At 44.0% G+C, this 144179-nt stretch overlaps 2 protein-coding genes across 3 annotated transcripts; one reads left to right on the top strand and one right to left on the bottom strand.

The window, feature by feature from the left end:
• The first annotated feature begins 34913 nt into the window (after window positions 1-34913).
• Window positions 34914-119130, top strand: UXS1 (UDP-glucuronate decarboxylase 1). Of its 2 annotated transcripts, none has more exons than XM_045550353.1 (15): window positions 34914-35144; window positions 62117-62144; window positions 63444-63492; window positions 64597-64640; window positions 68736-68796; window positions 74654-74834; window positions 84663-84767; window positions 88989-89048; window positions 91559-91680; window positions 100960-101079; window positions 108311-108354; window positions 111815-111875; window positions 114238-114295; window positions 116073-116176; window positions 118283-119130. In XM_045550353.1, the coding sequence occupies exons 1-15, from the start codon at window positions 35051-35053 to the stop codon at window positions 118412-118414; spliced, it is 1263 nt and encodes a 420-aa protein (XP_045406309.1). In that variant the 5' UTR covers window positions 34914-35050; the 3' UTR covers window positions 118415-119130. The 2 variants fall into 2 exon arrangements, with proteins under 2 accessions (XP_045406309.1, XP_045406308.1); XM_045550352.1 differs by having other exon boundaries at window positions 34953-35144; window positions 63429-63492.
• A 14505-nt stretch (window positions 119131-133635) lies between these two features.
• ECRG4 (ECRG4 augurin precursor) lies at window positions 133636-142985 on the bottom strand. The gene is made up of 4 exons (XM_045548915.1): window positions 142784-142985; window positions 138409-138456; window positions 136308-136465; window positions 133636-134022 (listed from the first exon to the last, which is right to left on the bottom strand). The coding sequence occupies exons 1-4, from the start codon at window positions 142860-142862 to the stop codon at window positions 133861-133863; spliced, it is 447 nt and encodes a 148-aa protein (XP_045404871.1). The 5' UTR covers window positions 142863-142985; the 3' UTR covers window positions 133636-133860.
• Between the last annotated feature and the right edge of the window lie 1194 nt (window positions 142986-144179).

The following is a 144179-nucleotide window of genomic DNA, read 5'->3' as shown; positions in this document are numbered from 1 at the left end:
ACCATCAGGCTGGTAATCTGAGCTACGTGACAAGCTCTCTATATGGACCTATATTAGCTACTAACAGCTATTAGCTCAGGAAAGGATGAAGTCATCACAAACACTCTGCTCAGCATGTTCCTCTCTGTTTTATGACTGCACTGAGTCTAATGTGAATAATGATACAGCCTCCGTCTCCAAGGCCCTTCCTCCAAGGAGCCCAAAGTGCTATACAAATGTTTTCTAATCGGTTTTCATCTCCCTGGTGCAGTGTTTTGAAGCCACCAGAGAGAAGTGGCGCAATCCAGGCCATCCAAAGTCCGTGGGGAGACCCAGCTCACCCTCATTGCTCAACTCAAGCTTGGCCCCAGCCTGGGCACGATATTTCTCTTCTTCACTTTCTTCTCAGCAAAAAGAGGCTTAGCCAATGAGAAGCTCCAGTTCATTATACAGTGCAGGGGTGTTACATGCCTTCCATTTGTTCAGTTCTGAAAAATATTTTAAATTTCTTTTTTATCTGTATATATTCATGGGTGATCTCAAAAACTTTTTTAAATGTCTGCTGCTTCCATTTAACGTTGGATTTGTTTCACTGGCAATATCTTAGTACAGAAGTCATTTGAAGGGTTATCATGGTTAAGGGTCTCTCTAGTTGGAAAAGTTTCCCACCACTGTTCAGCTTGCTTTCTGTAACACAAAGGACAGTGGTGAACACTGAAGCTCCATGAGCAATGAAGAAAAGGGGGAGGGAAAAAAGGAAAATTTGTAGAAACACCAAAGGAAATGCTTCTTTGACTTTAGTTAGCTTAAAAATACATATATTTTGACTTTTCAGAACAAGTCAACAGAAAAAAAGCCTAAACAATTGGGTTTTGCTGAAACGGGGATACAGATCAGTAAGAATCTTCAAGCATGGCCTGATATGAAGAGAGAACCACGGAAGCCCAAGACCCAGTGTCTCCACACATCAGCTATTACCCATTTATAATCCAGCTTCTACTTTCCTCGGAAGACTGCAGCAGAGTTGATCCAAGAGGCCACGCAATCTTTGAGAGGAGACCACAGAGCCCTTTGTCATTCTCAATATCCTATATCAGGGTTTTGCAGCACCAGCACTAGTGACCTTTTGGACCAGATAATTCTTTGTTGCCAGGGGGTGTCCTGTGCATTGTAGGATGTTGAGTAACATCCCTGGGTCCCCCCACTAGATGCCAGTAGCTCCCTCCTGAGTCATGGTGATCAAAAACATCTCAAAACATTTCCAAATGCCCCTTGTGGGGCAAAATTGTCCCTGGTTGAGAACCATGGTCCTATGTCTACAACTATGAAGGGTTTTTAAAACTAAATTTCTTCCGAGAGTTGGCTATTGTCAAATGTTGCCAAGGATGCCATTGTTCCCTATGGAATGAACCAGAATATCAAAAGAAACTCAAGAGGCTCCTCCATCAAAACACTCATACATCCAACAGCAGAAAACTGCCTTGAGAAAAGCTCCTGCCTTGAATGCCTTTTCCAGGGAAAATTAAAGAAGGTTTTCCAAGCTAACACTCTTGGTTCATTACCTGAGGTCTTCAAGATTAAGAATGTTTCTCCTCCTGCCCACTTTCTGACCCTAATTATAGGTGTCGCTGACTAATAATCAATTTTAAGATGAATTGCTTTGCCCTTAAAAATGCATTAAGATTATAGGATGGCTTAGTGATTAACTGAACAAATTGACACGCATTATAATCAGGTTACCACTGCTAACAATTATCTGTTGATGACTAAATTATAGATTTCCAGTTAAAGAGTAAATTTAAATTTCTTCGCATTTTCATGTTTTTCATTGTTGGAAATTATTTTACAAAATAAGTAATCCATCATTGAGAGCTCTTTTAATGTGGCTTGATTTATTTGGTTTACAAGCAGTGCTGGTATAATTGACTGTTACAAGTATTTATTTATCATTTTCTTGTCTTTGAAATGATCAGCTGTAGCAAAAGTACAGTCCCAATTAACTGAATAAGGTAGGTGCAGACAGACCTATCATTTATAGCAAACAAAACAAAGGCAGCATTTTCCAAGAGAAGTCACCTGGCAGGACCCTGCTTGTGCAAATATTTTGGTGCTGTATTAGTAAGAATATACAACTGTGCACAGCAAATCAAACATAACCCTGCAAGAAATAATGGGACTGCAGGGGACATTTATTCTGTATGTTAAAGCAGGATAAAAGAAAAACTTCAGGAGGCTGGGAGTTGAAGCCAAGAGCCTTAATGGAAAGCCTGCAGTGAGGGAACTATCAGCGATGTGCCATTGCCAGGGAGAAGTTAGGAATCATATCCTTTATTTCTATTCCCAGACTTTCAGTACTCTAATTTTATACCGCCTAAAATAGTGTGATGTGATAAAAATAGCACTGGATTTGAAATAAAAAGGCAGCGAGGGCCTTACTAGGACAGAGCCCTGTCTGAGCTCTAGGTGATTCATGAGTTACATGGAGTCCCCTCACACAGCGGTCCCCAACCTTTTTGGCACCAGGGACTGGTTTCATGGAAAACAATTTTTCCACAGAGTGGGTGAGAAGCTCTGTGGCCTGGTCCGTAACAGGCCACGGATCTACGGATCAGGGGTTGGGGACCACAGCCCTCACAGCCTGTGAACTAAACAGTTCCTGCAATTCAGGACACAGGTAATAGCGCAATACCTTATCCAGGTGCTCTGCCCATGTTTCTTTGCAATCCTTACCTTACTTGACCTTAACAACTGCCTGGTCCAGTCGCATTAGGACACAGAGGTCATGTTTGTGTGACCTCCCCAGGCCTGAGAGGGGAAAGGACGGAGCTCAACCTATAGGCAAGGCCACCCATCATCGCGAGCTGGGGAAAGGAGCAGAACCAGGGCAAGGGGAGTAAACACTGGGACGTCCCCTCCACCCACCCTGGGCCCAGTGCCTCCCACTGGTTGCACCTGCTCAAAGTCAGAGGGACATTGAGCCCAGGGGATGCTATCAGCGGAGACCACCCCACCAGCACCACCTGGCCACTACTGCCACCCAGAAATTCACCAGGGTGCTTTTCAAACTCTTCTGCCTTCCCAGGTGGGTTTGCTACTTCTCCTACCCATGCCATTGTCTTCAGAACAACCCCCAGGTCCCAGGCTGACTGTGTGATCCCATGACGGCACAGCCTGCACTTGGCACATGGGGCAGGGAAACCTCACGTTCAGTCATGTGGAGAACCTCCATGCACACTTCTGTCATTGTCTGGGCATTTATTGAATCACGTTGTAATTGGAAGGATGGATCCTTTAACAACAACAACAACAAAAACCTTCATGGAAATCTTTGCAGGTGCCCCTCTGAAGCATCCCCAAGCCCAGACCACTCTATAATTATAGAAACTAGTTTGGTCTGTAACATTGTGTTTGCAGGAATATTCTGAAAAGCAGGTGTCAAAATGGGATTAAATGGGCAAGGATTTTATTAGGAAAAGTGCCTGTGTGAAAAAGAAACGGGGAGGGAGGCAGAAAGCCATTAGACCACAGTGCAAGTTTGACCTCATGTAAAGAGGGAGGGAAGATTGAGTGGAAGCGCCCTACACTGCTGCCCTGGAAGCTTGCAGGACTCGCTGAGGAATCCCTGAGGAGTCCTTGAGCTACAGTCAGCCAACCAAGGAGCCCCTGCCACTCAGGATCAGATCCGATTTAGCGTCCCCAAGCAGTCTGAGGCAGGTGTGGCCTCAAAGGAAACACTGATGGATTTGAAGTGCAGCAGCAGGGCCCTGGTCAGCTATGCCCCATGCAGTACTTGTCAATCAGAAGCATTCTCGTGGACGCCACACCTCTGCTTTAAACTCTGCAGTGTAAGCAATCGTCCATGTGTGTTGGGAGATGGGGTATGCAGATTAGTACTCCAACCGGGCGTATACACTTCAAGGAGGGGTGGTTAGTTAGCAGCTGAAAGATTCTCATCAAAGCCCTCACCTTGGAAGGTACCCCAAACATTCAATTATCTTCATCTTAAACCAGCAGAGATTGCAATGTATATGTTAGAGAGCCTACCAGGATAGATGCAAAAGTCAGATTAGTATGTTATTATGCCTTCTTGATAATTATTGGTCCTGCTGTAACATTTGTCCTGAGATTTGCTGGCATTATAGCATAAACAGGGCAATGAGGGTAAAAAGGAAAAAGCTATACCCCCCACCTATCTTCCAACCAATAGATGCTACAGAGGCTACCAATACTTTACAAAAAGGATATATTGTGCTCACAGATTGGAAGAATCAATATTATTAAAATGTCAATTCTTCCCAAATTGGTCTGTAGATTCAACACAATCCCAATCATTCTCCCAGCAAGCTGTCTTATAGATAAGCTGATTGTAAAATTTACGTAAGAAGGCAAAGGAATTAAAGTAGCCAAAAAAAAAGTTTTCTGAAAAGAAGAAAAAAAAAAGAAAATCAGAGGACCCACCCTGCATGATTCCAAGATCTACTCTAAAGTTTCAGTAAAAACAGTGTGGCATTGGTGAGAGGATGCACAAATAAATCAATGGGACAGAACTGAGATACACAAAAAAACAGTCAAACGATTTGTGACAAAGTTAAAAAAAATTGCAATTCCGTGGAAAAATGATAGTCTTTTCAACAAATGATACTGGAACAGTCAGACAACCTTGAAAATGAACTTCAATCCATATTTCTTATCTTATGCACAAATTAATCCAAAATGGACAAGAGACAAAAATGCTAAAAACTGTAAAACTTCCATAAGAAAATATAGTAGAAAATCTACATGATCTTGATTTAAGTGAAGAGTTTTTATATGCAACATCAGAAGTGTGGTTCATAAAAGAAAAAATTGATAAATTAGATTTTATTAAAATTTAAAACCATTACTGTGTAAAAGATACAATATAAGGAATGAAAAGACAAGCCAAAGATTGGAAGAAAATATTTTCAAATCACATTTATGACAAACGACTTTCACCCAGACTATATAAAGAGCTCCTAAATTTCAGCAATAAGAAATAAAATAATTCATTTTTTTAAATGGGCAAAGAATTTAAACAGACTTTACCAAAGAAGATATATGGATGGCAAATAAACATATTTAAAGATGCTCAACATCATTAAACATCAGGAAAATGCAAATTTAAACCACAATGAAACACCAAAATGTATTTATTAGATAGAAACATATCTATCTATCTGAAAAATACACCAGAAATTCCAAGATTTGGCAAAGATATAGAAGCTGAAACTGAAACTTTTATATTGCTGATAGAATGTGAAATAGTTAAAACATCTTAGAAAATAATTTGTCAGTTTTTTATGGGGTTAAACAATATAATTACTTATGTAGCCCAGTAATCCCATTTCTAGATATTTACCTAAGAGAAATGAAAATTTATGTTCATACAAAAACCTGCAATACATGAGTATTCATAGCCATTTATTCATAATTACCAGTAACTAAAAGCAATCTAGATGTCCTTCAACTTGGGAATGGATAAACAAATTACGATACATTAATACAAGGATAGATTGTGATACAGTTCCGAGAGGGAGAGAAATACATCATTCAGTCTCTCACTGTTTAGTGTGGTGTTAGCTTACGTTGGTGCTTTATAGATTATTAGGTTAAAAAAAGGTTGAAAAAATTAAAAATGTTAAAAAAATTCCCTTTTATTCTTAGTTTTCTGAGAGTTTTATTTTTATCATGAATGGATAAATTGAATTTTGAATTGAATTAAGTTTCACCAAATCCTTTTCCCACATATATTGAAATTATTAATGTTTTTTTCTTTAGTCTCTTTATGTGGCAAATTACATTAATCAATTTTGAATGGTGCGGTGGTTCATGCCTGTAATCTCAGAACTTTGAGTTGCCGAGGTAGGAGGATCACTTGAGCCAGGAATTCAAGGCTGCAGTGAGCTATGATGATACTACGGCACTCTTGCCTGGCTAACAGAGCGAGACCTTGTCTCAAAAATAAATAAATAAATAATTGAATACATTTGGAATGGTTGAAGCAGCCTTGCATTCTTGAGATAAACCCTGCTTTGACCATGTTGTAGTATTATTCTTTTTATATATTGTTGGATTCAAATTGCTAATATTTTGTTGAGGATTGTTGCATCTATGATAATGAAGGTTATATGTTTCTAGTTTTCTTGTAATGTTTTTGTCTGGTTTTGGAATCAGGGTAAATACTGTCCTCATAAAATTAATTGGGAAGTATACTTTTGTTTTCTAGAAGGGTTGTGTAGGATTGGTAGTAATTTTTCCTTAAATGGTTGGTAGAATTCACCAGTGAAAGCATCTGGGCCTGGAATTTTTTGTTGTTTTTAGAAGGTTACTAACTACAAATTCAATTTCTTTAATAGTTATGGGGCTGCTCATATTTCTTCTCGACCTGATTATATATTTATTCTTGAGTTTTGTTAGTTTGTATCTTTTAAGAAATTGGTCCATTTCATTTAAGTTGTTAAACTTATGGGCATAGTGTTAGTCGTGTAATATTAGTACCTTTTAATGTCTATAGTGATGTGCCCTCTTTCATTCCTGATGTTTATAATTTCCGTTTTCTCGGCACCTCTGAATCAGTCAACTTTTCAGAGAGCCAGCTTTTGGTTTCTATTATTTTCTCTATTGTTTTTCTGCTTTTGATTTTATTGATTTTAGTTTATAACTTTATATTTTCTTATTTCTGCTTGCTTTTGGGTTTAATTTGCTCTTCTTTCTATAATTTCTAGGTTTGGAGGTCTGATGACTGATCTGTGACCTTTCTTTTCTAATACAAGCATTTAATGCTATAAAATTCTCACTTAGCACTGCTTTAGCTACATTACACAGATGTGATAAATTGTCTTTTCATTAAGTTAAAAACAGTTTTAGTTTTAATTTCCTTTGAGATGTATTTTTCTTTTGTTTTCTTTTCTTTCTTTCTTTTTTTTTTTTTTTTTTTTTTTTTTTTTTTGAGACAGGGCCTTGCTCTGTTGCCCAGGCTGGAGTGCAGTGGTGTAATCAATAGCTCACTAGAGACTTGAACTCCTGACCTCAAGCAATCCTCCTGCCTCAGCCTCCTGTGTTGCTGGTATTAGAGGTGTGAGCCACCGCACCAGTGGGGGATGTCTTTTTTGACTCATGAGTTATTTAGAAGTATGCTTTTTAGTTTCTAAATACTTGGGAATTTTCCAGAATACTTTCTGTTATTGATTTCTACTTTAATTATATTACAATTTGAGATCACTCTGTATGATTTTTATTCCTTTAAATGTGTTAAGGTTTTTTTAAGACCCAGAATATGATCTACCTTGCTAAATGTCCCACATGCTCTTGGAAAAATATGTATTCTTCTGTTAGCTGAAACGTTCTATAAATGTCAGCTAGGTCAAGTTAGTTGAGAGTGTTGCATAGTCTTCACTATCCCTACTGACCTTCTGTCTACTTGTTCTCTCAGTTTCTGAGGGAGGAGTGTTGAAGTCTCCAACCGTAATTGTGGATTTGTCTATTTTTCTTTTCAGTTCTACTGGTATTTGTTCCACATATTTTGAAGCCCTCTCATCCAGTGCACACACCTTTAGAATTGCTGTGTCTTCTGGGAGAACTGACCATTTCATCACTGAGTAATGTCCCTCTTTATTCCTGATAATATTTCTTGTTCTGGAGTCTACCTTGTCTGATGTTAGTACAGTTACTCCAGTTTTCTTATGGTTAATGTTTACACCATACGTATTTCCAACCTTTTACTTTTAACCTATCATACCTTTATATTTGAAGTGGGTGTCTTGTAGACAGCATAAACTTCAGTCTTACTTTTTTATCCAATCTCATACTCACTGTCTTTCAACTGGTGTATTTAAACTGTGCACATTTATGTGATGTACTTAGATTAAAATTCATCATATTCCTGGTTGTTTTCTGTTTGCTCTTTGTCCTCTTTTCCTGCTGTCTCAGGTTAATTGAGCATTTTTATTATCCGTTTTATCTTCACTATTGAGTTACTATTCATACTTGGTTTTTTTTCTTTGAAAAGCATTTGTTAGCATTTAATGAACCTCTCTCCATGTGGCTTCAAGCCACCAAGATACAGGCACACCCCAGGGCACACATGTACCCTTAATCTGCTCGGCAATTCTGCTAAAGAATTTGGCCTTCATGATGACGGCTGTTTTGGGAGTCTTTCCTTCCCAAAACTTCACAGCAGCCGGGTTGCACCACATCAGTGACAAGAGCAGCCCCACTCTTGGTTTTGGCAGCATTTGCCTGTGTCTGATCATTAGCCAAGTCCTTGATTTATCAAAGTTTACGGTTCGGCAGAAGTTTAGGCAGAAGCTCTCGTTCCTCTTTAAGTGGTAACGCCCCCGTACCAACTTTCCCAGAGTAACCTGGGTGATATTTGTCCAAGTTGATCTTGTGGAGATGCACACCACTAGCACTGCTGGCTCCCAGGTAGTTTCCGGGCTTGCCAATGTGGTCAGGCTCATGTGGCTCCAAGGATTCCATGTCTTCTTCAGTCTGGATGGCATGTCAGTGGCCAAGGTAATAGGGCATAACTATTTTTTCAAACTTTTGGTGGTTGCCCTGGTGTTTACAAAGTACATCTTTAATTAATCAGAGCCTACCTTCAAATAATATTACACTACTTTGCATGTAACATAAAGACCCTCTTATAAGACAGCCCTGGATTCAACCATCCATGGATAGAAAATATTTTTTAAACAAAAAATAATAACAATAAAAATTATATAAAATATAGTGTAACAGATATTTACACAGCATTTACATTGTATTGGGTATTATAAATAATCTAGAGATGATTTAAAGTATGTGAAAGGACATGCATAGATTATATGCAAATATTAATACTACACCATTTATAAGGGACTTGAGTGTCAATGGACTTTGGTATCTGCAGGGTCCTGCAACCAATGCCCTGTGGATACTGAGGAATGACTATATATTCTCAATTTCTCCCTTGTGCTATTTTTGTCATATATTTTTCTTTTGTATATCCTATAAACATATACTGTATTGCTACTATGTTTGCTCTAGACAGTTCTTGTTCAACAAAATTTTTAAAAAAGAAAAAATTATTTTACCTTCATTTATTCTATTTCCATTTTTCCTCATTTTTTGTGCAGTTCCAAGTTTCTGCCTGGTATAATATTCCTTCTTGCCTGAAGACTTTCTTTTAATATTTCTTGTAGTGTAGATCTGCTTACATTGCATCCTCAATTTTTGTTTGCCTGAAAAAGACTTTATTCTTCATTTCGAAAGACATTTTCAGTCTATGTTCAATCCTGGGTTGACAGATTTGTTTTCTTTTTTTCTTTAAGCATGTTAAAGATGTCTTATGGCTCACATAGCTTCTGACAAGAAGTCTCCTGTAATTCTTACATTTGTACCCTGTATGGAATGTGTCTTTTTTCCTCTGCCTGCCTTCAGAATCTTCTGTTTGTCTTTTCTTGTCAGAAATGTAAACATCACATGCATGCCTAGATGTACAGGTTTATAATGGTGGTTATTATTGTTCTGATCGGTTCATTTTGTGTTTTATTTTTTGTGTGTGTCATATTTATCTTGCTTGTTATTCTCTGAGTTTCTTCATTGTGTGGCTTGATATCTGTCATTAATTTTGAAAAATTCTCAGCAATTGCTTCTTCACAGTTTTCTGCCCCTCTCTCTCCATTTTCTCCTTCTGGGATTCCACTGCATGTGCATTAAACCCATTGATATTGTCCCACAGCTATTGGATCCCTGTCTTGTTCTTTTACTCTTATTTTCATTTGTCTTTCGATTACTTAATGTCTATTTATCTACCTTTAAGTTCTCTGCTTCTTTCCTTGGCTGATTCTTTCCTCTACGGATAAGTTTGTCAAAGACATTCAACTAAGTAGGTCAAGGCAACCACAACATGACTGCTCTGTAACTGCTCACTTCCTCAGAGGAAAGGGACTGGCTTGTTTGCTGCTCACCCCCCAAGGTGCAGAATCTCTGGCCCTACTTTCCTCCAGTAGAGTGCAACCCACTGCACATGTAACATCATTCTGGGCTCACTGCCTCACCTCATGGGTCTTGGGGTAAGGGGGATTGATATGACTCTGTTGAAGCCCCTGCTGTTAGCTGTGCTGGCACTAAGAAGCTGCCACACTCTGACCCAACTATACTGTATCTAATTTTGGTACCTATGAGTACTGGCAGGTTAATTCCAGCCACCCTCTATTAGGCTTTCCCAACAGGTATATATTATTTCATTAAATTTTATATTTTCTTTCTACCAGAATATAAGCTGCAAAAGGACTTTTTTGTAAAAGTTATCTGTGTAACCTACTATGTGCAAAGGATCCTACTAGGTGAGACAAAAGAAGAGACAGATTGGATGTCTGCCAAAACCTGTTGTGATTCTGCGAGAAAAAGGGAGGAGCTCACATCTCAAACCACAAAGACACAAAGAATCACTCCTTCACTCTCATTATTGTGAATTCCTCAAGCTTAATATTTATCTTTATTTTATCCCCAATATTATCCTTGAATCCTACATAGTTCCTTGTACATAGTAGATTTACAATCACTCCATCAATAAATATTTGTTAAATTCATGTGTAACAGTGTTTCCTGTACTTTGGTATTGGGATGAACCATATGAAATTGTGGCTATTAGACCATCTTGTAACTTTCAAAAACAGTAATTTTATGTGTCTCACCCTAATATCAAACTGCTAATAATTATTTATAAATCCCTTCTTGAAAGAGTCCTAAGCTGAAGGTTAAGATTGCTGAATTAAAAGAATAAATTTAGTACTTAGGACTGGAAATTGGGAAACTGATTTTCATTCTTGATTTACTCCTTAGGAACTTTTCTGTTGCAATATCTTTGACCCTTGTATTTCACATCTATTCTGAAAGTTGAGGAGATAAAGTGACATAAAATATGAATTAGAAAAAGTTATGAGAAACAATAAAAGAAAGTTTTTGTTGGCTTTTTGCCCAGCAAATAATGATATGGTGTTGATGGGATAAAAATTGTCACAGCTTTTGCAGGGCAATTTGCAATATGTATCAAAATATTAAATGTGCATGCCCTCTGTAACAGCAATTGTACCGCTAAAGCGTGTCCTAAAAAAAGTTTGCCAAAAATACATAGGTAACCTTACAAAGATGTTCACTGCATCATTATTAATGGTAGAGAAATACTGGAAACAATGTATCTGCTCATCAATATAGGACTGGTTAAATAAATTGTATTAGAGCCATAGAACAGAATACTATGGAACTCTTAATGAAGACAATATCTATGTTATAAAAATAGATTTAAGATATATAGAGGGAAAAAAGAATATTGCTAAATAATATTTATAGTGTAATCTCATTTGTATTTTTTAAAATATTCTGTATGTAAGATACTTGTATGTTTATAAATGGAATGATACTGTTACCAACCTGTGAACAGTGGTTAACTCTGGAGGAAGATGTGTGTGTGCGTTGAGGGGTGGATTTGGAAAGAGAAATGCAAGAGGATCTGACCTGTCAGGGTTTGATGAGGAAAACAGTGACCACTCTCTGCATTTGGGGTATAAAGTGTTTAAGACAAAATTGAGGACTTAATAGCAAGGGCTGGGGGAGAGGCTAGGAAAGCTGCCGCCAAAGCTCAGAGTAATCGACAGCGGTGGGTGCTGGCATTGTGCCACTTCCAGAAAGCAGGAATTCCTGAAAAGGGCTGCAGAATTACTGCGTCCATGAAGTTGGAGCTGTGGAAAGATCTGAGAACCTGCCGTGTTTGACCCCAACAGCTTCCTAAGGGTGATAGCCTCTGATGCACTTTCGCTTCCAAATCTCATGAGTTTTTCTCATGGGCCAATTCTAAACCAGGCCAGAAAATGGTCCCCAACCTCAGATGGGATGGGAGCAATGATGCCAAGTTGCCCACAAGCAATCCAACCACAGACTAGTACTTTTTTACCATATTGGTAACAGTTTGAATGTGGGAACGTTGTACCTTCTGCTGAATCATGTCATCACATAAAAATTCCCAGAGTTCATACGATCCCCCACATTGAAAATCCACTTGGGGGAAATTGCTTCTGACACAATCTAAAAATATGACCGCAGATCCTGTTAATTAACATCTTTTTTATTTTCCTTTGAACAGAACTGGATTCCAGCAAATTGATGGGCATCTATTCAAATGAATCACTGAAAGCCTACTTTCAGCTTCCTGCAGACGATTGTAAATGCCTATCAGAGTGATTTATGAGGCAAGGAAAGGCAATACACTTCACTTGATATTTTCATTCACGGTAAGAAATGCACAAGGGACTTACCCTCAGCACTGTTTACCATGTATGTCACTTTGCAATATACCTCTTTGGAGCAGCCTAAATTTCATGGCATCAAGGCAGACACATTTGTTGTCTACAACGGCCACCTGCCCCTTCTGTGTTGGCAGAGCATCCAGTTTTGCTCTGAGACTTGAGTAAATTATGATTGATTCAAGCCAAACTTGGCAATCCCTTACCAGGGGCTGGTTCAGGAGCGGCCAAAGGAGCCTTGAGTCTGCTGCAGGGCTTTTGGAAAGGTTTTTTCTTGTTCACAGACAGGGCCACCAGGAAAACAGCTCCTCTTCCTAAGCAGACCTTGTCCTGTCTGGATGTGATGTTTGTTGTCAGCTGTTGTCATCTTGAAACCATCCTGGGAAGCAGCCTCAGGGTGAAGCCCAATCTCAGGGGTGCACAGGGAGAGGACACAGGAGTCTAGAACCTGGTAAGATTACTGAGGCACTGCTGAGATAATCCCTTTCTCTGGACTTCCAGGGACTTTGGACACTCCATGTACCTTGCTTTAAGTCAGTTGCTTGGGGTTGTTTGCATCCAAAATCAGCTTACCTGATAACAACCTTTCTTACTAGAATGTCTTAAATGTGACCCTTGGCCACCTTTTCAATGAAATTGAGTGATGGTAGGAGTATTGTGCTATACTAAACCCCAGATTTGCTGTTGCTCCAACCTCTTCACTTTCATATTCTATTCTTTATTCCTCTATTAGATAATAGTGATAGCCAATATCTCTATTCTGTCCTGTAGGAGTACTTGCTAACCTGAATCTGTTATCAATGGATTTAAATGAAAACTGGTAATAAAATCAGGTTCAGCTCCCAGGCGAGACACTGAAGAAGGCCTCAGCTGGGTCCGTAAGAAATGCACGTGTGGTGATGTACATATCTACACTGCATCAAGGTCACTAGGTTTTTAGCACATCACACTGAAAAAATTACTACTATCTGAATAGTTGGACATGTTTTACTAGGAAAATATTGATTTTTTTTCTTCTTTTTATGCTTTTATATTAATAGACTTGCTCAGTAATAAATATGTGAGATCCTTTGTTTGAAAAAAAAAGACCAGACCAATTTCTTAAGGTAGCATATTTGGCCAATTCATCTTCTTATTTCCCAGAATACTTTACATGATTATTTGCATATAGTAGGTACTTAATGAATGCATGAATGAATGAATGAATGAAGCCACAAACTGTCTGATATAGATCCTGGGCAGTCAATAAATAAGGCCATTACTTCTGTAGCTCTGTCACCCATTAGTTGGGGGTTCAGTCAGGACTTGCCACCTGGCTTTGACACTAGCTAACTGTGAGATCTTGGGGATGTTAATAAACATCTTCCACAGCTCCCAGATTTCTCATCTATGCAATGAGAATAATAGCAAATACTCTTGATGTGATGATTAAATGAGCTACTCTCTGCTCCATGCCCACACATACACACACACTATGGAACTAATCTCAGGTTCAAGAGTCCTGTATTACAAAAGTCAGGCACTTTCCATTGTTCTGGGGTGCTGTGTTCATTCAGAGGGAGCATGTGTTTTTATAAAATGCAGAGATGTTCCTCCAGTTCCTCCTGGCTCATGCTCCATCTCCCCTCTCTACCTGCCCCACCAGAGCAGTAGTTCCTTTCTGGTAGAGGAGCTGACATCAGTGATCAAGCCAGGGCCACGCCCCAGGAGTGGCTGCCAACATCCACAGCAGGAGGACATACGCTGTGGTTATGCTAACATGGCCAAGAAAGACAGCATCACAGCATCGAGCTAAGGAGGCATGTTAACCTGAGAATTCCCAAGTCAGCACCTATCTAATGTGACATTGAAATATTTCCACCTGAGATACCAACTTGAATAATTTAAAGATGTTTAGAAACTGGCAAATTAATAACCTACAAATTTATTAACATAATGATTTAGTCAAGTCTGGAGATCAAAGGATCATCTATTTCCTGCTAATCTTTCCTCTACATGAAATTACAAAAAATGTTTTCCAGAGTACCCTATCCTAAAACACTACCAAGAAGACCCTTGGGTTGGAGAGCTGAGTCCTGAGAGTGCAGTGGTTCTCAAAGTGGGGTCCCTGGGCTAGCAGATTCAGTGTCACTTGGGAGCCCGTTGGAAATGCAGATACTCAAATGCCACCCCTGACATCCTGAGTTAGATACTCTGGGGAGGGGCTCAGCCATCTGTGTTTGAACAAGTCCTCCAGGGATCCTGACGTTCATTCAAATTTAAGAACAGCTGCAACAGTGGATAGGCTCTGACTCAAGGAGGAAATCAGCAGGACAGAAATAGCTGGCATAGCTCCTGAAAAAATAAAACCATAAACATGACAACTCGAAATCAATCTGTAAGCACCCAAACCCTCTGCAAGGCAAAAGGAATAAAAATACCCTTCCCTTCTGCACAAAATCCCTTGGGGACAAATGCTTTGTGACTTAGTTTTCAATGATTCCCTAAGCATTTAGGCTAATGTATAATAAGAGCTAACACAGAGCATTGCTTATGTGTCAGGTGCAGTCCTACATATTCTGTTGTCTCATTTAATCCTCACAACAACTTAGGATGTCAATACTATTATTATTCCCATCTCACAGCTGCATAATCTTAAAATCAGACACTGAGTACAGAATTGAGCTGGTTTCCAAACCTCTGTAGTCTGATATCAGGGCCTAGTGCTCTGAACCACTGCACTCGACAGCCTCCCGGATTAAGCAACTGTGTAGGGAACACCTGCTGTTTAGGAAGCGATGTTCAGGTGAGGGCAGCATAGAAACAAGAGGTGCTGCTGCCCTTCCCAAGTAAGAACTAGCAACCTAATGAGGAAGGTGGCTGGGAAGGGTAGCTCTTGTATGAGGCAGAAAGAGGCACACGCCGTACCTATTATGCAAGCACGTTATTGGGGAAGGCCAGAGGAGGACGACTAAATCCCACAGAGAGGACAAGGATGACTTCCCAGAGTATTTCAATGGACAGAGAGAAGAGGAAAGCCAACCCAGGGAGAAAAGAGAGGACAGAGAAGGTACGAAGTGACAACAGGAGGCAGGGACCACGTGGAGCAGACAGCCCAGCATGGAGGGGCAGAGGGTGTGGGAAGCAGAAACTGTGTTTGGAAAGTAGAAAAACCCCATGCTGAAGGGATGAAGGGCCTTGAATTCCATGGTAAACCGTTTGGATTTCTGTCCTTAGGCCATAGTGAGTCATTTAAGAATTCTTGACCATGGGAACATGATTTGTTCCTTCCTCTCCCAGGAGAGGACCTGGGAGAAGAAGACAATAGAAAAAGGAAGGATTGGAAAGAGAAAAGAAAATAAAGCTTAAGAGAGCCTGTATTTAAGGATTCATCAAAGGAAAATGTATTGAGATAAAAAAAGGCCATTTGTCATTATGTAAATGAAATAAGCCAGGCACAGAAAGACAAACATCACACATTCTCACTCCTACGTGGGAGCAAAAAAGTTGCCCTTAGGAAGGTAGAGAGTAGAACTAATGGTGGTTGCCAGTGGCTGGGAAGTGGGTGGGGGTGAAGAGAGGTTGGTTAATGGGTACAAATACACACTTAGATAGAAGGAGTAAGTTCTACAGTTCGATAGCACAGTAAGGTGGCTATAGTTAACAACAATTTATTGAGTATTTCAAAATAAGTAGAGAAAATTTGAAATGTTCCCAACACAGAGAAATGATATGTGATTGAGATGAAGGATATCCTAAATACTCTGATTTGATTACACATTATATGCAGGTATCAAAATATCACATGTAGCCTCTAAATATGTGTAACTTTTTTTTTTTTTTTTTTGAGACAGAGTCTCGCTTTGTTGCTCAGGCTAGAGTGAGTGCCGTAGCATCAGCCTAGTTCACAGCAACCTCAAATTCCTGGGCTTAAGTGATTCTACTGCCTCAGCCTCCCGAGTAGCTAGGACTACAGGCATGCGCCACCATGCCCAGCTAATTTTTTCTATATATATATTTTTTCAGTTGGCCAGATAATTTCTTTCTATTTTTACTAGAGACAGGGTCTCACTCTTGCTCAGGCTGGTCTTGAACTCCTGACCTCGGGCGATCCACCTGCCTCGGCCTCCCAGAGTGCTAGGATTACAGGCGTGAGCCACCTCGCCCGGCCTAAATATGTGTAATTATTATGTATCAATAAAAAAAAAGAAAAAAGTCTAGAAATATTTTTTTGAAAAGACCATTTGTTTGAATGAAAAGAATTGCAAGGGAGGGTAGCCCATATGAATGAATGAGTGAACGAATGAAAACAATTAGTAGCCAGTGGCAAGGGTTATAGAAAGGTCAAAAGCACAAAAACTAAAAGCAGATTTGGGATTTGAAGGTGGAAAAGAAGAGTGTGACTTGTCCCAGGTTCCACCCATTTCCTGGAACAGGCTTGCTCTGCCGCATTTTATAAGTGCTAATTACTGGTGCTTATAAAATGCAGAAGTATGTTTTAAAAAACAAAATACATTCCTTTGACATTTCAAGTTCAGGCAAGAAATTTCTGGGAAAACATATTGTGACAGTTTTTTTAGTCCTTTAGGGCACCTTGGTAATAAAAAAGCGTTTGTCTCATAAAATTCTCTCACATTCCTGAGTCTGAAATGTTTTGTTCTTTTCAAGTTCAGAATAACTGGCTTGATTAGAAAATGCAGGACAGGTGTGCCTAACATTATAGGTTGCCTTCACTGCGGCTTTTTTGATTAAAAAAAATATTCATAAAAAATCACCCAAAATAGCTTAGGCAAAATATTGGTAACATATAGAATAATGGAATCTAGCAGCAGAAGGAGCAGCCGGGCCCCCTGAAGAGCAAGAACCAGAAAGAGACAGTTGGGGCAGAGAACATCATCTCCATCTTTGCTGGGTCGTGCGGGGTCTTCTCCTGGCTGGTCACACAAAGTCTGCTTCAGTCTCAGTCTCTCAAAGCTGCCATCTCTACTTCAGTATAGACTTGTCCAGAGATGGCTCAGGGTTCATATTTCTTTCCACTTCAAACACCTAACAGAGACTGTCTCAGTCCGTACAGGCTACTATCACAGAATACCTTAGACTGGGTGGCTCAGAAACCACAGAAATTTATTTCTCATGGTTCTGGAGACTGGAAGTTCAAGATCAAGGTGCTGGCTGATTAGCTATCTGGTGAGGGCTATAGACAAGCACAGCCACCTTCTCACTGTGTCCTCATGGCAGAAGGGACAAGGGAGCTGGCTGGGGGTCTCATTCATAAGGGCACTAATCCCATTCATAAGGGTTCTACCCTATGACCTAATCATCTCCCAAAGGTCCTGCCTCCTAATCCCATCATATTGGGGATTAGGTTGCAACATACGTATTTCGGAGGGACGCAAATGTTCATGCTACAGCAGAGAATAACTAACATCTCAGTAGCTCAATTCTAAATTTGAGGGAGAAAATCTGAGTAGCACAGCTTAAGTCAGAAGATCATGCAAGTGTTCCTGAAAAGCTGTGAACACACCACATTTGGGTATGTTGCGTCCTATTTAAAATGCACTACTAATAACTAACATTTATATAGCAGTCCTGAAGTTTAAAAACTCTTTTCACTTGTTATTCTTGTTAATGACCACAGAGATCCTCATGAGGTAGGTGTATAATCTCTGTTGTGCAGATAAAAAAACTGAAGTTCTCAGAGGATGGATGAGTGAATGACATATGGTGACAAGAGAAATTATTTTCATCAGTAGCAAGTATAGTAGCAAAGGAGCTGGGAGTGCACTAAGTGCTATTTGTTCAAAGGACACTGACGTAGGTGGCTCTCTCCTGCACGTGAAAAGGTGAGTGGCAAAACTGGATGCCACTACGTGTACTGAATGAACCAGAAAGGATGCAGAAGCTCAGAGAGGGGAGGACTAAGAACTAGGGCAGATGAGGGAGGCAGCCCCAAAGAAGCTGGGTTCCAGTGGCCCTTGAAAGACGTATGAGACATAGACCAGGGAGAATGTGGAATGAAGAATTGCATGGAGATTGGTTCAGAGGCAGAATTAGCCTCAGGTGCCTAGTTTGTATTTTTGAATATATGTGTGTGTGTGTGTGTGTGTGTGTGTGTGTGTATACACATGCATGTATGTGTATACATGTGCGTATGTGTATATATATATAAAACATATACAGTTGACCCTTAAGCAACAAGGGTTTGAACTGCATGGTTCCACTTGTACTCAGATGACAATGATGAGGATGAAGATTTTTATGATGATCCATTTCCACTTAATAAATAGTAAATACATTTTTTCTTCCTTATGATTTTCTTAATTATATCTTCTTTTCTCTAGCTTACCTTACTGTAAGAATACAGTATATAATACATATAATGTACAAAATACCTGTTACTTAACTGTTTATGTTATTGGTAAGCCTTCCAGTCAACAGTAGGCTATAAGTAGTTAAGTTTTTGAAGAGTCAAAATTTATACACAGATTTTCAACAGTGCAGTGGAAAGGAGCGGGCACCCCTAATCCCCAAGTTGTTCAAGTGTCAACTGTATATAAAAGAAAATATATAAATAGAACGTATTTATATCTTAAATACATATCTTGAACATATAGACAAAAGACTTTATATATATGTATACACATAAACACACACATGGAAAGAGAGGAGAGAAGAGAACATGGAAGTCATCATTTAATCAAATCTTCCTTAGTGAATGAGTTTTTCCATATAAGTAAATTTTCAGCCAACTGCAGCTTTAAGTACCAAAATATTTTTAGTTAAAACCGTTGTGGATGGAAATATTTCTAAAATGAGATAACCCCTATAAAGCATGTAGCACAGACCCTGACACGCAACACTCAACAAATGTTATTTATTCTTGTTGTTAACAAAATATATTATGTAAGTCCCTGCCTTAGGAATCAGAGTAAATAGAGTATAATTTATTAACAACTTCTGTTGATGGTCAGAGGTCATCATAAACACCAATTATTTAATGGAGCTGTGAGTACAGGAATGTCTTGGGAGTGACTGGGGACCTTGGAGTTGTTTGTCCGTACATAAAACTGCCCCCAAATGCGAGGCAGGGCTGATGCTGGGTCTGGTAGTCAGTGTGGCTGTTGCCTCCCTTGCTCTCATGCTGTCACTTCTCGTGGGGGTCACTGTGCCTGCCCTGGCCATTCCTACCTCTCTCTATAATTTCCTATAACTAGTTGTCTGTGAGCTGAGACATGGAGCCCTTCGCATCTATTGCATATTTTGACTTTGATCAATGCAGGCAATCTCCCTCAGCCACAGTTTCCTCTTTGTCCAGAAAATCTTGAAGTTGCCAGCTCTAAAAATCTATGATTCTATGAAATGGTTCAATATCACTCAAACTGAGAGTTATAGGTCACCAGTGATCTTGGGCTTGGGGTTTTATTTTGTGTATTTCTGTTAGTATTCTAAGGAACCCAACATTGACCACCTTTCTGACAATCAAAACTTAAAGTCTTATCAAAGCAAAGAAAAATGGCAGCAAAAATTAGATATTTATAGCGACATGCTATAGTGATGGCATTGCCTTTTAATAGATCCAGGACTGCTTAAAATCAAGTAAGACTTAGGTTGATTCTTCCTCTGCCAGTGGGCCCCCACCTTCCCCAGGAGAAGACAGACAGGGTAGGTGTGGAAGAGCAAGCCCCGAGAGAGGAGGCAGCTCAGATGCAGAAGGAGGAGTGCTGGATTTGGAGCCAGGTGGTCCAAGTTCTGGGCAACTGTGCAATCATACAACCTCTCTACACCTCAGTTTCTCTATTTGTAAATCTGGGATCACAATACTTGACTTATAGGATTTGTAAGAATTAAATAAAAGAATATTTGCATTAGTTTGCTAGGGCTGCTGTAAAAGGTACCACAGCCTGGGTGGCTTAAACAACAGACATTTATTTTCTCACAGTTCTGGAGGCTGAAAGTCAAAGATCACGTGTCAGCAGGCTTGGTTTCTTCTCGGGCCTCTCTCCTCGGCTTGTAGGTGGCCGTCTTGTCATTATGTTTTCACATGGTATTTTCTCTGTGCAAGTGCATCCCTGGTTTTCTCTTTGTGTGCCCAAATTTCCTCTTTTTATCAGGACAACAGTCAGATTGGATCAGGTCTCCCCACTAACAACGTCATTTTAAATTAACTACCTCTTTAAAGGCCCTACCTCCAAGTACAGTCACATTCTGAGGGACTGGGGGTTAGGACTTCAATGCATGAATTTGGTAGGAAGACAATTTATCCCATAACACAATCCACGAAAATGCCTTGCAAATTCCTCATAAACGGAAGGTGCAGCTGCTAATATAACTAGGAGCACAGGGAGACGCTTGAGACCCCATGATGGATGTGCCCTCCAAAACTGGCGGCACTGCTAGCTGGTTATTTTGCATCCCCCAGCTGGTTTTACAGCTGTGTCCCTTCGGCAATTATTTCTTGAGTGTCTGCCTTGCATGCCGGGCACTGAGCCAGGCAATCTGAGGGCTGCAGGGGTTGGAGTGTCTGCTTCACCGGAATTAAGAGAGTCAGGATGTGGATGGAAGACCTCCTGCTGCTTGTCTCTGTCCTGAGTGCTTCCTATGCACCATGCCCAGGACGTCAGTCACCTTCAGAGAATATGCCCCTTAACCTTCTCAACAATCCTTAGAGATCCAGATATTGAAGCTCAGAAACATGCAATAAATTACCCTAAGCTCAACCACTCAAAATGGCAATGCCAGGATTTGAACCAGGTCTTCTGTGTCGAAGTTCAGCACTTTTCTCCATGAAAGGAAGGTATCCTCCGAGGGAGGGACTCCAGGGACAGGAAGAACCAAGGTTATAGAACCAATGGCCATGTACACACATATCAACTGGAGATTTTCTCTTGGAAACTCTGATCCTGTTTAGGGGCATTTGGGGGTTTTATTATGTAGACTTTCACAGTTAATACAATGTAAGACTGACATAAGTTAAGGCAGTACCAACAAGTTGGGGACATACATTAAACAAACAAATCAAAATAATTAGAGACTTAGAAGGGGAATTGCTGGGTTTTGTCTTATTCCATATTCTGTGAGTCCTAGGGATTCAGATTAGGAGATTCACAAAAAATGGTATACCTCTATTCCTAAAGAAGACATAGCATCACTCTTTCCCACTGTTAACTATCCCCTCTTCATCTCAGACTACAATTATCTTTTTTATTTGTCTACACAAGGGAAAGATAAGATCACCCCAAATTTTGACTACCAGTAGGAATGCTGAAATCCTTTTATTTTCTCATACTTGAAAAGGATATCTTTGGTTTCAAGAAATGTTCACAGCATTCTGTCAAATTAGAAGTGTTCAAAAAGCTTTGTTAACATCTAATCAGCAGTTTCACCAGCGTGGCACCCAGACCGCTAGCAAAGCATTTCTACAGGTTCTATGCTTTCATGGCAAATGCTCAACACACCTAAGTAGGAGTTTTTACACATTGAGTATCACTTATCCAAAATGGTTGAGACCAGAAGTGTTTTGGATTTCAGATATTTTTGGATTTTGGATATTTGCACATATGTAATTAGATATCTTGGGGATGAGACCCAAGTCTAAACATAAAATTTATTTATGTTTTACGTACACCTTATACGCATAGCCTGAAGGTAAATGTATACAATATTTTTAATAATTTTGTGCATGAAATAAAGTTTATGTGCATTGAACCATCAGAAAGCAAAGGTGTCACTATCCCAACCACCCATGTGGGCGATCTGTGGTTGTCTGGCATTGCCATCATTCCTTACTCTGAATTTATATGCTACCAATAAGCAATCATTTTCTTATAATTATTCACACATAAGTACTTAACAGTAAAAAATATGACATACATATCTGGCATGTGCAGAAAAGATATATCGCAGCTGAAAAGAGCTGGGAAAGTCTTTCTTCCCTTGGGGACACTGAATAAACTGTGTGCTCTGCACCTTTATTTTGACTGGGACCCATCACATGAGGTCAGAGTGTGGAATTTTCCACTTGTGGTGTCTGTCATGTTGATGGTCAAAAAATTTCATATTTTGGAGCATTTTGGAGTTTGGATTTTTGGATTAGGGATGCTCAACTTTATAATTGTTTTTTGTTTTGTTTTGTTTTGAGACACAGTCTCCCTCTATCACCTGGGCTAGAGTGCCGTGGCGTCAGCGTAGCTTACAGCAACCTCAAATTCCTGGGCTCAAGCAATCCTCCTGTCTCAGCCTCCCAAGTAGCTGGGACAATGGGCATGCCACCACGCCCAGCTAATTTTTAGATGCCCAGCTAATTTTTTCTATTTTTAGTAGAGATGGGGTCTCGCTCTTGCTCAGGCTGGTCTCGAACTCCTGACCTCAAGTGATCCTTCCACCTTGGCCTCCCAGAGTGCTAGGATTACAGGTATGAGCCACCATGCCCAGCCTCAACCCATATAATTTTTAATGTAATCTTGTCACAATAATGCACACATACCTTAGATAGGGCAGGGACAAAATGAAGACAAGATAGATGCTGATATTCTGTCTAGATATAATTTGATTGTGTCTGATGCAGGAGCCAGGCACAAAGTGGAAGAAATGGAAACTTAAAAACAAACTTTTAACAGTCAGATTCTGATTCACTGTCAAAACAAATAAAGCCAAGTCACTGATGAAAGTCCTAGACTTCAGTAGACCTTAGTAAGTAATGACTCTGATCCAAATCTATAGAAACTGTACCAAGAAGTAACTGTTTTTCACCTCGTCTAAATCATCCTATAGGATTATTTAGAAAAAAATGTTATTTCTTTAATTCAAAATCCTGTAAATCAATACCCTTCTGTAAAGAGTCTGATGGCTTTTCTATATATTTCGGACAGTTATTCTGATGAAATTCCTAATATAAAATGTATCAAGTTGAAACAGATGTTGCCTCCTGTAATTATTTTCTTTCACTATTTGCAGGTTGAGTAGGTTGGTTGGTTGGTTGGTTAATTCTAAGCAAATCTTCAGGAGTGAATGAAAACTCTGTGAAACTTCATGTATTCTTTCAACAGACATTTATTCACAAAGATGACTCTAATATAATACCTTACCTTAAACAAGTTTCAATTGATTGTATAAGTGAAACAGAAAACAAAATATATGCATATAAGGATGAAAGTGGTGAGTACTCAGGGAGGGAGCAACAACTGCTTGGATGTGTGATGAAATTAAGAGATTAATGTATATACTTTAAGTGTGATAATAGTACTGTAGTGATTTTTAAAGGTCATTATCTTTTAGAGATATATTCTGAAATATCATGTCTGAAATTTCCTTTAAAGTAATTTCGAATGGATAAAATTGGTGGGATAAAAATGAAATGAGATTGGCCATAAGTAGATAATTGTTGAAGCTGATGATGAACTTTTGGATATGTTCAAAATTTTTCAATAATAAAAAGCATTTTTTAAAAACTTTCAGGAAAATCTAAAAATGAAATTAAGAAAACAATTCCATTTACAATAGCATCCAAAAAGAATAAAATTCTCAGGAATAAATTTTTAAAGAGAAATACAAAACTTATACTCTAAAAACTATAACATAAATTAAAGAAGATCTAAATAATTGGGAAAACATACTCTGCTCATGGATGAAAAGCTCTAACATTGTTTAGATGGCAACATTCCCCAAACTGATGCACACGTTAAAAGCAATCCCTAATCAGAAACCCAGATGACTTCTTTATAGAAATTGTCAAGCTGATTCTAAAATTCATATGGAATTGCAAGGCATACAATAGCCAAAACAATCTTGATAAAGAAGAACAAACTCAGAGAACTCACACTTCCTGATTTCAAAACCTACCACAAAACAACAGTAATCAAGACTATGGTTCTGGCACAAGGATAGACACATAAACCAATGTAATAAAAAATTGAGAGTCCAGAAATAAAACCATACATCTGTGGTCAACTGATTTCTATTATACAAGAGTTACCATTTGACCCAGCAATTCTATTCCTAGGTATATACTCAAAAGAAATAAGGCCGGGTGCAGTGGCTCACACGTGTAATCCCAGCACTCTGGGAGGCTAAAGTGGGAGAAGCTCTTGAGGCCAAGGGTTTGGCCACTATGGGTAACATAGCAAGACCCCCGTCTCTACAAACAAAAAAAATAAAAATAAAAACTTAAGCCAGGAATGGTGGTGCATGCCTGTAGTTTAAGCTACTCAGGAGGCTGAGGCAAGAGGATCACTCGAGCACAGGAGTTCAAGGTTGTGGTGAGCTATGATTAGGCCACTGCACTCTAGCCTGGGTGACAAAGCAAGATTCTGTCAGAAGAAGAAGATGAAGAAGAAGAAGGAGAAGGAGAAGGAGAGGAGGAGGAAGAGGAAGAGATGAAAACATATGCCCACAGAAAAATCTGTACACAAATGTTTATAGAGGTATTATTCGTAATAGCCAAAAGGTGGAAACCACCCAAATATCCATCAATTGATGAATGGATAAACAAAATATGGTATAGTCATATAATTAAATGTTATTTGACCATAACAAGGAATCAAGTGTTAATATATGCTATAATATAAATGAACCTTGAAAGCATGTGTAAAGTGAAAGAAGCCATCCACAAAAGATCATGTATTATATTATTCCATTTGTATAAAACGCCCAGAACAGGGAAATCTACAGACAGAAAATAGATTAGCTGTTGCCTAGGGAATGGGCAGGGACCTAAGCGGTATGGGGTTTCTTTATGGGGTGATGAAAATCTTTAAAAATTGACTGTGGTAACAGTTACATATGTCTCTGAATATACTAAAAGCCAGCGAATTGTATACTGCACTGTAAATGGGTGAATTTTATGGTTGTATGAACTATACATCAATAAAGTTGTTTTTTAAAAATATCATTGCAACACACACACACATTTGGGACATAACTGGTAAGATGGTAGTGGCAATAGCATCATGGTTTTAGATTTTCTCAAAACTCCACATAAAAACATAGCAGTTAGATATCAAAAGGAAAAAAACCAGGGAAAACATTTACAAAAATACTAGGGACAAAGTATCCTTTGCAGTCCCAAATACAAGTAGGTAGGAACAAACTGGCAACAGCCACAAAACACGCATATGACTGTCATCCTCAGTGTAGGAGAATGCAGACGGAAGTAGACTGAGCATGCAGACTGAATTTTGCCTGGGAGGCGATGACTACCTGTCTATAATTTTTTTAGGAAAGAGTTTTCTTATTAAAATGTCTAAAATTATTTACCTTTGTCCTTACCCTGTAGAATACAGGGTTGTTGTTGTTATTGTTTTTGTATAAAGGAAAATTAAAGCCAATGTACACTCCAGCACTGTGTAACTTTGTGTCACCTTCTAACAGTGCCTGCACCTTCTTCCTCTTATTCTTTCAGCCACATTTTGTCCTTTAATTTGTTTTTTAATTCCAACTCAAAACTCATCTCCTGAGGAATGCCTTGTAGAGGTGATCCTTCCAGGTTAGTTGCTTCTCCAGGATGACCCAGGTGACCTCCCCTCCAGTTCTCAAATGCCTCATTTCCACTGAATTAATTTTCCCTCACTGTGATTTTGTGCTTTTTCCAGTTGGACCTGTTCAATAAGAGGCAACATTCTTAGACAGAAGGTTGTTTTCTCTGGAACCACCCCGCTGTGTCTAGGACACATTAAGTAGGACACAAGGGGAAGGCAATTCTGATGTCAGTGCTGACATGACTTCTGACCGCCCGTCAAAGTGCTACATCGCTTTAAAATGATGAGACCGTCATTAAAAAAAAACCAAGGTGTTCTTCTAACTAAGCCTGAAGGAAGTTTTACACTATGCACAGTAAACTTCCCAATGCTTTTCTTTTTTTAAATAATGCTTTTACTATTTTTAATTTAAAAAGCAAAATGGTTTCCAGGTGAGCCAAAGTTAAGTTCCGGAGCACACTTCTAGCAGCTCAATATGAACATAATTGGTACTTTGGCTAAAGGAAAGAGGAGAACAGGATATTATGCAAACCTGCTTGACCACACATATTTTACAAGGTTGCCCCCCCATGCAAAGGGCAAAGGGAAATACATAATACCAATTTGCAATTTAGGCAGTCATTAAAGTGGGCAGGTAATGAACCATCTTCTCCAAACAGTCTACAGAGACTCCCTTTCCATCTTGAATGGGTTTCACCTCTCCTCCTATGAAAGGAAGAAGAGAGTACCAAAGATGGGTAGTTAATGATTTTTTGCAAGCATTGAGTTCTCACTCTTAAAATTGTCTGGTATAACTATGTAACCATATAATTAGAGTACTTAAAAATTAATTGAATTTCTAATAATGAACAGATTTATAGTAGATAAAGGTGACTATTTAAAAGACAAAGCGCATGCCTCTAAACTTGATGATAATAACCATTTTCAAAAGCAAACTTTGTCAATCCTGCTGTTGAACATCAGATGGCTGCTTTTTTGTTCGCTGATGGGAAGTTAATTACTCAACACACTCCAGAGAAATCATGCTCTTTAATGGCTAATGCAAACTTCACAAAATAACAAATTGAAACAGTAATTTGCCTGTATAATGCACTTCCCTGGAGTCAGATGGTCAATAAGTATTCACTGAGCATCCAGAAGTACAGTTGCGTGCACACTGAACACCAGAATTCGCCGTCCTAGGAACCTCGTCAGAAACCTCTCCTTAATGGAGAGGCAATGTTAGCAGTCACCTCGTCAGAAACCTCTCCTTAATGGAGAGGCAATGTTAGCAGTCAAATACACAAATCACCCTTCTCGCTTTTCATGATGAAAAAACACCAGAGGGAAAACCTTAAGGAAATAACCCCAGGACGTTCCTGCTTTGCTCCTCACTAACAAATAGTTCAGCACACAGGTCTTTGTACATTCCTCTCGTTCTGCAGAAGCTTGGAATTAAGCACTTAAAACAATTACTAGTCACACAAGAGTGATCTTCTAAACTTTGTTTTTGTCTACTGCCAGCAAAATCCTCTGTTCTGATACTCGGGAAAATGCCAGCAAGGTGGGAGGTGTTGATTAGAAAAGCGATCCTGTGAAGTCTGCAACAGTCTTAAAGGTCTTTGGCCTCACACTCTCTAGCAACCGGGCTTGCCCATAAAAACAACCACAAACATGAGCAGGAGACAGAGGCAAGCACCCCAGAACTCTGTCTTATACCCCATAACACACATTCACAGGCTTGGCCTCCTCTGGCCCAGGATCACTGGCTCTGTTGCCAGCTGCCCCATTTATCCCCTTCTATTGTGACCATCCCCTGGATTCCTTGTCTGGCTTGTGGGGGTCTCGACTATGCTATAGGCTCTGAGCCCCACTCAGTCCTTCAGCTACGTGGTGCTTCTGCATTATCTCCATTGTCTTCAAAGAAATAGTGTGCTTCTTGACCAATCCTAGCTCCGTGGAAGCCCATCCTCGATCCCTACTCCAGACATGAAGGATTTTATTGAAATCAACCAATAATGCTAATTGCTACTTATCATGGCTCTCAATCCAGCATTAATCTCAAAGTTTGAAAAAAACACACTTTTTGCCAGTGCAAATTTATTGTTGTAAGAGTCAGTTAATCTGAGCAAAAACACCAACAAAGACAACAATAACTACAGTAATAATGAGTAGTGTTCACTGAATATGCATTATGTGATAAGGACTGTTCTGTTTTGCATACATTATCTCTAATCCTCACAGCAACCCTGAAAGGTATGTATTATTCAACCCATTTAACAGATGAAGCTCAAGGAGGCTAAATAACATGCCCAGAGCTACATCAGTTGGGCCCAGTATTGAAATCTGGAGTCATTTGATTTCGAATACTAAGTATTGTGCCATTTTCTCCTCATCCAGCAGCGTGTCTGCTAGCCATCCTTCGGCAGGGTAATGCAGAGGTCTTTGTTATATGAAACATTAGTCTAAATTACTAAGGAAGGCTTAAATGTACTTTCTCATGCTTACATGAATATATACATCTCTCTTCTCAGCAGAAGAATACACAAGAGTACCGGGACGGGAAAATCCTTGAATGTTGCAAGCTGTCACCAATGCAGTCAGGCTTCATATGTATGACTCGTTTTATTCTGGACAACATGCATAAGTCACAATAATATGTCCTGCCTCTTTTTTCCAAAGAAAGATATTTAATAAGGATAAAGGAAGGGTGTGATGTTGAACTTCTCATAAAAGTGGCCACAACTTTTAATCGATTTAATCAGTTATGCATACCTTTGCATTCTATGACGCCTCATGAGAGTTATTAAGCCAAATAAATTGAACTTCTAAGTAACAGCTCACACAAACTGTGAATGGAATGCTATAGTGTTATAGTCTACTATACAAGGCTCTTATGTCTTTATAGTAATGACATTGCTTTCATTTCAGTGAATCACAAAGTAAATGACCACCTCCAGTAGATAAAATAATTCAGAGGAATTTCCTAGGTAAGATTTTGACAGACATTTTTGAAAAGACTTTGGTGGCTATTTTAGTCTTATTGTATTATTTTTAAATGGTACACATTTAGTGCAGCAGGAGAGAATACCAAACCAGAAGATTAACATTGCTGTAACGTGATTACAAATTCAATGAGTTCAGCCTCCCATTATTTTATAGTGAGTATAGAAAGCAGGAGTGGCCAGGCGTGGTGGTTCATGCCTGTAATCCTAGCACTCTGGGAGGCTGGGGTGGGAGGATCACTTGAGGTTAGGAGATAGAAACCAGCCTGAGCAAGAGTGAGACCCACCCACCCCAAACCCCCACCCCCATCTCTACTAAAAACAGAAAAAAATTAGTTGGGCATGGTGGCACACACCTATAGTCCCACCTACTTGGGAGGCTAAGGCAGGAAGACCGCTTGAGCCAGGAGTTTGAGGTGGTAGTGAGCTATGATGACGCCACGGCACTCTAGCCCTGGGGACAGAGTGAGACTCTCTCTCAAAAAAAAGCAGGAGTGATCTTCGTTTTTAAAATTGTGATAAACTATATATAACATGAAATTTACTATTTGAACCATTTTAAGTATACTGTTCAGTGGCACTAAATATGCTCATATTATTATGTGACCGTCACCACCCTCCATCTCCCAAACTTGTTCATCTTCCCAAATTGAAATTCTCCACCCATCAAACAACAGCTCTCCATTTCCCGCTTCTCTTTATCCCTGACAACCACCCTTCTACTCCCTGTTGCTGTGACTGTGACAACGCCAGGTGCTTCATAAAGGTAAAACCATATAATATTTGTGGTTTGGAGACTGGCTTATTTCCCTTAGAATAATGTCCTGAAGGTTCATCCATGTTGTAGCACATGTCAGAATATTAAGCTGGAACAGTGTGGACAGCAACATAAATGAAGAAGTATTGTATTATAACTCAAAGTATAAAATAAATGCCCATGAGTCTATCCTAATATAAATACACAATTGCATGAATTAATAAAGGGAGTGAAGAGATAGACTCCTGTGCAGTAGAATTCCAGTTTACGCAGATTCTCCACCCTCAAGGAGAGCACCGCTTCCCACTCCCCAAGTGTGGGCTGCACAGAGTGATTTCCTTCCAAAGAATACAGTGTGGAAAGGGGAGCAAGAGGAACTTTACAGTGGAGAAACTTGATACATACTACCTCAGTTGACCTCGACCTCATTAACATCAACTAAGTCATGTTGATAGTGTGGACCCTTGATATGAAATGATGAAAATCCCACACGAGTGCATGATGTTAAGAAGAGGGGAGAATGGGTGTGGGGTTATATGGGAACTCTGCACCATCCTCTCAATTTTTCCATAAATCTAAAACTGTCCAAAAAAAATAGTGTATTTTTAAAAAGACTCTTAGCAATGGGAATGTTAGATATGCAGTTTCAAGTTATTTATATTGCTGTGATATTAAACCCATCTGTCTCCCCAAACCTTTGGGAAGAGCTAGTGCATTCACTTATGCTGGGGTAACGATGTGGGAAATAAAGCAGCACGGCAGCGAGGCCTATCTCTGGTCTCTCCCTCTTCTGAGACCGATGGAAAGGGGGCCATATCCTCTAGGAAGGGATTCCAGTGCAGGCACTATGGTCACTGACCAGGAGGAAAACCCCTGTGGCCGTGGCAGAGCCGGCACAGAGGGAAGGAGCAGTTTCATGGCAGGCAGCGCAGGAGATCTGCCACCAAGCTTTCTTTCTCACGTTTCTTAGAGGAAGATGTATCAATCGAGACCTAGTCAGGAAAGCTACTGTATTTCAAACAGAAGGAATTTAATATGGGGGCTTGGTTCTAACGATGTTGGCAGGATTAAGAAGTGCCATAAGGGCTGGGCACAGTGGCTCACATGTAATCCTAGCACTTTGGGAGGCTGAGGCATGGGAGGATTGCTTGAGGCCAGGAGTTTGAGACCAGCCTGGGCTACATAGCAAGACCCTATTTCTTGAAAAAATAAAAAGAAGAAAAAGAAGAAGTGCCAAAGGGGGAATAAAGAGTATGGCAGAACAAAAAAGAAAGGGGCAATCCCCAGCCACTGGAAGCTGTGAATGCCTGTGCATGGTCAGCTGTGGATTAGCTCAGAAGACAGGCCTCAATTATAGGAGGTAAATGTCTAAAAATGATCCTGTCTCCCTCGGGGCTGCTGGAATCCAGAATCACCCCAGCTTTGCCACAGCTACAGCAAATGCCAGCAACTTCTAGCAGCCACTAGCAATGGCCACCCTGGAAGAGCCAGATGCAGAAGCATGTCTCTTCTACCCACTGATGTTTCACCAATGACTTCTCTTGGCAGAACCAAATAGGAAGCCTGGAAGATGCAGTGTGCATGCTTCAGACCCAGGAGAGCTCAGAATAGAGTTCAAAAGTGTAGATGGAGGCTAAGACTACTAGTGAGCCAAACAAAGACCCCCCCCACCATTCTCTATCAAAGCCTTTGCTCCCCAGCAACCTGGCCTTTGTTATTTCCTAAGGGATGCCCCTGCCCAACCCGTATGAGACAAAATCCTATACTATATCCTTTCAAATTCAGCTCATGTAGCTCCTGCTCTGCAAAGCTCTCTCTATCTCACTGTTCTTACCTGGAACAGTGCTGTTTTTTTAAAAAGGAAATCTCTGATTTGCAGCAACTGCTCATTTCCATGGTGTAAATACTCCCAGAGGAACAGTCAGCTCTTGTGAGCCTGTACTAGCTGGTTCCAGTGAGGCAAACCACACTGGCCTGAAAGCACGTCTCCCTCTTGTGAAAGTCTTAGCCACTCATCCGACCCTGTCCTGCTATGAGCCCTCATCACGTTCTCCCATGAATAATAGTCATTTCTGTGAAAATCTCCACTCTCCTACAGAAAAGTGTCCTTATATAGGGGAAGGCGTGGCTTAAAACCCCATGGCTATGTGACTGGTAGCCTTGTCACTTACCAAACCAGGTAACTAGTAATCCTATTACTTACCAAGTATTTGGACACTCACCAAACTCTCAGAGCTTCAGTTTTCTCATCTATCGATGACAGCAGCAATATAAGTTAGTATAGCCAGTAAGGAAAGCAGTGTGGAGGTTCTTCAAAAAATTAAACAGAGAACTACCATATGACCCAGCAATTTCATTTCTGGATATATACCCAAAAGAACCGAAAGCAGGGTATCGAAGAGATATTTGTATTCCCATGTTTATAGCAGCATTATTCACAATAGCCAAAAGGTGCAAGCAACCCAGATGTTTATCCACAGATGAATGGATAAAGAAAATGTGGTACATAAATGGAATATTATTCAGCCTTAAAAAAGAAGGAAACTCTGTCATTTGAGACAAGATGAATGAACCTGGAGGACATTGTTTTGTGAAATAAGCCAGGCACAGAAAGAGAAATGCCACATGATCTCACATGTAGAATCTAAAAGAGACCAACTCATAGAAGCAGAGAGTTGAATGGTGGTTAGCAGAGGCTGGGTGTGGAGGTGGAGGGATTGGGAAGATGTTGGTCAAAGGATACAAAATGGCAGTTAGAAGGAATTAATTCAAAAGATCCATTGTACAACTACAGTTAATAATAATGTATTACAAATTTGAAAATTATGAAGAAAGATTTTTAAATGTTTTTGCCACAAAAAATAAGTATGTGAGGTAATGCATATGTTAATTACTGGTTTTAGCCATTCCATAATGTACACATGTATTAAAACATCATAGTGTACATCACAAATATATGTAATTTCTATTTGCCAATGCAAAAATTATTTGTAATCTGACTAGGGGGTGGGTGGGGAGGCAAGGGCAATATATGTAAACTAAACTTTTGTACCCCAATATGCTGAAATAATAATAAAAAAACAAAAAAAAAAGAAAAAAACAAAAAAAATTATTTTTAAAAAGATTAAACAAAAAGACAGCAGCAACAGCAGCAACCCTGCCCCACAGGGCTATTACAAGAATTAAATGACAGTGAAAGCGCCTTGCGTAACAGTCCCTGGCACATTTTAGGGTTTTAATAAATGTTAGTTTTCTCCCTTCCTTAGGCTTTGAACACTCTAGGAGAGAAGCCATATTATGATTCATTTTTTAATTACTCTAAGTGTCAAGAACACTGCCTTGTGTAATAATTGCTTAAAAATAGTGTTAACATATCCATTGGAAGAATGAGGGAGTTGGTGGGGAGAGGGGGATGAGCCCAGAACCTGTTGGGGGAAGTGGGGACAGGCTGGGAAGAGACAAGGGCTGCAAGGAGCACAGGAAAGTGTGCTGCCTGTGCCACCGATGGTCCCCAGTGGAGCTGGGAGGGTCTCTGGGGCATCTCCTTTCCCTTAGGCCTTCTTACCTCCACTGGGCACATACTCACTATAGCTTACTGCCCAATTCTCGCTGCGTTTGAGCTGAAAATCAGGGTCTTGGGACACCAATTGCCTTCTGGGTGGCAGTAATGACAGCAGCAGCTACTTTAACTGCAGCTGCTAATAGTATTTCCGTATACTTAATCCAACGGGGTAGGAGAAGTTGGCAATAGTGTTTAGCAGCAGAAAAAACACTCAACTAGGAGTGCTGGGCTTAAGGAGCTTTGTGCAAAAATAGCAAATACTCCACAATTTTTGATCTCCTTAAATTGATAAGATACTTATCAATTAAACCCTACCTACAACCTAATATATTTGAAATCTGTCTAGAAGCTTCTGTCTGATTTTGCTGGTAGGTCAAATGTCAACATAATCTTTTCTTCCATCTCTGCTCCTGATCTTTAATCTAAAAACCATGGAGTCATAGCATGGGAAGAACTCGCTCTAGGTTGGTACTTTCTCTTTTCAAAAACCACGGCTATAACCTAAACCCAAAATGTCAATGATGAGGAAATAAAGACTCAGAGGCAAAAATCAATTTACTCCAAACCAGTCTGCTTTGGAGGTCTGGCCCCTCTGGAAGCTCCAGCCTCTGGCTCCCATGCCAGGTGTTTTGTCACCTGGCAGCCTCCTTGCATACTTCGGAGACAGGGAGCTGGGCTTCTGGAAGGAAGGCCACTCCAGTTGTGAGCGGCACGGAAAGCAGGGTGGCTCTGCCCTCAGTGAAACTGCTCAGCTCTTGCCTTCTATTCAGCTATTCTCACTACATTTATGGGGAGGGATGGGATGGGGTAAGGTGCTATCAGAAAATCACAGCATTTGTGCTGTGTACCTTTAAAGACATATTACTGCTTTGATTTATTCCTAGTTATGGTAATGAATATTCTCGGAGGTTTCTAAAGGGGGTATTCCATTGGGTTTAGCAACGCCACTCCCGGCTCCAATTTCTCCCTGTGGCTGAAGATCAGCACCTGTATCCTGAAGCTCCCAAACACTTTAAGGGGTCTCTCTTGACCTGGCATCACTCAGATCAGATCTGTGTGTACCTGTCTTTTCTCCTCTCTGGACCAGCTCTCTGTGGATCCAGTGATGAGTTTCTGCTATCTGTGGATCTTTGGACACACCTCCTTGCTTTTAGTAGGCATCCAATAAATGCTCATCAAAGAAATAAATTCAGATAACTCCTATGCAATCAGTACAGCACCCCAATTCACCTCTATGTTAAAATAGATACACACAGCTAAAAGATTGGAATGAAACACGATGAAACGTTCACGGTTTTTCTCTAGGCAAAGACGGTGCAATTTCATGTCTACTTTCCTTTTCCTAGTTTATGCTAAATTTATACGATTAGTATTATATTTTTTATAATAATAAAAGACCCTTTATTTTTAAAATAAAGACATCCCAGTCGATCACAGCAGAGAAAAAAATGCAGCCGGATTTGACTCTGGCAACGTTCAGGGGATTTATCATTTTGACTGCCGCTATTAGAACTAAGAAGCCAACAAGGCATTCAAAGAACTTCAAAGACACGGCCAAGCTCAGCAGAAGTATGTGTTTCGTTCCACAGCAACACTACAGCGCGCACCGCGCGCCCCGGTGGTTCGGAAGCTCGGCGACCGCAGCCGCTCTCGGTTACGGGGACGCACTTCAGCCGGACGCATCCAAGCGTCCGAGCAAAACACACCGGGACGCGCATGCGCCGCGTCCGCCCCGCCAGCCCACTAGGCCACATTCTTCGAAAACAGAGGCGCGCGCGGCTGCAACTGCGCCTGCGGGGAGAGGAGGCGCGAGCGGGGCGCGGAATGGGGGGCGGAGCCGGAGGTGGGGGCGGAGTCGCGCGTGCGCAGTGGTCCCACCGGCAGGAAGCCCGGCGCGCGGAGGCGGAGTCGCGCGGGCGGCAGGGGGCGGGGCTGTCCCGGGCGGCCGCCGCGGCGCATTGTGCAGCAGGCGGGCCGCCGCGCGGCAGGGCACTGGACCGGCGCGGCTCCCGGGGATGGTGAGCAAGGCGCTGCTGCGCCTCGTGTCTGCCGTTAACCGCAGGAGGATGAAGCTGCTGCTGGGCATCGCCCTGCTCGCCTACGTCGCCTGTGAGTGCGCGCCCGTAGCCGGCTAGGGAGCCCCATTCATTCCTCCGCGCCGCGGCGGGCCGGGCGGCGGGCTGTCGGGGCCCCGGGGCGCCCCTGCAGCCCCGTGTCCCACCCCGCCCGGGCTGTACGTGCGCTTTCTGCTCGCACCCCTTTGCGCTCTTGCAGCGAAGCAGCTGCCCAACTTGGGCGCAGACCCTCGACCGCTTAGGCCCGGGCGCGGAGAGCTGGCGGCCCGGCGGAGGGGCCGTTGCCCGGCGCGGTGACCGCCGGGCCCGCACGGCCAAAGCGCAGCCGTCCTCGGCTGACCCCGCGGCCCCCCGCCCGGTCTCGTGAAACAAGGCGGCAGCGCTGCTGTCCACGTCGCCCAGGGATCCAGCGAGGGTCCCGGCCGGCGGTTCCGGAGCGTGCCGCGCGGAGACACCCTTGGGGACACCCGCGGCCGCGCCGCCGTGTTGGTTAAGTAGGATAAAAATACTGTTGCCATTGGCAGAGCCCCCGCTCCCACTGCTTGTTCCTCAGGAAAATTACTCAGCATTTAACTCTTGGGGAGCCAAGCGTTGCCGGCCCTAGCCGGTGTCCGGGCGAAAGGGCACCCCATGCCAGGTGTCCCCCGGGGCCAGCAGGGAGGCACAGCTCGGTGACCGGGCGGGGCGTGCCCGTGGTTTTGTTGTGTGCGGTTCTTGTTTTCTGTCATCTTACACACAGCCTGCTGCCTGGAGACAGGGTTAAGAGGGGCACTTTGCAGGCAAGTGGTGGACCTTCTGCTTCTTAGGGAAGGGAGAAACCACGCTTTTTATTTTTAAGATCTATTCGATGGGAGAATATTTTAATTGCTGCTATTAATGCCTTGCCGAGTACCAAAATTGGAGTAGAAATAGCTCCCTGTGTGAGCTCCGTTTGAATCCTAGCCACCCAGACAGACACACACTGAAGTGAAACCACCTGCTAACCGGTTGAGTTACCAAGATCTGATTCCCGAGTTAAGTGGGGACTTCACTTAACTGAAGTGACTTCATTTGAGCTCTAGGAAGACAAGTGTGAGTACAACCCAGTCTGTCTGCTCCAGCCCAGCTGTTCGGGAGGTGGAGCCGGGAAAGCTGTAGCAGGACTCTAGGTTGCTAGGGAAGGTTTCAGGCCTGCAATGGGTGTTAGATGTGAGTAGTTTTGCAAGGGAGGGAGATCTGGCCTGAAGTGTGTGTGGTCCATCTTGAGTAAGAAAGCTGGAACTCAAGAGGAAAGACTACTTAAAGTTTTAAGTTTTCTTTGTTACTATGACAATAATAATACTTAAGTTTGTTAAGTGCTTAACCCCGTATATGTAGTCATGATTCTTAGTGCCATTGTCTCATTAATTATCTCAACAATGGTAGGAAATAGGGGCCGTAATTATTCCCATTTTAGAGGTGAGGAAATAAAGGCCCAGAGAGATTAGGAAGTTTATGGATAATCACACATAGTAATCGATGGAATGCCTAAGTCTAAACCTAGAACAGTCTGGCAACTGTGGCTAGAACCCAGGTCTTTGGACATTCAGTGTTGATTTTGGGGGATTCTGAAGTTATTCCTGGGGGTTTAGAATTAATAAGGGAGGGGACTTACAGAGCCATGGAAAGTTTTCACCAATCATTCATTTGATCAGGAAATCTTACCAATTCCTTACTGTTGGTTGTTGCTGAAGTTGGCAGCAGGTGACACCATGGGTATGAAAACACCTGGTCTGTGCCATTAACTGCGTAATCTAGCACAGTGGCTCTCAGGCTTGAGTGTGCATCAGAAACACCTGGAGGTTTTTTTTTGTTTTTTTTTTTTTAAACACAGATTGCTGCCTCCTGCCTCAAGTTTGTGATTCAGTAGGTCTGGGATGTGGCCTGAGAATCTGAATTTCTAATAGGTTCTCCTGTGATGCTATTGATGTGGTCTGAGACCCCACTTTGTGAGCCACTGGCCAAGAGGGTGAGGTGGGCATGAATTGAATAATCATCCAAATGAAGAGTAAATTACAAATTGGTGTGGAGGAAAGGAATGTGAGAGCTTGTGACAGGAACTCCTGATCCTGAGTGAGAGCAATCAGGGAGTAAACTGGGAATGAAGGATATATAGGAGTTAACAAAGGGGGCATAGTAGGAAACACAGTCCAGAAGGAACAGTGTGTGCAGAGGTCCTGTGGCAGCCAAGAGCAGGGACGATTCTAGGAATGCAAAGAGAGGTAGTGTCATTGGAATGTGAAAACAGTACAGTGATGAGGCTGCCTGGGAAGACGGCTAGAGCTGGCAGCCCACGAAATGGGTGATTTCAGCATGATTTAAGACTAGGGTGGAGGCAGTGTTAATAATGAGCAGGTATATTAAGTCTGAGCCACTTTGCAGAGAAAAATGTTACAGGGTTTCTGATTGATAGTATCCAAGGAGGTGCAAATGAAGTCCCTCAATAGTGACACTTGTGATTTCTAATCTCTGCTTTTCCTGATTAATAACCTTGCCCTGCCTGTTACCAGTAAAATCTCACCTGTGAAAACACTGTCCACACTCCCAAATTACACACACCGTCACTGGTAGCCAGCCTTCCTTCTAGCAATGCCCTCCCATTTTCTCAAGTTCTGTTAGTGTTTCTCATTCTACTTCTTTCATCTTTCCTAAAGTCTTTGTTGCCTACTCAGGACTGGAGTCTCCCTCCTTGTCACTACATAACTCTTCTGCACCATGTCTTGAGGGATGACCACATGCCAGCTTGCATTGCAGTTGAGTTCTTTTCCATGCATATGTTTTTTTCCCCCCTCAATGAAATTCCCACTCCTGAGGACAAGGATTGTCTTAGGTGTTTCAGTCCATCGTCGCACTTAAAGCAGTGCTAATAGTTCATTGGAAGAGCTCAGTTGTAGTGAATCAAAAATCATGCCAATCTCCTAGGTAGTTCCTAGGCAGAGACTCAGCTGGAGTTACCTTTAGTGTTTTTGTTTTTTAATACACATGTAGTTTAAAAGGTCAGATATTCTCTGCATAGTTTATAGGCAAATAGCCTCTGCAGGGTTTATTAGGTTAAACAGTATCCCCTGCCATCATTTCCCCTTACCCAGAAGCAAGCACATCACTTCTTTTAGCTGATTATTTTGGCATTTATCTTTGTGTTGCTGCATCATCTGCTTCCTGATTTTTCAGTTGTAGGCATTAGCTAGTGACTTTGTTCTTTGGAGGATAATTGTTTATTCTCTTTCTTCTCCCCACACCTGCTCTCCATCCCTGTGTAGATGCGGTGTTATCTTGAGATCAACATCAAGTATTCACAAGTATGACTTTGTAAATGATATTCAAAGTGAGTCATGTTACACGTTACCTTTTGTTTTCTCTGGAGGTAATAATTGGCTGGCTTGTTAATTTGTTTTACTTTTTATGTGTGATGGCGGATCCAACTCCAGACACTTTACTGGTTGTCTGCGTCTTGCCCCAAGGTGTCGATTAGCATAGGACACCCCCACTGTCAGCACACCACCAGGAAGTGGGGCCCCTGGAGCCTTCTGTACCTGGCCCATGTGCCTGAGGACTGCCCCAGCCTCAGTCCCCTCCTGTTGGCCTGCTCACTGCAGGGCTCCTATTTCCTGACTTCCTCTTTTCTTCTTTCACTCTCTGGTTTGGATGTGGCAGGAGTTGAATTTCTAGGCATTGTCCATAAGTGTCTTTTCTGCCTTCCTATTTGATAGATTGATAGTGTAGAATTCTAGAAAAAATGTTCCTTCAGAGTTCTTATGGTATTGATCCATTACTTTCTAGCTTCCAGTATTGTTGAAGAACTTCAAGCCAGTCCTTTTTCTTCTGGAAGATTGTAGGGTCTTTTGCCCTTGGTAGTCCGTGTTTACACATTCCAGGCCCTCTGCCCCTGGCTGGGGCAGGACTGTCCTTCCCCACCCCTCCTGCTTGGTGGCCTCCATAGACACTGTGCACAGGGCTGTGCCTAAAGCCTGCCCAGGAGCTGAGCAGAAGTGCCGCATGTCGCGTTTGCACCCTGCATTTAACTGCAAATGTCAGTTACTGCCGGGATTTTCTTTCGCTCTGGTTTGGTAACTAGCAATGTTCAAGGTGATGGTGCTCATGGTGCAGCGGCCCCCTCCCGTCCACTCCATTCAGTTGAAAAAACTTAGAATAAATCTGTGTTGTTTTAAGCCTCTGAGGGTTTTTGGGTTGCCTGTTGCTGTGGCTTAACAAAGCCTTGACTCATACATCCCCAGTATTCAGAAAGCCACAGTGCTAGGCCATTTTATCCAGCATGTTGGGTAGTTTTGTGTCCTTGCAACCCAGAAACACTTTTCAGTTTGGGGAATTTTCTTGAATTATTCTTTGGTGATCCTCCTCTGCCCCCCCATTTTCTGTTTTCTCTCTTTTTGGAATTACTCTTATTCTGATATAGAATTGCCTGGACCAGTCCTTTTGTTTCCTATTTTCCACCATTTTAAAGTTTAGCTCTACTTCCCCATCTTTGCATTTATACTCTTGTACGGATTTTTCCTAAATTTTATTTTTGTTGTCCTTTTTCACGTGTAAGAGTTCTTTTCTGTTCTCTCAATTTCTTAAAAACTAAAACATGGTCTTCATTTCATGGTTGTGTTCTCCTAATGACAGTTTTGCTTGTTGAGTTTTTGTCTTGCTGAAGAGTCTCTTTCCTCCAGGTTCTTTTCCTGTTTCCTGTTTGAGGCTTTCCTCAGATTGTCGGCTCACATGTGTGAGCAGGGGACTGGGGAGCTGAGGGACAGCTCAGCTGAGCTGCGCCGTTTCTTGGTGAGGCCTCCTGACCTCAGTACCGGAGGTCTGTCCTCCCAGGCTGGCCCCTGCTAAGTGGGGTGGCTCGACCACCTGCAGCCTGGAGTTGGGTGGGGACAGGATTATGGGCTTGAGCAGCAACCCGATTGCCCCAGGGACCTGGCTCCACAGTCTGGAGACTCCTATTCTGTCCTCTACAGACATGGAACCACCAGTTTTCTGCCAGGGCAGGTGCTGGAGCTGGGAGTTGTCATGCTTAGACATCTTTGAAAGTCAGACTTCCTGTCTTAGCAGCTTCCTCATTGGATTCCAGATACACCCAGCCTGGCCAATTCCTGACCCTTTCTAGGTGTAAATTGGCTGTTTCCACTGCTTGCTGGGGTCCCGTGTCCCCCTCATTCCTCTGGCCGCCCCTCTGCCCTGCCCATTCCACCTCTCAGCAGCAGGTTGCTGGTCCTCCTCCCCTTTCCCTGTCCATCTAGATTTATTCTTTAAACAACAAAAACAAGAAGTCAAAGGGGAAAAGAGACATTTTCCGACATTTTAGTGGGGTTTAGGAGCCATTATCTTGTCACCTTCAGCTCTGAAAAGCTATGAGTTGCGTCATCTAAAAATATTTATGTAAATTTTGGTATATCATGGATTTTGTTGTGATGGCATTTCAGTTGTACATTTCTTTCCTGTCATTTTTACTCCACTGAAAAGACAGAAAACCTGAAAACCATATAAAAGAATGTTTTATATGCATTAGCTTTACATTTATGGTAATAGACCTCATACTTCTTTGGGGTTGGACTTTTGTTAGAGTATACTTTTGCCCTTAATATGATCACCTCCCACGTGACTGGCGATTGCCCTCATAAATTCACTTGGGAAACAATTCCTGGCCTGCTGCCACAGAGGATGTGCTGCAAGTTAGACGTTATCATGACGGCAGCGGGCTCTCAGGGAGAAAGGGTAGCTAAAAACAAACATGTTGTACCAGTGGTGTGCCCAGACTCACCAGAGTGTGAGAATCAGCTTGGGCTGGTTAAGTGCAGATTCCTGGGGTTCTCCCTGGACCTGCTGGATAGGACCTGGGGATCTTCTCCCCCTTCCTCGGGGGTTGGGGGATAACCCGAAAATTGTGGTGAAACTTCGACATTTTATTTGGAAAATTTCCATACCTATTTTCTGTCCTTTCTTCTGAAAGAATAATTTAGCGAACACCCACATACCCTCCACCTGGATTCACCAGTTGCTTTCATTCTTTCCACATTTGCCCTGTCTTGCACTCTCTTCATAGTAAATACATATTTTATATATACGTTTTTTGTTGAAATATTTGAAAGTTGCAGACATCAGAATACTTAACCTTTAAATACTTTATCAACATCTCCTAAGAATAAAAGCATTCTTCTGTATGATTTTATTACCATTATCACACTCTAAAAATTAACATCAATAATATCATCTAAGATACAGTCCATATTTAAATTTCTCCCAATTGTACCAGAAATGTCTTTTATAGCATTTCTGGGTTTTTTATGTTTGTTTTTGTTTAAAATCTAGGATCCAGTCAAGATTTACAATTTGCATGTGGTTATTATGTCTCTCAAGTTTCTAGAGCTATTAATGGCATAAGTTTTGTTTGTTCATTTGTTTCTCTCTCTCTCTTTTTTTTTTTTTTTTAAAAAAAGACCAGACCAATTGTCTTGTAAAATGTCTCACATTCTGGATTTATCTGATTGTCTCCTTATGATTAAATTCAGTTAAGCATTTTTTACAATTATGCTTGTTAATTGGCATTACATCGGGGATATGTAATGTCTGGGTGGTCCCACTGTGAATGATGCTAACTAAGTGTGATGCCCTCGAAGGAGTGACCTCTGCATCGTTTCATTTTAGAAGTACATTTTGCAGTCCACAGTCTGTGGGGTGAGTCTCAGAAACTATGACTATCTTTTTCTCCAGTCAGTGCATTAGGTGTCTGTTTTATGTCCTTGTCTGAACCAATTTCTGTACTGGGGATTGCACGTAATGATTTTCGAACTTTGTAAATCCTTCTGTTTATTAACTAGCATCCTTTTGAAAAGAACTTTCCCTCCCTCTTTCTCCTCTCACTCTCTGTGTTAGTTTTCTGTGGCTGCTGTAGTGAATTACCCCAAGCTCGGTGGCTTCAAATAAAACAAGAGAAATTTATTCTCACAGTTCTGGAGGCCAGAGTCTGAAATCAAGGTGTTGGCACAGCCGAGCTCCCTCTGAAGGCTCCTCGGTGGCGCCAGGGCTTCTTGGCTTGTGCCTGCATCGGGCCATCCGCTGCCTCTGGTCACGGGGCCTCCTCATCTTCTGTCTGCCAAGTGTCTCCTGAGTGTTTCTTATAAGAACATTTGTCACTGAATTTAGGGCCCAACTGGATAATCTAGGGTGATCTTTTTGTTTCACGATTTGTAATTCCATCTGCAAAAATACTTTTTCAAGTAGGTCATGTTCACACGTGCTAGGATTCAAGATATCCATGTTTTAGGGGGCCACCATTAAACTTACTATGGTCTTTTTTTAATCACTGTGGACTCATGGATTCTTTTGGTCTTTGAGCACTTCCTTGATCACTAGATGTTGCAGGCTTATCTTACTCTTTTTTCTTCCCAAACCTGGGATCCCTCAGGGAGCCTGTGTTCCTTTCAGTGGAGAATATTGTTTAGAAACTGGGGTCTGAGCACTAGTTGTACCCATCGTTAAGGGGTTGTCATTGCTTCCTACCCTTTTAGTGGGCAAAGCCAGAAAATGGACATTTTTTTTTCTCTACGTCATGGGATGTCTCTAAGGATTTTTTTTCAATCATGAGTTTATGCTGGAACCCAAAATTAAACCTTAACACATTTCTTCCTTACCTTCCCCCATTCCCTTTTCTCCATAATGAAAATCTTGTTGCCAACAGCAGTATACTCAATTTATTCCATACTACTTATAGATAAAATAGTTTCAGAATTGCTACATGTATGCCACTACCAACAACAGACCTAAGAAAACTCAGGATTTCTTTATAGTTCTTTTGTCTGTGGACTATATCCCACTAAGGATGTACAAGGATGTATGGTTAGAGTATTGTGTTCAAAAGTTACTTGAAATAATTTTTTTCTGTGTCTGATACAAGTTGTTTACTTTTGTTTTTGGTTTGTATTCAATTTTAGGGTTTCCTTTTTTTCTTTCTGATTGTTTAAAATATGTAAACCATTTCCATGGTTCAAAAGTTAAACTGTACCAAAAATTATACTGAAATATCTCTCACTGTAATCTGTAGCCTCTCCACTCAATTCCCTCCTTTATTAATTTGTTTTATCCATCCTATGTTTCATTTTGCAGATATAGGCATGTGTCTGTGTGTGTACATGCACATACTGTTTGTTTTTGCCCCAACAATAGCATACTGTATAGACTATTTTGCATCTTTTTTTTCTTGCTCCTGGAAAGAAATGTGTATCACTTTATAGAAGTTAGAGCTACATAGTACTCCTGTGAGAGTGTACTGCAGTTTATTTGACCAGTCTCCTAAGGAATGACATTTAAATTATTCAAAATATTTTACTATTACAAATACCATTGCAGTGAATAGACTTCTGCACAGGCTCCCACCAGCGAAGTGTGAGAGCTGCTGTTTCTTCTTTCGTCCCCCACAGTGTCTTGACAGGTGTTTAAATTTTCAGCAGTGTGAAAAATGGTATCTATCTCCTTGTCATTTAAATTTTCATTTCTCTTATTATGAGTGAAGTTAAGCATCTTTTAAAATGTTTAAGGCATATTGATAGGTCTTTTTCTGTGAATTGTTTATATGTTTGCCCTTTTTTCTATTGAGTTTTTGGTCTGTTTCCCTCGTTTTAAAGAACTCATTATGTATTGGGGATGTTAACTGTCCTTTGTGATGGCAGTTGCACTGCTTTCTCAAGCCTGGTGTAGCATAATACAGAAGTATATTTGATCTCTGTTTCTGGTTCCTGGCACAGAGTTCCTGAACTGGGCAGAATTTCCTGAGTGATGGGAGTGTCTTCTGTTATTCATAATGAGACATCCCCCCCACGTACCTGAGTTTATGCTAATGAGGTTACCTAGCCTGGGGTCCCTAGGAAGCCTCAGGGTGGGGCTGGTCACCAGAAAGACCAAGCCATTATAGGGTTGGAACTCAGCCCCACCTAAGACCTCCAGGAAGGGAGTGGGTGGGACTAGGGGAGCTCTGGGCTGCTGAGCACACAGGGATGGTGTGCTGGGAGGTGTCACACCTGAAAGGACACAGAAACACCCCTCCCCACCTTGCCCTAAGCATCTCTTCCATTTGGGTGTTCCTCAGTTGTGTCCTTTATAATAGACTGGCAATTGTTAGTAAACTGTTTTCTCGAGTTCTGTGAACTGTCCTAGCAAATTATTGAACCTGAGGAGGGGGTCTTGGGAACCCCTGATTTATAGCTGGTCAGTCCGAAGTAGCAGCCTCAGGCCATTAGTGCCAGAATTGAATCAAATCGTTGGACACCCCGTTGGTGTTTGTAGAGTTGGAGAATTGGTTGTTGGTGTGGGAAAAGCCAGATAGAAACAGGGTTTGGGACCTGGGAGTCTGTATTTTCAACAGACTCTTAGCTCTTAAGAACTGGACAAGGTAAGGTGGTCAGGGTAAGATGCTGAGTGCCGTGAGAGAGATGAGACCTGGGACTTCGAAGGAATAGGATGTCTTTAAGGTGCGGGGCGTTGGGCTGGCATTTAGCCGATGGATAGGATTTGGGTAGTGGGGTTGAAGATGAAGGTGACGGCATGAGCAGAGACAGGAGGTGGCAGAGTACAAGGAGCGGGAGTCTTTGAGGCCTGTAAAGCAGAGCATGGAAGCCTGAGCTGACATAAACTCGATTCAGTGAGAATTCGTGCAGCATGGGAAGGGAGAGATTTCAATGAACATGTTTTAAGTATTCAAAGATGAGGGCAGGGAAAAGTATAGTAAGTATTTCATTTTGAGGGCAGCCACTGTAGCCTGAATATTGTGCTTTGCTGTGTGCATCTCTCCTGTGCTCCTGCCTTTCATAGATACGCTGGTGGAATTTAGTCCCGGTGTATGGTACTGCCGTATAGGCCAGTGCTATGGTCTGAATGTTTGTGTCCCCAAGATTCGTATGTTGAAACCCAACCCCCAAGGTGATGGCATTAAGAGGTGGAGCCTTTGGGAGGTGATTAGGTTGGGCATGGGGGGAACCCTCATTAATGGGATTAGTGACCCAAGGGAACTCTGTGGCTCCCTTCACCATGTGAGCACACAGTGAGAAGGTGCCACCTGTGAACATGGAAGTGAGTCGTCACCAGATGCCGAACCTGCTGGTGCCTTGATCTTGGACTTCCCAGCCTCCAGAACTGTGAGAAATAAGTTTCTGTGTATTAGCCACCCCATCTGTGGTATTTTGCTATAGCAGCTGGAATGGACTAAGATAGTGAAGGAATTGAGCACGTGTGTGCTGTGAAGTTGGAGAGGTAACTGGCCTCATGTTAAACATCTATCATGAATAGATTCTCTGTGTGTATTGAACCCACAGCAATGCCTACTTCAAGTTTCTTTTCTTACCTTATGTTTAACAAGTGTGATAGGTTGTAGCGGTTACCTGAAGGATAAATGTGGGAAGGAATGATTCGGGATTGGCCCTTTTCTGAAAGGGGTGGTCTCATTTACTCTGATTCAACTCACCCTGTAACTTGGGGCAAGCCATCTAACCTTCTGTTTCATTTTTTTTTCCCCACTTATAAGATGGAAATACTATGTTCTCTTATACCTTGCAGATAGTAATGATGTTTATAAAATACTGTGAAGAATTGGAAGGATTTCTTTAAAGAGACGATAGCTTCAATTGATGCACCACATGGGGGAAAAAAGATATTTTCAGGTGCGGGTGTTCTAAAGTAACCTGTGACATGGAGGGACTTTTCCCGGGCAGGGAGGGCAATGGCTGCCAGCAAGCGGGAGCTGCTTGGAGTGGGGCGAAGTTTCCTCATTGCTCTTTCATTTAGAAGGATAAGCAGTGGATTTGGAGTTAATCCATCCGTTTCTTTCATCTTTTTGGTTAGGCTTTTTAAGAATTGCTCTAACCAAAATAAGTAAGTGAAGGAAAGCAACAGCAGAAAACGTTTGGACTTCTTCAAAGTAGTCTGTTTTCAGAAGGAGTCTCAATGTGCTAGAAAATGAAAACAATTTTGTTAGGGTGGTGAGATCTTGGAATGTTATTCTGAGTATCTTTGAATATTTTTATAGTATTTTTAGAAATCAAAACAAAACATGCTGGTTCAAAGTGAGAATTTAGTTGACGTTTATACGTCTATACTGTAGGTGACCTGGCTTTTTCTTCTTCTTTTTTTTTTTTTAAAGATGTGAGCAGGCAGCTGGGTTATATCAGCAACAGAAGGTTGAAAGTGTGGGATGGCTCAGTTGTCATCAGGAAAAGGACCAAATTAATGTGACGCTCATTAAGAGACCAGCGATGGCTCTTGTGGAAATGGTCATTAACCCTGAATAATGGGGCCTCATAAACTTGGTGCTTCTCAGCAAAACTTGTATGCCGCCAAATCGGGATCTTCTTTTCTTCCGCTTAGTTTCTTTTGCTGTTCTGTAGAATTTAATTCTAATTCGTATTCCCCTGTGTACACCAGTGCTTTGTAATTATTTAAAAGGCAAAATTTCTATTCCAGGTTCTTAATATAGTAACTGTCCCCCGTACTCCCCCCAATGCAGTTACTGAAATGCAGCCCTAACTTTGGGCAGGAGGAAGGACCTGCTACAATCACCCTGCAATGAGGAGTGATTGAGGAGTGATGGGGGAGATGCTGTCTCCATTTTAAAAATAGGGAAACTGAGGCACAGAGCAGTTAAGCATGCTGCCCCAAGTCTCAGTCTTGCTACAGTGATTCTGTGGTGGCATAGAGGGACCAGAGGAGACCCTAGTGCTGCTCCTACCCCATTTCTTAGGTGTAGGGTTAGTTTAGGTGTAGGCTATATAGCATAAAGTTTATCATCTTAATCATCTTTAAGGGTCCAGTTGTTTATGTACATTCACATTGTTTTACAACCAACCTCCAGAACTTTTTCTTCTTCCCCACCTGATACTTTATATCCATTAAATAGCATCCCACTCTCTCAAGGCCCTGGGAACCACCATTCTACTTTCTGTCTCTATGAATTTCACTACTCTGGGTACCTCATAGAGTAGAATCATACAGTACTTGTCCTTTTGTGACTGGTTTATTTCACTCAGCATAATGTCCTCAAGGTTGAGCCATGTTACAGCATGTGTCAGAATTTCCTTCCTTTTAAAGGCTGAGTAATATTCCACTGTACGGACAGACACATTTTGTTTATCCATCCATCTGTCTGTGGGCACTTGGGTTTTTCTACCTTTTGGTGATCATGAACAGTGCTGCTGTGAGTTTGGATGTGCAAATACAGGCATCTCTTTGAGTTGTTGCTTTCTTTTTTTTTGAGTATATTCCCAGAAGTGGAATTGCAGGACCATATAGTAATCTAACTTTATGAGGAACCAGCATGCTGTTTTCCACAGCGGCTGCACCATTTTGCATTCCCATCAGTAGTACATGAGGGTTTCAGATTTCCCACATCCTTGCAACCACATACTATTTTTTAAATTTGGCTATTATAGTAGCCATCCTAATGGGTGTGAGGTGGAGGTGTAGGCTTTTCATGAAATGTGTCCAGGAAGAAATGTTACTTTGAGACAGCCCTGTTGGGTACCTGCAGGAAGAGAGGTCAGGAGGTATTTTGGAGGATTGGATTTGGAGATATTTCCTGGTATTGCCCTTGTCTTGTGGGTTGCCCAGTGGCATCCTGTCTTCCTGGTGGCCTTGCAGTGGGAGCCCTGTCCCCCTTCTTTACACCTCTGAGGTGGCTAATGGGGGGGTAGTGTGATGGTCCCTGGTGGCCAATCATCATTTTGTCTGGATTGAATCCCCCATAGCCTCAGTTTCCCCGGCTTAGATGGGGAAAGGTCCATGCCTCTGATGGAACAGTAGTATTTTTGCCAAGCTGCTGTGTACTGTGTCTGCAGGCCCGCACCCCCTCCCTGGTTGTTCTAGGTGAGCAGGGAGATACAGGTTTGCACTTGCCCCACAGCAGGGCACCTCCGTGGCCCTGCCCTGCTCCCCCAGAGGTCACCTAAGGCAGCCACACCCTCGCTCCCACCTCCCTGCACATGCCCACCTTTGTCGTGCCCTTCACTCTAGCCATCCCCTATGCCACGTGCACCCCCCCACCTGCAGCCTGCCTGTTCCGCACACAGTCGTGGACTTTGCATCCACCCTCTCTGATGAAGGCTGACATTGTCAAAGCAGTTGTCAAAGCACGTTACGCTAACCTCCAGGAACAGCCGTGTCTCAGGGGCCGTCCCTGTAATGGCCACGCCCTGGGGAGGATGAGCCCAGAGCACCAGTGCCCTCTCAGTTGGGGTGCGGCAGATGGGGTCACGCTGTGGGTGTTGTGGCTTGGAGGGGGGCCTCCTAGTTTCCTCCCCACCTGCTTTCTCTCTCTGCCCTTTGAACCCAGAATGAAAAGGCTGACTTCAAACTGTCAAGATTTTTAAAACTCCCACTTAAAAATTACAAAATAATGTGGAAATAGGAAAATAAGGTGCTCAATGCAGAAAATCTAGAGAGTGAAGTGCAAAGAAGATAAAAATTACAGTCCTCTTAATTCATGCATATTAAAATGCCTTCCCGTCCAGAAATAGTGCATGTCTCTTCATTTAGGCAGATCTTCCTTTTTGACCCTCAGAAAGGTTTGGTCATTTCTTAGCTCTTGTGAAGTTTATTTCCATTTTCTTTCTCTTTAGCATTCTACATAGAGATCTAGTATCAAATATATTACTGACAAAACTTTTCAACAACAAGTAGTAAAATTATCCCCAAGGCCATGATCCCTCTTTAAAAAATTTCTCCTTTGCCTTTTGCACTAATCCATAAGATGTTTACCTTTTTTTCTGGTTCTTAATCGTAATGATCTACCTTCTAGAAGAAATTAATGTAACTTTGCATGTTCTGTTGTATCTTAGCATTCCGGGTTTGGTTAGATGATTGTTCCTCCCTTTAGAAGTTGTGGTGAGAAGTCTGAATGTACTTTTTCTTTCTAACTAGTACTGCCCCTCCCCTTTGGCATTCGTAAACAGTCTCAAATTTAATCGGTGGTGCTGCAGCAGAGCTGGTGTGTGTCAGCAGTTTTCAGCAGAGACGTCATCACTTGGGAGCCCCGTCCGTGCCTTGCTCGTGCCAGGGAACTGACTGGGTCAAAGGGGATGAGCAGGGTGTGTACACCTGAAAAATAAGGTCTCTTATGTGGTTTGAGCCTTACTGGTGCCGGGACCATGGTAACGGCAGGGCTTTGCTCACCTTTTCCACAGCCCTTCTTGTCTGATGCTGGGATGGGGTAGGAAGGATTTTCCCCTTTTCTTGCTCTCAATGGTTTCATACCATTGATTTTTCTTTTTTTTTAATGAAGCTATTCTTTCCATCAGAAAACTCAGGCGATACATTCATTTGGTAGGCTTAGGAGAAATATATTCTATTTTCTATTGTTTGAGAGAAAATATTGCCACATTTCCTTAGGTTGAGCCTACATCAGCTTTAAGTAGAAAAAAGCAAAAGAAACAATGTGGCAGCATTTTCTATGGTACCACGCCAAGCAGTGAAGTTCGGGAGAGGGGAAGGAGAGTCTACTTTCTGTCAGTTAATCTTTGTCGTAATCTGCAGGATCAAAGTCCCATTTTGCTGTCTGGAGATCAGAAGTGGTCTGGCATCTTTCTTCTTCCTTCCTACCCTCTTCCCCAGATTCAATGCTGTACTCTAAATTTCAGATTAAGAGATTTTTGAGTGTTTACTTGTTGAATGGTAACACCATGGACTAGAACACTGAGTGATATCCATGAGCAAAACGTGTGTACAAATTCATTGTCATCCTGCTTCCAATGACAGCACGTGACTTTCTTGGGTGAAGATTTGCAGACAGTGTGTCTTAATTGCATTTCTAAGAATTAGTCGTATACTTATTATTAACATTACACTACGCAGGTTGCTTTCTCTCTGCAGAACCATTGCTGCCCAATACTAAGTAGAGCTGGAGAACCTGGTACCTGGGGCCCAAGGCACTTGGTGGTCAGGGGTAGTTTATAACTTGGACAGTAAGGTATGAGGGTTATTGAAGTTTTGCGTGTCTTGGGGGCTTAAGTTTAGTTCCCAATTTTTCCAGGCAGTATGGGAGCATGTGGAAAGGCTGGCTTCCTTCCAGCTGACCATGTTTGCCTTCCCTTAGGTGACTGGTTGACAGTTTAGTACTGCATGTGTGAATCACCCAAACTTCCCTTTTCTCATTGTATGTGTGTAGAATAAATATATTTTGGTGCTTTTAAAATGCAAAAGGTTTCATACCATTGATTTTCCTGTGATTTGGTTTTTTACTTTATACGTAAAGAAAATTTTTCAATGCAGAGATCTACCACATTCACCAAAATGGTTGCACAGAACTCTGGTAGATTTATATCATTAGTGTGTCCCCATTTAAATAAAAAGAAGGCTTTGCATGAGTTGAGACTTGTAGTGAGAAGTTCTGTTTCTTCCCACAGTTGTTCTTAGAGCCTTCCTGAGTAAGCGAAACCCCTTAAGGATAGAACACAATGTTTAGAACTTTAAAGCTTGGTATAAGAAGCTAGAAGACATTCTATGGGTCGGGAAGGCTGCGGGGCCGGGTGTGCTCAGAACTGCACTGCCCTCCTTGCTGCAGCGATGGAGGCGTGGAGCGGGCTGTGGGACAAGCGACAAGCGGACAGGGCAAGGGCCAGTGCCAGGAGTTGTTAGGATGGGGGAGGGGGTGTACACCCCATGGAGCTCCAACATGGGTGCTGGGAAAGAGCTTGTGGAACTGCTATACACACACACACACACACACACACACACACACACTTTTTGCCTCATCCTTTTACATTTTTTAAATCTCTGTTGTAATGAACATAGTACAGGGGTACATAAACATGGGGATGCATACTCAAGACTTTTTGATAATTGGAAGCAGGTAATCAAAATGGTTTGGAGAATTTGGACATCTTTGTTGACAAAGACAGCAGCTTTCAGGACAAACCATTTGGTAAGAGGGAGAAGTGCCACATGGAGATGACAGGAAGGACCTCCAAGGAGGTGGTCTGATAATGCAGTGGCTGGGCCTGATGGGTGGGCACAGAGAGGGGGGACATGAGGAAGGACACACTGTGGGGGGTCTGCAGCAAGTTGTCCCAGAGAGAAGGGTGGAAGGGCGACGCAGAGGGAGAAGAGGCCTCTAGAACAGAGGTGTGCCTGCGGAGGGGTGTGCTCAGAGGGGTCTCTCTAATGCTTGTCTGACTGTCTCACTGAAACATGGACTGTCTTGAGAGGATTAGAGCAGGTGAGAAGGACAAAGGTGGGCTGCCTGCAGCACAGGTTCTCGGATTTGGCTGCATCAGTGTCACCTGGAGCCTTGTTGATGCCCAGATGGCTGGGCCCCACCCCAGAGTTTCTGACTCGGAAGCTGTCTTACCCCAGGCTGCAATAACAACATTCTGTACACCGGGTGGCTAATAAACCACAGAGGGTTACTTCTCACGGTTCTGAGGCTGAAGTCCAAGCTCAAGGTGCTGGCAGATTCGGTGTCTGTTGTGGGTCCATTTCCTGGTTCACGGATGGTGCCCTCTCGCTGTGTGCTCACGTGGTGGAAGGGTGGGAAGCTCCCTTGGGCCTCTTTGTAAGAGCACTGATCCCATTCATGAGGCTCCACCCTCATGACCTAATCTCCCACCACAGGCCCCACCTCCTAATACCACCACACAGGGGCTGATTATTTCAACATGTGAATTTGGGGGAAACAGACCATAACAGAAGCCCTGGGTGGGGCCTGGGAACCTGCATTTCCAACAAGTTCCCAGGTGATGCTGCTGCCAGGGTCCAGAGACCCCCTTTGTGCAGCAGTGGTCTAAACAGCCATTGTCCTGTCTCATGACAGAGGGCTCCCTGCGCAAGGGAGTTTCTTTTATCCAAGCTTTTAAAATAGAGTAAATTTCCTTGAGGTAGTTAAGTAAATGGTTTTGAATTTCTGGCTCTTCTAATTCACAGGTTTGGAGGATTTTAATTGATAACTTAGTTACAGTTTGGGGGATTTTACATTTTACTTTGAAAGCCATGGTATCACCCTACCTGGACTAGACAGACAAAATCGGCATCCTCTACAGACGTACAAATGTACTTAAAACCTTATTCCTGTGAGTTGTAGAAATTAAAGTAATACAAAAGTATAAAAAAGTTTTCTTACCTCACGTCCCCTAGACTTTCTTCTAGAATAAACAAATACGTGTAGTTTTAAAATGTATGTTGTTTTAAAAAGCAAAACATTGACTCTGCTGTACGTACTATTCTCTAAGTTGCCCTTTTCACTTAACATTGACATTTTTCGTGTCAAGACATTTTAAAGGTCCAGATGTCATCTACAAAATCCTCTATGTCCTATACTTTTAGCCACCTTTTAAAAAAAGTAACATCTTAGGGCAAGATTTTTTTCCCCTGGGAATGCTGGTAGGATTTTATTAGGCAAGCGTATGGGAAGGTATGAGTCACTGACAAGGGTTTTATAGCTGGATTTCAGAAACTGCCGGCTGGGGCTGCCGAGGGCAGCTCTCTCCTGCTTCTGGGCTCTTCCCTGGAGTTTTGGCTTCCCGGAGGGCTGAGAGCAGGGCCAGGACCTTAGGGAGGTCTCATGAGCAGGTGCCCTTTGCCTGAGGCTTGTGGAGCACACTGGTTACTAGACCCTCCTCGGAGGCCCCACATTACCTTTGTATCTGGGGCATTCGTCATCCCGTGTAACCACTCAGGACTAGCACAGGCCTGCAGGCTGCGCACAGCGGGCTCAGGAGTCCAGGCTGGGCAAGGTCCAGGGTTTGGGGCTGAAGTTTCTTCAGGTCAGGGAGTAGGCAGAATGCCTGTCCGGTGACTGCTACTCTCTGGGGTATGTCAACTTCTGACCTTTAGCACCTTTCGGTGGGAATTAGACTGGGAAGTGCCCTCACCTCTGCACAACCTCTTTCTAATTTGAAGAACTAAAAACAGTATCTTCTAATTTGAACCTTCTGGTCGGTTTACATAAAACTTTCAGTGCTTTTCTTATTTTTTGTTTTCTAGCCTTTAAAACTGTAGAATCAAATACTTGCTAGAAGGAAAATGCATATTCTTATCTGCTTTGAGAAAGCATTTTGGTTGTGCCACCTCAGTTTATCCAAGGCGAGTCGAGTATTTGATCTTTTCCAGTGCAACTAGAGTGGTTGGGGTTCTTTGTGGGTGAGTCAGGGTGCATCTTTCTTGGGCACACTTAATTTTTTAGTGTTTTGTTCAGATGGGGGAGGCGGGAAGAGTACAGTTGGGTGGGAGTGGGCAGGCTGGGTTGGGGGGTCATGATTTCCCCAGGACTTCAGACTTTGCTCTTGATTTTTACCTGGTGGGCCAGTCTCTGTGCAGAGCTGTGCCTTTGTTCCCAGCAGGAGTCATGCAGATGTAATTGGTGGGGATGCTTCAGGCAGGGAGGGAGGCAGCCCCATACCCAGCCTGGTGTGAGTGCTGCAACCAGGGCATCGATAGATTACAGGTGGTGACTGTTCTGCTTAGGGTGGCTGCTTAACCAACCACTTCAAAACTTAGTGGTAGAAAACAGCTACCGTTTTATTATGCTCACGGCTTCTGTGGGTCAGGAATTTGCAATGGGGATGGATGGCTCTTTGTTTTGTGACTCCTGAGACCTCAGCTGGGATGACTCAAGCAGCGGGGCTAGAGCATCCACTTGCAGGCGGCTTTCTCGCTGGCAAGACTGGCCCCTGAGGACTGGCTGTGGGAGCCCTGAGGTGACCTTTCGTCTCAGAGCACTCAGACTTCTCCCATGGCGGCCCAGGGCACGGAGTTTGAATGTCCCAGTGAATGAAGCACCATCCATCTGTGACCGTCTTCAGAAGTCACATAGTGTCCCTTATGCCCTTCCTTTGGTCCAAGGAGCACAAGCCCACCATATTCAAGGGAGGACGCAGAGTCACTCCCCTGCACCCAAAGGGAGGTGTGTCAAAGAATATTTGGACAGGTTTCCGCAGTGCTATCTTGCAGGCTCCCTTTGTATAAATAACACAATGACCCTTCGCAGCTTTGCAGTGAGCACTCAACAAAGTTGCAGCTCACTTGAGGCTTTTTGGTGCAGTTCACATGCCCAGAAAAGCTTGAGAGGAGCAGTAAACAGTCCAGCAGCAGAATGTGTACAGGAGCATTGTTCTGGAACTTTCTCTGTGAATAATACTTTTTTTCAGTGTGCTTAGGGTACCCTCTCTACAAGGTTTCTACTTTGAATACTTCTCTCAATTAACGTGTCCCTGCCCTGAGTGGTGGAAGGTTGGAATTGCCATCTGCGTTCCTGAAACAGGGAGCATCTTTCACATCACAGCCTGCTTTGTTGCCCCCACAAGGATTTCAGTGAGGGTGATGTCACTCAAGGGTGGGGGTTAGCTTAGAAGACACATTTGGAAGTGAACAAGATGCCTTCTTCCTTCAGATGGGAAGGATTCAGCCCTGGACAGGTCACGCAGGCCCTGGAATGAGGCCTCACCCCTGGAATGGGTGGCACGAGGAGGATGGGTGGGCACTAGCGTGGCCTTGAGCAAGTCACAGGATACCTCTTGGTACCCGTCTTCTGCGCAGTGAGCTGGCAGTAATGCCATGACCTTGTGATTAGAAACAATGAGCATAAAAGGCTGTCATGGGCTAGGTGCTTGGTAAACGTTGCTGCTCTTACTGGGCGTGTTCCTTGGTGCTGTCATGAGATCCCCCAGGGCTGTGGCCACCACCTGGTGTTGCCTCCTTCTGAGGAGCCTTCGCCATGTGCACCCCACTCGGGCCCTAGTCTCACCTCTGGTTGGCGCTGGCTTTCCACGCTCCAGGCATCAGTTTCTATCTGCCTGTTGGACATATCTGTGTGGCGCACTATGGGATACTATAGGATGCTTCAAACCCAGTGGTGCTGACCCCAGACCTGTACCCCTGCCCCAGCTGTCTTCCACCTCTGGTGTTCTTGTCTGGTGATGTCACAGTCCTTGCCCCCAGCACCCCCTGCATTCCTTACTTTCTACCCACCTTCTCTCTTGCCAGCCTGCCCCTCACACCCCTGCTTCCAGATGTGCTGAGATGCAAGCTGGGGCACCTTGCTGTTCTTCATCACACCCTGAACAGTGGCTCATTGCCTACTGACCAAAATCCAGATTTCTTGGAATAATATAAAAGGATCCACAGTGGAGCCCATATGTGGTTTGTTAACAAAATCTCCTGGGGCTTGTTAAGAAAACCAGCCTGGCCCATCTGGACCTTGCAGCCTCCTCTTCCGGACCCCAGCGGGCCTCTGCCAGCATTGCCCTGCCCCGGCTCCCTCCAGTCCAGCCCACCTGTGTGCATGTGGCTCACATGCTCCTGCATGACTTAGTGACTTGCCTCGTCTCTGCCCGGGACTTGGCGGGCTGCAGCCTTTACCTCTGGCTTGTGTTATAGACAGGGGGTGGCTGGCTCTTTCCTCCTCAAGGACAAGAAAACTCCCTCTGTCAGAATTGCCTGGCCATTCTGGTGTCCCTCATAGCAGGGGTCACCAAACTGTGGCCTGTAGGCCAAATCCAACCCACTGCTGGTTTTTGTAAGACCCAGGAGCTAAAAAAGTTTTTAACAATTTTTAAATATAGTTAAGAAAAGTCAAAAAGAATACTATTTCTTAACACCTGAATATTATATGAAATTCAAATTTCCATGTCCTTGAATGAAGCTGTATGAGAATAAGCCATGCTTTCCCGTGAATTGTCTTTGTTTGTGTTCACCCTACAGTGGTAGAGTTGTGTGGTTTCGACAGAGATCATATTGCCTGCAAAGTCTGAAATATTTACTCTTTGGCTCTTTTTACAGAAAGAATTTGCTGACTCCTGCCTTGGAGCAGCAATTCCCAGTCATTTGGGGGAACTTTTCATTCATCGTTTCAGCAGATATTTAGTGAGCACTTATTATATTCATCCATGTCAGTGCCCTGGATAACAGCACTGAGCAAAACATAGAAAATTTTTACTGCCTTGGAGTTTACGTTTTATGAGGGAGAAATAGGCAATAAGCATGGATTCATAGATAAATAGATAGGTGTATCAGCTGGTGATAAGTGCTGTGAAGAAAAAGGCTAAATGGGGTGTTGGTGGTGGTGTTCTTACAGATAGATTGGGGAGAAGACCTCTTTGATAAGGTAACTTGCTCTGAGAGCTGGATGAACAGAGGGACAAAGATGAAGAGGCAGCTGGGAGAAGAGTGAGTGCAGAGGCCCTGGGGCATGGCAGGCTTGGCAAGTTGGAGGAACGGCAAGGGCAGAGTGGCCTGAGCCTGGACTCTGTGAACAGAGGTGGGCAACAAGTGGTGGTGGAAGGTCCCCAGATCCCTGAGGTTGCTGGTTCTCCACCCTCACCAGGTCACAGTCACCTGGGGCACTTTTAAATTCTGGGTGCCAGAGTCCCTCTGCAAAGATTCTGATTCAATATGGCCCTGCAGGCCTGGAAAGCCCTGGGTTTTACTGGTTGGGACTGGACAGTCGATCCCCATGCTCCACTGCCGCCCATCTCAGTGCTTGTAGGTCCTGGTCCTGAAGAGCCTTTTCCACGTAAAGGGCAGTGTGGGTTAAGGAACCCTGGCTGGGGGACCTCATGCTTTGCTGGGCTCCTAGCAAGGGCTCAGTAAACAGACCTGCATTTTCCCTGTACTGGAGCCCTTTGTTGCTGCTGTTTGGGTCACGCCATTGGGGCAGTCCTGCAGGCCTGGGTCTCGATGAACGGGGTAGCTTCCCCAGCATCTAGCCTATGCCAGTGCTCCACCTTCCATGGCAGGAATGGTCTGAGGTGGACCCCCACTGCTTCTTGTCAGGAAGCTCAGACTTGGGAGGCCTTCTCCAAGCCTCCTCTCTGGGGGACCTCCCTGGACATCTGCATTTCTGTCACAGCCCCACCATTGCCTACCAGACAGTGAAGTGATGTGTGCAGGGTAGCATCAAGTCGCGTGAATGCTGGTGGATGAGCAAGGAAGAATTTTAGGAAACACGGGAAAAGGAAGGCAAAGCCTGCATGAAGTCCGCATGCAGTTGGGGACTCGCTGGTTTCCAGGATGTCATATTGTATATAAGGGCCTGCCTTGCATGTGTGTTGCATAGGTGTATGCCCATGTAAGGGCAGTAGGAGAGCAGTTTCCTTAAGTCACACTTCTTCGTATGACTTAGTATAAAAGTACATATGCTTTCTGGTTTAAAATGGTGTTCCGAATGCCTAATAAAAACATACTAAAGCATATTGCAGACATTTAAAACAGACAAGTGTAAAATGGAAATGGCAGTTTTGTGTGATCCAGCATCATAACAGTACTTAAAATAGGGCCTTTGGAATGGCTTCCCCAGATCTGCATTCCTGGTGAAGAATCTGCTTTCTCTGTGCCCCAGCATTCAGGGACTCAGGATCTATCCCTATTCTAAAACAAATGCGCCTCTTAAAATTCCAAGCTTTTATGGATTCTGAATTGGTGGTTTTTAATTTGCTTGGGGTCTTGAACTCCTTGGAGGTCTTTTGAAAGCCCTGGACACACGATTTTACATGTAGGTATTTTCCCCTCTAGACTTTGTGAAACTCGTTCACAAATCCATGGAGATCCACAGGCTTCAGATTGAGAAACTGAGTTCTGAAAGGATTTATCTCAAGTAATAGCTGATTATTTAAGAAGCCAAGTTATACTCATAGAGACTATGAAAGTATGGGGTTAACATTTTAATTTTTTCTTTGTTGGAAAAGGGACACTCATTTCTAATGGTACCCTTAAAAGTAACTCAATTTTTTGCCCTAAATAAAAATGTGTATGTGAAGGTTTTCTTGAGCTGGATTGCTCTGCATACCATGAAGTTTAATACAGACATCATGAGAATTGTGAAACTGGTTTGCCTCAGTTTGCATATGAAGTATTTTCAAAATTTATATTAAAAATTAGAATAAATTAATTTATCTTGAAAGCTGTGTAAGGGAATTCAGTTTTAAGCCTGACAACTCAAAATAAGTGACTGAGACAAAGATATCAATAAATAAAGGTTTATTAAGCCAAAGTTTGAGGGTGTACCTGGGAAAAACACAAGCCACAGACAAACCTATAACTTTTTTTCTAAGCAGGATTTACGAACTCAGTATTTAAGGGGAGAAGGCATATAGAAAGAGACAAAGAGGGAGGGGGATGGGCAGTGAGGCAAATGGTTGGGCCAGAAATACTCAAGCAGGTTGCAAAATTTTAAAAGCAACATTAATTTTAAGTAATGTTTTAACTTTTAAAGTTTATGCCCTGCAACTTTCTGGGCTATTCTACCCAAGACTACAGGAGAAGGGCTCCATGCTTGTTGGAGATCACTTGTGGTTTCCCCCTTGGAATAAGTTTGCAGCAGTGCAGGGGTTTGTCCTGCTTGCTGTGTGTGTGTGTGTGTGTGTGTGTGTGTGTGTGTGTGTGTGTGTGTGTGTGTATAGCACATGTACACTTTGGTCTGTGCTAGGTGCTAAATTCCCTTCTGTTCTCCAAAGGAAAGTAGGTGGAGCTCTTGATAAATTGAAAGGAGGCCAAAACACCTGATATAAAAACATAGTAAAAATTAATTGGTTATACAACTTCTGAAGATAAAAAGTAGTAAGCAAGGGATAAATGTATGAAAAGGGGAAAAGTTCCTTGGCATACATTCAGGTAGTTTTAGTGCTGGACCAGATGTGTCTGGTGTTGCAAATGTGAGTAAGAAACCAACTCATCTTGCAGGAGACCATCTAGGCCACAATTAGAACAAAATGCTGTTGAGCCCTGTGGTGGTAGGGGGAGCTGGTGGTGCACCAATGTCCCCTGGAGCAGGGAGATTGAGGATGCGTTCCTGAGAATGAAGTGCTCACATGCGCTTTGGAGGTGCGAATGCACAGACCACTTGCAGACAGAGCCAAAGCTTTGGGGATGGACAGTGGTTTCAGGAGGGTGGAGAGTCCCTTGCAGGCGGGGCTTTGGAGGTCTGAATGGAGAGGAGGAGAAGGGAAAAGAGATTCATGAAGCTCTGCTCTTCTGGTGCACATCTGCAGACACATCTCCAGCCTCAAGGAGAAGTCTGGGCCACAGAAATGGATTTGGGCCATATCCACTTACATCCATTCTTAACATTTTTAAAAGGTGGTGAAGCTGTGGCTCTGACATCGTTCCCCAGGGCTGATCCTGGTAAACATGGCCCTCACCTGCTTCCCCAGGGAGAGATGCTCAAGGAGGACCCGTGGGCAAGGGGAGAGGGCTCAGGAGATCCAGGTCAAGGAAGGAGAAGGTGTCCAGGACGGGAGGCAGCCTTCAGTGCTCTGAAATAGACTAAGGCTGCGGTTCCCAACCCCTTGGGCCACGGTCGGTACTGGTCCATGCCCTGTTAGGAACCTGGCCATGCTGAGCAGTGCGGGAAGCTTCATCTGTATTTATAGCCCCTCCTCATCACCCACATCACCACCTGAGCTCTGCCTCCTGTCAGATCAGCAGCGGCATTCTCATAGGAGTGTGAACCCTACTGTAAACTGTGCACACAAGGGGTTTGGGTTGCATGCTCTTTATGAAAATCTAATGCCTGATGATCTGAGGTGGAGCTGAGGCAGTGATGCTAGTGCTGAGGAGCAGCTGCAAATATAGATTATCATTAGCAGAGAGGTTTAACTGCACAATAAATGTAATGCACTTGAATCATCCCCAAGCCATTCCCTCCTCCCCCCTACCCCCATCCATGCAAAAATTGTCTTCCATGAAACTTGTCCCTGGTGCCAAAAAGGTTGGGGACCTCTGGACTAAGGGGTAGGATTGAGAGACATTTCTGAAATGGACATTTTAAACTGACTAAAGAAAAGGTTGGAAAGAAAAAACTGAATAATAACTTGGAATAATTTGAAAAGCCTCTCAAATGTGCCACCCACCAGAAGACACATGAAGGAGTGGATGGTTCCATAGCATAGAAAGAGGGGGACTGCTTCTTCATTTACTTTAGTAAGCAGCTAAATCCTAAAGCCAGAATGAGACAGTGTATTTATTTGAGATATAGCACAATAAAGAAAAATGCTCCTGAGTTTGGCACCTGGTGGCTCTTGGTGATCTTTGTGGGCTTTGTGGTGGTGGCAGCAGTGCTTTGTGTCTGAGCTGAGGGTTGACCCAGACATTCCCCAAGTGTCTAGAAAGATGAGAACAGGATACCATGGCATGGAGTTTAGCAAGTTTTTAAAAATCTCTCCCCTCCTTTTTAAAAGGCCAAGTAAGCACTGAAGTACAAGGAAAAATAAACAATTACTCATGCCACCGTTTACACTCAGTATTTTGACAATTTCACACAGTGTTTTTTCCCAAAGTATTTTTTAGTACTGAAAATCATACTGTATATATATATTTTTTTCGTCTGGTACTACCATAACTGTGTTATGTTATAATACATTAATAGTTTCATAGTCATGTTTAACGGCTTTCTGATTTCAATGAATGGCTATATTATAATTTATACAGCAATTTTCTAATTGTAGAATGTTTCAGTTTATTTCTTTCTATTTGTGATTATAAATAAGTCCGTGATATTTGTGAAGGCAACTTTCCTATATATGTATTTATTTCCTGAGAATAATACTCAAAAGTAGAACCATGTGGCCCAAAGATGTAAGCAGTTTTTATTTTTTTAAATGAAAAAGTGAATCTAGTGTAGCTTTATTTTATTTTCTCCCTCTTCCCACTTTTTGACACTCATTTCTTTAGTTATTTTTGCTGTCTTTTTTATCAATAGTTTTCTCCTCTATTTGAAGAGAGATGTGCCTTTATGTAATTAACATTCTTTTTCTTGACAATGGGAATTTCTTATGGGGGTATGCTGGAGGATGGCAGTGCGAACCTTAAGTCCTTCCCAAACTCATAAAATCGCCAGCTGGGAGACAGGGAGGGTGTTTGTATTTGCTCTTTGTCCCCAGCACCTGGAAGCACCCAAGAGCACCTGGCACTTAGGAGGCCTTCAGTATCTGGGGAGTGGCCATGTGAATGTGTACAAAATATTAGGACCACTCACTCACAGGAAAGGTTTCTTTACAGAATAATCCTCTGCTCAGTAACTTAAAGTGAGCTCTCATGGTCTAATATTAATATTATGTTTTAGAGTCTTCCAAGATAAAAATTTCACTGTTGGGTCAGGGCTGATTTAGACACATGCACTGATGGGCAGCTGTACACAGACACACGGTAACCTGCCCTCCAGGTGCCTGTGATCGGAAAGGGAGACCAGCAGACAAGATGCTATAATGGAAGGGAGATGTGCTAAGTGCTGAGCCAGAGTGGCCCTCCAATTGGAGTTAAGCCACACTTTAGGCCATTATTTAACTATTCTGGATTTTGCTTTCATCAACACTTAAAGGGAGAGGTTGAATTGCAACCTAGGATCTTTTTCAGGCATGCGATTCTTTATTTTTTGTGACTAGTTCTTCCTCAAACAGAGGTAGAGGACATACTTTTCATCAAAACATGCAACCTTGAACTCCAAACCCCAAAGGATAGCTCAGAGCAGTCTAAGGTGTGCAAGTGTGGGACTTAAGTCTCTACCACCCCCAATACCTGGGGGCAATTGTTTAAAGGTATTTTATTCCAGACTAGCTGCCTCACTCATAATTTTCACGTTGTTGGAATTTGGGATACAAAGAACAATGTGTAGCCGATTAATAGCTTATGTTATTTTAATGGAAATTCTTGGTAATTTAATAACTGAATCTTCTTTTCCTTTAAAAGCCTACTTGTAATTGTTGCTAATCAGAGTGTATGTTCAGGGCAACTTGAGTCTATGTTCCTGGGCTGCTTTCCTCAAACTTGGGCCAAATAAACTCTCCACTTATATTAAGTTGGCTATAGTGTTTTTTCAAAGGTGAACATATTGACTGTGTTTTCCACTTAATTTTTTAATAGGAATTAATTCTTTGAAATCAAAGTATGTATTTTATTGTCTTTATGAACTATAATTTTCTTAGTGAACTTTAAAATACTGGTTAAAATTTAAAATGTTATCAATTGGAATCCCTGTATGTTGTGAACTCAGATACTGACTTGTTTTCCTTTTTCTTACAGCTGTTTGGGGCAACTTCGTTAATATGAGGTAATTGTTTTTAATTACCTAGGTATTATGGTTGGGTTTTATAGATACATTTCGGTTGGTGCTTATATACCATTGATGGCATGGGTTAATTTTGGAATATTTTTAAGAAATGAAACAGTTTTTGTTATTCACACATCTGGGCTGTTGCTTTTCTCCTCTGGGTATTCTCCAGGAATGTAGCGGATTGGCTGATTTTAACATTGACCAGAGTAAAACACAGATGTAAAGCCGTGGTCAGCAGCCTCCTCCCTCTCCCTCTTTGAGTAGATAATAGAGGGCTGACCCCAGCTTTCACACTACTAAAATGGAAAGTGCATTTCTGGGTGGCTTGAGCAAGAACACCGAGGGGCTTTGGCAAAGCCTTTTGAGAAAGGAGCTGTTTTAGGGAAACAGCTGGTTGGGTGTGGAGACCACCTACCTATCTATCCCAGGATTATGTCTGTGTGTATTATTTGTGTTTCTTAATGGGGCAGAAGGGACTCTTGTAGAATGAAAATCCTCGTGTTAATTATCTCTTTACCAAATTAAAAAAGAAAAGCCTTAAAAAAATCAGCAAAAAGTAGTATTCATTACAAAAACAAATTTGGCACTGTTTGTAGCAGTTTTCCACTTAAATTTGCTACACTTTGTTATGTGGCATTAAAAAATGCAAGAATAACAATCACAACTGTGATGGTTAAGCTGGTATTGCAGTTTTAATATGACTGCACAAGTCTACAAAGGGTGAAAATTTCCTGTGCCCCCGGGAGGCCTTTCATGTGTAGTTGGTTTTTCCAGGTGGTGTGAGGTTGATCTGTTTCCTACCACCAGGGCATGTATCTGTCTCTTGACAAAGGCTGCTGTGTGTGTCTAGGCGGGGTGCTCAGATCTCATTTAAAGGAGCTCTGTGGTTTTATTTAGAAAACTCCATTTTGCACTAAATCCCCAGGAAAGTCCAGCAAACAAACATGTACTTCTATAGACACTTCCTGCTTCTAATTTAAAGTCTTGTGTTGGATGTAACATGGAAGTGAGATTATTTTAGTTTAACAGAAACAATCCAGTAGGTAATGCTGAATACGTTCACAGATGGATTTAAGGAGATCCCCCCCCACCCCACTCCCTGGCTCCCTGCAGTTGTCTCATTTTCCTCTGGTGCGTCCCCTTCTGGCGGGAATTGGTACACATGACTGATGCTTGGGCGGGCCGGAGAGGGAGGTGGTCTGCAGCGTTTGGTCTGTATTATGGTAATTTGTTCAAATACAAATCTTCAGGTCACAAAGTCAATTGATCTCAGTTTTGTAGCTTTCTACTTAACAGGTCTATCCAGGAAAACAGTGAACTCAAAATTGAAAGCAGGATTGAAGAGGTTAGTCTCTTTTTCCTATTTGCTTCTATTTTATTGATACATTTGTCAATTTCACTTCCTTTGCTTGTGCTTTTTTCTTTATTGTGGTAGCTTGATGCTGTTCTGTGTGATTTTGAAACCGTCTTTCAAAAAATTACTCCCTTAAGAGGAAGTTTTCTGTTTGTTAGCCTGTAGATGCAGTCTCTGTCACTGTTGGTCCATTTTTTCATAAAGGTGTGACTTATTAAAACAAATTCTGCCTTAAAGTCAAAATGGATTCACACTTTTACATGACTTTTTAGATGAGCCTTTCTTAGAGGAAGGGAAGTGATTACCTTTAAGAGACGGAAGCCCGTACCAACATCCACTCACCTGAGCAGATGCTGGAAGGAAAATGGCCCCAAATCAGTTGCTAGGACTGAGAAACATCTTTATATGCACAGATGGGGGAGTCACACACTTACCTACCTAAAAGCTAGCACCTCTGCTTGATTATACAACTCCTGTTTTAAAATAATTGCTTATACTTTATAGATAAAGAAATATAGATACAGCTAGATGGTTATAACAAGGACTATTGGTGAGGGCACTGGGAGGTCACTGGGGATTTGAAGACAAATTCAGAGTCATAGGGAAGCCCTTGGGTGGTCTCTTTCTGCCCAGACTCGCCTTCTTCCCACACATGGATGCGGGTTGACTCACAGCTTGGCAGTTTAAGTGCTGCAGCTGATAACATGAATATATAGTAATTGCAGAAATAAGATGTTAAGTTTTCATGACCTGAGCTTAGGGGATTCTTCCTAAAAAGGGACCAGTAGTGTTGATATACCTGTTTTTATGAACCTGAAACACTTTTTACATTCTCCCTAGTAAGGTGGGTGAGTGAAAAGGTTAATTTTTCATTAGGCATTTATGGAATAAGAGTTCTAACATACAACTTATCAGCTCAATTCTAGCATTGTAATTAAAGTGGTCTATCTTATTTTCAACCTGGAAGTGAATTTGTAGAAAAAATTAAAACGTGTTTTGGATTATGCCATGCTTATCTGAAATGGCAGAATGGGGTGAAAGTGGCCAAGGACTGTGTTTTTATTTTAAAATTGATTTTGATTGTTATTGTTCTAGATTGTTGAACCACTAAGAGAAAAAATCAGAGATTTAGAAAAAAGGTATGTATATTTTTTGTTTTAAGGTCAATAGTTAATATTGCTTCTCAACTGAGTAATTCTGTAAAAGGAAAGCTGAAAGGCAGGTTTTATGTTGGCCAAAAAAAAATTCTGTCCACTGGTGATCATTTTCTTTGGACAGTAATAGTCATTTATTTATGAAAAGAAAAATGAATCAGGTAACTTCCCTTGGGCAATAGCTTGTGAATGATATCTCGAAATATGAGAATTATGTGCTTCCCTTTGATGCTTTTGTGATGTTCTTTGTACTTTAAAACTGGAAAGAAAAGTACAAGTGTAAAAATGTAATCCTAAGAACTCACCAGTATCTCATTCTTGTCATACCATGAAAGTCACCTGTACAGTATGGGTAGAGGGTGAGCATTGGCCTCTTGGGTCTGTTTATTGGTAACTTATTCTGGGATGGTTCTGTTATCCATGGTGGTGAGCAAGCCAGGTGACCAGCGAGCCTGCGTCACTGTTTCAGTTAGGAGGTCAATACAGACAGGACTGACAAGGCTTGGTGGTGGAAATTGATGGAGCTCTGTCTAGTTTTATTTTTCTTGACTACTTGTGTGGTAAGAATGATCAAACAACCATCTTGATGCTGGCAAGATAAGACTGTAACTGGAAATATGTTTTCTTGATGTGCTTGTCATTTTGAGCAATGTGGCTCCCAAGAAATACAGATATTTTTGAAAGTTGTAGATTATATTTATATAGGGAAAGAAATGAGGATGGAATCTCTGTAGAAGCTTAAGTGGATTATATGTGGGCTTTTTCTGTTATCACAGCCCCATTGCTTAATACTTTGATTATATGCCATTTGTTTAATTTCATCTTGGTATCTTTAAATGTTCTTTGAATAGGCCGGGTGCAGTGGCTTACACCTATAACCCCAGCACTTTGGGAGGCCAAGGCAGGAGGATTGCTTGAGGCCAAGAGTTCAAGATTAGCTGGGACGATATAGTGAAACCCCTATCTCTAAAAAAAAAAAAATTAGCCAAGTATGGTGGCCACACCTGCAGTCCCAACTGCTCTGGAAGCTGAGGCAGGAGGATTGCTTGAGATGAGGAATTCAAGGCTGCAGTGAGCTATGATCATGCCACTACACTCTAGTCTGGGTGACAGAGTGAGACCCTGTCTCTGAAAAAAAACAAGAGTTCTTTGAATAGATAGCAAATGATGATGCTAATTTAAATTCTGAATAAGAATACTTCTTACTGACTAGCCTACTAAACAGTAAGGTTAGAGTCTGGAATGGCATAAAATACTTAGTAAAGGATTAATGCGGGGCGGGGGTTTAAGAAAAGATTTGTTATCCAGTTCACTCTGCCTCCCTTGCTTATCTCTCACACTCAGGATGTGGGCTTCATGCCCACTTTAAACACTGCTCAGACAATGGATGAGTCAGTCCACTGGGTAGGAGTTTCACCTCCTGGAGGCCTTTAAGAAGCCGGTGCCCACTGCCCAGGATGGGTCAGGTCAGCAGGTGCTGTCAAGCACCCAGCTGTGGCCAAGGGTGTGGCCTAGTCAGTAGCACCCCCAGGGTCACGTCGTCTGTCATCTTGACTGCAGGGAGGCAGGCGCGTGCTAAGGAGGCCTGGAAGGCGCTTTCCCCATCCTGCTCCTCACAGCTTTGTGTGTGTGACTTCTCAAAGGAAGACGTGAGGGGTGTAAGACGGTTTTTTAAGAGTTTAATAACTTGATCATATGAAATCTAAAACTTGGTAGCAAGGCAAGGAACCCAACCTATTTTTCGTTTTTTAAATTAAAGGTTTTAGCACACAGGGTTGGAAGTATTTCTGAGTCCACCCCACCCCGCCCGAAAATGTGTGTGTCGAGCAAGGAGCATCTGTGCCTTTGCTTCAGTTTTATTTCTTTGAAGTACACTTCCTCTTATAAAACAGTTCGCTGTTTTCCTTCTGGTATAAATAGCGTACCGAATTTCATTTTAAGCTTTCAGATGGGGACTATTCTAAGCTCACAACTTGGATTGAAATTTGTTTCCATAGCCACACAGGCGTGCTCGCTCCCGGGGTGCCATGGCGCAGCCTTGTGCCTCCGCTCACGGATTCACTTTCTCTCCCGGCATGTCTGCTGTGTAGCTGTGCACCCTTCTCCCGTGTGGCACTGCCTCTAAAACCACACAGAGGCTAGGGGAGGAACTCCCACAGCAAGTGAAGGAAAGTGATAAGTCAGAGATGGCACCAGCGATCCCTGGTGCCCGAGATTGCAGGGGGGTGGGGGATTCAGTTGTGCCATGGGGCTGGGTGTGGAACTCCAGGCTGGAGGCTGGAGGCATGCACGTGTGAGCTCCAAGGAATGCAGGAAATCGGAGGCCGGGCTCCGTGGCTCACGCCTGCAATCCTAGCACTCTGGGAGGCCGAGGCAGGCGCATCGTTTGAGCTCAGGAGTTTGAGACCACCCTGAGCAAGAGTGAGACCCTGTCTCTACTAAAAAAAAAAAAATAGAAAGAAATTAGCTGGACAACTAAAAATATATAGAAAAAATTAGCCAGGCATGGTGGTGCATGCCTGTAGTCCCAGCTACTTGGGAGGCTGAGGCAGGAGGATTTCTTGAGCCCAGGAGTTTGAGGTTGCTGTGAGCTAGGCTGATGCCAGGGCACTCTAGCCTGGGCAACAGAGTGAGACTCTGTCTCCAAAAAAAACAGAAATCGGGGCAGGTGTGAGGGGTGCGTGCAGACAATGCTGAGATGTATGGTGCCATTCCCCAGCTGAGTAGTTGAGGGAGGAGATGGAATGACAAGAAGTTTTATGTGGCAAACAAGGCATCTATTGGCTCCCTCCAGTCTTCCAGCGGGGCCCTGACTGAAGGCAGAATTTGCCCCTACTCCAGACGTAGATGACATTCATGAAGCACTCAGGGAGTCCCGGGGGTGGGGAGCTGTTGCTCCCCCTGGGTGGAGGAGGAAGCCCTGAGGTACACAGTGCTGTTGGGGGGCTTGTGTGGGGGTCTACAGAACCAACAAGGGGGAAAGCCAGGGTTCCCACCTGTACCCTCAGACTCTCCTATCTGATTTTGTATGTAGTCTGCAAGGAAACTTGACCTTTTGAGAATTTGGGAACTCTTAGTAGGGGAAGCATCTGCATTGTGAAAGAAAGTGCCGTGGCTCCAATGTAGACATGCTTCCGGAGATGAGAAAGCCCTGCTTCAAGGGCTTCTGTCCAATGACCTGTCATATTCTCTTCAGTTCAGTGACAATTAGGGAAATGCAGTCTGTATCCTAGAGCTGTGCTGGTGCTGGGGACAGGGAAGGGATTGGGACAGTGCCACTGGCCCACCATCTCACCTATTAAAATAATAACAAAGTGGATCTCTTGGATTTTATTTAAAGCACTTTTGCTCCTAACTGAATCACTTTAAGAATGTACATTTCAAATCTGCAGTTATCACTTCTCACTGACATTTTATGCACTGGTTGTGTTACCCTGCTCCTTGAACATCAGTGTGGGCTGGGGACCCATGGCGCCTTGGGAGGGGCAGGAGGGCATCCAAAGATAAGGTAAGACTTAAGATAGGGTGGGAGCAGAAAGTAAGAGACGTACAGTGCTGATGCTCAGTCATTTTACTCAGGGACACTGCTCAGAGGGGGACGCTGCAATTGTGGAACTGCCGGAACAGGAGACAGAGTTTTACAGATACCTTTCTCACTCTTGTGAGGCAGTCCTCCAGCACTGGGCCTGTGACTTCACAAAACTGCTTTCTGACTTCTGACCCAAACATAGTGGAAGAGAATGCCACCTCCTCCCTCATCGTGTGTCTTTAACTGGACTAGTAGGGGTAGTGCCTGCTCTGCTTTAGCGGCTGCTGGTTGCCTGTTGCTTTTTAAATTTTTGCTTCTCAGGAATAGAATCTCAAGTCATATCCTTAGCTTGATTCTAAACAAGGAGCAGATTAGATATTTCTTGAACTCAAGTTAGCCAGTTACACTTGGTTCCTCCAACACTCATTCAGAGTAGAGAGAAGGAGCAAACAGTAACAGTTCTAAATTCTGGCATTTGCTTTGATGGTAGGAGAAAATACTCAAATGAGATGTTTGATTTTTTTCTTTTTTAATCCCTTCATGTTATACAGCTTTACCCAGAAATACCCACCAGTGAAGTTTTTATCAGAAAAGGATCGTAAAAGAATTTTGGTAAGTTTGCACATCTGATAGTATTTATAATATTAAGACATTTTCTTTTTAAATTGAGAGATAATTCACATATCATAAAATTCGTACTTCTGAAGTTACGATTCAGTGGTTTATAGCATGTGCACAGAGTTGTGTAACCATACCACATTCTGATTCCACAAGTCTCTTGCCTTTTTGAGATGGCTTATATAAATCTCACCCTGAGCAAACTCTACAGTCTGTTAGTACTTGTATGTTCCTCTTTTGGGGTTATTTCTATTGCATCAAAAAGATGTATGCATTTGAGTATGAATTTAGAAATATATTCATGTCTTAAGTAGCAGAGAAAAGTTAATTTTTCTAAGGTTTTTGTTGTCAGGTTGTCAGTTTGATCACAAAATCTGATGGTGTACACTTGTCTTAGTTCGTTTTGTGCCACTATCTATAACAATACTGCAGACTGGGTAGTTTATAATGAATTGAAATTTATTGGCTCATGGTTCTGGAGGCTGAGAGGTCCAATATCAAGGGGCTGGCATCTGGTGAGGGCCTTCCTGCTGCATCATACCATGGCAGAAAGGCAGTGAGAGGGCAAGAAAAAGGAGCCAAACTCATCCTTTTACGCAGAACCTACTTTCTCTGTAAGGCATTAATCTGTTCATGTGGGCAGAGCTCTCATGGGCTAATCATCTCTCAGGCCCCACTTCCGACACTGTTGCGTTGGGGATTAAGTTTCTAGCACAGGCCTTTTGGGAGACACATTCAAACCGTAGCATTCTGCCCCTAAAATTTATGTCCTTCTCACATGCAAAATGCATTCAGTCCATTCCGATAGCCCCGAAGTCTTAACTCTTTCCAGCATCAACTCAAAAATCCAGAGTCTCATCTCAGCATCGTATGGTTGAGACTCAAGGCATGATTCATCCTGAGACAAATTCCCCCAGCTGTGAGCCTGTGAAATCAAAACAAGTTATCGACTTCCAAAATGCAATGGTGAGACAGGCATAGGATAGACGTTCTCATTCTAAAAAGGAAAAACAGACAAGAAGAAAGGGGTAACTGGTCCCAAGTAAGCCCAAACCCAACAGGGTGAACACCATCAAATCTTAACACTCCAGATGACCTTCTCTGACTCTGCGTCCCACATCCTGGGCACACTGGGGTGGGAGCTGGGCCCCCAAGGCCTTAGACAGCCCTGCCACTGTGGCTTTCTTGGGCTCAGTCCACCCAGCAGTTGTCACAAGTTTGAGTCTTGTGCCTATAGTTTCCCCAGCCTGGTGTTACACGCTGGTGGCTCTACAGTTCCTGAGTCTTGGTGGTGGCTCTGTCTCTGTGAGAAATCTCTGGGCCTCAAAGCTGTCCATAGCATCCTTTAAAATCTAGGTGGAGGAAGCCATGCCTCCACAGCTCGTGCGTTCTGCAAACCTAAAGAATTAGAGCACTGTGTGATCACTGCCAAGGTTTATAGCATGTACCTTCAGGAACAGTGGCCTGAGCTGCACCTGGGCTGGCCTGAGCCATGGCTGTGGTGGCCAAGGAGCACTGTGCCAGAAAGCAGGGAGCACCGCCTGGAGGCAACACTGGGCAGTGAGTGCTGACCTTGAGCACCTCTCTGGAAACCTTGTCCTCAGCCTTCTAGCTTGCCTGGAAGGTCTCTGAAATGCTCAGGTTCATTCCCCGTTGTCTTGATGACTAGAACCTGGCTTCCTTCTAGCCATGCTAGTCCCCTTATCAAAGGGTCTGTCGGTGCACCTGTGCACACTTTTTCATCCTTTATGTGGCTAGGCTGGGGATTTTCCAAATTTTTTTGTTCTGTTTCCCTTTTATTTATAAATTCTGTCTTTAAATCCTTTTTCTTTCTCATTTTACTGTTTGCAGTTAAAAGAAGCCATGCAACTCTTCCAATATTTTGCTAAGAAATTGCTTTCGCCAGATACCCTAGCTCATCACTCTTAAGTTCTGCCTTCCATAAAGGCCTAGGACGAGGACACATACCTGCCCAAGTTCTTTGCCACTTTGTGACAAGGACGGCCTTTCCTCCAGTTTCCAGTACTTTGTTCCTCATTTCCACCTGAGACCTCATCAGAATGGCTTTCACTGTCCGAATTTCTACCAGCATTCTGATCACAACCACTTAAGTCCTCTCAGACTCTAGAGGGCTCTCCTCTTCTACTGAGCCCCTAGTAGAATGGCCTCTGATGCTGCATTCACGGCAGTAGCCATTTCTATCCTGCTTTTCCCAGTTCTCTCAGCCTCTGCCCATCACCCACTTCCAAAGCTGCTTCCACATTTGCAGGTGTTTGTTATAACCACAGCCCACTTCTCCGTGGTCAGTTTTCTGCCTTAGTCTATTTTGTGGTACTATAACAGAATACCCGAGACTGGGTCATTTATAAAGAATGGAAATTTATTGACTCATGGTTCTAAGATCAAGGGGTTGGTATTTGGTGAGGGCCTTATGACTGGGTTATCCCATGACGGGTGGGCAAAGAGAGGGTGAGAGAGACAAAAAGGGCAGAACTCGTTCTTTTATATGGAACCCACTCCCTTGATGATGAATGTGCGCCTGTGATAATGGCATGAATCCATTCATGAGAGCAGAGCCCCCATGCCCAATGTCCTTTCCCTGGGCCCCACCTCCTAACACTGTTGCATTGGGGAGTAGGTTACCAACATATGCTTTTTGGAGCACACCTTTAAACCATGGTAATGGTGATATATGAACCCTGCACAGTCTTGCCAGGGTTGTTCTTATTTCTGTGTGGAGTGATCTTCCTGTCGATGCCGAGTATTGCAGAATTTATTTCACTTTACACATCACCACAACAAATGGACTTAGTATTTTTAATTCATCTCCCATCTCATAGGTTAAGCACATTTCAGAATCATTTGGTACCCAAGTCTGGCATATTGTTGCTAAAACTTAAAGCCTTTTTAGTTTTTGTTAAGGCCTTAGGACAGCTTCAACAAAAAGAAGAGGTTTGTTCAGAAATACATTCTTCTTGCTGATTTGCTAAGCATAATGAGTTCGAATGCTAACCTTGAAGTAGACCACTTTAGCTGCCTGTTAGCTCCCACATGGGCAAGAAATACAGCACATTGAGATGGACTCAACTGCTGTAAAGCCATGTGAAACTGTGTAAGTTCTAATCCATTTCATTGTGAGAGATTTTACATCTTGTCTCCTACTGTCTTTTGGGTATTAGCTCCTCATTATTCAAAGGGTGTGCTTGGATTTGGTGATTAGTGTTCCTGATGAAGCTTTTTAAACACTGAGCCTCCAATGGTTTTGTTTCCATTTGAAACACTTGCTTAATGGGCTGAAATTGATTAGGACAAAAAAATTATATAACTATCCAGCTATGTTATATAAATCTTTAAGTATTTTAGATGGCAGGGAATCACTCTAGAAAAACAATTCCAAATGCATTGTTTTCAAGGCTAAAGTGCTTCTAATGATTTTATGTCACTAGTAATACTAGTGAAATGTTGGAGGTGATTAATTTAATACGATGTATTTCTGCTGTGTCTGACCTGTCTACCAGATATTTTGGATGCAGGGATGATGTTAGACAGCCACACAACATCTTATTTTCAGAAACATTTGCATTTAGCTATATAAAGTTACATTAAAAGGGATTAAATTTCTTTTAAAAAGTTGTAATTTTTTAAAATTTAAAAACCATGGAAAACAGGGAAAATACAATAAAATGAAATCTCATCCCATGAATTAAGCACTGGTGGTGAGTTAAATCTGAAATTTAGGTATTTTTCTGGAAAATCCTTTTTTATCCTCCTTGTTCAGGTGTACCAGTAGAGTGTAGGAGTGCTCAAAATAAAACATGAGCCAGACAAATTGACAGGTCATGGAGAGAGCGTGTGATTAGGAAGAGTGTTATTGCTCAGCTGGGTTCTTTTTGCCGGCTGTGCAGAAAAGAGCCAAGGCCCTGAGACAGCACAGGTGCAGGGGGGGGGGGGGGGGAGTTTAATAATGGTTCAGCAGCCAGACACGAAGACAGGAGAACCTTCTCAAATCCACTTCCCAAGAAGTTCCAGGCAGGGAATTTTAAAGGGAATTGGCACTGCTGATTGGTTGGGTTGGGGGTGAAATCACAGGGATGTGAAGCTGCATTCTTGCGCCGAGTCAGTTTCTACGGTGTGGGTCATAGGAATGGAGGGTGTGGAAAACCCCCTAAAAGGCATCTTAGGTTCCACAATAGAGGTGTTATATATGGAAGCTAGTAAGGGAAGTTTTAAATCTTGTGACCAGTCTCGTAAGTGGTAAGCAGTTATAGGGAAGCAAACTTAAGGGGCAGAAGCTGGTTGATTGTTAGCTAAGGCTATACCTTGCAGAACTTAGGCCACTAGCAAAGCTTTAACCCCTTGGTTTCAGTTGATTTTATAGGGACAATTCAAGAGTGTAGCTTTAGTCTATCGTGGCTAGTGATCTGAAGGGTTTAGACAAAAGCCTGACTTCTCTGGGTATCAGTCTCTTATCTCTAAAGCAAAGGGGATTTAGAAAATGATGCTCCCAATAAAGCTAATTGAAAGCTATTGCATACCAGGAGGGCTACTCTCAACCATTCTGCTTTAAACTTTTCTGTTAGTATTTTCATCAAAGCATGTATGACCATCTAGTTGGTGGTGACGGAGGATTCTTCCTGGGCCTGGGCTAACATTACCTCTCTGCCTCCCTCCCTGATGTCTTCACCCAGGTGGCTCTGCCATCTCTAACCTATGGTGCATTGCACTATGTGTGAGATTTTATTTGAACAGGAGGTTCATGGAGAATTACATATTTCAAAACCATAGACCTGGGGGTTTATGTGGTTTTTATTTTAGTTAAAAAGAATTGGTGTGTTCCTACTATTAATTTTTCAGTTTGAAACAGGAGAGTAAAGTGAACAAGAATTCTGGTTGAAGAGATGGCAGTGTGGAGAATAAAACAGAATAGAATGAAAAACACAGTTTCATGTCGCAAGTCTGTTTTCTGAACTTGTTCTTTTCACTCCCACCTCCTGTAGCCATCCCAAAAATAAAGGCTTTTTTTATCCTGCCCCCTCCAATTACATGATTTAATTTGAATAACTTTTTTTATTAATTTAAATTTTTTTTTCAAACACAGTTGACTTTTCACATTTGTGGTGGGTTAAGTTCTATAATTGCTGAGCTCCTGTTGTGACCCCTCATAGCTGCATCATTTTGCTCCTTGCCTGGGCAGTTGACACTATGGAGTGTGTACATTGGCACTCAGAAATTAACCAAGTGGTGGAAGAAATCGTTTAGTCTGCAAACAGCATCTCTTGCTTATTAATTTGTTCTTATAAATAATTGCACAGCTACACTACAGCCTAGGCAACAGAGTGAGATCCCGTCTCTCTAATAAAATATAATTTTAAAAAAGGTACTAGTTTTTCATGAGGTTTTTGAGTCCACTTTAAATACTGCATATTTTTCAGTAATTCACCAGATTTGCATTTTGCTAATCACTTTTTCTATGAAGTAGTTTTAAAAGTTTGCAGTGGTAATCTCAGAACCATATAAGCAATGTTCAGCATCCCGTCTATTATAAAACAAGAACCTTCGAACGACATGAAATTCTCTGTCAGTGAAGACATTTTTAAACTTGTAACTGTGATTTTTTTTATATTATTCACTAGGTGGTAGTTTGAACTTTTAGGCTGCCTAGGAGTTTGCAGACTTTGCTGTGCAGTGAGAGTTAAAGAGGCTGCTTTAAAACCTTTGTCATCTTGCTTCCCTCCCCTCCTCCCAAATTCTAAGTTGTGACTGCACCAAAGATGTTTCTCCATGGCATCAATCATCAGTGTGTTCTCACGTGCATTTTCTGGGGTGTTTTGCACATACTATCCTGATGCAGATAACCGGTGGTGCAGGATTCGTGGGCTCCCATCTAACGGACAAACTCATGATGGACGGCCACGAGGTAACCGTGGTAGACAACTTTTTTACGGGCAGGAAGAGAAACGTGGAGCACTGGATCGGACACGAGAACTTCGAGCTAATTAACCACGACGTGGTGGAGCCCCTCTATATCGAAGGTGAGTAAAAATTGTGTGTATTATCATTTAGAGCTTGGTAGGTGGTGTAGCCAGAGCAGCCAGATCCTGAGGGTGAGCTGATTCAGCCACATTGAATGTCGTGTTGTGTTTTAGTTTTGAAATGGTCTTATGTGTACAAGGCACTATGCTAGTTTCTGTGATAAAGAATGGTTGTAGCAGTGAAGAATATGTCTTCACTATTACATGGCACCCTCTGGTTTTGAGTTTCACAGACCTGTTGAAGTAGCATTTGTGTAGTACACATCCGCAGTGGTCTGAATGTTTGTGTCCTCCCCCAATTTTTATATTGAAATCCAAACCCTAAGTATTGGCGTGACGGTATTAGGAGGTGGGGCCTTTGGAAGGTGATTTGGTCATGGAGATGGAGCCCTCATGGATGAGATTAGTGTTTTTATAAAGGAGGCTCCAGAGAGTTCTCTTGACCCTTTCACCTTGGGAGGATGCAGTGAGAAGGTGCCATCTGTGAACCAGGAAGTGAGCTCTCACCAGACACTGAATCTGCCACCACCTTGATCTTGGACTTCCTAGGCTCCAGAACTGTGAGAAATACATTTCTGTTGTTTATAAACCACCAGTTTATGGTATTTTGTTACAATAACCTGAACCAACTATGATGATATCCCTATTGCCTAACAAGTCTGATGCCTGAACTATTTGCGTACAGTTGCTTTTAACTGCCTGTAGGATGTTAGCCAATACAGAATTCTGAATGAATAATGAAATCCCACTTATAAGTGTTTGAAGTCCTCTAATAATTTTGCCACTTTAAAGGAATTATAGCTTAAGTCTGCGATGGGTTGAATGGTGGCTTGCAAAAGATATGTCTTAACCCCAGAACCTGAATATGACCTTTTATGAAGGAAGGGTCTTTGCAGATGTGATGAAGGAGCTTCAGATAAATTCAACCTGGATTACCTGGGTGGGCTATAATTCCAGTGATAAGTGTCATTATGAGAGACAGAACTGGTGTAGACATAGACAGGTGGGACAAAGAGGATAAGACCACGTGAAGACCAGGCAGAGACTGTGGTTATGCAGCCCCAAGCCAGTAACACCTGGCAGGAGCAAGGGAGAATTCTTCCCTAGAGCCCGGAGGAGGTGTGGCCCTGCTGACACCTTGTTTTCAGACTTTTGGTTTCTAGAATTTGTGTGAGAATACATTTCTGGTGCTTTAAACCACCTAGTTTGTAGTACTTTAGTTACAGCAGCCACAGGAAGCAAACACAGGGGCCTTAGGTAGACTTGGAGAGGTCCTGTTCCTCCCAGACTAAGATGTGGTGGTGAGAGCTGCCAGCAGGTGCTTGCTCTTAGGACCTCTCAGGATCACACAGACTCGACATTCATTCTCATTCAAATTTGACCATAGCCATGAGAGCTAAGAGGTGTCATCCGCACTGTTAATATACATGGGAAACTACAGTGAGGGTGGAACCTGCCCAGAGTTGTAAGGCTATTAAGTGGCAGAGCCAGACTCAGCCCTGGGTTGTCCAACTCCCATGTTGCTACCATCAGCTGCCCTCCCCCTGCGTGGACAGTGCAGGACTCTGCTTTTTCCCGTTCTTAACAAATCGTGAACATTCCCCATGTCAGTAAAAATGTGTCTTCAAAAGCCAGTATAATCACTGAGCACTTCTTATTGTTTGGATATACCATAACTTATTTAAACTTACTTAAAGTTCTCCAGTGTTTTATTATAAATATCTTTGGGTTTGGGGGGGTTTATTTCCTCAGCAAAAAGAGTATAAATATGAATTGTACCAAATACTAGTATATCTCCATTATTTGGGGGTGTCTATTTCACTTCTTCATTAGTAGCATTAAACGTTATCTTTAAAAACTACTGACAAAAATGTCTTGCTAATTTGATTGAAAATCAGTGGTTCGGTGCATATTTCTTTTGTTCCTAAAAAAGGTTAGACTTTCTAATATGTTAATTCACAAAAGAAATTCAAATAGATTTTTTTACCCATTTTTTAGATTTGCTTTTTGTATGAATTCTTCATAATAGGGATGTTAACCATTGGGCATATATTTAGCATTTTTTCCCCAATCTAGTTTTTGCCTCTTCATTTCATGGAAATTTCATCATTTTAATACAGTCTCATCTGTTCCTTTCCTCTTTGTTATTTCTTTTGTTTCTTTTATACTATAACCCTTCCCAGATGAAGATGAATATTTAATCTGATAGTTTAAAAAAGCTATAACATTTAATTTTAATTATTTAATCTATTTGGGATTCATTTTGGGGTTAAGCTGCAGTTTTTGCAAAGTGAAACAGATGATGTAATAGATAAATTGTCTCCCTTTCCATTCGACCTTCCTCCTAAGGCAGCCATGGGGTTGACAGAAGCAGTGCAGGTGACAGGGCTCTGGCAGGCAGTGTCCTGCCAGGGTGCCCCGCCCGGCATTCAGCTGGAGATGCATGCAGGTACTGCTGGGGAGGGACTTTGCTGATGGAATTGTGGTTAAGAACCAAGAGGCTTTAAAATGGAGATTATTCTGTATTATCTGGGTGGACCCCACATAATCACATGAGCCATTAAAAGCAGCAAGAGAAAGTGAAAGAGTCAGGCAGAGAGATTGGGTAGAGGAGATTCCTTGGGGAGACCTGGCAAAAGGGAAGCTGGAGAGGTTCACAGTGTGCGAGGGTCCTGGCCTACCATGGCCGGCTCTGTAGGGGCTGTGAGCCAGAGAGTACGGCTCTGCTGAGGGCCAACGAGGAGACGGGACCTCAGTCCTACAGCCTCACCGAAGGGAACTTTGCCAACATCCTGAATCATCCTCTGAAGATAGGAACACAACCCTGCTGGCACCTTGATTTCCGCCCAGGAATGGCAGAGCTGAGAACCTGCAGAGCCACACCACGCCACAGCTGCAGACTGTCGGATTACAAATGGATTTGTATAAGCTTCTACATTAGATGGGGCAGCGATAGAAAACTACTGTGTAGTGGGGCAAGCCCTGGGGCCCCAAGTACCTGGCCCACACTAAGTGCTCCCCAGTGAAAGCTGCCGTTATTATCGTTATTAGTCTTTTTTTTTTTTTTTTGCACATAGCAATAAAGTACTATTTGAAAGTACTATTGGTTATATAATTTCAGTACTACCAAGAAACCAGAACTTAGTAAGAATGGTATGTTAATAAGTAAATTATCTTCTTTAGCTGTGAGTTTTGATACCAAAGCTGCTCTGAGCCATGTGTGTAGGACACACACACACACACACACACCCCCTCTTATAAACATGCATACACATACACAAGTATACACACAGACATACATACACAAATACATGCACAAACACATATACATACACAAGTGTACACACACACAACATGCATACACAAATAAACATGTACACAGGTGTACATATACTCATAAACATGTATATATACTCAAGTGTACACACATACATACACACACATACACAAGTGTATACACACACGTGCTTGTGCACTGAATGGAGTCATACAATAACACTTTTTGACTTTTGCTCAGAGTAATAAATTCCCTCAGTTGGCATTTATGTTGGGAGCGCATAAGACATTTCTATACCTCCGTAGTTTAAAGCCTGTTTTTCTCTTTCTCCTTCAGTGGGTCCCTCCCTGCGTTTGGTAACTCCCCTCTTCCTGACCCCATCTCTTCCCTCTTTCTGCTCCACAATGCCCACTTTGTCCAACAGCAGCAAAATACAGGTTCTTCTCAAGCTCACATGGAGCATTCTCCATGTTTGATCACATTCTGGGCCGTGATACACCTCAACAGACTTGAAAGACTGGAAATCATACAGAGTGCACTCTCTGCCACAGTGGAATTAAACTGGAAATTAGTAACAGAAAGATAGCTGGAAAACCACAAAATACTTAGGGATTAAGCAACTGCTACAGAACACACGCATCAGAGAATAAGTCTCAAGAGAAATTAACAATACTTTGAACTAAATGAAAGAATTAGGTTTCTCGTGTATGTATTTGATAAAGAATGAGATGGAAGAGAATTTAATTTTTTTCTCTTTTCAAAAGAATATCCTTTCCTGATGATGGAAAGAATACATGTTAAGGAAAATTTGGAAAAGCATAAAAAAGCAAATAGAAAATCATCTTCAATCCTTCTATTCAAAAAGAATCTGTTGATGTTAACGCCCAATCCTTTTCTAAATATGATTTTTTAAATTAAAAACATGCTTAATAGGCAATATGGTTATATGGTTCAATTTTTAAAAAACAGAGAAGATAATACTGTAAAAAGTCTCCCTCTTGCCTCTACCTCTTATCTTTCCAGTTCCGGCTCTCCTCTGACAACTGCTATTAATCATTTTTTTTTTTTCTATTCATCTGCAATGTTTGTATGCGACACAGCTAATACAAATAGGTATTGGTAATTCTCCCTGTTCATAGTGAAAGTCAGCTGTTATGTATTGCCCTGCATCTTACTGTGTTCCACTTACTGTATGCTGGTGCCATTTCCATATCATACATACAGAGCTATTTTATTTATTTATTTATTTATTTATTTATTTATTTATTTATTTATTTATTTATTTATTTATTTATTTATTTATTTTTGGCAGCTACTTAGTATTCTATTGTATGGCTAGATCAGATCCCTTTACAAAGATACATTTTCCTCCTTCTGCATTACTTACTAGCAAGTCCTTATGGTGCGACTGTAGTAAGGTTGCATTATGCTTGTGTTGTTGGATGCTTAGGTTGTTTGCAATTTGGTCCCCAACCCCTGGGGCCAAGGACCAGTCCCAGTCCCAGTCCCAGTCCGTGGCCTGTTAGGAACTGGGCCGCACAGCAGGAGGTGAGCCGCAGGTGAGCCAGGGAAGCTTCATCTGTACTTACAGCTGCTCCCCATCACTCACATCACCACCTGAGCTCCGTCTCCTGTCAGATCAGCTGCAGCATTAGATTCTCATAGGAGCAAACCCTCCTGTAAACTGTGCATGCAAGGGATCTAGATTGAGCGTTCCTTGGGAGAATTTGTCTGAAACCATTGCCTCTACCTGACCTCCTCCCTGCCCCCGTCCCTTCCCCCCCCATGGAAAAGTTGTCTTCCATGAAACCAGTCCCTAGTGCCAAAAAGTTTGGGGACTGCTGATCTAAGTCTTTGTCATCATTATCACAAAACACTTGTTTCTTCAGAGTCCTGATACAAAGATCCTGTGCCTCCCCAAAAAGTTGTCCCAGTTTACTTTTCCACCATCTGCATACAAAGAAATCTTGAGACCAGTATTTCTGTAGGGAACAGGAAAAGGCAGAAATGCTCATTGTGTTGTGGGGAGACCGGTACTGGAACTCATAGTACCTGTGTAGAAGAATTCCAGGAAAATAAAAGAAGAAAGTGACCATAGTTAACACTTCTTGGGCACTTACTATATTCCCAGGCACTATTCTCGTCAGTGTTTATGATTAGCATATTTAATTCTCTCAGTGCTCATAAGAGGTAGGCAGTTACTCTCCTCATTTTATAGGTGAGGAAACCAAGGCATGGAGCCCTTTCTGTTACCCACCTTTTACCTGAATGCTTCAGTCCCGTAAGAGTTCATGAGGGGGGCTGCTAGGAGAGGGAAAATGGGAAAGGCCTGGTTACCAACCCTGGGCACCCAGCGTAAACAGGTGGGGTGGGAACAGTGTTTGCCAAAGATAGTGGGTCCATATTTATGTAGACACTTGAGACATGCGGCTCTGATTAGAGTATTTCTGTTGAAATATAATTTAGAAATTTCTCAACTTTCAGTTTATATTGCAAATTTAAATATAAATCGCAGAGGTGGCAGCTCTTAGAGATCCCCCTCTGTTTAATTTGGAGCCATGAGGGGTTTCATACAGAGCAGCCCAGGGTACTGGAAATGCTTTCTCCCTGAGGTGCTGTCATAGGGAAGGTGAACCCCTCAGTACTCAGCCGGCAGCACTGGTGGGTAACCCCAGGCCCCGGGGGCTGAGCCAGACCTCTGTCATGTGCAGCCGTTGCCTTAAGTAAATGCTATTTGATATGAAATCAAGGCAAAACTCTTTTACTTCTTTGTGCCAAGAAAAATATGGTCTCTATACTTGGAGAAGGTCAGTCTCTTCTTAAATCCTATTTGCCATCATAAATACAGTTGCTAGGGAGGAGGTTTAGGGCCGTTCTGTGGGACTCCATGTTGCAGAGAGTGGCATCTCATTGCGTGATATTCCTGCCAGGCCTCTGACTTGGGGTGTAGGAAAAAACAATTCTGTAGCAAGTATCTATATGATGGGATTTTACTGTATACTAAATAGTCATGTGCGTTCACAGAAAGAGTGAACCCATCGTTTTGTTTTTTTGTTTCCATAGTCTTCAGTTTCATGGTGCAAATCCTTAAGTGGAACTTAGCAGTTTACTGGGGCCTGGGTGTGGCACAGGAGCATCCTTGATGCAGCTACGTCAGGAAATTAGGCAAAAACAAATCACTGGGGGCCTGGAAACACACAGTCAGTTTTTATGTGGATTTTCCCCTTTGGTAGATTATAATGCTTGAGTTCTCTGATGGGTTCTGAACAATGGTTTGGGGTTACCCTGAGTTCTTGCGATGATTCTTTTCCTTCTCAATTGATGTATTACTTATGCAGATTTCAGGCACAGAGAAATCCATCCTGAGGACCCATAGGGAGTTCATCTGTGGTTAGGCTGATTGGGTTTTCCCTCGTTGGAGTTCGTAGCAGGGCCCAGCAGCCTCCGCTGTCCCCTCACCCAGCCCCTTCCTGGGGACCTGCCAGCTTTCTGGTAGGAATGCTGTTGATCATTAATTGGGGCTTTTAGGCTCCTTTCTTGAGGCTCCTGTTTTTCTAGCTGAGTTCATGGCACATGGCCTTGTAAATGTGAAAGGGTCATGACAGGGCCACTTGGCGGTCAGCGTTGAGTGCACCCTGTGTCCGGGCATGCCTTTCCTTCCCCCTCTTTCTCTGTCTGCCCCCAACTTGGATTTTTGAATGTCAGGCTCATTTTCCATGTACTTTGAACTATGCAGTTGACATGCTCCGAGGGCTTTTTTCCTGGGCAGTGAGGGTTCACTTTGCTGCTTTATTTACATTCCAGAGCTGGTTGTTATTAATATTACTTAGAATTTATGTAGCACTTCTCCTTGCTGGCTATTTATCCCTGCTCTGAAGTGTCCCCTCTTCACTCCCCTTCATAATTCCTTACCAGATTAATTAATCAACAGACTCTACTGTAGTGTCCTTGTTAGGATAGGAACTGGAGTTATTGTTAACATGAAGGCAGAACACATTCTCCTAGGAAAGAGGGGCTGCGGAGAACTTTGGTTTTCATAGGGCTTTCGGGTTCTTCCTGCATGGGATGATGCATCAGTGTTGCTGTCTAACGAAATGTCATGACACAGTTTGCTGGTTATCCTGAGTTGCTTTCTAGGAGCAACAGTAGGGCAAACCTGTCAAATGGTGAAAAAATGACAAACCAGGTAGAATAGCCTTTTTGGATGGAAAATCCCCAATTTATGGCTCATCTCTTCACTTGGCTTTTGTTGAGCACTGTTCCCAAACTGGCCTGAGCCGTAGCACTGTGGAGGGATATTTGTTATAAGTGGAAGGTTTCCAGGCCCACCTGCACATCCTGATGGATCAGACCTGCAGCGGGCCCAGGAATCTGCATTCATGTGTGCTTCGAAGTGACGGTGGGGGCCTGTCCTCCCAGCAGAGGCAAAGCTGTGTGGAGATCAGAAGGAAGGAAACACTCGAGACTTGTGCTTAGTGAGCTTATTGTGTGGTGAAGAAAATGCGTGTGAATCATTTGGCAAAGCGGCACAAAGCATCGTGAGCCGCCAGCGGGAAGGGGATCATCTCTGACCAGGGATGACGGGGAGATTTCCCACATACACTGACCTCTGGGTTGAGCCTTAAAGAAGAAAGCATGGCCTGGAGCAGATGGGGAGGGAAGAGTGTGTACTAATGGTAGTGGCTTTCTGTTAGATACCAGGGCGGTATCCTGCACTTTCAAGGCACACGTTTCCTCTTAGTCTTTAACACAGTTTCCTGTCTTTCCTGCATACGTTGTCACCTCAAGAGTAAAAATAGTGCTGAATAATTTGTTTTGTAGGATCACAACCCATGCACTATGGTCTACACTGCCTTTGAGGCACACAGGGCAGCCTGGTCTATATGAGCAGACATGCCTTGTCACATCTGATTGGGCTCTCTGGTGTCATACTCAGCTCTGAAGGTCCAGCCAGACTCATTCTGTTTTGAATCTGGCATGATCCTGTTCCAGAGTGGCAGCGGGTGAGAGGAGGTGTTTTCAGAAGAAGAAACTCAGTGCCTGTCCCAGTTTCCTGTCACTTCCACCTGCAGCCCTTAAGCTTGTTGGCAGGGTGTGCAGGTGCTGACCCGGTCCATGCTGGTCCTAGGTGTAAGCTACAAAAGATAGCATGGCCCCAGAATGATGGGATTTTGTGAGAATTAATTTTAAAAAGCTGTCTTGTTAACTTACAACTTGGATAGTAGAATTTTGTTTGCTTTTTAATTTTAGCTGTTTATCAACTCAGAATAACTTGTGGGAGTGAACATAATAGTCACAAGAATTTTCTCTTATTAGGAAAGATCCATTCAATGAATTTGCGTATTGACAGATTATCCACAGTTTTTAAAGGTTTTGTGTTTTCTTGGTTCTCTTGAAAAAATATTATTTTTTTGTTCCATTTTTAAATTAGCTCAGTGGTTTTCAGCTTGGCTTTTTAAAATGTATGTATAAATACATATATAAGGGCCCAGAGTCTCCCAGCCTAGAATTGCCTGTGTCAGGGTATTGGGAGCCCAGGCACCACCTCACTGGGTGACTGACGTAGAGCAAGGCTTGATTGAGAATCTCCAGACTGATCCATTGTGGAGCCTAAGGAAAGCAGCGGTCCCCTGGTTGGGAAGAGGGCAGGAGGCTGTGGGGAGGAGCCGGAGGGTGCAGGCAGAGGAGTACTGCAGGTGCCCTTGCATACCTGTGCACAAGGGAGGACGCATTTTGGCAGTGAAGCTTTCAGATGCTATTCCTCAGTTCTCCTGTGGATGGTGGGTGTGTTTTCTTTCACCTGTAGCTAAAGTGGAATGGCATGGCACAGACTTGGTCTGTCTGGAAGGGTGCTTTCCTCGCATGTGTTTATCCATCACTGCCATTTCACAGGGAGAGATTGGTTCCTGAGCGCCTCTCTGCTGTGAACAGGTTTACCTGGCCTGGGTGGCAGAGGGCTGTGGGTGACGATGTTAAAGTGAATGCCTGTGCACAGTAGGGGGTAGTTGTTTGGAATCTGAATTGTTTTGCTACTCATGGCTTTAAAAACCACCCTCCCCAAGTATCATCTCAGGGTCTGGTTTTATGTATACAGAATGCATAAAAACAAAAGGAAAGGCTAGTTTCTCCCATAGTTTCCTGTCTTTTCTTTTATGTCAGATTTGCTTCACAAACTAAAAACATTTGCTTTAGATATTCATGCTTAATTCTGTGCCTGAAAAATGTCTTCCTTCAGATTTGAATGCTTTATCTGGGACAAATGTCTCAGAAAACAGTCAACTTGGTAATCAGATTAACTCTAGTTATAGAAGAACAGACCCAAATAACTGGCTAAGCACATGTTTTTGTTTCCAGATAATTAGATATTCTATTTTTGTTTAAAATTCTTCTAATTAGAAATGTAAATTAGTTTCTATAAAGTATACTATGGTAACAACTAGAATTTCAGTAAAAGATACACTAACATCTTTATTGTACAGTATAATTCCTAGGAGTTCAGAATTTTTTAGTGTTTTTCTTGGAAATAATAGGCTTCCATTTGTCTCCTTTAGTTGACCAGATATACCATCTGGCATCTCCAGCCTCCCCTCCAAACTACATGTATAATCCTATCAAGACGTTAAAGACCAATACGATTGGGACGCTAAACATGTTGGGTAAGTTGTTGTTTTCTTGGTTTTTTTTTGGCTCTTGCTAGAAATATTTTAGATGATTTTAAGCATAGGTAATTGAATGTTGTATTAGAGTTTTATTGGGGTGTTTACCCCTTTCCCTCATGGCACAGCCTGTGGCATTTGGCAGCTTTGCAGTGTTATTTCAGTGTGACTTTGACATTGGAATTTGTCTTGGGGAAGATGGCCTAATTTCCATGCATTGCAGTAACTAGGCCGCAGTGCCTCTGTGTGAATCCCTGGGGTGACCACACGCACTTACTTCACTTGACCGTCCAGCATTGCTCCTCTGCTCTGAAACCAGTTGACTGTCACCCGGGACAGATGGGTGCCTCTTGCTGCAAAGGGGTGCTGGTGGCTCTGATCCAAAGATTGAGTTGGCATGGCTTTCCACACAGGGGAGATTCAATACCAGTCCTTGAAGGCCCCCGTGTCTACATGTGGGGTTGTCGAAACCGAGTACCTGCTCTAGACTGAATTCCAGGATTCACATTAGTGAAAGATGAAAGAGCGAGCATCGTTAAGGGTGGCCATATGTGTGTATTCACAAACGACATGCCTTAGATTTATAGCTCTGGGCAGTATGCACATGTTAATGTTTAAAATTAGAGGCATGCTTAAGTTTAGCACAGTTTTGTTTTTTTTTTAGACTAGAGGTTTTGATTATCTGCAAAGTGTAAGAAAGGGACCACTTTTTAAAATGTCAAGCAAAAAATGGATTTAATTATAGGAACATTTAAAATAGGTTCTACAAATGGATTTCGGGAAATATAGCACAAAATTTTAATTTGAGGGAAACGTGAAGCCAAAGGACTGAAAGGGCAGCCAGGGATTGTTTTTAAAGTCTCTTAAACTAAATATTTTGAGGAATTGTACTAATCATGGTTCTCCAGGAGAATAGAACCAATAGGATATATATATTAATAGATATGTGGAAAGAGATTTATTATGAAGGATTGGCTCATGTGATCATGGAGGCTGAGAAGCCCCACCATTTGCTTCCTGCAAGCTGGAGACCCAGGGAAGCCGGTGGTGTAGTTTAAAGCCCTGAGAACTGGAGAGCCCAGGGCTGAAGATCGATGTCTTTCCTCCTCCTTTTGCTCTATTCAAGCCTCCAGGGGATCAGATGAGGCCCGCCCACATTGGGGAGGACCATCTGCTTTACTCAGTCTACAGGTTCAAATGGTAATCTCTTCAGGAAACACCCTTGTAGACATACCCAGAAGTAACATCTAACCAGACACCTGGGCGTCCCTTAGCCCAGTCAAGTTGACCCATAAGTTAACCATCACAGGGTCAAGTTCTGTGTGGTATAAGATGATTCATTCTTCCAGTCTGGAAAGGGCATTTGTCCTTCTTAGTTACTGTCCCCTGTGTGGGTCACTGGACAGAACAGGGTGCCCCTGCTTCTGCTTAGGGGGTGTCACAGTAGAGGCTGCACCTGTTCTTGCCACTGCAATTCCCACCCCCCTCCTCATATTCTCTCAGACCCCCCGCCACCCCTTCTGTCATACCAGAACTAGACCGTAAAGGAAAAGCCCGTCATCCACATGGCACTTAGAGAGCTATCATTTATTCTTCCTATTTAGGGGAAGTCACTGTGCCTAAGGCACTGTACTGTCCACTGAGGGGCAGATTTAGGTAAGGACCACACTCAGACTTCTGCCAGGGAGCTTGGTGTCTCACTGAGGAGGTGCTGTACGGGCACAAGCATCAGTGATACCGAGTAGAAAGAGAAAGAGAGGCCCCCGGGAAATGCTATTAGAGTTCAAACAAAAGTGACTTGAGCTAGGGTTTGACCTGTGAGTGAGACTGGATATGGAGTCTTGCAGGGATGGTTAAGGGTCTTCCAGGAATGATGTGGACACAAGCCAAAGGGAGACCATCACTAGTCTGGAAAGGAACCCAGATGGGACTTTGTGTTTTGAGCTGAGAGGAGTTGTCATTAGCCATTTTACACTTGAGATAAGATGCACCGAACTTTGCTTCTTCCTGGTCAGGACCTTCCCTCTCTGCAACTGTCCCACCTCCTGGGTCCTGTGCTTGGCGTCTTTGTCTGATGAAAATTCTTTGTCCAGTCTTGGCATAAACACCTGGGTGCTACAGCAGCGCAAGATAGCTCCCCTGGCCTCACCCCAGGATAGCTGCCTCTGGATCCTGCTGAAGTCATTCTGCAGAAACAATACAGGAATAGTCCTGGCTTCAAAATCTTTAAGCTCAGTTGCTTTTGAAAATATAACACATTGTGTATGTGATATGTGTATGTTACCACCAAAGTTTAGAGAAAACTACAAACTAGAAAGACCTCAGGTGGTGGAATGCTAAATGGTACGGGTACTCTGAAAACCAATTTGACAGTTTCTTTAAAAACTACATATGCAAGTACCATAGGACTCATCCATTGTAATCTTGTGCATTTATTCCAGAAGATTTATGTTGACATGAAAACCTGTAATGGGTGTTCATAGCAGCTTTATTTGTAATGGGCAAGACCTAGAAACAACTGGAATGTCCTGTAATGGGTGATTGGTGAAATTAACTGGTGCATCCATTCCCTGGCCCACCACTCAGCAGTAAGATAGGAAGGAACATTGACACACCCAGCAACTTGGATGGATTTTGAGGGAAATATGCTCAGTGAAAAAATTCATTCCTAAAAGGTCATACGCTGTATGATTCCATTTATTATCGTTCTTGAAATGACAAAATTATAGAAACAGAGAATGGATTAGTGGTTGCCAGGGTTATGGGGGGTGGGAAGGTGAAAAGAGGGGTGAGGCCGCAAAAGGCCTGCATGGTAGATCCCTGGGGAGATGGGAATGCTGTGTGTCACTTGTGTCAATGGAATGTCTATATCAGTGACAATATTCATCAACTGTGTCACAGGTCAGTATCCTGGTTGTGACATTGTATCTAGTTTTTCAGTTTTCGTCATTGAGGGAAACTGGGTGAAGGGTACATTGGGTCTCTATTACTTTCTACAGCTGAATTTGAATGTACAAATACCTCAAAATAAAACCATTTAATTGCCAAAAAGAAAAAGAGAAAAGCTTTAGAACCCTTCATTTTGAAGCTATTTCTGTTGTCTCTGCCATAATGTAGCTTGGTGAACTACCTCACAGACTTTTTCGAGGCCTGTGAAGTTGATACCCTGTGAATTCCATCTTAAGCTACATCCCTTTTAACATTTTCTTCCTCAAGCACACTGGCATTCCCAGTCTTTTTAGCCACCTGGTTCTCTCATTTTGACCTATGTCTTCATGGCTCCCTACTTCCCTGCCCCAAATGCTCAGACACAGTCACACCCCTGGGCCCCTCACGCCAGGACCCTTCTGCCCCACCCTGGCCTCCCCAGAAGCGCCCCACGTCATGTGTGCACACCTCATCTCACCCTCCTAGCGGCACTCACAGGCAGCACGTTGGCCCCCTGCCCCGTGTGCAGGGCCAGATGCCTGCCAAGGGGTGTCTGGCTCAGCCCCCTCTAGTGTGGTGGCACTTGGGAATGGGAACGTCCCCTGTCCAAGCATGGGGCTTGGTGAAGGTCAGTGGGCTTCTTGGAGCTACTGATGAACCAGCATACATTGAAAGCATCTGGACTCAAAAAACAGTCACATTTCAGAGTCACGTTTGACTCTGGAAGACTGTTTGGAAGACTTTCCACACCATAGTTGATGGTGTTCTAGTCAGTTTTCCATGTGAGTGGTAAATGCAGGAAAGGGGTGCAGAGCAGGATTGAGGGCTGGGGTGAGTTGCTTTGGAGAAGGTGCTGTTGAAGCTGAACCTTGAAGGCAGCAGGAAGATGGGTGGGGAGTGACCCAGGCCAGTGAGGCACGAGCACATTCAGGAAGTAGCAGGTGGACCATTGTCAAAGTTAAGGGGAGAAGAACCTTGCCTTCTGCCAACCAAGGTAAAGTTATCTGATAAGATACCGAGTGGTATTTGGGGCAGAGGATCCTTTAGGAAACTCTTCAAGTTACACTTTATCAAACAACAGATTCTGCATTTGGCCCTACAAAGTATCCAACTAAGTACTGTCTGTCCCTTTGTGTTTTTCTTATGGCTTGTTTTTATTTTGGTGCCAAAGCAGATGTAATAAGAGCTGATGGTTGGATGGATAATCAGATTTCTTTAATACTAAAGCACTATTTATGTTGGCCACAAAAATCATACCTGTACAGTTTCTGTTCATGTCTTTGCTTTCCACAGGGCTGGCAAAACGAGTCGGCGCCCGTCTGCTCCTGGCCTCCACGTCCGAGGTGTATGGAGGTGAGTGAGGGGCCAGGTGGGCTGTTTGCACCTTGTTTTAGATGAGTCCAGGGCTTGTTTCTGAGAAGGCCCAGGCCACTCATGCTCCTCCTATGCACGACAATCAGCAGGCTTCCTGTCTTAGCTGCCCGGGTTGTCACACTCCTCCGTGGAGGACTGTACCCTGTCACCGGGCCAATAAAGACCCACCATTTATGATTCCACAGAAGTGCTGCTGCCACTCTGCTCTGAGAGACCCAGGAAATCACACTCTCTAGGAATCTTTTTGCCAGTCTCGTGGTGCATGTTGTTCTTTTGTGTGAACAATGCATGCTGCAGGCCTGACCCACCGAGAACTTACAGGTTGGCCTTTAAAGCTTGCTGGGAGAAGAGACATGTGCAGATTGCCTCACCTGTTGTATAACAGTTTCTGGAAGGACCTTAAGCAGGTAGTGGCAGAAAACTCATGAGCATGTTTTACCAACCTGCAGTCTTCCTCCTCCCTCCCAGACCCCCCCACTGCCTGAGAGTGAGTGTGAGAAGTCGGGGTGAGGGCTGTATTTTCAGTGTGCATTGATTTCTATTCAGCTCAGACCAACTTAGTGTGCAGGGTTTAGGAGAACTGCTTAGTTGATGCAGCGGAAAACAGGCCCTGGCATGATATAATTTTTTTTATTTTACATTGCTATGGACAAGAGAAATGAGGAAATAAGAGTAAAATTGGAAAAGACTTTTTTTTTTCTTTTTTTTTTTTTTAGTTAAAGGAACCAAATAAAAAAAAAAATCTGCAACAGAGAAATGCTGCTGAATGCAGTGATACTCTTTGTAATCTCTATGAAAATGTAGTATATCGTCCACTTCCTTGACGTCCTGGACAGTTGAAAGGGCAGAATGTGCACCTCCACCCATGGCACCGTCCAGAAGGGCACAGGACGTCTCCACGGCCACCCTTCTTCCCCACCCACTACATTTATTGTCTGCATATTTGACAAGAGCTTGTGTTCTTTAGGGTTCTTAAATAATTTTAGGGCATAATTTATGGAATTCACCAGTTGCTCCACTCTGATGTTTAATAACTGAAGTAAACAAGTTTTACGGAGTGTTTGCTTAATCTCTTAGCCTCACAAAATGCTGAAAAGGGGAGAAGATAGGAAATCATTTTTTACTCTAGACCTTTACTTTTGTTATAACAAAGTGATTTTTTCCCCCATTTTTTTCCAAAGTGATTTTGAAAAAAGAGAACTTTTTAGAGGCTTGCTGTCCTGGGCATGTCAGTGCAGATGGTGCCAGCCCGGGGCAGATGGGCATGCCAAGCCTTCTCCTTGTCCTTTACCAAATTTATGGCCAGCTCTTTCCGGGTCTAGCTTGCCCAGCTCTTATCAAAAATTCACAGAAAAGCTCTGATATTAATCATGTGGTACATTTCTGAATTTAAGTAATTGGTTTTCTTGTCTCAAGGGGTATTTTCCTTAGACCTTTGCTCTCATTGGACAGTGAAAAATTTGCCCTTCTCATGGGAATTTTAAGCCACAGCAGCAGATGTATATAGAGAGGCCTTCCTCTGCACCGTGATGCTGCAGGGGCTGTGCTGGTCTCCCGGGGAGGTCAGCTGAGCAGGTGCACGTGCCAGGGTGCGTGTGTGTTCACCTGGCTGTGCTGCATGTGCAGGCCCAAGTCAGACTTCGGGTGTAAGATAAGCAGGCTAGGAGTTTATAGCATGGAGTCTCTGTAACTTTTTGTCCAGATTTCTTGGCCAAGTTTTTTACATTTTATGTCATGGTTGTACTTAGAAGATATATAAAATTCTTGGCATATTAGATACATTAGATATTAATTCCCATTCCAGAAATATACTTGTGTTAAAAAAAGAACTCATTACTTGGTTTCTTTAAATAGTCTGTTCCCCTGGTACATGTTAAAATGTGATTTATACGCTGGAAAAGCAAGAACTGGGAAGTATAAAGTTGTGTGCCAGAGGAGCAAGCAACCGTTTGCCAGTGGACACTCATCTCTCCACCTGCCTCCTCGGAGCCTGCAGAGTGTCCCAGCATGGGTGTTAGATTTGTTCCGGTGATGGCACATGCCAAAGTCATTGTCCTCTACAGAGATGTTGTGTTCTAAAATTTTTTAAATAAATGCATGCTTTGCTCTAATTATAGATTTTATAAATACAAAACTAAGCCATATAGCTCTTCAGATAGATTATATTTAACTGTAGTTTGTATAGCAGTCTAAAAGTTAAGAACAATTTACAGAAGAGAGGGAAGACTTAAAATTGAGAGAAGTGATCTTTTGTTTTTTTCCTGTAAAATACTGTCATTACTTAATATCAGAGGTAAGACCACCGCATCCTAGTGGAACTTAAAGAATGGACTAAGAGCCTGACGTTGCCTCTTTAATGTCTCCCCATCTGTAAATGTTACCTGGGTCTTTCCTAAGATCCCTTTTGCGTCATAAATATACATTGTTCATAATGCATTTGAGCTGAAAAAAGATGAAAACACAGTCTCATTTTTTCCCCCCATCCTTAGATCCTGAAGTCCACCCTCAGAGTGAGGATTACTGGGGCCATGTGAATCCCATCGGCCCGCGGGCTTGCTACGACGAAGGCAAGCGTGTCGCAGAGACCATGTGCTATGCCTACATGAAGCAGGTATTTCACCGGGCTCTGGGCTTGTGGTTTAGAAAGGCAGACCACCCTCACATCGGATGTAAAGTGCTGTGAAGGAATCAATGCCATGATTAATTTTGCCTCAAGGTGGGTGTTGGGCAAGCCCAGTTTCCCACTATTGTAAATTAATGGTATTATCTACAGCCTTCCTATCTATCTCCTTATTTTAGAAATGAATTCATAGGGTTGGAATACTGCTGTGTGACTATGAACAGAATGCCTCTTTATTGCCAAATTACCCACCAGCAGCTAATTAGTGCCTCTGTGCTCCTGAAACTTCCAGATCAGATTTTTCTTTTTTTTTTTTTTTTTGCTTTCATTTTCCATCTATTAAGTATAAAAACGAATTCATTATTGTTTTAATTTGAGCCTCTGTAGGAATTGTTACCTAAATTTATTTACTGTTATTTCGTGCTTTTTTAGTTATTCATGGCTGGGCTCGGTGCTTTTACCAAGAATATTTCTTTTTCTTTTTTTTTTTAGAAACAGTGTCTCACTCTGTAGGTCAGGCTAGAGTGCAGTGGCATCATCATAGCTCACTGTAACCTTGAATTCCATGTGATCCTCCCACCTCAGCCTGCAGAGTAGCTGGGACTACAGGCACACACTATCAAGCCCTGCTCATTTTTTTTTCTTTTGCTTTTTTGTAGACAGGGTCTTGTTATGTTGCCCAAGCTGGTCTCTCACTCTTGGCCTCAAGCGATCCTCTTGCCTCAGCCTCTGAAGGTGCTGGGGTTATAGGTGTGAGCCACCACTCCTGGCCGCAAGAATATTTTATGTTACAGGTTTGGTCACTCACATGCTATAGCAGAAATGGCTTATAGACCAAGAGACCAAGGTTTCCGTACTGGCTTTGCCGCCATATGACTTGGAAGACATGACCTGTTTGTCAGTCAGTTCTTACCTCCACATGGGGTTCATCACACCTGCCCTGCCTGCCTCAGGGCTGTGCAGAGGTGGCCCCTGAGGGCTCAGGCAAGGGCTTGGGATACTCTGTCCATTTTCTCAGTGAGTGTGTCCGTGGGCTTGGGTCTGCACTCAGATCCTCATGAAAACACCCTTCAGCAAAGTGGGATATGCAGCTAACTAAACGTGGACATGGAATAATGTTGTTCTGGGACAGGCTGTGGACAGATGCAGTGTCTGTCCCTGGGGTCCAGCAGCAGGCGAGCTCAGGGCATTGTTGGCTGTGTGCTTTGTTGAGGGGAGAGGGCAGTGTCTGGGTGCCCAGCGCCCAGGGTGTCTTCCCGAGTGTCTGTCTGATACCCAAGGAGGGCCAGGTCCCCTGCTCCTGACCTCTGTGGGTCAGACTTTGAGCACCTTCCAGCTCCGTGCTACTACAGATGGCAGCCCGGCACGATATCAAGCAGGCTTGTGTTACCTTTTTGGGGAGAATGAGGGGTTGTCAGGGGCTGTCTTTTTCATTATATATTTAATGAAATACCAGTGTTAAAAATCCATAAAATAACCTTGTGCTTTGGAGGTATTTAAACCTTTCTGCTTTGTTTCTCAGCCAGCAGCAGAGCTAATTGCTTTCTAAGCCACTTTGGCCCATTGGCTTAACATTATTCACTTATTCTAAGAAATGTTAGTTTTAGTGGGAATGTGCTTTTATCATTTGGGGGCCCAGAATATCTTGACTGAAAAGTTTAAGGTGATCTCCCAAACAGAACAACTGTGTACAGTGGTACTTACATGAACTGACTAGAGTGGGAGGGGCACATAATTGCATTATGTGTGTAATAAATTTCAGGAATAATATGATTCTCTACTGTTCTCTGTTGCTTTCCGCCCTGTGGTCGTATTTCTTACTTAGTGAATTTTTACATAGGTAAAGCTGGTAGGCAAATAGGACATTTTTATTAAACTTTTAGTTTTTATTGATCACTAGTTTAACTTAGTTGATAATTTTATGAGTGTATGTATTACCTTATGTATATGCTGATGATAATTGTAATACTTAGTAGTAATACAGCCAGCATTTATTGAGCACTGACTGTATGTCAGGCACTGTTCTAGGCACCTGGAATCTAGCTGGGGTCTGCATTTCACACACATGCTAACATGGGATCTGTCCATGTCATCTGTGCCCAAAGGGACTCAGGACAGTAGCACCTATATAACTCTTAAACGTTAGCATTTAAATTTCTGCTCACATGGTCTCAGGAGCTTAATGGCATGAGTGGCATTGTCCTGAAACCTATAAAATAATGGATCTTTTAGAAGCCCCTCGTGTAGTCAGCTGGTCCCCTGTGCCCAAGTCTGAGTGTCCCTGACAAGCACCCTCTTAAGAGGGTGTCCCTGCACAGCAAGGGCAGCCCTGGTGAGGAGCTGCCTGTCACTCCTGTGGTGTGATACCTCTTCTGTGGGGTCGCCAGGCATGTGCCTCCATGCAGGCGTCTCCCACAGACGATTGTGGAATGGACACAGTACCCAGTTGTGTGGCCAAGGTCATCGTGTACTTCTCACTGGAGCACTGTGGGTTCTACATGTGGGCACAATGCCTGGTTACTTTCATCGTGCAATGAGGCTTGAGAACTGCCACGTGGAGACAGGTCCAGCAATGTCTGGGAAGGAGACCATGGAACTTAGGGTCCTGACCGACAGGTAGCCCTGAGTGATCTGTAGCTTCTTTGGGGCGCAGACCCTGCTTAGCACGCCTGCTGAGGGCTCAGGCTGCCCAGGGGAGTGCAGCTGTCTGTGTCGTTCTGTAGACAACCCCAAGGCAAGCCTGCCCTGGTGGCACGTCCGGGTGCGTGGGTGCATGTGATATAGCCGCACTTTTTTCCCATTGTGTGGTCGTTAGGTCAGGGACTGACCGCATCCTTGGCCCTATGGGGGCTGGAGCCCTGTCCAGTTCTGGTGGCTTCAGGGCAGACTGTTGGAGGTTGTGGCTCCTAATGAGGAAGGGACAACGTGGCCCAGAGCAGTAGGTGTGCAAGGAGGCCACTGAGGCCTGGCCTGAGAAGGCCTGTGAGGCCTGTGAAGAAGGCATGGTGGGCACTTCTGACCTCCCACCCTCTATTATTCATGTCCTCAGAGGGAGAGCGACTGGTCTGAGAGACACGACCCCCGCTGGACTCTAAGACTGGTACCTGAGCATTGTCTCCTTTTTTGTCTGAATCAGTGCCGAGGAGGGAGGGAAACAGCACCTTTCCTCTCTGCTGATGAGAGTAGACACCACAAAGTTGCGAGTTGTTTGGGTTCCTGCTAAGGCAGGATATTTTGCCAGCTATAGAAAAATGAGAAAACATGGATAAGCAAGAAGGAAGAAAAATTGTTACCCATATTCCCATCTAGAGACAAACAAGGGAGAGAAAAAAACCCACCACGTAAAGATTGTGATGGATGTAAACATGGAAGACGTTGTGATTCTTCAACTCGGGATTTCACATTAGCTGCCAGCACAGGCGGGTCACTTTGGGCTTGCCCTGTGGGTATGGCCTGGTCTGGGCAGCACTGACCTCCTTTGGGCACAGACTCCAAAGTGACTGTTGTTTTCTGGGACTGTGACTTGGCTGCTTCTCGTTTCTTTTCACGTCGGCAGCTACAACCCCAACAGCTCCTGCGCCCTGAGCACAGTGTCAGTCTGGAGGTGACGTATTATTTGCGAATGCCCTGCATGCCTGTAGCGGGTGTTGTGAAGGGGCAGGATCCAGAGCCAGAGTGCCTGCCATGTGCTCAGCCTCTGTTAGGGCTCAGTCTGTTGAACCTCACCCCATCCCCACGGCCCCCTGAGGTGGGTGTGGTCAGCCCCCTCACAGGTGGGAGAGGCAGGCTCCAAAACCGGGTTCCAGCACCTGGGCCTGAACCCACGGCTGGCTGCCTGCGGGCCTGCTCTGCTCCTCCCCTCTCTGGCTGTCCTGGCGGGCGGTGCAGGGAAGGAAGCGAGAGTGAGAGAAGATGTGGCTGTGAGTCCAAGGCGGTGAAGACTCCTTGGCAGCTTGCACGGTCATGGCGCGGTGCCCGGGACGAGCAGTCCACACGGGGTTGCCCTCGCAGCACCAGTCACTCCTCAGCAGGGAGATTAATCAACAAGGAGCTGCACTGTGACGTCAGTTTGTGGTTCTAAATGTGCTGCCTCTGAGATATAGTAAGTTTTAGGAGAAAATTTAAAATTTTAGGTGTTAGGATTTATGCTATCTGGAGACAAGTGAAAAAAAAAAAAAAAAAAAGACCAGAAAGAAGGATGAACCAGGTGGAATAGTGTGCCTTTGGCATATTTTTAATTCATTATTTTAATGACTTAAATTTTTATTTTTAATACAAAATGACACATTGTCTCTTAAGTATAAATTGTCATTTTATGTCAAGATCTCATGGGGTATGTGGATGTGTCTTACTCTGAATAAACAATATATAAGGATTGAAAATATGAACAAGACAGAGGTATGAATAACCTTTTCATAAAAAATTTTCCCTTTTCCCAAGGATTCTCTCTCTAGTTGCTTTTAATGAATGAAATATCTTTATGTTTTCAAAATAGAATTTGATTTTCCAGAAGAAACCTACTACACATCCCTTAACAGAGAGAGAAGCTCCTTGAATGTTTTTCCCGGGGATGGAATGAGACGACAGTTGGGATCAAAAGGCAAAAAGCCTGTTTCAGGAGTAGTTCAAACTTGCCAGAGTGGAATTAAATTACCGCTTCTATGTGCATTGGGCGCAGTGGTTTTATAAATGTGGGGGCCTCGCCCAGTCGGCGGTGGTCAGTGCTTAGTGTGCGTTTGAGTTCATCGCCCCCTCGTGAGTGTGACTCCGAGGTCCGTGGCCCACCCACTGGCCTGGCTCTGCAGACAGGCCACCATTCATAAAACCATATAGTGGCAGAGCAGAAAGAAAGGAAACTCAGAAATCGTCTAGTCCAGTGGCCTTGAGGGTGTGGTTCTGTTTCATTTCTTGTCTTCAGTACTTTTTATAAAAAAATTAAAGAGTTGGTGTGTGCATTATATTTGAGTTGAAAAAAAAAAATCAAGCAGCCAAAATAAGCCCAGTGCTGGATGAGTAAGATCCACCCAGTAGGGGTCCTGACCTGTGCTTCCAGACCCGCTCAATAACAGCTTTGTTTCCTGGTCCTGTGACTTGCTCGCTGGGTGCCCCCGGCCACATCCCGCCTGGCCCAGCCAGACCTTTGTGGAGTAATACTTGCCCTGTCCAGGCCTCGCAGGGAGCGTTGGCACAGCCTGCTGCAGGGCAGACATGAGGAAGGTGTGCCCTGTTGTTGGTGTGGAAGCAGGGCTGTTGAGGAAGACTGTCAGGCACACACCCCAGACCCTGACCTCGTGTGGCCTCCTCCCTCTGCCAGCCCCCAGAGTGAATTTGAATTTTTTAGCACCTTTGAGAATCTTGCTTTAGCAGAGTGGGCTCTGCATCTGCAGTGGCTTTGGCTGTATCCCCAGGTAGGGATCAGAACCCATCAAAATTCATGCATGAGAGGCCCTAGAGGAACTAGGTGGTTCAGTCTTCCGACCTAACCCTGTTGCTTTAGGAATGTATGTACTTCTCTTGGGGCATGAGGAAAACTAAGGAAGCTTCAGACCGAGGCTACTATACCTGGGAGCCTTTCTGTTACTTCTCCATCCCATTCCCTGCTGGTAAATATGCCCTGGGCACCTCCTTCAGAGCAGGTGTTGGCACAGCCGTGGGCTGAAGTTCTCTTCAGGTCAGCACCTGTTCCCACTATGCAGGGCTCTGTTGCACCCTCTGTACCTTCCGTCAGTGAACAGTTACACTGCAGCGTTCAGTGGCTTGGTACAGTACAGTAAGTCCTCGCCTAACTCGGTCAGTTGGTTTTGTTATATGTCTTTTTGCTTAAAGTCACAGTTTGCAAGAACCTATTTTACCATCAGCTTATTGATAGAAACAAGAGTTAGGTTCACAAAAACATCACCAAACTTCTAAATAAAGACCAAAACGCTTCTAATATTGAACACTGAAATAAATGTGAGCTATACTTACATTTAGGAAAGACTGATAAAAACAAGCAAGAGAATTCTTGACCTGTTGCTTTTTCCAGAGTTCAGGGTTGCAGGTGGCCGGAGCCTGTCCTGGCAGCTCAGGGCACAAGGCAGGGACCAGAGGCCTCCTGGAACTCAGTCTGTCCCTTTGCAGTCATAGCAGCCTGGAATCAGTGTTTGTGGGGTATTCCACCCGTGGTCACTGTTACTTCACAATAAGTTAGTGTAATCAGGGAACCAGGACGAAGGTCAAAGGCAGTTACTGGGTTCATAACCATCACTTAGAGATAGGTAATGATGACGACAGTGTTCAAAACAGTTTCACATGTTTTCTTTTAATCCCTGTGACCTAGGCAGAATGGATATTATTGTGCCCATCTCTAAGATTATAATCTAAGTCTTAGAAACTAAAGTGGCTTCCCCAGGAAAGTGTAGCTAGTGAGTGCCAGGATGAGATGAGGCTGTCCAGGTATCCGAGGCCAGCCACCACACGCAGGGCTAACTCCTGTGCTGTTCGTGTGTGCTCAGGTGTGCTCTTCCTGTGTGTGGCCCTGAGTATCTGTCCTCTTTGAAGTTCCTGTTGGTTTTGTGCTGGTGTAACTCAGACTTGCAGGAGTTGTCCTTGTCCTTCTTGCTTGGAGTCCTGCATGACTCATGGTTCACCCCAAGGGAAAAAACCACAGAGCACAGAATGAAGCCCAGCCATGACTAGGAATGAGCAGGCAGTTGGCTTTCTGAATGGTGGCCTTGTGTGTGCAGAGACCCTGCGTCTCACCGAGGTGGAAACTCAGATGTACCAGCATGGTGGTGGGCAGGGCTCAGCCACTCACAGACGGGGCACTGCGTGGGAGTCAGGAGTTCATGATGTGTTTGCTTCTTGGGCCTTCAGAGGGGGGCTGTCCCCTAAATGAGACTTCGTGGCCTGGCTCAAACTTCTGGGGTTTTCAGCCCGGCTCTTCCCTTCCTGGGAAGGCGGCTGTGGGTCAGACCCTGGACTTCTCCTCTGGTCCGAGATGCTGATAATTAGACCTTCCTCCAAGCCGGGCACATGGGCCCCACCAAGCCGCCCCCATAAATAGCCGTGTCAGCACCCACCAACTGTCCCACCTCGAGGATCAAAGGGGATGGGTACCAGGTGGCTAACGGACTGTGCATGTTGAACAGGGGTTGCCTTTGTGTAAAGGCAGAGGGTTTCCTGACATTACCTAGAAAGAGCTAGATTGGCGCACACTCTCCGGAAGATACCGTCTGAGAGGAGAGCAGGTCTTGAGTGGGCCTTGGGTTTATGTTTCTTTCATTTAAGGAATTTAGGCTTAGCTAATCTAGTTGGTGTAAACCAGCCTTGAGAGCTGGAGTTTTTGGAAAAGCATCCTTGCACTTGTGGCTGCCACACCTGTGCAGAGGGTTGTCCTGGCTGCCCGGCCCTCACAGAGCCACGTGGAGAAATCAGAACAAGCCAGCCTGCTCACATGTCAGCCAGTTAACGGCTGTGGAGCCCAGCTCCTAATGAGGCCGTGTTCTGGAATGTTGTTTTGAGGAGGGGGAAGGTTAAGACATAAAAGCATTTGATTTGTTGAAAACTTTGCATAACCCATGGAGCTTTTCCCCTGCCAGGCACATGATTCGATTATTGTAAATTTGCTGAAGTTTTTCCAGTCTCTTCCTAGAATAAAGCAATTTCATTCACTTCCGATTCTTCCCTCATCTTATCAATTAAATGCAACTGGATACTTCTGAGTTATTTTCTATTGAGAACAACATCTCTGCCTCCCCAACCTCCCACCCCCACCCCGCAACCCTTTTTAATACGCTCTAGTTAGTTCAGTAGAGAAAAGGGTTGATTTATTCCTGGACTTAGAATCATAGTTCACATTTTTGTGCTGAGAATCTGAATAGCTCATGTGAGCGCATTATAGTGTATTGCTAGGGGGAGTTGGCACAAACAAAGCACTTTGGCTTCTAAGAGTTAACTGTGTGCTAGATCCATGCTTTCCCACCTATTTCACATCACAGCACACACACGGCTCATCCCCTTTAACTTGCTGCACAGGTGCAGAGAGTCTGTGCTAAGCTTTGCTAGCTCAGGGTCCGTGAGCTTCCCAGCCTGTGCCAGGTCTAAGGCGGTAGAATTAGGGAAGAACTGTTTCGGCTAGTGATGATATGATGGCAACAAATACTTACTGTGCTGGGCCTGTGCTGCAGTCACATAACACCTGGCTCAGGTGAGTGCTGCCCCTGTCCCCGGTGCACCGTGGCTGAGAGTCAGTGGCAGGCCTGGGGAACCCATAGGGGAGCTGGAGCCCAGGCCCTCATACCTCAGCCTGCCCATCCTCAGACGCCCAGAAAATGCATGTTGGTAGCACAATGGAGCAAATGTTAGAAACACACTCTGTGAAAGCCCACTAACTCAGAATTTGTGATAGAAACATTTAACTTTTTCATCCATGGCAAAGCAGTCTGTGAAGTTAATAATTAAACAAGATCGTTTAGAGAAGGCTTTTGCAGTTTAAGAAATATACTTTGCTGATTGCATATTTGAAAATTTAGTTTTCCAGATTACAAAAGTAGTATGTGTTTATTGTAGTAAAAATAGAAACAGTGAAAAACATGCAGAAGAAAATGAACGTGGACATGCAAATGAACAGTAGAAATGACCATTTTAAACAACGTCAGTATGTATCTTTCCAGGCCTTTGCCTGATAACCTATATTGGACACTAAGTTGTGTTTAGTTTATCACTAAAACAGATTAACTTTTCAGTAGAGCAGACTGGGAGCGTAGGCACAAGGTAGCTCTTTAAGAACGTTTATATTGTATGTCCTCTTTCCCCAAGATAAAGGAGTTTTCTTGTTTTTCCCCTTAGCTATCAAATATTATTGACATTTATATCTCTATTGAGTGATAAATTTGCACAATATATTACATGAAAAAGATTACGAAAGAGTATTCATAATATGATCCCATTTGGCAAAATATATATTTACTGGGCAAAATGTATGTGAACACATAAAGCCCTTTGCTCTCTCTTACCATCTAGCAGGTTTTCTTCTAGAATGTTAATGCTAGTGGCCTTTTGGTGGTGAGATCTGGGACAGCTTTGACTTCCTTTGGTGTAACTCTGTGTGGTCTCCAAATTGCCTGATAATGAGCACACTGTAGAATGGGAACAGAAAAGCCATTTTCATTTTGGAATGAAAGGCAGAACGTTGTCTGACAGGCTTTCTGTGCGCAGGGCACGGGAAACGCAGCCTCACACCTGGCCTACGAGGGGGCAGCGAGCCTGACTTCCTCTTCTCTGTTCCAGGAAGGCGTGGAAGTGCGAGTGGCCAGAATCTTCAACACCTTCGGGCCGCGCATGCACATGAACGACGGGCGGGTGGTCAGCAACTTCATCCTGCAGGCGCTGCAGGGGGAGCCGCTCACGGTAGGTGCAGGGGGCGGCCCAGTGGCCTGCGTGCAACCCACATCTGGGGGAGGGACGAGTGCATCTCGATTCAGAAAGTAACGTTTCGGGAGTTGACATTTAGTGTTAGGTACATCCCCGCTGCCCTCCGTGAAGGGGAGAGAAGGCGCATGGACAGAACCCAGATGAGGAATGGCTGTTCCAGGTAACTCGAGTCACCTTGTTCCTCTGAGCCCACTGGCATCCGAGTTCCCTGGCTGCGGGTCTTGTCCACACTGCCTCCAGGTCCGTCTGCCTGCCCCACAGGCCTGTGAAGACCTTCCCTGGCATTTTTTGGCCTGCTGGCTGTAGCCACAGGTGTGCCTGTACTGGGTGTCCCTCCAGTGGCTGAGAAGCACCAGCAGGATGGGGCGGGTGAGGTGAGCTGTGTCCCCTGGACGTCTGTGCTGACACTGACTGCTGGGTACCCTCAGATGCCATCTGTGGGGTCAGGGTGGGCTGCTCGTTCCCTCCTACCTCGCCAGGGAGGAGCACCCTGGGCCTGTGCAGCGAGGGCTTCTGTCGGGTGTCTTCAGTTTTGCCACATCTCACTGCCCTCCTCTTCTCTTCCTGCGTCTGTCCTCTGGCCTTTACCTTTCCTCTTCCTGGTCGCCTGCCTCGTCTTCTTGGCTCTTCTAATCCGTAGCCCCCAGAGCTTTTTTCAGCTGGGTGTTTGGTGGAATCCAGAGCTGATAAGCATCTTGTCACTCTGGAAATTCTGCAGCATGGTTTGGTTATCAGTTGAGTATACTCCAGGGGGAAAATATAGCTATGTGTATATGTAGTACATAGGACTCTGTCCGCTGATCGATCCAGTTGGCCTCCTGTTCTCTGCTCTGTGACCTTTACATCTTTAACTCATTCAATGCCCACAGCATATCTGTGGGGTGCAGGTGACATTATTCCCCTGGTTTTTCAGGTGAGGAGACTGAAGCACAAAGGTTAGATAAAAATGCCGAGGCTTCCCCCTCTATGGTGTGCTCCTCCGTACCTGTTAGCTGCCCCACTACCAGTGCAGAACAGACGCTTGGCCTGTTACAGGATGGGGCAGCTCCCCCAGGGCAGGTGCACTGTGCAGTGAGTTTTGTTGAATACACTCTAAGGAGGGTGAGTCTAGACCCCAGCGCTGGGCTCCCCACGGCCCAAGCCAGCCCTCCCTGCCTCCCCCTGTCAATACATGTGTCTCGGTGCCCCTGGACGGGGGCTCTGTGGCCACACTGGCTCTTCTTCCTTCACCACACGTCAGACCCACCAGCATGTCCCAGTGGCCTCGCCCGGGGCAGATGCAGACTCCAGTCCCCGTGTACACTGTCACCACCCTGTCCCGAAGTACTGCCATAGCCTCTGAACCGCCCTCATTCTCCCTGTCCTGTGTGCTCCAGCCCAGCAGCCAGAGGGAGCCTCACACGGAGAACTCAGACACTCTCAAGGAGAGTGTGCTCCACGGTCCCCTTGCCGCCCGCCCTGCCTCAGCCCCCACCCCCCAGGCTAAGTCCCCTCACCCCTCGCTCTCGCCTGTCCTGGAGCACTTTGCTTTTCTTCCAGGCATTCTCCCAGTCATTCGTCATTTTGTTAGGGAAGCCGCCTCGACTCTTCTATTATTGTGGCACCACATTGGATACCAGTAACCACATTATTTTTTTTGTTGTACTTGTCACCAGCTAAAATACTAACTTTGCAGCCCCCGAATCCCTGCTTCTGCAGTGTGTAAGCTCTTCGAAACCAGAAACTTGGTTTCATCCACAGCTGTGTCCTCAACTCCCAGAAGAACGGCAGGCACCCAGGTGGCATGAAATAAATGTTGGTTGTGAACTAATGATTGGGTTTCTAGTGGCTGCTTTCGTTTGTGGTGAGTGAAAGGGCAAATCTTACTATTATTCTGTGTTCCCCCCCCTGCTGCTTTTTGGGGTTCTGAGGGGCTTGTGCCCTGGGACCCCTCAGTTCACCTGCTTGTTGAGAATTCCACATCTTAAGGGCAGTCCTGGTGCCTTTTTAGCCACCGTACTCGGAGTCTCTTCCTCACACCATGAGATCAGAGCTGCTTTGTTTGCAGAGTAAACTGTTAAAAGCCTTCCAAGAAACAACTTCTTAATTTATTGCCTCCTGGGCAGCAGCCAGGGCCCCCAGTGTTAGGTAGGAGAGGAGTCCCTGGCCAGCCCCAAGAATGTGTGTATTGTTGGCAGACGGTAATAGCTCATGTGTTGTCTCCACGCTGGGCGAGTTCTGTGCCAGAGACAGAAGGGGAAAGATCTCTGGTGCCGACCATGACTGCAGTAAATCCAGACCACGCCAGGCTTTATTCTAGACGCCTTCTGGTGGCCTGAGACCAGAGTCCCAAGGGAGGCCTTTCAGAATGTGTTCTGTTTCCTTTGTCACACAGAATTCTGTTTCCCAGCAGGAATGTGATGAAGTCACTAACTTTTCATCCTTGGTTGTCCAGTTGAGATATCATTTCTTGCTCTTGTCAGATGGGTCTATGGAGAGGTCTGGAGGAGAGGCTGGCATGACCGCCTGAGCCCAGCCCACTTTGAGAACACTTGGTTTATTAAGGAAGGCAAATACAAAGGTGTGTCCTTCGTATTCCTTTTCTGCTTCATTTCCGACAAGTCACTGCTAAGACAAAGGCCTTCTGGGGCAGGTGGTTGGGAACTGCGCAGTATCTTGCCCTCCCTTTCCAAGCTGGGTTCGTGCCATCACTCACCTCCTAGCTGCTTTTTGGAGCAGCCCTTTGGCATCTTATCCCTCAGCAAAGATCACTCTTTGGGGCATGTCTTAGCATCTTATTCGCTGCTGTATCAGACGCCTATTAGGAGAACTGGGGGAATATATTGCTAGGTTAAGTACATCATATACATCCCAGTTGTATTTTAAATTGAATCATGTAGAAGTTCAGAAAATACTGAGTCCCAGTTTAGAAGGTTTAGCAAATAAGTGAGGGTGGTTCAGGTGGAGCTAGCTTACCAAGTTTGTTTCTGAAGAGGCTTGAAGCTTTGGTTCACAATTCGGTTAAAGCAAACACAGTCACAGGAGGGTTTAGTTCTGCTTTGCCATCTCACTGTGATTTATTCCACTTTACAGATGAGAAAACAACTTCATTGAGATGACAGCTCAGAAGGAGCAGAATTGGGGTTTTTGAATCCAGGTCTATGTTCTTTTAAAAGGCTTGCTGTTTTTCCAAAGGATAATTTTGGAGAAACTATACTTCTAGGACCAATTCAAAGCTGGTGTGATGTTTTGCCCTTTTTACTGATACTGTGGTATCTTAAGTGATCCTGACATTGGGCCTTCGTTTGCGGAGAGAAGCCATTGGATCTGTTAAAGAAACCATTATTCAGTGGTGCTTGTTGAAGTACCGAGTGAGGAAGACCTCATTCAGAACCGTCACCCCAGGAATGGGGACCACTGCGGTGGGGTTTTACCGGGGGGAGAGGCTGGGCTCAGCTCTGGTGCAGCCTGGGCAAGTGGCACTTAGCCAAGGAGCAGAGTGTGGGGGCAGTGGGTGGAACAGGACTAAGGGAAACACCAGGGTTGGGGGATTCTGGCCAAACCCCCCAGCAGGGTCCTTGCTGACGCAGGCCAGTTGGTCAGACCTCTGCTGGGGGTGAGGAGTCTGATCAGGTGTCAAGCGGGGGGTTCTTGCTAAAACTAAATTTTACAATGAAGTGCATAGGTGGGCCCAGGAGAAGGTTCAGGAGCCTGACTAAAATTTGGGCAAGCAACAAATCTTTGTCACACCGTAGGCACAAGGCATGGATGGGGACAGTGCCGGGCACTCCCTGCTGCCCTCCAGCCCTCTCCCTGGGGGGTAACTCCCTGGTGGCTGTGCCGCTTTGACCTGCACATAGCACTGAGCTCTCAGGCCCTGACAGCGCCTTGACCCTTTCACGAATCTCCTGGCATCCCGCCCCTTCTGGGAAATGAAGCCAGAGGGACTAATCCCACACTGTCCTCTGTAAGAACAGGGGGCTGTGGGGCTCTGCAGGTGCTCACCGTCAGCAGCTGCCTTACTGTCAGCCTGGCCTTTGCTGAGCATGCGCCCCGTGCCCGGTCCCTCAGTGAGGTAGGCCTCTATCCTGGCGCCCTCTGCTCTTGCGGCTGTCCCTTGGGGCAAGAGAGGTAGAGGCCTCAGACATGCCGTGCGGGGTGTGCACGGGCACTACACGTGTGCTCTAGAGCCCAGGGAGTGCAGGGTTTTTTGGAGAGGAGATAATTGCATAGCATGTCTCTCTTTTACTTTACATTTTCACATTTGGCACATGCAGAGTGAATATTGCACATGTGAATTATAAATCCTCATATTCAGAATACTGTTAGTGATACGGGGAGGCTGATTTAGAGCAAATTCTAGATGGTGGATAGGATATGCTGTGGAAACCGGAATCCAGCAGGACCCCAGGAGGGCAGGGCTCCACTGCTCGCTCACTCCTCATCTCAGCCAGCCGACACACTGGAGCTTTACCTTAAGGCTTGTCAGCAAGGCCTGGGGGGCTGTGCAGTGGGTCCCCCGGAACCCACGAGCTCCTCTGCAGCCCAGGCAAAACAGCCTCCTCCTGTCCCAGGGACTGTTGCCACATGAACATCTGTGGGGGCCTCAGTGGGAGTACGTCTGAGGGGTTTTGGCCACCAGGCCTGCAGGGAACAGAGCTCCCCGATGATGGTGGAGGCTGGTGTTGGTGGCTGCTGGGTGAGGGTTTCCCCTGTGAAGTCAGGCAGAGAATGTGCCTGCATTTCATGTGCTGCAGGCAGCCCGGCCGCTGGTTGGAGCACTCTCCCTCCAGGAGGTGGGAGCGATGGCGGCTGTGGGATGTACACAGCAGACTGCAGGGTTATCTCAGGAGTTTTCGTGGACCTCCAGGGCGGCACCTCTAAACCTCCCTTTGGGATTAGCTGACATTCGTGTTTTGAATGAGGGCCCCCTCACAAGTCCCTGTTTCCTTTTATTGACATAATTCTTCAGACTCCTCACGCTGGCTGCCTGAGCTAACTTGTCCCCATCTGAAGGCTCACCTGGCATATGCTGCCATAAATCATGCTCCCTCCAGCCCTTGGGGGTTGGTGCATTTGGGTGGAACCAAAGCTGTCTCTGTACGCTTGTCCATGGGCTCTGCTCTGTGAGGTGGCACATGGGTGGACATCACAGCTCTTGGGTGAGCCTGCTTGTTGAAGGCCATTGCCACTGTGCGTAGATGGTGGGCTTTCCATGAATGTGGCCAGAATGCACCTGCAGGTCCCTAAGCCACTGTCGGCAGTGCCTCTCACTGGGTGTGGTGGGATGGTGCAGAGCAAGTGGCAGAGGCGTGTCTGCAACCTCAGCGTTGATATTCGGACCCCCTAGCAGCAGAGAGCACACCCCCAGACCTCAGCCCTGTGACCCGTCTTACAGCGAGATCGGTGAACAGCCCAGTGCCAGCCTGAGAAACGTATCTGCAGTAGAAACTACAGGCAGCTCTGAAATTAGAGGACGCAACGTGATGGCAAAAAGAATCCTGAACTTGGAGTTAAGATAGGTTTGACTCTACTGGGTGCAGGTCCCTCTGGCGCTCTGGGCTTCCATGACCTCACCTCTAAAATAAGGTCGTAAAAAACAAACAAGAGCTATGTGTCCAGCACTGGGGTGCAGGGAGTCTCCAAGATGAGGGAGCTCCAGGGCAGAGACCTGCTGTCCTACAGAGTCAGGCCAATGGCCGCCTCCTTGCCTCCCCAGATGTGTCATATGTGTGCACAAAACCAGAGAGCTGGTTCCAGCAGAGCTGCCAGGGCATGGTGGTCTCCTGCTAAGAGGCTCACCCCGGTCTGTCCTCACTTGTCCTTTACTGGGATTTGTTGCTGTGGTTTCTCTCTTACAGAAATCCCCACACGTCAGTGTTACCTGGCTTTTCTCAGTGGGAGGCCTTCCCTAAGAACAGAACCAAATAGAACAGATACACCTGGGGAAATTGGCATATACCAAAAACAGCATTTAAACCTGCTTTTTAGAAAAAGGCATCCAGAAGGTGTGAGGTGTGCTTTTCTTCCCTACCTGTGCCTTCCCCTTTTCCTCCTCAAATCTGGTAAGGTGTGCCCCTGGGAAGCCATGCTGAGGGACTATGGGGCTGGTGGGGCTGGTGCTGTCCCCAAGAGATACTGACCGCGAACTCCTCTTCATCGCGGGGTAGCTGGAGGGAGGCTTATCCGGAAGGCAGTCCCTCCTCCCAGCTGCCTACTTTCCCCACAAGCAGGCAAACCCCAACTCCAGTGGCTGGGTTGTTCCCTGTGACCAGGGATAGCCTTCTGCTTCAATCCTGCCATCCTCCGTAGGTGGCATAATCTATAGCATTCACCAGATTACCGTTTGGCAAGTGCGTGTGCAGCGCTGGTGTCATGCCGGGCATCGTGCCGGCTCTGGGAGGGCCAAGGCAAGTTGGACATGAGTGCTGTCCAGGGAGCTCACGGTCGGGGCAGTTGGCATGAGGAGTGGACATAGGGCAGGGCAGTTCATTCTGTCTGTGAGGGATGAGTCAGAGGACGCTTCCCAAGAAGGTGGTGTCAGAGCTGGTCCCTAAAAGATGAGTGACTGCCAGGAGGAAAGTGGATAGAGGATTATAGCCGGCAGAGGAAAGAATACAAGCCAAGGCTCGGGGTGTGGGAACAACGGCTCAGTGGGTGCAAAGGGGGCCTGTGGCCCTCCCTCCCTCTCACCACCTCTGTGTCACTTGCAGAGTCCCCCGGAGGGCTGTCAACCTTGGTCTTGGCCACTGGAGCTTGCTGTAAAGTACCAGGAGACACGTGCTACGTCCTAGAGAGTCAGTGGATGAGTGTGGACCGGGCGCCCAGCTGTTCTGGTGGGAGGGCTGAGAACTCTGGTTAAATGTACACGTTGCTCTGTGTGAGGGTCTGTCTCCCACCTGGACTCAGATCACAGACCCCAGAACCTGACATAACGCCTGACAGGTCATAAGACTCCAACAGAAGCTGATGCCTTCAGATACTGTCTTTTGAGGAAGAACTTTATACACGTATACACACACACATTAAGTATCTCTGCCACCTTCTAGCTGTTGGGGCATAATTTTGCAGTAGGGTTGTGAAATGTGGCTCTAGATGCTTTGAGTCACCGTCACTGCCCCTCCAGGGATGAATATTCAAGTCAATCTGTGTCCCCTGGAATTGCTTGGGAAGCTGCCCAGTGCTGGGGTAGTTTTCTCAGGAGGCCTGACTGTCAGTTTCCTTGCAGGTATATGGATCCGGGTCTCAGACGAGGGCGTTCCAGTATGTCAGGTAAGACTGTCCTGCCCGGCCACAGGAGCTCAGCCTTAGCCACGCTTTGGGGCGGGGGAGTGCGACCTAGCAGGCACTTGAGTGTCTACTGTATCTGTTAGTCATTTCTACGACTCTAACAGTGTATGTTGATTAAAAGTGAGTTTAGTTTTGCCATGGGAAAACTCTTGCTGTTCTCTGTTAAAAATTAGTTTACATCCCTCCCCGGGACTCCTGACTCCTGAGCCGGTCTTTGACTGCCACCTAGCGTTTTGCGAGTGACATTGCCCAGCTCTGAGGGTGACTTGTGTGATTCCATTTGAGGCCGGGTCAAGAGATGCCTTTATGCGTCCAGCAAACATGCAAAGACTCATCGTAAATGTGGCTTTGTGGGGTGGTTGAGATAGTTCTTATGAAGGGTATGAGATGAGATAGTGTCCTAATGTTGGATTTCGTGCTGAAACCAAGTGCAGGTAAAAATATATTCTTTAGAATTGTGAGTTGTTTCACTTGGTGATTTTTATTGTTTTCTTGGTAAGCCTTATAATCTAGTGTGTCACTGGTCAATTCAGTTGGATTCTGAGAGAAGAGTTAGGATATAGGAAGTTACATACACCAATGTGCCTTGCACCATTACGTGGCTGCTGTCAGTTCTGTAAAAGTGTCTGGTGTCCTCAATCATTGTAAGACCCAGTTCTGTGGTTTGGACCCATATGCTTCCACTCTTCCGTGCAGATGCCCAGCACACTTGCCAATTGGGAAATGCTGTTCTGGTGTCTTGGGGCCATCCCAGGGCACTGTAGGGGCAAGGTGAGGTGGTGGCTAAGGGGATGCAGTCTGGGCAGCCCCCAGCCCCACCTGAGCCAGAACACCTACCTACAGAGTCTGATTAGGGGAGGGTCCCAGTAGGAGTCTTTTTGAGAAATGGAAATGCTGGTAAAATTAAAAAAAAAAAAATTAAAAACAACCACATAGATGTTTGCTGAAAGTGTGAATTCTGACATTTAGTCCAGATGGATGCTGTGGATAAACAAGCATACTGGTCAGGCAAGGCAGAAAGCCCAGCAGGGTAACGTAACTGGCCCACGTTGCTGCCCCAATAGGCAAACTCACTCTAAGAAGCGATTTAACAGGGAAATGGCGGCTGCCCTCCATTGGCACTGCCACCGTTTCAAAGCACTTGACGCAGGCACCACGTGCTTGGAGAAGTTTTCATGGCACATTTCTGTGTGGGGACTGAATAGTCGGACTTGGGCGTGTTGAGTACCATCTTTTCATACGAATACGTTTCCATCCCACCCTCCCTCACCTGCCCCCAGGTGTGTGCTTCCCTGAGGGAACCTGCTGTCCTCAGTGGCATGGGCTTGCTTTAGACCACCTCACCAGGGTCCTCCAAGCTTCTCCAGTCACCACACCATGTGGAATATTCACGAGACTTTGTGCAGTAAGAGGGAAACGAGTTCGAACCCGTTCTTCTTACTGTTCTCATTCATTCAAAGGCATCACATATAGAATTCATTTAAAATAGCCTCAGATACTTTTATTTTTGCTAGAGATTAAAATGTTCTGAGCATTCAGTAATGCCCATGCCACATGCTATCCCAGCTCAGGACAAAAAGTCAAAATGTGCCCACGGTGCCAGGCCTTCTCTGACAGTCACAGCTCACACATCTGGCTGCCATCACGCATACCCTCCTCTCGAGTGCCAGCTGCCCACTTGGAAGGAAGACTGCAGTAGTTTCCCTAGACACGTAGCTGTTAACCCTTTAGGAAACCCTCTCTTTGTAATGCTGCGGCGATGTTATTTTTAACAAGCTATTTTTTAGGAACGAGAAGCTTACTAATGCACAGTGTCTGAATCTGTAGGTACTATACTAAATTAACTGATCTTAAAATCCACGATTGCCTCGAGACAGCACTGCAGGGTTTCCAAGGTCTAGGAGGTCATCCACATTGACATTTTGGCATGACTGTGTTTGATATTTTCATGGTTGGGTTGTGTCCTCATTCACATAACAAAGGCATGCTATATACTTTTTTAAAAAGTCACTTTGTCAAAATGACACTTTTCAAGAGCTTCAGGTTAAATGAGTGATCTATGCAATTTTGACCTTAAAAGTTGCCAGTTTATTATGTAACAAATGTGTGGCCCTCCCCCTTCCCTCGCCCACTGGGCGACTGCCTAACAGTCAGCTGTCTTCCAACTCAGTGTGGACCCCACCCCCTAGTTTCAATATTAAAACCTATTGTGGATGTTATAGAATGGCAGCTTTTAATGTCTTTTTATAAATACTCACAGATGTATGTCGTGAGAGAACACATTCTGATATAACGATTACTGCCATAGTGATGAAGTGACTTTTTGCCAGTTTCTATAAAAGAGAAATCATCTGAGGTCAGCAGCGATTTGCATTTGTGCTTGATCTGTGAGAATAGAACACTTTAAACAGGTCCATATAAAATACCCATTTGTTGTAAATGAAAAAGCAGAAGTAACTTGTTTACTAAATACCCCACCCCAAATTTCTTTTTCTCAATTGCAAGGAAAGCAAAAGCTATCTGGGGTTTTCTTTCGTAAGTTTGTCATCGCCCACAGCGACCTGCTCCTCACTGGTAATGACGGAGGAGGAGGAGGAGGAGGAGGAGGAACGTGAAAAGTGTTCTAAGAAATACAGCTGATGGAAATGGGCTTAGAGAAAGTGCTTGTGTTTAGCAGTGAGGTGTCATTTTTACGAAGTAACTTTTTCTTAACAGAGTCACACTTTAAAGCTTCTGAAAATAAGAACCAAACCTTGGTAAGCGAAAAATCTGCTTACTTATCTTCACCTTCATGGCCCAGTCACGATCCATTTGAAACATCCAAGTATCCCTGACCGTTTCATGCGAGGTGTCTTGTGGGGTTGGCGACTTGAAGTTGGGGGAGTCGGGAGTGACGTTCCAGTTGCTTTCAACCCTCAGTATCGTCTGGTTTTATCTGTGATTTGCCAGTATGAGGATCACATACTGGAGTCTGTTCATTTCCGTGGATCTTGTTTTAAAATACAACCATGTGCTTTCATATGGGCCAACTAGCTGGGTTCACATTAAACATGGACTTTCATCAGAAACTTCTGTAAATGCCATCTATTTTTTTGGGGGGTGCCTATTTTAATGTATGTTTAGTTTTTGTCAAAGGACTTCAAAAATGCACCGAAGTGGCAAACTCAACCCCATTGCTCAGCTTCCATCCTGTTTAACTGTCTACACCCCACCCACCAAAAGCAAATCCCAGACATCATAGTTTTCATTTCATCCATAAATACTTCAGCGTTATAAACACCATGTCAGTTTGTAGGATTTTATTTGGACATTCAGTTTTCCATTTGGGCTTTTGTTTTCTTTTGGGAGGTGGTGAATTTTCTCCTGGGTGGGCTTGTATGTGGTGCTCAGCGCCAGCGTGTTTCAGCAGGTGGAGCCTCATGCACCCCCACTTCTTTTCCAGCGATCTGGTGAATGGCCTCGTGGCTCTCATGAACAGCAATGTCAGTAGCCCGGTCAACCTGGTGAGTACTCTCTCTCCACCCTCCCAGGACAGCTCAGAGTTTTTTCTTGTTGTGAAACCACAGATAGCACCAGGCTTTGCTTGGTTTGCCATCGGCATGCATGTTTGTTGCTTGCTAAATACTGGAGGAAAAAAACACAAAACGAAGTAAGAGTATGCAAAGAAGTGAGACATCTGCAAGACACAGATGAGCAATGTAATAAACTCTAGACGAACTCTCGCTGCCTTGTAAAGGGCCCAGGTCTGCAAGCGTGGGAAGCCTGTTGGTGGTGGTAGAAGGACACTTGTGTGCAGCCCTTTCTCCGTTTAATGGGTGGGTCCTTGTTATAAGACTTGACTGAGTTCTTAGAAGATGGATGTTGTCCAAAGAGGAGTTTTCCAGGTGTTGATCCCATCTGTAATTCAGCCTGACAGACCAGCTCCTTGGCTTCTCACCTCCTTTCATGCTGCAGCCCTAGAATCTCCCCATTGGAGGGACTGAGAAGTAGCTCTGCCCAATCTCTCTTCCAGCCCTGAGCACTCTGTGTTGGTGAACTTGTTTCTGCTCAGAGCAGTTCACTGTCTCTGGCCTACTGTGGCCAGTGGAAAGTTCTCCCTTATATTGGGACCAAAATCTCCCTCTCTGCACACCCACCCACTGACCTCAGTTCTCCACCTGGGGCCATTCAGAGGTAGCCCAGTGCCTCTGCAGTGTGACAGCTCTCCGGGGATTTGCAAGGCACAGTTCTGTGCTCCCATTCTTTTCACCAGCTGCATCAGCCAGGGTCATGCTGGGTCCTCCTACCCTTTCTGTCACTGTCTTCTGGGTGGCTTTGTTCCCTCTTGTGTAAAACACAAGGTGTCCAGTGTGGGTTGTCCAGCATTCAAGGTGTTTGCTTCTGTTGATGGCAGCAGACACAAGATCCCTGTGTTCACTAGGGACCTCCCTTTGTCCCACCTCGACGAAGTCCTTGGATCATTTCAGGTGCTTCCCCAAACCACATCTCTTGCCTCCTGCAACGTTTCAGGGTTCGCAGGGGTGGCATGTAACCTATTTCTTGCAAACCACATCACTCAAAAACCTTTGCCTGTACTTGTCCTTGTAACCAGTCATCTCAAGCACAATGGATACTGTTCATTTTTCCCTGAGTTGAAAGGAGGGAGTTCTTATCACATAGGAAAGGGTAGGCCCCAGAGTGGTCACCCCCTCCTGGGACTGTTGCTGATTCTTGGGTACAGGGTGGCACTTCTGAAAAAACATTCACTTAAAACAGACCAGAACGCACCTTGTATTATAAGCCTCAGTTCACCTGGGGCGTTTGCCCGCTGGCACTTTGGAGGGCCCGGCCACCCCTGCCCTGCGTTTCTGCTGCAGGTCCTTTGGGAGGTGCATTGTCAGTGTCCCTGAGCAACCACAGTATTCTCTGTAGGAGCTACCGTGTTCCTTCTGCCTCTCTTTGGCGGCCTTCGCACAGGGACATTGGGGAGCTCCCATCTCTTTTAGAAACCTTTGCTCCCTAAAATCAGAACCAGGTGTCCGCCAGGAGCCCCATAAAGGCAGAGCCACTTTCTCCCAGATTCCCATCACCCCACTTTGCTAGTCAGTCCTCGCTGTGCTCAAGGTCAGGCCCAGGGTCCCTCCTGCTCTTCTGCCGTCTAGCCTCAGACTAAGGAAATGGGGATGCAGAGTCCTTCGGACGTGTAGTTGCCAGACTTTATGGTAGTTCTTACGGTTGTGGGTGGTGGGGGTGGAATAGGAATGACAGGATTGGGAGGTAAGTGGGTAGTGGCTGCTCAAATGTGTTATAGAAGGAAGAAACGGAGAAAGTGGTTTTGCTCAAAGCTCCCCCACGCCCACCCCCAACCCCACACGCGCAGAAGTACACTCACATCATACAACACAACCAGTCTGTCCCTGGGGCTTGCCTGTGAGGGCACTCGTTTGTGTTACAGATTTCACGTGCAAGATTGCAAGTCCTTTATCACTGAAGTTATTGACACAGCACACCCAGAGGGAAACAGAGCTAATTTTGTAACCCACACTTTTGATGCAAAGTGACACTGAAGTTATGTTCGATGTGGAAATTGTCCTGGAAAGGCAGCCAGTGAATGTGTGTCCTATACTCTTGACCTGTCCAAAGGCCAGTCTTACACGCGGTCAGTCTGGAGGACAAAGGTGAAGATAGGTGCAGTTTAGCCCTTTGCCGGGTTGAGTAACCGTCATCTCGGTAAGTGAAGCACCCCAGGGAAACAGGGAGCTCAGGTGAAGCTACGCAGGAGGTCCGAGTCAGCCAGTGAACATCGCTGCAGACATGCACGTGGTTTGGGAGGTGGGCTGCTGCTGCTGTAATTACACTTGTAACCAGAAACCATCTCTTCCTTAGGGGAACCCAGAAGAACACACAATCCTAGAGTTTGCTCAGTTAATTAAAAACCTTGTTGGTAAGTAGGATAAATCACTTCCTGAGTGAAATCGGCTGTGCTTACCCTGTCTGTTGATAACACCTTGACTAGAAAATGGGTAATTAAGACAAGCTAATTGAATTGGATCAAAGCAGAACTTTTTATCAGGAATACTTAATTGTTTTCTAATTCTTTAATTAAGTAATAAAAAGATAAAAGAGGGCAGGATTGGTTTTGTTCACTGTTTTGATTGCAGGTCTTCGTGGAGTGGGAGGGAGATTTGTTTCCAGTGTTTGAAGCATGATCGTGTTAGATCATCCTGCATGGGTGACAATTGCTGGATTTCCAAACGCTGGTCATGTTGAGCATAGAATTTCAGAGAGTAGCAGAGAGCAACACCAGTTATGTTTCAGGAGAGTTCGAACTTCTGTTTTCAGTTCTGGCAGCCTGGCTGTGACGCTGGGGCAGTGTGACGTTGGGAGCACCTCTCAGGTGCGCTCCTACGCCATAAGAAGTGCAGGTATTCTCGGCCGGCCCTGGGCTACAGACGTAGAGTGGGTGAGCCCTTGGTCTCATCCTCAGGCTTCCTGGAGCTTTGGGAAGTCTGCCTCTTAGACGGTGTGTCTTTTCTCCAGTTGGTCCAGAAATTGAAGTTAAAGACACAACCAGACTGGCCTGGTTGGCTAGACCAGGGATGAGCACACGTGGCGTGGTGTTCTGAAGTGACCATCCAGACCTGTCTGGCTGGTTTGTTTCCTCCAGGTTGACCTTCCTGGCATCAGGCTGTCACTCACCAGCATTGTCCCAGTCAACTCTGACCACTAGCATCCCGTCCCGTGTGACGGGAGGCGGTGGTCTTCCTCAGACAAAGCCTGCTCCGTGCGCGGTGCCTGCAGCCCCCTTTCAGATCCGCTTCCCCAGCTTTTGCATTCTGAACCTGTCTGCCCCTCGCACATGAGGAAGAGACGTGCTCGGATCACAGCCTGTGAGCCGTCTGCTCCCGGCCCCACCCCAGGCCTCCCGGGTCAGAATCTGCATGTTGACAAGTCCCTCACGTGATCCGTGCACACGTTGGCGTGTTGGGAAGATCTGATCTGAAACCTGAGAGGGACACAGTGTTTCCCTGTGTGTCTGAGTGTGACTGTGTGACACACCACCCTGAACCTTGGTGGCTTAAGACAGCAGCTGTTTCATTTGCCCCAGGTTCTGCAGTCAGGGCTGACCTCCACTGGGGTTTCCTCTGCAGGGTTGGCTGACAGTCACTGGTGTGGCTTTATTCTGTAGGCCAGCGGGGTCTGGGCCCAGCTAGGATGCTGGACAAGCCAGCATTTCTGTCCTCCCTGTGTCCCTCCGGCAGGGTGGCTGAACATCTCATGCCTTGGCTTGGGGCTCGCTAGGCTCGTGTCTGTTGGCCTCACCCTCAGAGATGACTCACACCACATTTGTGGTTCGCATTGACATCAGGTCGTGCATGGTGGGCACGTCTGTGTGTGTTACCTCCTGTTGGGGACGTGGGTGGTCTGCCGTGGGGCAGGCCCTCTTGTACTGGGAGGTCACTCAGGCCTGTTGAGTGAGAGTAAGCAGCACCCAACTAACTCTCACGGGGCCAGAATCAAGCCTGGGGCACCCGCACGCGGTCAGCTGTCTGTGCAGGACAGTCCCTTAGGGGGCCCAGTGGCTTCGAGAGAGCTGCATTTCCACAGATGCACCTTATTCATTCCTCAGATGGGATTTCAAGTTGATATAGGTGGTAAAATGACACATCCCTCGTGCTTCGTGATTCCCTGTTACCCTTTTTTTTCTTTGAACATCTCAGGTAGCGGAAGCGAAATTCAGTTTCTCTCCGAAGCCCAGGATGACCCACAGAAAAGAAAACCGGACATCAAGAAAGCAAAGCTGATGCTCGGGTGGGAGCCCGTGGTAAGTGCAGGCAGTTAGCGCTGCCTGGAGACGGGTCCCCACCTCCCGGGTCCCCGGTCCTGTGGGCTCTGGCCCTTGTCAGCAGCCCCAGTGGAGCGAGGTGGGGTGGGCGTCTGGGCAGACATCAGGTTTTCTCCAGGCCATAAACAGCTTCTCCATATCGTATGTCTTATTCTCTCTCATCGGGGCTATGGCTGGGGCCTGCTGTTGGGTCTGCTTTTGTAAAATTACAGAGGCATGTTGCCTCCATGAAAGTAGTGTCACGGGCCATGGCAGTGTGTGCTCAGGGCCCTCGCATAGCCCTGGCCACCTCCCCTCATGGCCGTGCAGAGCTGGGCGAGGGGCGATCTGGTCCCATCAGCCCCTCGCAGGTGGAGGCCCAGGTTGGAAGTGTACGACACCGAGGGTTGCAAAGGGAGGGGAGCCCGCGTGCCTTCCGCAGACCCTTGCTGCAGCCTGTGAGATGCTGCAAGAGGCAGCTGTCTCCTTTGCCCTCACATCTGAGCCCCAAGTAGCTGAACCCCAAGCCCCCAGCCTGCCCCTGCTCCCGCCACCTGCCCTTCCCACCCCAGTGCACCGAGTGCTCCTCCCTTGCCCGAGAGTGCCCGTGCCCTAGGGCTGTGTGTGGCCACTGCACTCTCATCCATTAGGTCCCTTGTCCTTCAGTTACCATCTCCTTAGAGAGGCAGCCTCAGCTGGCTGCATCTACAGGAGCAAGCCTGCCTCGTCCACCATCTGCTACGTCTGCCTGTTCCCTCTTTGCCCATTCCCGTGTGTCCCACTAGAATGTGGGCTGCCCTCAGGCCGGGGCACGAGGCCCTGTGCACAGCAGGAGCCCCGCAGCTATCACAGCCTCACACACACTAGGTACTTGACAGATGTAGGAGCATCCGAGGCATGGCCAGCAGGCTATGGCACAGAGGTGGGGACACATCTAAAAGCTTAGTGTACCTTTTCAAGATGTGCGTAGTATCAAGAGCTGAGTAAGTAGAATCCTAGAATGTTGAACCTCAAAGGGCCATGAGAGTTCCAGCCTGGTTCTTGTTTTATCCTGTGATATGCAAGTCTAAGTGACCTGTGGAAGGCCACAGAAATCTGTTGAATGAAATGAAAATATGATTAGGCTGAACAAAATCTAATAATCTCAGCTGTGCAAACCAAGTTATAGCAAGCATAGGTCTAGTTTCTTTGTTTTTTGAAGCTCTATTTGCCATTGGTCCGTTTGTAAGCAGAACCTTTATTTTAAACAAAATATTTTTTAAAGAGTTAAATGTACATTCACTACATAGTAACTATTGCTTTTACATTATGTGGGGTATGTATGTTACTATTTTCTTTGTCTGGATTTTAGATGTACAATATTCTAACATTTCAAGAACGTGAGCCATCTCTCACCTTTCTCTTCCTACTAGCAGTTTTAATTTGTAAGACATTTTTGCAAGGGGTCCGATCCAAAGAAACTTTCAGGCATACTCATCTTAATTTTCCTGAGTGCATGTGTTTAACAGCTTGTTGAGGTATAATTGGCATATGGCAAACTACCTGTATTTAAAATGTGCAATTTGATAAGTTTTGACATACTAACATTTTGACACTTGAGAGACCATTGCCGTAATCGAGACAGACAAACAGACAAGCCCTTTTCCCCCAGGAGTGTCCCAGTGCTCCCAGGTGGGCCGTCTGCTGGGAAACGCAAAGGGTTAATGTCACGTGGGAGAATCAGGAGTGTGGCTCAGAACCAGATCACCTTCTCAACGCATCTTCCCTCCACGCCATGGTAGATTTCTTCTGAAAGAAGGGGCACATGTGCATTATCTTAAAAGCCATATGTGAGATTGATTCAAACTGAAGTAGATACACAGCAAGAGATAGTTTGGGGTCTTCTGTGGGGTTGGAGCTCACTTTATGTCAGTTAGAGTGTCACTTGTTAAATTGCATAATACGGTTGGAAAGCAGCCCTGAAGGACCGCTGTCTTCTCTGGGTGGGCTGCGATGACCAGCGTGTGGTCTGTGAGTGCACCTCTGAAAGGGGCCCCACAAGTCGGCCCGGCCTTCCTGCAAAGCCCTTCCATAGATGTGACCTCCTTTCTATTTCTCTTTAAACAGGTCCCACTGGAGGAAGGTTTAAACAAAGCAATTCACTACTTCCGTAAAGAACTGGAGTACCAGGCCAATAATCAGTACATCCCCAAACCAAAGCCCGCCAGGATAAAGAAAGGACGGACTCGCCACAACTGAGCCACTGACTTTTTAGGACTCAAGACTCCACGTTTTACACTCGATGGGATGTATTTTTGGTTTGTTTGGTTTTTTTTTTAAAGAAAGACTTAAACAGGTGTCATGAAGAACAAACTGGAATTTCATTCTGAAGCTTGCTTTAATGAAATGGATGTGCCTAAAAGCTCCCTTCAAAAAACTGCAGATTTTGCCTTGCACTTTTTGAATCTTTTTATGTAAAATAGCGTAGATGCATCTCTGCATATTTTCAAGTTTTTTATCTTGCTGTGAGAACGTATGTCGTGACTGTCATTGACAGTTTTATTTACTGGTTTCTTTTGAAGCTGAAAAGGAACATTAAATGGGACGAAAAATGCCGATTTTATTTATAAAAGTGGGTACTTATAAATGAGACGTTATACTATGCATAAAGAAAACAAAAAACAAAAACCCTAGCAGTATTTGTCAGGTGGGTGGCACACCGACGTTTATTTTCGGGCAGATAAAAGAATTCTGTTTGAGAGCTTTATGTTTCTCTTTTAATTCAGAATTTTTCCAAGGTCTAGTTTTTAGTTGCAAACTTGACTTTGAAATATTTCTGTTGGTTATCACAAACAAGGATATTTGAAATCACTACTGTATTGTGCTGCATATTCGGGGGTGGGGTTGGGACAAAGTTAACCTATTCTTGGTTAACCGTGGTTAAGTATGCTATTTTAATAAAATATGGAAAATCATCAGTCACAGACTTTCAGTTTTAAAGGTTGGCTTTATGCTTTGTGCAGGATGTTGTTGAATCACTAAGAAAAATATTGGAGAATTTAGTTTAAAAGAAAACTCTGAAAACATCCAGGTTCATGCAATATGTAATTTGATGTGTGGATACTGGAAATCTTTGTATGCTACATGGGCCGAATCTCTGCATGTAATATTACCTGCTGTGTGAAGTTTTCAGATCTTAGCCAGGGATAGAATTATTTTTGTGTCCTTCCCTGGCAACACAGAACAGATGGAGGAAAAGGAGTGCCATTTGTCTTCTGTAGAAAGATTTGTGAACTAGCCTCATTGAATGAGAACTTGAGAGTTTTTGTTTTCATTAAGAACTTTTTCAAGGATTAATGTTAGCATTTTATTTTTACTCTTATAATAAATGGGAAAACAACACAGTAAGTTAAAGCAGCACATTTTCCAAGTACACTGGCTCTGCATGACAGCAAACCTGAACAGGCACCAAGAGGATGGAGCTTTCTACGTATCAGAAGCATGTGCAAAACAGGAGGTCCTGTGTTCCCTAACCAGTGTGAGCTAAACTTGCCTGCCTTTAAAAATCACCTTGGGAGTTTTTATACTTGGACTTGTTCAAATCTTAATCTCCGGGGCAGGGCCAAGGATGCTGTGGTGGTTTTCTTTGTCATGCTGATTCCCCAGAAGATTCTGGAACTGAGACCAGGGCTAGATTGGATATGGTGTGAGAGAGAAAGAGAGGAATCAAGGTTTTGGGTTCTTATTTTTGATTTTCATTATTTTGGCCTGAACTAGGTGATATACCATTTACTGAGATGGGATAGACAGACCTAGGTAGCCTACTTGGGAACTACTAATGGTGACCCCAGATGTTGAAGGAGCATAGACAAGGGGTAGCTGGGAATTTTGTGGCGCTAAGCTGTGCAGTGCTATCTGGGAGTACCTGAAGGCCCAGGGTCCAGAATTCTCTTGTTACTTTCTAATATCTATAATTCTTCCCTGGGATTCATTCTTTTGATTTTCTTACATATGACTTTCATAAAATATTTTCAAGAGAGAAGGGAAAAAGGTGAAGATGAGTTATATCTAATTCACCCTAAGGAAAGGGGTAATGCATCAAAAAACTGTTTGTGAGCTTTGATTTAGACACATTAGTGTCCTGGGAACAGAGGAAAGTGGAGGTAGGGCACTGGAAACAGATGAATGGGTTAACAGAGCGTGGTGACTATGGTCTGAATTGTTGTGCCCCCCACCCGACCAAAGTTCATGTGTTGAAACCAAGTCCCCAATGCAATAGTAGTAGTAAGAGGTAGGGCATTTAGGTGGTGATTAGGTGAACAGGATTAATGCCTTATAAAAAGAGGCCCAAGGGAGCTGTTTGCCCCTTCTGCCATAGGAGGACACCATCTATGAGAAACAGGCCCTCACCAAACACCAGATCTGCTAGCACATTGATCTTGGGCTTGTTGGCCTCCAAAACTGTAAGCAATAAATTTCTATTTATAAATTACCCAGTATAAGGCATTTTGTTATAGCTGCCCAAACTGACTAAGAGAGTGGTGCCCCTGCATTTCACTGTTGGTTGCAACAGTAAGACTGGGACAGCTACTATTGTTACTTCAGTGCTAGTCACAATGGGCTCAAGCAAGGTGCAGATTACAGAGTCTGAACATACTGGATTTCAGCTACACCCTCTTGAACACTGAGCCCAGCCTGCTGGTCCCAGGTAGACTCTGTGGCATTGAGGCTGCTGCTTGACCCCTGACGGTGTGTCTGATCACAACTCCTGCTCTGGGTGGGCTGCGATTCTGGTTTATGGTTCTTAGTCACGTGTGAGCTTGACTTCGTTGTCAGCCTAGAGGTTGTATTGAATGAAACGCTGGCCTGGCCATAATTGGGAGTTATAGTTTGAGCTCTTACGACTAGGGGAATCTGGAAAATTCTTATCAATTTCCTAGGTCGGACGAGTTGTGATTTTTAACATTTCAGTTTGTCTATTAAAGTGGTTTGTGTACTTTACCTAGGCTTTCTCAGTGGTTGGTTGTTACCTTTGATAGGGAGTTGAAAAATTGCATTACCCTGAGAACTGATACCATAATGTCCAGGAGTGTGATGCACATTGCTTCAAAGGCATCAATAGGGCTTTGTTCTAATCACCAAGATTAAACCACATGCTTTCTCTGTATTAAAAATCCCTGATTGTGTCCTGTTTGTACCTTAGCCACTTTGGGGAACAAGGGCAACATTTTTATCTACAACTGTGTTGTGGGAAGGAAAAAAAGTAGAGATGTTACTATCAAGAACCTCAATGCTTTTTAAAAGTCCTAATGTTTTGGTACTTTCTGAATTTTGAGTTTCCATATTTTATATACATTTTATTTAAAGTAAAACTTACATGGTGTGATATAGAGACCTAGGATGCAGGAGTCAAAATAGCTGGCTCTACCATTTATTAACCAGGGGAGGTCAGTTTTTAAGGAAACTAAGATAAAGAAAAGTGTAAGGAGGAGACTTCCATTTTCAAGAAGATGGAGTAAATATACTTTCCCTAGTCTTCCTACCAAGTACAATAAAAATTCTGGACCTTATACATAAGACAAATGAAAGACTTTAAAAGTGAATAGCAAAAGGTAGACCAGCTAGGGACCTCAGGACCTGAGGAAAACTACAGTGGTGTTTTGGGCTGAGTCACGTTGCCACAAATTTGTATGTGGAAGTCTTAACCCTTTGGAAACTCATAGTGTGTTTAGAGATAAGGTCTTTAAAGGTGGTTAAGGTAAAATGAGATCTAAAGAAAATTAGGGTGGGCTCTAATCCAGTTTGACTGATGTCCAAATAAGAAGAAATTTAGACACCAGAGATGTGCATGCACAGAGGAAAGACCATGTGAGGACACAGCAAGAAACTGACCATCTCCAAGCTGAGGAAAGGGGCCTCAGGAGAAACCAAACCTGCCGACACCAATTGATTTGGACTTCTAACTTCCAGAACTGTGAGAAAATGAATGTCTGTTGTTTAAGCCACCAGTCTCTGGAATTTTGTTATGGCAGCCCTGGCAAACTAATACAAGCAGTGCGTTCCCTGGGTTTTCTCTTTGCCTTATATATCCCACACTTGGAACTGGAGAAGCCATTAACCCAGGAATGCCAAGAGGCACAGTCCAAAAGACCCCAAAAAAGGTTGTTCTCTGTAACCAGTGTACCAGGAGGGGGGCAACGTGAAAAACAGAAAAGTTTTAAACAGTAACAGCTCTATTGCAGCCCCATCCCATCCCCACTAGCAAAGACCAAGCGGGGCCTAGAGCTCCACCCTTGCCTGCTGTAACAAGACACCTCAACCTCCTTCCTCGCTCTTTGCTCTGGTGATATCAGAGAGGACTGTGGGGGCTAGGGATGAGAAGGCCCGCACTGGGACTTGCATCTCTTGGGTATAATGACCCCAATCCTGTGTTGTTAGTAGAGACTATAGGGGGAGCCTGGAGTTTCACCCCTACTCAGTAGTATTGAGGTGCCTCTCCCACTTTCCCCAGGGTGTCAGGAATTTCAGCAGTAAACAACGTGCTCCCCTAATCCCCAGCCTGAATGTTATCAGTAGAAGCCTGGAGGGGAGCCTGAGCTTCCACTCCCACCTGGCAGCAAAGAGGCAGCCTCCCCCCTTCACTCACTGGAGCAGTGTCAGAGCAGGCCTGCTAAAACACAAGCTTTAATTCAAACCCAGGGTCTTAGAACACTCAAAACTTACCAGGTTTCAATAAAAAATCACTTTCTACACTAGGAACCAAGCTCTCAAACTAAATGAGAAAAGATAACCAATACCAGCACCACGATGGCAACAACATTAGAATTATCTGACAAATATTTTAAAGCATCTATCATAAAAATGCTTCCTTTAGGCTGGGCATGGTGGTGCACACCTGTAGTCCCAGATACTTGTGAGGCTGATGCAGGAGGATCACTCAAGCCCAGGAGTGTAAGGTTGCAGTGAGCTGTGATTGCACCACTGCACTCCAGCCTGGGCAACAGAGACCTGTCTGAAAAAAATAATAGAAATCAGTTAGCAATTACAAACATGGTTGAAACATGAAAAAATAGAAAATCTCAGCAAAGAGAAGATTTTGAAGAACTAAATGAAAATTTTAGAATTGAAAAGTAAACTAGCCAATATAAAAAACTCTGTGGATGCATTTGACAGTAGAGTATAGAGAACAAAGGAAAGAATCCATAAACTTGAAGACAGAACAATAGAAACTACCCATTTCGAACAACAAATAGAAAATAGACTGAAAAAGAAAATGAACAGAGCCTTGGAGATATTTGGAACAAAAGATCTGTCATGTCATTGGAGTCCCAGAATGAGAATGGAGTTAAAGAAAATTCAAAGAAAAAGGGCTGTCAATTTTCCAAATTTGGCAAAATCATAAACCAACAGAATCAAAATGCTGAGTGAACCACAAGGAAGATAAACCCAAAGAAATCTATGTGCAGGCACATCATAATCAAACTGAAGGCAAAAACCAAAGAAAAAAGTCTCTAAAACAGCCAGAGGGGAGTGACCTCTAGGGGCAAAACAATTAGAACAGCAGCAAGATGCTCAACAGAGACCACAGAGGCCAGAAATAAATGACACAACATTTTTTAAGTACTGAAAGAAAATAACTTTTCCATCCAGAATTCTATATCCAGCAAAAATACCCTGGAACGAAGGGGAAATCAAGACATTATTAGATGAAGGAAAATTATGAGAAGTTGTCACCAGCAAACCTACTTGAAAAGAATGACTAAATTCTCTAAACAGGAAACAATAAAAGAATCTTCTGGCATCAGGAAGGAAGAAAGAACATGGAAAGAGCCAAAATATCAATAAATTCAATAGGCTTTCCTTCTCCTCTTAAGTGGTCTAAATTATGTTTGATGTTTGAAGTGAAACTTGTACCACTCTAATGTGGCTCTTTATGTAGAGGAAATAACTAGACAGCTATTATAAATGTCAGAGGACAAAAGGAGGTAAGGTTCAGCACTTCACCCAAACTGATAAAAGTTGACATCAATAGATTTTGATACTTTATATGTAATGCGATACCTAGAGCAACCACCAAAAAGAATTATACAAAGAGACGTACTCAAGTGCACAAATAGAATTAAAAGAAAAAAAAGTTTAACCCACAGGAAGGCAAGAGAAAGAAAACAAGTGAAAAATAGAAAACAAAAATAAAATGGCAGATTTAAGCTTTAATATAATAACATTAAATGTAAATGGTCTAACAATGCCAGTTAAGAGATTGATTGGCAGCACTGATTTTTTTAAAAATGCTGTCTATAAGAAACTTTTTTTCTTTTTTTTTTTCAAATAGCAAAACTCATCAGTACCAAGGAAAACTCACTTCAAATATTAAGTAGAACAATATATGCAGGTTGAAAGTAAAAGGGTAGAAAAAAATACCATGCAGAAATCAAAAGAGAGCAGGAGTGACTACATTAATGTTAAATAAAAAAATTGCCAGGGTCCAAGAGGACAATTACATCATAATAAAAGGGTCAGCACACCAAGAAGATTCAGCAATCCTCAATGTGTGTGCACCAAATAACACAGCTGCAAAATACGTAAAGCAAAAACTAGCAGACCTGGAGAAGTAGATAAACCCACAATTACCTTTGGAGACTTACAACTAGACAGGAAATCAGCAAGGATATAGAACTCGACACCATCTACCAACAGTATCTAATTGACATTTATAGCACACTTGACCCGACAGCAGCAGAGTATGCATTCTTTTCAAGTGTCCACAGAACATATGCCAAGATAGAACATATCCTGGGCCATAAAACAAATCTCAACACATTTAAAAGAATTGAAATAATACCAAGTGACCACAATGGGATCAAACTAGAAATCAGTAACAGAAAGATAACAGGAAAATCTAACACTTGGAAACTAAGCATCACACTTCTAAATCCATGGACCAAAAAGTGAATCTCAAGAATAATAATTTTTAAAAATATATTGAACTGAATGAAAATACATCAGAATTTGTGGGATGCAGCTAAAGTTGTGCTGGGAAGAAAATTTATAGCACTAAAATGCTTGTATGAGTAGAAGAAAAAAATCTCAAATCAGTAATTTGTACTCCCATCTCAAGAAACCAAAAAAAGAAGAGCAAAGTAAGCCCAAAGCAAGCAGAAGGAAGGACATAAGAGCACAAATCAATATTGAAAACAACAGAGAAAATCAATGAAACAAATAGCTACCTCTTTGAAAATATCAATAAAATTAAGAAATCTCTAACAAGACTGAAAACAGAAAAAACTAATGGGAATGAAACAAGGGATATCACGTAGACATCAGATGAAAAGGGAATACTAGCTACAATTCTCTGTACATTTGACAACCTAGATGAAATGGATCAATTCCTAGAAAAGTATAAACTACTTAAAACTCACCCAATGTGAAATCCGTAATTTGAATTGCCTTATAAGAAATTGAATTTATAATTTAAAACCTCCTGGAAAAAAACCTCCAGGCCCAGAAAGATTCACTAGAGAATTCTACCAAACATTTAAAGAGGAATTCACACTAATCCCACACAATCTCATCCAGAAACTAGAAGAAGGGAGGGAATGCTCCCCAATACATTTTATGAAGCCAATATTACCCTGATACTAACACCAAAGACCATACAAGGAAAAGAACTACAGACCAATGTCTCTCGGTAATACAGATACAAAACGTTTTAATAAAATGTTAGTGAATTGAATCCAGCAATATACAAAAAGGATTATATACCATAACCAAGTGGGGTTTATTCCAGGGATGCAAGTCTGGTTCACTATTTGAAAATCTTTATCAATGTAGTTCACTATGTTAATAGGCTAAGGGGAAAAAAATTTCATGATCATATCAAATTATGCTGAGAACTCAAATCATTTTAAATATTTCAGCCATATTATGGTCTGTGCTTTATACCTATATTGTCTTTCTAACAAAACTTGGAAAGATTATTTTCAAATAAAGGGAGGCAAACTTAATAGGTATTGAAATGGACTACGAATCAGTAATAATCACTAAAGATGGAATTTAAATATTAATAAAATAATTTGCCATTGAAAATGCATAAAAATACATATGAGTAAAGATGATAACACCTGATTTCCCAACTTTGAAAGGCGATAGTGAGGTTGTAGTGATGTAACATGCAGATGTGAGTCAGAAATGAAGATAATGGTGTTTCTTTATGGCTTCCCGGAGCAGAATTGTGTCTGAGTCCACTGGCCAAATGGAATGGTCATGTGTGGACAGTTAATCAAGTTCTTTATTCCTAGCTTCACTGATGAAATGGCAGGAGGTGAAATCTGTCTGTGGTCAGTGCAGGAAGGACCCACCCAACAGTGTTCCTCTCACAGTTGGGCTTCTTCAGTAATAGATGTTCCATGTCCCAGGTCACACTTCCCAGTTTATTTTCACTGATAAACTTTCCTCAGCAAAAAAAGAAAAGGAACTGGAAATCAGAAACAAATAGGACTAGAGAGCTCCGTTTAAAAACAGCAGCAGCAAAGCCCTAAATCCATCACGTGCATGCCCACGTCATTTGCAGCAGAGTCTGACCCACGCGCTTTTCGTAGCTGCAACATCTGCTTACGCAGGCTGCTCCTGGGTTCCATTTCCACACTGATGGAGATGGCAGCAACATCACACTGGGCTTCTCTCCGCCTTCTCCCTAGCACTATGTCCTGCCCTCTCTGCTCGGCTCTGCGGTGTGGGAAGCGACCCCGAGGGGCTGGCAGCCTGATGCTTTGTCCTCAACAAGCCCCCAGTTCACTGGTGGCAGCCACTTTTGGGCTCGTGAGGGTAGAAAGGCTCTTCAACAACTCAGGAGCCTGCTGACTGCCAGAGATGTGAGGGAGGGAGAAACAAACCCCCCACCTGCCCTCTAAAAGTCGGGCTCCGAGCCTCTCGCGGGTTGATCTCTGGCTATGTGTTGCTCCTTCTTGTCCTGGCTGCAACTTCTTCCCGCGAAATCTCTGGTAGGTTCTGTCACCTTTCCTTCAGAATTACGCTCGATCCATGTTTTTTGTTTTTTTAATCTGTTTTTGTTTTTGTTTCCTTTTTCATCTAAAACTTTTCCTTCTTTCTGAGAAGATCTGGCAGCTGATATCCCTGGTCAGCCATCTTGCCCAGGTTTTTTCCTTCACTCAGTCTTATCTATAAAAAGATGGAGGGGAGGCCCACAGACCATTGTCCTGTCTTCAATCTTTAGCTTTCGGTCAATATTTACAGTGGTGTCTTTTTTTTGTTGTTTTTTTTGTTTGTTTGTTTGTTTCCCTTTGTTGAAGAATCAGCTGTATATGAAAATGGCTGGTTTGCAAACTCCTGGAGAGTAATTCTGATCCATAGCAGAAGGCACTGTTTCATACTAAAAAGGGACCCTCAGAGGAGCAGGGGCCGGTGGTATGATTTGAAAGCACTTGGCCAAGGGCCTCTGACCAAGCTTGAACAAGCTTCACAGCTGACCTGGCTTGAAATCTCCCTTGTGGTCACAGTGCGCTCCTGCTCACAAGGCAGCTAGCTGCACGCAGAGTGGTCGTGTGGAAGAAAATGTTAGTTTGCGATGGCCTAGCAGAGCACAGGCTCAGGAAACTCCAAGACGCATACCTTGGAGGGGAGGTGGGACCCTGCCGTGGTGGGGCATGAATAAGCTGATGCAGGAGGGTGCTTGTCCTGGGGAGGAAGAAGAGAAATACTGTGTGGGAAAGACCGCCACGTGTGAGTTACTATCCCTATTCTGTTCCTAACTCACTTTGTACCCCAAGAGGTGTCTGTCTTCCAACCTCTCTGGCCATCATTTTCTTCATACGTAAAAATGAGACTAGATCAATTTTTCCCTTCCTTTGTGTATCCATTCAGCCCTTAATAAAGAGCACTTACTCTGCCAGACTCTGCGCCAGGCTCTGAGGATTTAGTAGTGAGCACAGGTGGGTGTGAGCCCTTCCTGGGCTTTAGTCTGCAGGGCTGGTGGAAGCACAGAGCACAGGGGACGGACTGAGGGCAGAGAGGGCTGAGGCAGCAGGCAGCGGCCGGGTCTCATAGGACACATCAACTGTGTTCATCTTTATCCTGAGAATTGGATTCTTTTACTCTGGATATATTATAGGAGTTGGACTGGGAATCCCTCTAAATAAGGGATTTCATGAATTTGAGAAAATAAACCTGTTTGTTTCTACTAATCCCTAACTCTCAAATTTAGCTTTCCCTTCAATTACAAATGTAGGCAACACACTGCAATAGTATTAGCTCTTACCTGGGGCTTTGCCACTCACAGAAATCAGGTGTCATCACATTATAGTTATTATGTATGTCTCAAACTATTATTTATTTTCAGTACTTTGAAATTACAATATCTGTAGATCCACCCACTAGGTCTTGTTATTTATAGCATAAAGAAACATTTATTACCATATCATAAATGTGTCTTTTAAGTGTTGGTAACTTTTTCAATATAATTGGTTTCCTTTGTGATCCTTGTACTTTATTTTATACATTTAAAAATGTTATAGGAGATGTCTAGGGACAAAAAAAGGGGTAAAGAATGTTTGATTTGAAATAATTGATCAAATAGGTGTTCTCTTTCTGGTAGTGTGATAGATTGGATAACATGAATAAATTTCCCAATGGGAGAAAATGATATGCTGAATATGGTTTTATATATGCATCCCTTAGATGATAAAGTAAGGACCCTGCAGAACCCCAAAAGGGAAGGAAAGCCAACTATTGTTTGAAAGTGTCTGCAGAATCCTGTACAGTTTGAGAATCTCTGAAGGCTGCACAGGACTCAGGAGATAAAGTTTAGGTCAAACTGCATTAAACTGAGCTCCCAAAAGGCTCCACCTGGGTGTAGGGACCAATGAGAAACATCACCAGCAGTGAGGATGCTTTCTTTCAAACTAATAGTTGAGTAGGTAGGGGTAGACAGGTGGGTGTGGAGAGAGCACCCATGACAATAGTAAGTACAAGGTGTCCCTGTGTAGTCTATGAATCCAGAAGTAGAGAATTTAAAGTGGTCCCAGTTCGAGAGACCCTACTGGACTGTGGGCTACTAGTGAAAGAAAATGCAAGTGCTGTCTGGAGGAACAACTTAGGCTTTAAATGTTTCTTAACAATGTTCCAAAGAAAATGAGCAGGACGTGGTTAGAAATTACATCAAGTCAAGGAGATGAGACCCTGTGGATGGCAGGCAGAGTCAAAGACTTCAGATGCTGGAAATGACAAAAATATGAAAGCATCTTATACATGTAGAGAAATTAAAGAGAAACTTGGAAATCTGAGCAGGGAACAAGAGATATAACCAAGCATACTTGTAAATAAGGAAGGAAAAGTATAATTGAAACTTGCATACTTGAATGAAACATTGCAGAAAGAAAGAATGGGGAAGAGACAGCATTCAAAGAAATAATGGAGAATTTTCCAAATTTATTGAAAGACACTAATCCTTAGAATAAAAAGCCCAATTTGGTTTCCCAAGTCATGTTAATATGTACAGAGACATAGATGTAGATATAGATAACAAAAGAGTAGGTTGCCAAAGAGAATTGGAGAGGACAGTGTCACCTGCAGAGGAATGCCTCTATTAGATGATTAATGAAATTCTTAATATCAACAGTGGGTACCAGAGACAGTGAAATAATAAATTCAAAGTACTGATTAAATAACCAATAATTCTATGCCAAATGAAACAAGGGAATGTGTCAAACAAACTTGAGCATTTACCACCAAACAACCCTCACTAAATGGATTCTAAAGGATATAATTCAAACTGAAGGAAAATGGCCTTGCATCATCTGAGTTGCAAGGAGAAAGAGTAGGCCAAGATAAATATATGACAATCTAAACAAACTAATGATTATATGTGAAACAAAAACAATTTATAGGGAAAATAAAGCAAGCTAGATTTAAAATGCCAAGTCACAGTAGCATACCAGTTGGGAGGGGGAATTTAAGGCCCACGTACTGTCCAGGAGACTGTGGCTATTGATCATCTGTAACTGTTATTAAATATGTTCAAAACAGTGCAAACTCTGATAGACCAAGTGTATGCCTCTGAAGGAAGTAGAGGGAAAAGAACCCATGAGTAAAGAAAAATAAAACAGTCCAAATGAAGGGAGAGCGGAGAAAAGGGACAAGTAAAATGGGACAAATCAAAAGTTCAAAATGTGATGTTAGAAATAAAACGAAATCACTAACCACAATAAGTGTAAGTGAACTAAATTTTCCAGTTAAAACTTTGTTATATTTTAAAAACAAAATTCAACTACGCACTCATTATAACACACATAAAGTACACAGAAAGATCAAAAGCCAAACAATGGCAAAGATAGACCAGGAAGATATTAAGCAAAAGGAGACAAGTATAGGCATATTAGTATCAAAGGAGAATTCAGGCAAAAAGCTTTACTTGAAATAAGGAAATTTGCTACATAATGATAATTTGATTTACTGGGAAAATGTATTGATTTTAAATTCATATGTACCACATGAATTTGTGTATAGCCTCATAATAAATAAAGCCAGACCAACAGAATTAAAGGGAAAAACTGTCAAATCCATCATCATAGTAGGAAATTTTAACGCACTTAGTAATTGGTAGATCAAACAGACAAAAAAAAATCAGTAAGAAAATAGAAAATGTGAACAGTAAAACTATGGAGCTTGAATTAATGTGCTTGACTGCATCTGACATTTGTAAAAGTCCCATTCCTTTCAAGCACATGTGGAACACTTGCTGGGTTGACACACCCCAAGCAAAGCTGGTTGCAACACACTTCAAAGGATCGGATCCACCTGACCACATTTCTTACCACCGTGTACTTAAGTTAGAAAACAAAGTCAGTAGGATAATTACAAAAGTCCACTCACTTGGAAATTTAATAACACATAATCAAATTAAAATTAAAAGATTTCACCATCTAATTTTTTCACATCAAATGCATGAGATAGAGTACTTGGAAAGAAGTGCTTGCCTTTAAGAAAACTGAGAAGGCTCAAAGTGGAGCTAAGATCGAATTAAATCAAAGACCCATAGAAGTAGAAGGAAGGAAATTAAAAGGACAGAAGTTCACCCAAAAGAAAAACATACGAAAGAAGAGATCAACAAAGCAAAAATGGCATATTTGAAAAGACACGATTCATTTTTTTAAAAGCCACAAATGGAATGGAAAAAAGAACATAACCATAGATATTATAGAGAAAGATAAGAGCGTATTAAGAACAGCTCTCAACAGACTTCAGAACTTTGATATAATGAATGACTTCCTAGAGAGAACTTAACAAAACAGACTGGAGAAAAACACAAAATCAGAATAATCCCTTAAGTATAAAAGAAATGCAATCAATAGTCAAAATCTTTCCCATAAAGAAAACACTACACCCGAATGGATTTATATAATTTCAGTCTTACACAGAGAATAGAAGAGATAACACTTTGAACGCATGGTTTGAAGCCACCATAACCCTAACACCCTAACTGACAAGAACAGAAGCAGGAAGAAAACTACAGACCAATCTTACTCATGAACGTGGACACAGAAATTCTGAATAAATAGTATCAAACCAGGGCCAGCAATGAACTGAAAAGGATAATACATCATGATCAAGTTAGGTTTATTCCAGCAATTTAATTGATTGATATTAGAATTTTGATTCTAATTCATCATATTACCTAACAGATTTAAAAGGGAAAGCTATATTATCTCAATAAATAAAGGAAAAAATAGAATTCAACATCCAAATATTTTATGACATTAAAAACATTTCTTACCATATTTTTAGAAGGAAATTTTCTTAACTGAAAAAAGGGGATCAACAGAAAGCACCCAGCAAACATAAAGGAGAAACATAGAATGCACTCCCTTTAAAATTAGGAATGTTCTTTACATTGCATTAGGGTCTGAGCCAGCCCACAGCAGTCAAGAAAAGAAACAAAAGTTGTAAGGGTGGGAATGTGAAATGGTGCAGCTGCCGTAGAACACAGCATGGAGAGCCCTCAAAAACTTACACACACAATTCACATGTGATCTAACAATTCCAAAGAGCATTGAAAGCAGGGACACACACAAATATTTACACACCCATATTATCACAGTAGCCAAAAAGCAGAAGCAGACCAAGTGTTATCAACGGATGAACGGATAAGCAAAATGTGGTGTAAACACGCAATGGAATATTATTCTGCTTTTAAAAGGAAGGAAATTCTGACAAATGCTATTATACAACAGGGATGAACCTCGAGGTCATTATGCCAAGTGAAAAAACCGGACACAAAAGGACAAATACTGTATGATTCTACTTAAGTGAGGCGTCTAGAGTAGTCAGATTCATAGAGACAAAGTAGAGTGGGGGTTGCTGGGGGCTGGGTGTGGGGGATGGGGAGTTAGTGTTTAATGGGGACAGAGTTTCCATTTGGGAAGATGAAAAAGTTCTGGACATGGATGGTGGTGATGGTTGTACAACAATGTGAACGTATTTAATGCCACTGAATTGTACACCTGAAAATGGTTAAAATGGTAAATTTTATGTATCTTTCATCACGATTTTTTTTTTAAGTTGTAAGGATTCCCAAGAGGAAACAAAATGGCCTTTATTTATGGCTGCCCCTAATCAGTGCTGTCCAGAATCCAGTGCTTCCTACCAGGCCGGGGGTTGTTTATTACCTAGGATTTGCCAATGGGGGTGTGTTTCAGAAGCTATATGCAAAATTGCACATAATTTTGCTGAGGAAAAGAGCAAAATAACTTTCATCAGACTGTCAGAGGGCTCGGTGACCCAGGAAGGTATAAGAGCCATTCTGAGTCGCCCCCCTCCCTGTGCTGTAAACCTCCCCCACCCCTGCCCCCTGCAGCTCTGCAGGTGCGTGGGCTGTGACCAACCCCTCCTATTGGCAATGGCACAGACCCTGCACGCCCCTCCCACTGCCTTCTCCCTCCTGCCCCCCTCCCTCTACCCCCCTCCCTCTACCCACCCAACACCACTCTGCTCTTTCTCTCCTTCACTCAGGTTGTTTAAATACAATGCAAAGTATATTCTTAAATATTTCTTGAATTCATTGAACAAGGTCTTATATTTTAGAAGAGTGTAGCTCTGAAATCAACAAACTTCAGGATCTTATCTATTGCCCCTTATTCCCTGGATGATAGTATTACACAGCTCCAGCTCTAGCTCAGGGCCTGGGACCCAGACAGCCCTCGAACCCCTGTCGAATCCTCCAAACCACGTTCTGTAACTATACATCATTTTCAACTAGATTTTCTTGCTGATTTCATGTCGTGCATTTGGTGTAGATGACATTTTAACAAGCTGAAGACCTCCTGCTCAGTCCCCTGGTCTTTCTGGGTGGTGGTGAGGACTCTTGGGACGACAGTGGAGTGGGGCCTCTCAGAAGCAACTTCAGAACACCAAGGGGATGAGAAATGTCACCGGCTTAATTTGCACCCAAATGAATTCTGAGATGTTTCTTTTTAACAAAATGCTTTATTTCTATTTCTTACTGAGATGCATTGTTAGATACCTGTATGGAATACCAAAAGGCATTTATATACCTTGCTTTAACTCTCTGGTCACACATAGTAGGTCGAAAAGACCTGAAATAAAGCAAAATAGAAACCAAGTAGTGTAAGCCATTAGGAGATACATGAAGAGAATCACTGTTGGTTTCTTGTGCACTGTGTGGCACGCCATGGTTAGTAGTCATCATAGTTGACGCTGGCTCCGTGCCTAAAGGAGTAGGGGCTCCGGGGACCAATTGCAGAGTCTTCATCATAGTGACGTTGGTAGTAATCACCATAGTACTCGTGTCCATTTCGATCTCTGTTAAGCCAATAGGTGATGTCATCTTCAAATTTCTGGAGGAAAAGAGAGAGAATGATAAAGAATGATTCAAGGACACACTCTGCTAAGAGCACATCCGACCTATGGCTTTTCTCTATGGTGGTTTTTCTTCAATGATTAACAATCCTTACTAAGAATAACTCCTTGTTATAGTATTCTTGTGCTCAGAGGTCAACACCATCAGCTAAAGAATACTGCTGATAAAAGCTATTTTTCCCCAAAGGAGTACATAACTATACCTTTGCAAACTTTTGCCATCCTCATTCTAAATATACCCCAGACTTAAACATGTTTCTCTTTCTTGGTAAATAAAGCAAACATCTGCCAAATGCAGTGACAATTCACCTGACCTTCAGACCACCTCTCACTGTGGCAGACACTGTCTATCTTATGTTCCATTCCTGTGGCTGGCCCTCTATATTGCACATGGTAGATGCTTAATAAATGTCAGCTGAATTAAACCAACCACGGCACTGGCCTATCATAGCTCCAGGGCAGAGTATTTGGGGCACTTCTGATGGTGACTCTCTCATAGCTGTGTTGTTGGAGTGTGCACAGGTGCATTTATTCATTCCACAAACACTATGAAGTGGGTACTGTGTGTCAGGCACTGTGCTTGGCACTGGAGCACTGCCCAGCACAATAGAGTCTCTGCCCTCAAGAAGCCTGCAGTGCCTGAGAGACAGATATGGAGAGACAGTTGCAGTTAATAAAAATAAAAGGAGAGGAGAAGGACTGAAACTGAGTAAGACGTGTAGAATGAAGTTCAGTTTTCGACTTGGGCAACTGGTCTTTGCTATTAATCCATGTTTTAAAGGACAGACTAATTTTTCTTTGGTGGTGGTGAAGGTGCAAGATGAATTTACACTGGGCCTCACATGTGTCGATGGTCAGCATTCTGGTTTGGTTGCCAGACATTATTTTAGCCATTTCCCCATGTTAACTCCTAATACCTATTTTAATGATGGTCATCAAAGAAATGCAAATTACTAAAAGATAATATAGCATTTTCATCTATCAAATATGTACATATATTTTTATTTTCAGTGAGAATACCAGATGCTGCTGAAGATTCTAGAAAATTGGTGCTCTCATATGTGACTTAAGGGAGAATGCAATTTGATAATACTTAGAGATGCTTAAATGTGATTGTACCTATGCCTTGGAAACCTCACTGGGCAGAACATGTTCCTAAGTAAAGGACAAGCTACACACAAAGATGCAGATAATAGTACCTGCCTTTGGGGATGTTGGGAATATTCAGGGTACTTAGAATCATGCCTGGCATAGGGTTTGGCTATAAATGTTTAGCTATTTGTGCAGCAAACAAACAAAAAATTATATCTGTGTAGCAAAAAGACACACAGGGAACAACCCATATGTCCAATGGTTGGGAATGGGAAGGAAATTATGATACAGCCACATACTCTCATTTTATGCAGCCATTAAAGATGATCTGTCTAAAGGGGTTAGTTTTTTTCACCTATTGCAGCACTTTGTACCCACCCTCTATATGAATCACGTGCTCATTTAGAAGAACACCTCCAGCTGCCCCAGCTGGAGACGCTGCCCGTGAACAATCCATCTGCTCCCGGCTGGCTGGGCAGGCTGTGGGTTCTCCCCGCTACGTCTCACACAGAGAGCTCAGCTCGTCCGTCACTCTGCAGACAGACACCTGTGCAGCAGGACCTGTGGTTTCAACCCTGCTGCTATCTTACCTGTACCTGCACCCCAGCTGGGAGTCTGTGATTATAAACTCTTTTTCCTTACTTTGCTGAATTTGTCCATGAATGCTAACTAGGCACATAACCTGTAAACCATCTCTCCCACAAGTGCATTGATGAAATGTCCCCCAAACATCTGCAAAGACTTGTCTCTCTTTAAAAGTCACTTTTCATCTCTTCCCATTATCACATCGGCCCTTGCATCGATGTGTTTTTGACATTTTTTGAGGTAAAGCTGAAAAGGTTTTGGGGGGATTGTGAGTTATTTTAAAGATGCCCACATAAAACTGTTCAGCTGAGTTAAAACGGTTCCGAGGAAAATCAGATTCTCGGTGAACCTAAGTCCCAGACATTTTGACGCCTGACTTCTTTGGATCCTGCCTCCCAAACACGTCCTGGTGGAAACTTCCAGCTGCTGTGCACACTCCTGGTAATGTAATCCACTGCCTCATAGTGCTGGCCATAGAACAGGGCTCATACTCTTCGAAAGAATGGAAAATCCTCTTTTTCTGTGACCTGTTTCCCGAGCCAGGCCTCTGCCCGCACCACCCCGCCCGGGAGCCCGGAGCACCCACCGCCTCGTCGAAGCCCATGTAGAGGAACTGCTGGTACCACTGCTGCACCTCGGGCCGGCTCCGGTCCCACAGCTGCCGCTTCTGGCGCTTCAGGCTGCCGAGGAATTCTTTGGCTTTGTTCTCATCGACAGCCACTTCGGTCTTGGCTGGTGCAGGTGCTGCAATAAATCATCAATTCCCCAGCCCCGACGCACACAGAATGATTTCTTATCGGGGTGAATCGCTGTTAACACCCCGCCCCCACCCCCACCACGGACAGAGTGGCTTTGACCTTCAACTTCCTATGTGTGTGCGATGAGATGCAGCTTCACGCTTCTCGTTACTGACCTCTCCTATTTGGGAACAGCCATAGAAAGGGACGCAGCCTAACCTTCACCTCCTGGGTTCTCGAGGCAGAAAGGGAACGCAGCTCGCGCCCTGCAGCCCACTCTCCACGCCCAGCGCCAGGCCTCACCCGCGGCCAGCGGCGCGGCCCTCGGGCTCCCGTGCTCAGGAGACAGGCTGGGTACCCAGTGCCACACAGCTGCACAGGGCACGTTCATGGTCTATGCACACAAGAGAGGGCCGTGCCTGCTCAGGAGACTACGTGCGGATGGAGAACTGGTGCTGAGGCCGGAGCAAGCCGGGACCCCGCAGGCGCCTAGCAGCACAGCCGCGTTCTCGCATCAGGAAGCCGGAGCACCGGCGCCCCCTGCAAGCCGCAGGCCCTGGGCCTCACAGGCTCACTGAGGATCCGATTGGGTCTCAAAGGGTACTGACCCTTCGCCTCTGCTTCCTCTAACGTCTTTCCATCATAGTCTCAGTTGTTTAAAGGGAAGTGCTTCTGCAGGGTGTGCTCAGGGGAAGCCATTGTGCCATCTGGGCTTGCTGTCTAGTTTTGAGCCTCTGTCCCTTCATCTATAAAACTGGGCCAACAGTCCCTATCTTGGTGTTGTTAGGAAGAACGCACAGGATAATGGGTGTAATTCACCCGATGTGTCTGTGGATCACGTGGATAAATATCAGCAGGGTTTGTTTCTTTACAAATCCTTTAGGGCTTGTTACACTGTTTTGTATACAGTGGGTGCTCAATATGTGTTTCTTGGTTTGAACTGAGTAAAGGCTGAGGGATACACACCTAGGTGACGCTCCTGCAGCCACCCAGCACAGGGAGGGGGACCCTCTGAGCCACCTTGGGGACAGGGGATAACCCAAGGCCTGGTGGGTGTCTGGAAGTGCTGGGAAAGCTCCTGGGAACCCCCCCCCACCCCCCGCCAGGGACTCCTGTCCCCGAGTGGAGCTGCCTGTGCTCCAGTCACCTGTGGGGGTCCCGGGCGGGGCACCAGGGAAGTATGGGAAGAAGTGCTCAGGGTCTCTCTTTGGGGAGCGGACTTCAGCTTTGCTAGAATCTCCCATAAACTTGGAGAGGAAAGAGTAATTGATCAAATGGTCACATCAGAAATGCGGTCACACGTTTTCATTTCTAAGGCATACTTAGTTTTACAGATGTAGATGGAAGTTGGGAGATGGAAAATGACATTCACAAGACCACACAAGTGAGCCAGCTGACCCAACTGACTACAGTGGGCCCAGAACCTGTATTTTGTGACTCCCAGACATTCAGTTTCTACATTTTGCTACTGTCTACCACATTCATCTTAGGAGCATTATTCACAACAGAGGTGAGTAATAAAAAGGTTTTCCTGTTTCCGTGCCCTTCCCCAGTAGCTAACTGGATATATAGACTACCACAACAATGCCATCCCATGCCCGCCCCACCGACTGAGGTTTTATGTGCTCTGAAAGATATGCTCTAAATTTAGATACATGCTTCATGGTTCTAAAATAAAGAGCATTCAATTAACACTGTAGCACTGTTTCTTTTGAATCCACACTGACAGCGTTCAGAAAAACAACCTTCAAACATTTACTGGCAATAATATTTATCAAATAAAATACCACAGTCCCTACCCGCAGAATAAGCCCTTCAGATCTGCTAACCTTTTAAGGAGTAAACACTTTTGATTTTCCAAATACAAGACTCCAGTGAGCACACTGAATATTACCATTTCATTTCCATCCAGTTAAGAATGCATCCCTTATCCACTTGGGGTATATTTACCTTCTCGTTTTTGAAGCATTAGCTTGAGTTTATTTCCACTTATGCCACCTAAAAAAATGAAAATTGAAACCAGTTTCAGAGTTGCACTATATGCTTTATCAAATGCAAAAATCAGAGTTGGAAAGAAGAAGTGCACGCCCTGCCTCGATTTGGCAACATGGTAGTTTCACAGTATTTGCTGCTTGCTGCGGTCCCTGTTGTGCAGGAAAAACAATTCAGCCTGCCCAGGGCTCATACTGGTGACAAAGACCATGGCTGCCCAAGGGCATTACGATTTGAACTAGTGCCTAGGAAAAGTGACATTGTTCTTTTAACCTCTGTCACCTCTGTGCCACATCCCTGCAAACCTTTACTTCGTAGTATAATGGGTTGAATGGTGTCCCCCAAATTCATATCCACCATGAACCTCTGAATGTGAGCTTATTTGGAAATGGGCTCTTTGCAGATATACTTTGTTAAGGATCTCATTAGGACATCATGCTGAATTTATAGTAGGCTCTAAATCCAGGGACTGGTGTCCTTACAGGAAGAGGAGAGGAGCTAGAGACAGCAGCCGTGTGAAGACAGAGGGAGGCAGGAACGAGAGTCAGGCTGCACCAACCAAGGAATCTGCCTTAATGCTCTAAAAAGTCAGCCTGGTTTTCTAGCTTGCCCGATCATCGTATAATCAAGCATTATTTGTACCATTTGCTGTTATTGCTATTCAGTTTTAAAAGTATTTCTAATCAGCTCAATAATTTTAACAGACAATAATATGTCTGGCCTGATAGAAAACCCGCTCCACCCAGTGAACTGCTCTGAGGACGTCCAGAAGCCTCTGCACACAGGAATAAGGCCTGTCTCAGGAAGGGCGAACCCAAAGCCCCTGGGGAAAACACCCCAGCATCATAAGTTCATCTTCAAGCATAAGGAACTACAGTCTGGCCCCAGGTTGGAGAAATGCATTGATGTGATGGCGGCCACTTTCGTCCCAGCTTCTTAACCTCTCAGTCCATGGACAGGCTCCAGGGGGTCTGGAAAGGTACTGGAAATTATGTTTGTCTCTGCACAGGCACAGTTTTCTGGGAATAGGAGCCATAGCTTTTGCCAGACTCTCAAAACTGTCTGTCACTCAAATAAGATTAAGAATTCTCGCTTTATTTGTCAATAAAATGTCAGTAAAACTTGAAAAAAAAATTTTAAAAAGAGCCCCTGCTTAAAGACTTTACTATGTAGTTGGGGAGAAAAACAATCACAGCCAAGAGTCATAAACTGGTTGCCCATAACTGGACTGGATCTGTGGATGCATTTTATTAGCATGCCCAGTGTTTGCAAAATTTGAATTTGAACTCCTCTGGGCCTGGGTCACTCAGCACACCCAGGGTTCACGAGCAGCCACCTCGCCTACCCGCCCCCGCAGGCATTTGGGTCAGACTGGCGCCCGACTGCAGGCAGGTGGTTGTGCCATCCACAGAGCCTGCTAGCCCGGTTGCTGGGATGGAATAGGGAACCTGCTAGAATTTACTAAGCCTATTTCCCAATAAGTGTCTCCCTCAGGATTCCTGGATAGGGTGGTCACACTTTCCGGCTGTCCAGGGACAGCCCCAGCATATACCTACTGTCCTGGTAAAATAATGAGAGCACCTCCTTTCGCTCTCAAGTGTTGCAGCTTGCATGATAAATTAAATGGCTACCTTATTTTGAGAGGTTTAATGGCATGGAAATGGCTTGGGGAAATCTCGAGGGAACCACACTAAAGGGCGAGGGACAGAGGTGGTCGTTGCCCTCACATCCTCTGCAGGAGGGACAGCAAGCAGGGCTATTCGTGCAGTGTGTGGCGCCCTGTGGGACAGCTGTGTTTTCATCGTCTGTGCTCAGATCAGTCCACAGTGATGTGTTTGTTTAAAAAGCAACTGCAACCTTAGGCTGCGTTAATCACGACTATTGAAAAAAGGAAGTAATTATCCTGCTCTGTTTGGTCACTGCTCTGAGCAGAACTCCCCTCTACTATTCTGTTCGGTTCACATTTCACATGAAGAAGGTCACAGAAAAACTGGAGTTGCAGTCTAAGGAGGGGACCTAGACATTTGTTATATGAGAGAAAAATGAAAGGAATTTAAGTGTTTAACCTGGAGAAATGAAACTTGTGGGAGGAGAGCTATGGCTCTAAGGGGCCATTGGGTCATAGGTTAGGGCATGAAGTAAGGTTTCCAACACCTGGGCAACCACCAAAAGGTGGAACAAGTGGCCCCAAGAGGTTCCCGAAGAAGGGAACCCCAAGGTGTCTGAGCATAAATAAAGACTAACATTGGGCCAGGCTCCTGCAGGGGCAGTGACCTAGTTCGATGGGGGGAGGGCTATCTTAAAGGCTGTGCTTTCCTTCCGCCCTTAAGAGTCAATGAAGAAATCTCTGAAAATATTTGCCAAGGCAGACGGATTCGTTCCTTGGCACTAATATTAGCATTCATTAATATCTTAACATTTGTCGATCTCTAACAGCTCACATGGTAGCACATACAGAATTAAGTATGGTCCCTCCATCTGTTTGCCTTCTGTAAAAGTGCCTAACAATTAATGAACAAAATGTGGTCTGATGTTGAAATAGACATTTAAGCATTTGTGATGAGGCTGCAATTTCTTGCAGCAAATGTGTGTCACTACCACTCCAGAAATGAGAGCCTCACCAAACCTCACCTAGACAACCGAAAAGCACAAATAGGTCCCAAATTATGAATTATGAATACTGCCACTGTGCCAATTGCTACACACTGAATTACATATTAATATATACCATTGGACACCACACTAAATTTGTTTGAAGAAAGTGATACAGAATAATAGAATAGCTGTGATTTTTTTTTCTGTAGTATGGATTGTTTTACCCAGCATCATCAGTTATTAATTCTAGGCTGCCATGATAAGCACTCCCAAATTTATTACATCCAGTTACCTGGCATTTGATCTGGCAAATTCAGAATTGCACGATGCCACTCTTAAAGTTGCTAAATATTAATAAGTTGATCAAGAAGGCGCCATGGTTACTTTCTCCATTAAATGCTTTTGGGTATCATAAAAAGCCATCTTTGGGACTCTACAGAAAGAGTTTCATTTGATGTTGTAAGAACTTTCACATTCCAGCCTGAGGATGATAATGTTTTAACTGACTCCTATCACTAAGTTCTTGGTATGAACTAAATAAAATTGAAATCCTGAAAATGAACGGTTCACTGGACTTATTCAGATGTGCTTCTTAAAATGGGGGGAATAAATAAGGGGAGGCAGGTAAATCATGCAGTGGGACATTATTGATTAGCTTCACCTGCAGTTGTAATTGAGAACAGCAATCTTCCCCTTCTGAACTAGCAACCCCAGGTTCCACCCAGGGCTCCCACTGCCTGACTCTGCCTCCCCTCAACCTGGGATTTGGCTTTCATACCTGTTTTGAATAAGCAATATACAGAAACTGAGTAATCAAATGACTTGTCCTTTTTTCAGACAGTGCCCAGCTACGGTGCAGTGGGACAAGCACCCGTTTCAGGCTCCTGGGCAAGCCACTTCACACCTTCCAGTCCCGTTTCCTTAGCGGATCACAGTACCTGCCTCCCAGAGTTGTAACTTCAGAGCACTCATGTGTCCATGAGGCCACTTGTGAACCATAAAGGCTCATACCAGCCCAAGGCGGTAACTCAGGACAATGGTACAGTTTCAGATGGCGTTTCCCAGGTGGGATCTGTGGACCTCAGGGTTCAGACGTCTGGCACCCACCAAACTGCTTCATTCTGGGTGTGCGTGTGAATGCACTTTTACAGAGAACCAACAGGGAATTTTCAGAGTTTTGAACAGATTCGCTGAGCGCTCCATGAAGTAGGGAAGATAAAGCATTACTCCTTTAAGAGCGTTTCCCCGATCTGGGGTGTGAAGCCTGCACCCCCGTTTTGCAGACTACAACTCAACCCAGCCGGGAAGCGCAACGTCCACTCTGTTGCCCAGCCACTGCCTGGAAGGAAATCGTGGTGATGGTGCCACGTGCCTCCCCTTGGTCCGGGGAGCACTACTCGCTTAAAGCCCCGCTTCCCATTGCCCCTTACGTTAAGCCCCGGAAACGCTTCTCACCCACCCTTCGGACCCCTGGCCCTCCCATCCCAAGGTTACCCAGCAGAGACCCTCCCCTTGACCTTGGTCCTCTCTCCACCCGCCCATGCGGACCACTTCACACTCGTGCAAGTGCAAACCCCAGACCTGTGTCCCGTCACCCACTTGGCCCTGCCTAGGCTAAGGATGGGGCCCGCTCCCAACCCCATCGCCAATCTGTCTCCCCGGGCGTCCTGGCAGTGCAGCGCTGGTCCAGCCCCACCCTCCGGTGAGCACCGCTCTCAGCCCGCATCGCCCAACTCACCTGGGCCCAAGCACAGCAGCAGGAGCAGCGCCAGCCCGGTCAGGGCCAGGACTGCGGGCCGCGCGGAGGAGGCGGCCATGGCGGCGGCAGGTGGGCAGGAGGGCGCGGGGCGCACCGCGAGCCGCTGCAAGAGGACTGAGCACGGAAGAGGGGCGCAGGCGGGCAGGCGCTGCCTCCGAGAGTTATTCCTGCGTCGCTGCCGGGGCGGGACCCGGCGGGTGGGCGCCGGGCCAACGGGCCGTGGGCCAGGCTAGCGCCACGGAGCCCGCTCTCCAGCGCCCAACCCGCGGGGCCCGGCCCCGTCTCCGAGGCCAGGGATGCTCGCAACGCAGGGGCCCCCGGGGAACTCGGCAGCGGGGCGCCACGTGGCCGGCGCTGCCCACTGCTAAAGCTGGGTTCCAGCGACCCGGGGAAGGGCTGAAGGCATCCAGGACCAGGGGAAAGGGCGACGCACCCCCTCCCCGCCCTGGCCATGCACTGGGAGCACTTGCCCACTTGCCAGATCCCAGCGCTCGGATCTGTCCCTGGCTCCCGCTTTCTCCCGGGCCCCAGCCTCACTTGGCGCTAATTCTTCCTTCCCTCCTCCCCCATCTCACTCCCTCCTGGCGGCTCCTGGCCTTGCTCCTGCCTGGTATATAAAGTAGCCTTTGGAATTTCCTTAATTCCTGAGCTGCGCTTAACGGTGCCTTTGGCAGTGCTGTGTTTTGTGATATTTTGAAAGACTCCACAGTCTGGGTTCAGAGCTGCAGTCCAGGAAATCATCGCACCCAAACCACTTCAACAGAAAAGCGGTTAAGAAGCCAGGTCTGTAATCCGGGCACACTCCAGTGATACTAAGGTTGAGGCAGGAAGAGAAGGCAAAACTTCATCCCAACACCAGGGCTGTTCAAATACAGGGGACACAAAAGGTGGTGTGGTGTGGTGAACAAAAAACTAGAACAAACTTATTCCAACTGACTTTGAGCAGGTCACCTAATTACTCTCTCTAGGCCTGAGCTGCAAAAGGGCTAACTTTCCACCTTTCCCATCCCAGATCTGCCCTGAACTCGGCTGATTACCTCTTTTCTTCTAGATTCTCATTTTTATACCTTCTCATTATATAATTAGCTTTCCATGTAATGCACTTGGATTTCTCTGGCAGGCAGGAGAAAGATGTCTTTTAACATTAAGTTAACAAAGGCAGATGGTGGCAGACCAGAGAAAAAAGTGTGAAGTGGGGCTGAGAGTGAAATAACAGTGCTGCCCAAGGTGCAGAGAGATGGAAGGATAACATCATACATCCACTTATGTTGGGGAAACGCTCATGAACCCTTGAGGAAACTGTGGAATGCAGGATAACATTAAATAAAGCAACTAGGCCTGTATTTGCTTTTGCCTGAGGACAAGAAATTTATCA

Source organism: Lemur catta, chromosome 4 (assembly GCF_020740605.2).
Source record: "Lemur catta isolate mLemCat1 chromosome 4, mLemCat1.pri, whole genome shotgun sequence".
NCBI lineage: Eukaryota > Metazoa > Chordata > Mammalia > Primates > Lemuridae > Lemur > Lemur catta.
The sequence above is the reverse complement of the archived record's forward strand: the minus strand, read 5'-3'. Positions and strand labels throughout refer to the sequence as shown.

What these genes read in the sequence shown, in the direction of transcription:
- UXS1 (XM_045550352.1), top strand. Translation starts at nt 35,051, where the DNA reads ATGGTGAGCAAGGCGCTGCTGCGCCTCGTGTCTGCCGTTAACCGCAGG. An exon ending in TGGGACGCTAAACATGTTGG is followed by an intron (nt 84,768 to 88,988) that starts GTAAGTTGTTGT and finishes TGCTTTCCACAG; the next exon opens with GGCTGGCAAAACGAGTCGGC. An exon ending in TGCAGGGGGAGCCGCTCACG is followed by an intron (nt 101,080 to 108,310) that starts GTAGGTGCAGGG and finishes GTTTCCTTGCAG; the next exon opens with GTATATGGATCCGGGTCTCA.
- ECRG4 (XM_045548915.1), bottom strand. Translation starts at nt 142,862, where the DNA reads ATGGCCGCCTCCTCCGCGCGGCCCGCAGTCCTGGCCCTGACCGGGCTG. An exon ending in AATGCTTCAAAAACGAGAAG is followed by an intron (nt 136,466 to 138,408) that starts GTAAATATACCC and finishes GATTTATTGCAG; the next exon opens with CACCTGCACCAGCCAAGACC. An exon ending in ACATGGGCTTCGACGAGGCG is followed by an intron (nt 134,023 to 136,307) that starts GTGGGTGCTCCG and finishes CTTTTCCTCCAG; the next exon opens with AAATTTGAAGATGACATCAC.